Below are 121,649 nucleotides of genomic sequence, written 5' to 3' on the forward strand. Positions count from 1 at the left end.
ATTTTGCTGACATATTTAAAGTTGAGCTGGATGGCGGCTTCATGCATTGGCCAGATCCACAGGATGTCCCGCCTTTCTCCCTTGCCGCTCTTGCCTATTGGCTACAATGCCTTGTCGATCATCCTGTTTTCTTCCCCGGGTGTGTTTTGGACCATACTGTACACTTACTCTAATGCTATAACTTTGTGACGTGCGGGGGACTGGGGGGTGGGGGCGTTTAAGTGGAGAGTGTCCATGACCGGTTTGTGTACAAAATGTTTTTCGACATAAAAAGTAGTGAAAATATTATAACAAGCTTTAGCAACGCGAGGAGCACGGCGTTGTTGGGGCCCCCTTGTGTTGAAGTGCTTACGTTGACCACGATGTGGCAGCACCACCCAGTAGTTCCCACCACACGGTTGACCTTTTATGGCAATTGTCCCCACCACCTTTTCTAAAATATATGCAGTAATAATAATTTGAAATAAAATTTTAAGTAATTAGAAAGTGAAGTAATAAGATGGTTTTATAAAATGTAATCACTGCGTGTACTGTGGCATCAGTGTGTTGGATTTGCAACTTAAAGGCTCCTCAAATTAAGTCGCTGATTTTTTTTCTTTCTCCCTCTCACACACACACACGCATACACACAAGTATCTCTATATATTTTAAACGCGCCCCCCCCCACCCCCCACACACACACTTGTTTTACTTAACATTGTTTCATGATAACTGAAATGTTGATATAGCCACTGATTTGTTTGCTTTATTGTTGGAATCTGATTTATGACTAACAGAACTGGAATATGTTTACGCCACACTTGTTTGGTCGAATTTTGCAAGTCAAGTGTTTCGTGAGTTAACAACTAAATTCATAGTTCATTTATTTGCCTTTATTTTAGCATACACCTAACCGATAAACCTAAAATATGAATCTCCAATAAATCTGACATTGTCCAGACGATTGCTTATATTTGTTGAAAAAAAAAAAATATATATATATATATATATATATATATATATATATATATATATATATATATATATGGAGTGAAGCAAATACCGCAGCGGCAAATCCATCTCTGGCCAAGTCAAAGCTCGCCTGGTCTTTTCCCCACTGATCAGCAGTGAAAAACACTTTGCTCAAGGAAATGAAAAAAAAAATATTTTCACTTTATGCACCAACATCACAAACAAAACTTTAAAAAAAACAAAGGATACGCATGCTCGGTCAGGTTTTCAAACAATCTGTTCTGGCAGGATTTTTTTAATTTATTTTTTCATCTGGCATGGCAATGATTTTCATGAAAATGTCGACCAGTTTTAATTCTGCTGAATGATCTATATATTATAAGTAGACAGGAAGAGGACCTTTGGCATACAACACTTGCATTTTTGGAAATCAGCCAGCCTCAACGGAAAGCTCGTGTCCACGATAGACAGGAAAGATAAAACGGCGCTTCTGAAAAGCCGCGAACGGGCTGGCGATCCCCGCTTTGCCCACCGGCGCATTCAAAGCGTCCCGTCCCGACGCGGGCCTTCGTTTGAATATCCGGGCTGGGTTCACAAAAGCAATTTGATCTTTGATCTTGACTTGCCCTCTCGGGGCCCGACCGGCCTTTTCTTATGGGCCCCTCCGCACAGGAAGCGGATGTAAATGCGAGCCAAATCAAGCGAGCCCGGCGACCTCGCGGCCCGCCGCGCGCCGTTCGGCCTCAGCGAGCCAGGAAAAGGCTCGGCCGCAGTCATTTGGCAGTGAAAGGCCGAGCGGTTGCGGCGCGGCGGTCACCTTGAAAAAGGCTCCGGCGGACGAGTGGCTGGCGTGCCACTTGATTTCAATCCCGAGCCTGTTCGAAAGCCCGCCTCGCTCACAAAGGCCCAAATCCAGCCCCTGGCCCATTTCGGACGCGAGGATGACCACAGAGGGGCACTTGGCCGCGACCTGGATCCCCTTCGGTCATCGTCCTCGTCCCTGTAAAGTGCTTCCGTTCCCCCCCCCCCCCCATCTGTCCGTGCGTGACGCCACGGGAGAGAGGCACGGGGGCAATGAGTACCCCACAGAAGAGAGCGCACTTCCTTTGCTGCGTACGTTGGCCCATCCTGCTTTGAACGGCGACAAGCGCAAGCAAGCATCATGGCACACAAACGTTTAGATGACATGTACAACGCCGCCTTCTTCCGGCAAAGTGTGAAGACGCCTGGTCCTCGGAGATGGATCCCCGAGCAACAACTCACTGGATGAATACCAAACTGCGGCTTTGCTGCGGCACGATGTTATCCCAACTGGGTTTTCTGATCTTATTTGCCAAATGGATTGAAATAGTAAAGCCGCGTACGATGCGGCGGCCGGGTTGAAATCTCGCTCAACAATTGTCCGCTCCAGACTTCAAAAGAAAAAAGGAAGAATATGCGCGAATGCTTGGGGAAGGCCGCTTTCACATCTTCATCCGACGCCGCGTTTTTTTTCCCGTGGGGTCAAAGAGCAGGAAAAGCGTTTGAGCTGACAATTGATCTTAATGCGGCCAAGCGTGGCTGCGACGCATCTGTTCGCATCCGTCACGAGCCGAAGCTCGTCGGTGAGTGGAAACAGATGATTCGTCGCAACACGCCTCGGCGTGCCATCCGAGAAGCACAGGTACGGAGAGTGGAAAAAAAAAAGGCAAGTCGAGCTCTCAATGTACTTGAGGACAAAAATAATAATGAATTTGGACTTTGAATTGTATCGACGGAACCTATTTTGGCAACGTGACGCAATGCAAAGAAAAAATGCCCCATTAGCTTACGATAACAAGAAAATCCTGCTTACCTACGCGATGTTTGGTCCCATTTTTTGGGGGGGGGCTCTTCCTTTGTGAGTCCCTGAAAAACTTGATTTGTGGTTTTTGGGCCCAGGCCAAAGCCTTGCATCATATAGAAGTAGTGCTGTGGCGCAATCTCAGTGCCAAGAAACGATGTTGGGTGGCTTCCGGTGGCGCTTTGCGGCAGTTAAAGGCACTTCTGAACCCGTTTCAATTCGGAACGGACCTTTGCCGTGATCTCCCAGGTCAGACGGAGAATCGTTTTCTGCTGGCACAAGATGCGCATGGGCCCGTCGCCTCTTTGGGCCCTCATGGTTCATACGCCGCCGTTCGACATTCCTCCATGTCGCCTTCCCGTTTCTTAGTTTTTCATTTTCTAAGCTCTCCATGCGATCACTTTTGGGGTTGATATGTTTGTATGTAACACCGCCGTCGCTTTTATTTTGAAGGGCGTAGGAAAGGACCGTGTCCTAAATCACGAACCACTGACGTAAATAAGCGCTCGGAGGTCGAGCCGACTGCGATGCGCAGGGAAGAAATGCGCTGGACGCTCAAAATGGACAAAAGTCAAGGTGAGAAGTCAAACGGCGAAGGAATCTTTGGCCTCCTTGGATTCGACCGGGAAGGACGCCGAGGCAACGCGGCGTTTACGCTGAAGGGCGTGAAAAAAAGAAAGGAAGGCCCAAAATGGACACATCTCCCACAAAGTGGAAGAAGGGGAAGGAGGTGGTTGCGCTTTTGTTACTTGCCGGTTTCTGGCGCGCAAATTGCCATTTTGGGCGGGAACGCGCTGACCATATGACTTGCAGATGGAGCCCTCCGCGCCAGCAAAACCCACCCCACCCCACCCGTGCGGACGTGTCCGAGATGAAGCGTCCTTAACGGCTCGCAGATGCCGGATGCGCCAGGTATCCGCTGTGACGAGGCCCAAACACGTGCGCCTTCGAAATGGTGGAAGCCCACTCGCCACTTGTGCGTTTTATGCGCTTTGGTCCCATTCCAGGCAACGACGTGACTCCATCGCAAAGTCTGTGCGCCGGTTGTGCAAGGGGCGGTGGGCGCCGTATGGCAAATTTGAGTGGCCGGCTTCAGGAATGTCCCGATCTGCTGTGGGCTTTTTATTTTTTCCTCGTCGCTCGATGGGCCACTTGACCCCCCCAGGTCGTCGATGCGCCCCGTTCAAGGGCACTTCTTTTTGTGACTTTTGCAAGAAGGCGATGGTTCTCACGCGTGTTGAGAGAGCAAGCCCAAAACGAGTTCTTGGAGTGCAATCATCTTTCGCTCTCTGTTGACAGTCAACAAATGCGCCCCCCACTCCCCCCCCCCCCCCCCCCAAACTGACAAACTTGCCATTTCACAAGACACGTGACGAATATTGCCCAAAGCGCTACATTCGAAAATCGAGCTTTCTGGGGGCGGAAACTCCATTTCAAACACCCCCCCCCCCACCCCCCCTTCCCCCGCCGAGAACACTTCCTGTTTCACTCGTCTTTCAAACTGACGGCGTCCAAGCGGAACGACGTCCGACGTAAGCCAGAAAGCTGAATGGCGGGAGGGCGCCGCCACGGAGGAGAGGAGAGGAGAGGCGAGGCGAGTCGACGGGTCGGCCCGTGCGCCGGGCCGTATTTTGACTGGCTTGCCAGCGACGCGCCTCCTCCGATGCGTCGCCGAGTAACCGTTCCGTGTCCCGCTGGCCCCCGCGGCCGGCGCTGAGCTCGGCTCAAAGGGGCCCGGCATTTTACGACCCCCTCTCAAAGCGTGACGCCACTTAAAAGAAACGGCGGCTAAACAAACACTACTGGAAAACGCCGCGCCGCGCCGGACGAGCGCCGCCCCCGCTTTTCTCTCTGCTACGGAGCGGCTAATCCCCGAAAGGCCCGGCCCGTGACTAATGGCGGCATTTAGCAAGAAACGGGCTCCGGTTTCAGCGCCCCCGACGCCGAATGAGCCGCGGGGATCGGGGCGTCTTTCGCTCTGGCTTTTGCGCGGGCGATAATGAAACGTGTCACAGAAGCATGTGGCCGGGCAGAGAGGGGGGGAAAAAAAGGAGGGCGGCCGGAGGGGCGGGCGGATATCGCGACGGCTGTTTTTTCTCGCGGGGCCAGGTACGCGAGTCGCCGGCCGGCGTCGTGGCCCGCGTCGACCCGCTCGGCTGGAAAAACGAGGAGTGTCTCTCGCGTCTCTCCGTCGCCTCTTGCAGCGATTCGCCGCCTCGCTCGTTTGGGGGAAACAAAACGCCGCTCCTGATTTTCCACTGCCACTCAAGATAGGGCGGCGCCCGCACCGTTTTTTCCTTTGCTCATGGCTTTTATTTTTCAACTCGCATTTTTCTGTTTTTCTCCTCATATTTGTTCTTTTAGCCGACAATGTTTTTTTTTCATCTGATAACTTGAGTGGGTTTTTCCCCTCAATTTTTTATAATTATGCATTTCTTGAAATAGTTTATTTTTCTGGGGGCGGGGGGGGGGGGGGGTTCTGCATTATTTTTTTGATTTTTTTCAAATATTTTGTCGTGTCTCCAATATTATTTTTCCTAACCAATGATTTGTGGATATAGTTTGTGTTGCATTTTCTAATACGTGTGCCGTGAATTGGGCGTCTCATATTTTGGAATCTTTTTATTCCTTTCAGATGAGTGATTTTTGTTGTCGTCGTCCTTGCCACCGTCGTATGATACAGAGATCTCTTCCATGTTGTCCGCAAAGACTCATCACCTTTTATGAAATAGACTGAATGGGGAATTTCAACAATGTCCCAGCGTCCGTACAAAAGGAAAATAAAGAACCGGGAAGTCGAAAACATCAAGCAACTCTCTTGGTCGGCCGCCATGTTTTTTCATCCGATTTTTTTGGGGTGGGGCTGAGGTGCGCCTTGTGAAAATTTGGGCCGGCCGAACGCCGCCGGTTTGGGGCGCGGTTGCGCAAATAAAACGGGCGTGACGGCGTCCGAGGCGGAAAAGTGCGGTGGAAAGTCTTTGATGGCATTTCGAGGAGCGATGTCATTGCCGAGCGTCTGGTAGCGCGGCGGCGACGTCTCTATTAGGAGGATGTCATCACTTCCTTTTTCACGCTGGCGTGTCGGGTTACGCGCGTCGAAGCGCCGGGCGTGGGGCAGGGGGGGGGGGCGAGCAAGCCAGCCGCAAAGGTGAAGCCATTAGCGGCAACTCGATCCTCCGTCTTGATTTGTCGTTGCTGGAGGAAGGAAACGGTGGGCACGGGGCTCTGCCAAACATTGCTCAGGGGGGCCTTTTCTGGGCGACCTCCCCGTGAACTAACGATCTACGCGGCTACATTTCTGGGGAAGCCGCGGGGGCCTCGTTGGGCTCTTCGGGCCCTTTTCTTACGGCCACGAATGATGTCCACCTGCTTCCTGTTAAGTGGCGCAGGAAAAAAAACATCTTGTGCCCATATGGTGTCATTTTTTTTCCATCAACGGTCCGTCCTTTCTCGGATCCGCTTCTCGTGCGGGCGCTCGGCGGGGTACGCCCCCAGCCGGTCGCCGGCCCGAGACGAGCCGCCACTTGGCGCTCCTCGGGGCAATTTGGAGCCTTCCGTGCACCTGTCGCGCACGTTTTGCCAATGTCCCCGAAGCCGAAACTCGATTGGACTTTTGCATCCAGCTGGAGCGAGCTGGCGCCGACCGGTCCCGCCACGCCTGGAGAATCACTTGAGCGGAAATGAAAAGTCGCCAGCGTTGCTTTGGCGTGATTTCCAAGCAAATGATTGTCGTCACGTTGAACGCACGTCTCGACGGGACGCTCGGCGTCCGCTCTTGTTGGAGTGATTTGGAAACGGGATGGTGTGGCGTTACCCAACGGGCAGCCTGGGCGTGCCTCGTCATTTGTCGCAGCGAGCGGAGACTGTGCCTCTTTTGGCATCCGGGCGTCAATGGCGCCATCGTTCCGAGCAGGGGACGCCGGCGGCGGCGGGGCTCCCTCGCGGTCAGCCCCACCCGACATTGCGGGACGACTCGCGTCAAACTGTGGGACGCGGCGTTTTGCGTGCCCCCTCTCCCCCACCCCCCAAGAGAAGTCCAAGCTTTTCAAGCTTTGACATCCAAAGGCAATTTTCCGGGTTGTCTCCGGTGCCAGCAGCAGGTGAGCGCGAGGGGGTCAGCGCCTGGTCAACAACTGGGAGACATCACAAGTGTTTTCCCTCAAGCGGAGGTGTCGTTTCACGCTCTGGAATCTTCCGCCTGACAGCGGACGATTGATTTGCCGCCACCGCGCGCCGGCCGGCACCTGCATCGTATTTACGCCCTTTTGCCGCTCGTTTGCGCAACGCGCCTGCCGCTTCATCTCACTCGCGACCCGCCGGCGGGAAGACGCTTGCCGGGGCGTTTTGCCACACCAAAAGACGGAGTTGCCTTCCAAAACAGACAAAAGCGGATTGTTTTTGTTGGACGGTGGCAATCTGGGTCATGTGTAAAAAAAAAAAAGTTGTTGGTTTTTCCTGTGCAGAGGTCATGGGTTTGATTGCGGGCCTTGCAGGCTTCCCTCTGTGCCCGCGTGGCTTTTCTCCGGGTGCTTTGTTTTCCTCCCGGATATGAAATGACACACCCAAATAAAAGCCAGCCCATAACGACACACATTTGATGCTGAAAACACCATTTTCTCAATGTTTCCATTGGGTTTCAGTCATTTTCACAATTTCTTTCACAATTGAATATGAAATAGTAGAATGTCAACTTTTTTTCATTTTTTTTTTTCTCGAATGCATCCGAGGGAATTTGTGGTCGGCGGTTCTGGACATTGACCTTTTGTTCCATTTCCCGCTAAATTCAACCGTCATTATCCATTTTTAGAAACCCGTGAAGATGTCATCTCTTTTTTTTTCTGACATTGGGCGACTCCATTACGAGGAGGACCGACATCTGCCGAGGCACGAGAAAAGGCCTCTGCGCTCCAAAGCCGTAAATGTCGGCCGACGCGAGTTGTAAATGAGGCGCGTGCATATGTCTTGCGCCGTCGGATGTGACGTTTGCTTCGGGAGCTTCCTTTTCGCCCCCGTCGGCCCAAAAACAAACAACGAGATGCAAATGCGAAGCAGCGGGGGTTGCAAAAGTACTGCCGCTCTTGACTTAATTAGAAGCGCAGATACATTTGTGACAAAAGCAGGTGCGTGCCTCACCGTGCGGGAGCAAATCGAGTACTGTACCCGCAGAAAAGCCAGGCGGGCACGGGGAGAACACGCCAACTCGCGCTCCTCCGCGCCGTTCGGCCGGCGCGCTCGGCGGTCGAGCGGCTTGCCGCCAGTTGGAAAGAGCCGTTCTCAAATCAAGTACGAGACTTAAACTTAGACTTAAAGTGAAGCGGTGGTACTCGGCGAGCGAGCGGGCGGAGAATGTTTGGCGTTACCTGCGTGAAGGGGCTCCTCTTCCCCGAGATTCGCTTTTACAAGCCAGAAATTGGATATTTCATATTTCATTCTGCTTTGTGGACGTCAGTGCACATGCGAGTGGCCAAGACCCCTCCCCTCCCCTCCCCCCGCAAGCACCTCCTTTGATAGTCGCCCCCCTGCCCTTACCCCTCTCCCCCACCGCAACTAATTGCCGGGCGGAGAAGAAATGAAAGGAATATCGGGCCGTTTCATGGGAATTGGCCGGCCAGCGCTAGCGGAATTAGCCCCCTTCCCGCGCAAAGCATAACTTTGTGCCGCGACGTGAAGGCTTTCTTGATCATCGCCGTGACAACGTAAGGTCACGGGGGCAGAGGTTTCGTCAGCTCCCACGCCTCAGCTTTTTTTCTGTAAATTCTTACATGATGTCATTAGCGCAGCGGTGGCAAACGTTTTTTCGTTTTGGTTTTAATGCCATGAAGAATAATCAAGTTGGGCCATGCCAGTCTACTCATATGTACAATGTTATAAAAATGTCTTTTTGAAAGAACTATATTCTCAGCTAGTTCCGTCACTTTTGCTATCAAAAATAGAGCGGAAAAGATGCTTCTTTGCTTTTGAGCGCGCAGTGACACAAGTGTGTCATCTTGGTTGCGCAGGAGAAAGGCCTGGCGCTTGTTGTCTTTGGCGGCGTTGGGGTGTCGCGCGCTCGTTGACCTCACAAAGCTGTGTACGCAGTTGCAAAGCAAAAACAAACAAACGGGTGCGCTATCTCTTCAGCAGACGTCGGCCCCAAATTGGCTTCCCCACCAGCCCTACCCCCCCCCCCCCCCCAGCTTTCCTCTTCACGCTCCATCCAGTTGAAAATATGACGGCGGGATTCCTCGGAAAGGCGGCTACCGTCCCAACCGTCCGCCAGGTAAAAATGAAGCGAGGCCGGCGGCGTGGCGCGCGCGTGTTTGTACCGCACACACGACTCGCCCCTCGTGGTTTCGGCGTACGGTCCGGCGACAAACGCCGCTGTGGTGGAAACAATGGCAGCAGCCAAAGTGTCGCGGCCCGGCCGGCGTTCGACCTGCCTCCTTTTCAGCCGGAACCATTTCTCTTTTGAAATACAGAGTAGCGCCTCCACATCCCAGTTAAATATGAAACCCCTCGAATGCCGCAATTGTTGTTTTGTTTTGTTTTGTTTTGTGGGAGAGAAAAATGTACCGCTCTGCCCTCGCCCGTTGAAGTTTCTTGCCATTTTTACACATCAAAACACGGACATAAAATGGAAGACGGCAAAACAACGTGCCCCGCGTTGACTGAGCTAGCATGCTAACGTCCGCGAGCTAATGCGCTAATATGTTCGGTTAAAAGCCAATCGTAAGCAAATTTTTGTAACGTCTTTCAATTCAATTAATGAATGACGTCACTGATTAATACGATTGTAAATACTCATGGTATTCAAATGTGCAGACTGCGCTTGGCCCATCCGAACGACGCTAAGCGGGAAGTGTCTACTTCACATAGCATAACATCAACTTACTTGACGAACTAAAGCGGCTCCGTAAGTTTGTTTCCAAACAACCGATCGATGGCGATCAACTTGAAACTGGCTTCTATTCGATGGACGTTGCGCTGCTCCTTTGCGCACGCGGGCCTCGGCCCACCGCAGGGCGCAGTACAACACGGACATACGGATAGAATGATGAGTTTGCGGTAAACCGCGTTTGTGTTGCTTCTATGGGGAGGATAGAGAAACTATGCCCGCGAGTGTCATTCTAAACCCTTCCGGTGGTCTCAGTGAGCCACCTGGCTGGCTGGAAACATTAAAAAGGACCTTTGGGCGCCCCACTCGGGTGAACGTGCACACTGTTCGTCTCAGAGTCCAAATACACGTGGAAATGTGTGAGCGTCTTGCCAAGACTTGTCAAAGAGGAAAAAGGGGCCCGTGATGATTCATTGACGCAGATTGTTTTCCTGAGCGAGCACCCGTCATGGACGCGGGCGAGGTATTTTTACTTTTTGCCCAGTCAAAGACAGCCCCTTGTAGAGATTCTTTTTTTTTTGGGGGGGGTGGGGCGGGGGGGGGGGGTGGATTGTAATATTTGTAATATGCGGAGGCACTGGCGACACTCGCCGCCGCCGTCGCGTGCTGTCACGGACTCGGTGTTATCACAACAAGTCACAGTTGTAACAAAAAACACTTTTGCCTGCGCACACCCTTTCCAGGAACAAATCGGGGCACGGCGTTTTGCGCGCAGGTGAGCGCAAAATGCGCACGGCCTACTCAAAGCGAGGGAGGAGAATCACTTGGACTTTTTCTTCTTTTTGTCATAGTTTGAGCGGCAATCAAAGTTTCTTCACAGGAATGCGTTGTTTGATGAAAGTAATGGCGTCGGATGCACCAATTTTCAAAGCCTAACTAAGCTGGGCACCCTAATTAGAGAAAGCCCGACTTTGGGGGCTACTTTGTCGCCCCCATTTTGAGCCGGCGCAACCATCGGCTTTTGGTCAGCTCCTTTCCTTCTTCCCCAATGTTCGTTTTGTTGCCGTTCCCGGCGCATATGGTGCAAAATGAGCTTGCGAGTCAAGTGTGGGTGCGGCTCTCCCCGTCGGGGCGGCGGCCGGGGGGCCGGGGGGCCGGGGGCCCGGGGGCCGGGGCGGGAAGTGGGACCATGTGATCTACCGAGCTCATCTTGTTCTCGGAGAGGCCTCGAGTGTCCGGCCACGCCCACCCCACCCAGCCCCCTCCACCTCCGTCCTTCATCCTTCCAAGAGCCCACATGTGCCCAATATATCAGCCGCCGGACCCCCTCACCCCCTTTTGTTTATTATCTCCTCGGATAAGCATGTGGAATCCCCATCTTCCACTCTTTTACAAGCTCGCAGCAGCCGGCCCGGTCGCGCACGCGCACGCGCGCACACACACACACACACACGATACCTCCGATGTAACAATGAAAGAGGCACGCGAGATTTTGCGCGTTTCCGCTGGCGCGCAGATGTGCGACTTCAAACGGGCCAACATCTTATTGCCATGTGTCAGCGTTGTAAAAGAAGAGCAAAAGACTCCAAAGGCAGCTCGTAAATATCCGCGCGACACAAAATACATTGGCTCCAAATAGAGTCTTTGCATTTTGGTTCTTTGCCCGGACAGCTGGGCACCCCCCTCCCCCTCGCCGCTGGGGGAGGGGAGCGCGCGCGATCGCACCAAACCGTCATCTCGCTCTGATGCGCGATGGGGATTGACGGGATGACGATGACGTCAGAGTCGCACTTGGCGCGCTCTTGCGCGTTGATGGCTCTCCGTCTCGAATCTACGACGGCAGATGCTCACGAGACGTGCATTGTCGTGTTTGAATGTGTTTTCCATTTTATGCAAAGTAAAACAGATAGAAAGATGGCATGTGAGCAAACCATGAATGATGAGGAATAAAATCTGTAAAAAAAAAAAAAAAAAAAAATCAAATCCATACGTGGAAAAGCGTTTTTGCTCCAAGGTCCGAGCCGCTGCCAAGCTCTTCTTCTTCTTCTTCTTCTTCTTCTTCTCGTGGCCTGAAAGTGGCGGCGACGAAGCTCATCGGCGCAAGGCGCTCACCCGAACTTAATGTCTCGATGGGGACGTTGTTGATTCTGAGCTTTATTACTTGCAGACAGGAGGCGTAAGCTGCGAGACAAGATGACTTATTAGTTTGCTGGGCGCAGCGGTGGAAAAGGCGGCGCCGCGCATGGAAAAGACGCGCGCCCGCCGTCGGGCCGAGGACGGTGGGAAAAAGCAAACTGTCGGGCCAAAAGGTTGCAGCCTTGGGACGGCGCGTCGCTTAAATCTTGCGTGACATTTATGTGGGCGCGTGCGACCGCGCTTTTTCCAAAGCTCTTTTGGCTCCGCCCCGTCCTCTGCCTTCACCTGGCTTTTCCATATTTTTTCTTTTCTTTTCTTTGTTTCGACAAAACAATAAAAACACAACGCCGACCAGATGCGCACGCTCCTCGTCCTGGCCTCAAAAGCGCCTTCTGAGGTCAAGATCTTGACAACGGCGGCCGCCTTGGCGCCGAGTTCGGAGGCTCGGAGTCATCGCCGCATTTCATTTGCCTCCGCCGACTCAGTGAAATCAACCGAATGGAAAGAAAAAGCCAATCGCATGCAAACGTTAGCGCCAGGCCGAACTAACTCCACCCGACGAGTGAAAATGGCCTTGACCGTTCACAAAAGCGAATCCAGGCACCAGAAAAGGTATCTCTCCCCCCCCCCCAGAAAAAAAAGGAAGCCAACCTTATGAAAGTGGTTTGCAAAACGTTTCAATGTGCGTGCGTTGCCTTTGGCAGAGGGGTCGACCTCGCCAACATGGCCGCCAAAACGGAACCGATCAAAGAAACGGAGGCCACGTTCATCGTGGACACGTCAGACGCTTTGCGTTTGGTCGCGCTTGTGGACGAGCAACGTCGCTAAACGAAGAGAGGGCTTTCTGCCGCTCCTCCGAATATGCCGGCTAGCGACGCGTCTCGCTGGGCGGTTTGCGGCCGAGCTACGTGGCAAAATGCGGCCGCGGCTACCTTCCGTGGGCCGGCCGGCTCGCTGTCCACCGGCAGTCGTTGGGACGCGAGCTCGTGACACCCTTTGACACCTGCGGGTGGCGCTCTCAAAGCCAAACGAAGGTTTACGACGGGGACCACAATCCAAAAACCAATGGAAAGTAGAAAGTTGGCGGCGGGGCGGCGGGGCCGGACCTGAGCGACGCTCCCGTGCGCCAGCCGAATGCCTTTTTTGATGGGCGCCACGCACACTGGGCTTTCCTGGTCACTTTGGTCGCGGGCGTCTGGCCTGGTCGTCGTCGTTTATGACGTTATTCTTGGCCGCCCGCGACTCGTACCACAACCGATCCTGACGTGATGTAAAAAGGGCTCCGGTTCAGCCCATTAAGAGCGCTAACGTGAAAAGAATGTGTGCTTTTTTTCCCCCTTTTACTCAAATGGGTACTTTTACGATTTCCTTTGACTTTTTGGACTTTATTTCGCTTTGCGACGGACCGACCGCGGTTCCCCGCTCGATTCCCGCCTCGCTCAATCTTCTCTTCGATGCGTCCGCTTTACACGTGTCACGTTTTGGGCCCCCCCGCCACCCCCTCTTCTTCCCTGGCAGGTTTAAAGAGCGCACGTGTTTTCTGTTTTTCCCATCATGCACCCCGTCGCCAGGGCAACGCGCGAACGTGAGCGCAAATCATCAGAGCGACGGCGCCTTCCGGGTGAGCCTTTCTCGACATGTCCTTGTTTGTTTGTTTGTTTTCTTGGCTTCCCCCAAAGGATTTCATGGAAAGGGAGGCTCCCCGCAATCTTTTGCGTGCCAACTTCCGTGTTCAGCCGCGCGTGAAGACATTTTCAGTTGACATGGAATCATTCACGGCTTCTGAAAAGAAACAATTTTGATGGCTCAAACAAGAACGCTCAAGCTTTTATTCCCCCGGTGAAAAAGAAAAGAGACGACCTGTTGCTTTTGACAGCTTCTTGACTTGATAAAAATGATGGGACTGCCTTGAATTTTTTTGGACATTCAAATGTCATATTCAACTCTGATATTTTCTTAACATAAAGATAAGATAAGATAAGATATGCTTTATTTGTCCCACACTGGGGAATTTTACTGAGGAAACGTTCCTAAAATGTCATCTTTCATCTTTTGCGATTCAAGCGTCGAGAAGCTGGCGCGCGCACACTTGAAACGGGCCCGGCGCCAAGCCGGTTAAAAGGCGGCGCGTTGATGGCACAACACGCACATTAGCGCCGGCCTTGTTGCCGCAACAGCCGCAAAGTTGCACAGTGGCAACAGCTTGTTTTTCAGGCGGCGGCAAGGTTAAAAGCCGCGGGGGGCCACGTCCGCCGCCTTTTCCGCTGGCGGCGAGTCCCGCGCCCGCAGTCTGGAAGCGAGCCCGGGGATGGCCGCTAGCGCTAGCCGAAAGCCAAAGAGGAAGCTAAATTTAGCCGACGCGCTTGTTGCCATTGACGCCGGCGGCCTCCGGCGGGCCTATGCAAAGGCCCCCCCCCCCACTTTGAACTTTGGCACGTCGTCCGTTGATTCGAGTTAGCGTGGGCCAGGTGCGGCGGCCATTTATCAGCGCGTTAGGAAAATGACGGCTCCTGCGGCGGCGGCGGCCGCGGTCGGGCGGCGGCAGCTGCGAGCGCGGCGCCTCTAAAAAAAGAGGGCGAATGGCGGGCAAAAGACAACAAACGGGGCAGCCGAAACACACAAAGGCTTTTTTCCATAGCATTTACATGCCGCTTTAGACTGGCAAATGGCCTTGAAAAGGGCAGGTGGACGACATTGAATAAAAATAGCCCAAGCCGATCCAGACTTGCTTGATTCCTCAACGTTGCCTTTGCCCCTTGTCGTGGAACTCAAATAGGCACCTGATCAATTGATGACACGGGGGAGCGTCTTTTTTTTTTTCTCCACGACCCATGAATGTGGCCATCTTAGGCCAAAAGGGCACCGGCGGCGTCGATTTGTGCCCGCACAGACAGAAAACAAAAAAAATAAAGAGAGCTTAATGCCCACGTCGGCCACGGATAGCGAGCGGCCGCGATGCGGATCCGTTCTCCCACCCGGACGCCTCGCCCATGCCGCCCACTCCTTTTCTACCGTTGTTTGCCAGCTCGGGACTCGGCGACATCGGCAACAAGGAGCACGCGCCGGTGACCTTTGGCCGTGTTTCCTCTGCCAGACGAGAGCCGCCAAAGCCGAAATTCTCAGTTCGCGTTTCCTGGTGGGTGCGTGCGCGTGTGTGTTTTGGGTTTGTCTGCCCCCCCCCCCCCCCATCATCCCAGCACGAAGGAAAGTCACTCAAGTGACTTTGCCTGTGTGCACACAAACAAAAAGTGAACAACGGCAACTGCGGAGTAGCCCAAGCCAAAGCCGGCGCTGTTGCTGACGCGCTCAATCTCACAGCCTGCGACGAGGCGCTCTCAAGTACTTCAGCAGATGCTTATCTGTGGCCGTTTAGTGCACAAACAAAGCTCGCGCAGGGCCGTGTTTACACAACAGCGCCCGGGCGAAAACGCACTTGACGTCCAAATGTGGCTCAGGCGTCTCGTGCGCGGCCCCAAGTTGGCCGTGCGTGCGTCGGGACAGGAGTTGGCCCGGAAACGGCGCTCATTGGGACCACCAAACTGGTGGCACCACTGGCGCCATGGCTTCCTGCGATCTAACGGGAGAACTCGGCCCGCCTTCCTTCCAACGCCGGCTCGCTTTTCAGCCCGCCGACATCCCTGCGACGGAGGCCCAGATGGCCCGGATGGCCCGGATGGCCCGAGCCCCCGAGCCCCAGGGCCACTCTTGACACGTTCCGATTGCGCTCATCTTCGAGGGCCCCGTTCTGTGGCCTTTCACGCTTCAAACAATAAATGTGGCAATTACGGGCTGAAGATCAGACTGGAGTATTTGTCGCCCCCAAACGACATTTTGCCCGACCCCCATCTGAATGATAGCACACTATTTTTTTTTTTTCCAGTCTGCCCACACTTGTCGGTGGATTGAAGGTAACGTTCTGTCACGCGCTTGTGCAGTGTGAAAGCCCTCCCCCCGAAACAAATAATGGCACCAAGAAAAATGGGTTGGCTGAAAGGGCTCATATTTGGTGAGGTGTGCTTTGGGACCAACAGGTGGCACTGTAGGGCTCCCCCTGCAGTTGCACACCTGTTGCTCATTATGTCATTATCAGCTGGACTGCCGTTTGCTCTTGGGCTACTGTCGTGTTTGTTTGCTTCACTCATTGGACTTTGTTGGTTTTGGATTTGGTTTTCTCTATGTTGAACGCGCTCCTCCCTCCCACCACCTTGCGTACATGACAAAAACAATCAATCTTTCCCTTTGCCGTCGTCCCCCTTTTTGTTCCAAACTGACTTGAAAATGTCTGTGACCTTCACTATTTTTTTTTTCTCTAGTCATTGCTCAACCATGCCCAGCAGGCGAGGCAGCGGAAACTGAAAGGAGAGCCTTGCCGGTCATCTTGGGTTACGCGTCAGGCTAGCGTGCCTGCTAGCCCGACGCGGGTTAGCAGGCACGCGGGGGGACTGCGGCCGCATTTGAAAAGATTGGCCTGTCGTATTTGAGAAAGCAAAAAACGAAGCGGCTGCTTTGACTGAAGACGGCCGACTTCCTTGGGCATGAACTGCGACACGTTGTAGGCAAACGTTTATTGACATGAGGAAGCGCTTTCAAAACGTTGGACCGCGACAACCGCACGAAAGAAAGTCTTCTTTGCGGACACGTTGACATGGATGCCAAAGCCCCGCCAGGCGCCATCTTTGTCAGATGGGCCCTCGCGCGAAATCGCGAGAGGTCGGGGGCCAAAAACTGCCCGCTTCAAAGAAGACAAGAGGACGAGCTCGTTCGGCCTTGCGCACAGATCTTGCTTTTTGCCCATTTGGTCGTCGCGTGGCAGAAGCGCAGCTCGGAAAGGTTTCTCGCACCCACCTACCCCCCCACGCAAATCCCACTTCAGTGAAAGGCTCGACTCATGGCGGGTCTGTTCAAAATGGCCTCCACCGAGAAGGACAGGGACTCGCCGGCGGCCATCTTGGCCCCTCCCGGCTCGGACGGAAAGTCCTCGGCGCGCCCGTCGGCCGTTTTGCCGCTTTCCCGCAGCTTGCGCGCCGCCTCCTGCAGGAGCTCCTTACAGTACGGCGCCGCGCCGCCCCCGTCGCCCAGCGAGTGTTGGAGGAGCGAGCGGAAGCCGCAGTCGACGTCGAGCGAGAAGGCGTGTCCCAAGCGCCTCTTGGGCGGGTAGAAAGCCGAGTTCTCCCTCGCGCCGGCGGTCGCGGGCGCCGCCCTCAGCGGGTCCCGCGACGAGGCCGCGTCCTCCCGCGGAGGCCGGCCCTCGCCCGGCGCGGCGCCGGCCTTGCCGTTCTCGGCGGCCGCGGCGTTGAACAGGCACTGGCGGTAGAGCAGGGCGTCGCCCAGGTTGGCGGCGGCGCGGGGCCACACCACGAAGCCCCCTCGCGGGTAGTGCCGGTAGGCGGCGCCGGACGGGACCGACTCGCCGCCGTCGCCGGCCGCCGGGTACGGCGCCGGCACGTCCGGGCGGGCGGGCCCCGGGCGCGGGTCGGCGGCGGGCGAGTACGCCGACTTGTAGGCGTCGCAGTCGAAGGCGCGGCGCGCCGGCCGGTTGGCGAAGAGCAGCGGCGACGCCCGGCCGCTCTCCAGAAGCTCGCGCTCCAGCATGATGCTCTCCAGCTCCTTGTCGGCGAAGGCCCGCCTCTTGCGCATGCGGTCGCTCAGCGGCGGAGGCAGCGACGGGCCGCCGGCCAGGAAGGGCTCGGACGGCAACGGACGGAAACCTGTTCGGCGGGGAACAGCAAAGGTCAGGGGTCGCCGTCGCCATCGCCATCGCCGTGCGGCGCCCGCGTTGAGCTTCCCGTGGCGGGGTGGGGTGCGCATTTTGCCACCTGCCGTCCACTGCCCCGAGCCAGTGGGAGGTCACATTCGGTCGACGGCAAGCGGCAAAATGGCCACCGGCTGAGACGGGCCAACTCATATTCCACAATTTGCAACATGAGTGCGAACGGCGTGTTTGGACCGACCGGAGGAGCAGATTCCCGTCAACAACTGACTTCCCCTTCAAAGCCCCAAAGACCTTTTTTTTTTTGTTTTTTGTTTTTTACCTTCCAGGATGCTTTTGGCCAGCAGAGTTGATGGACGAACATGTCTCTGATAGATGGGCCTCCTCTCGACTGCAACTTGTTTCCCAGACAGGCCTTTTTTGTCCTGAAAAAAAAAAAAAGACACGAGGTCACGCGCAAAGAAAATGCTGTCGTCTCACATCAAGTCCGAATCGCCGTCTGCGTCTTTGTCTCAATCCAGCGGACGTTTAGTGGATGTGCGATTCCGTTAATCGGACATCAACAACTTACATGTCTGAAATAGTCGGCGGTGTCAAAATCGTTTGGTCGGATAAAAACTGATTTCCTTCACGCTTATTAAATTAAATCATTTGAAAAAATTGCATGGTTACATTTCAACTGTTTAGCATCCCCCCCCAAAGGGAAAAAAAGAAGCTAAAAAAAACATTTTAGAATTGACCCCCCCCCCCCCACACACACACACACACAATATGGGCCGAAATGTGAGCAGGAGAATCTCATCAACGAGAAGATCGCTAAAGACGTTCTCGACATTGTGCGAGTTTGAAGAAAAGAAAAAAAGGCCCCATCAATTGGAAAGCGGGCCGCAAAAGGAAGCCATAAATGTTTGCCGAAAACGCGGATCCCATCGCTTGATGAGAAGGTTTCTTTCAAGCGGAGCGAGCGGCGGCGCTTGGGACGCCGGCGTTTTTGGCCCGGTCAACGGCACCGAAGCGAGTCGGGTCGGCGGCGGGCGTCGGGCGTCGGGCGGCCTCTCACCTCGGTGGCCTGCTGGCGGCGCAGCGCCACCTGCGCGGCCATGACCCGCTGGCGCTCCACCACCAGCAGGCAGTTGGCGCACTGGCAGTCCCTCCAGCGGCAGAAGCGCTTGTGGCCCTTGAGGCACGACACCACGCCGTGGTTGCGGCACCGCGCGCACTTAGGCGTGCGGCTCAGCTTGCGCCGCTGCTCGCCGGGGCTCAGGCCCGCGGGGAGGCCCGGCCGGGCGGCGGCCCCGGCGGCGCGGGCCTCTCCGCCGCCGCCGTCGCCGTTGTCTTCCACGTCGTCGTCGTCGTCGTCGCCCTCCTCCTCCGCTCGCTCGTCCACGCTCTCCACGTCGATCTCGAACTCGCAACCCTCGGTCATGTCGGCGAGCGACCTGAGCGTCAAAAAACACGCGCGTTGCTTTTTTTTTGGGTGCCGCGTCTCACCGCGTCGAGCGTCGCCCGCACGCATGACTGCAAACTTTACTCGTCGCTTTTCCCATTGGAAGTTCAAAACTGGACCGAGTCGCATTCTGCACTTTTTGAAATTTTCAAACGGACCTACTGCAACCAGCTCACGCTCAAATAGACATTTTTTCGAGTTCACGAAAGGAAATTCAATATAGGTCCGAGTCGGCCTATTTTCACGGCCTTATTTGAGTCGGATCGAGAGATGATGGCGAGATCCCGTCACCGCAATTTCTGTCTGCCATGTTGACAAAATATGCACGTGGAAAAAAAATATTTCTGAAGCCACGAATTATGATGCATACTACATGAATTCCCCCAAAATAATTCTGTCAGAAATACAAAATTCTAAACCGGACTGGACTTGTTTCCAAAAAAAAAAATATTCAGATTGTAGGAACGCATAATTGAACAGACACGTTTCTCAACGTACAGATTTCGAGGATGACTCAACAATGTAAAATAACACGACCTGTCAAGTGCAGAAAGTCTTCATGGGGGGAAGCCGAAAAGAAAACCTTCCAAGACCGACGAAGCCGCGTCCTCGGTTCATGAAGGTGTACGCGCTGTTCGGCGGCTGTTACCTCCTCTCCGAGCCTTCTGCGGCCCGCTGGAAAGTTGCGAGCGCCCAATTAGCCGTGAACGGACACCGTGCGAGCGTGCGAGCGTGCGCCTTCGCCAGCCGGCCGAGCGGAGTTGGCAGTCGCCGAGCCCGCTCCGGGCAACTCCTGCGCCGACGCCACGCCCACGCCGCGCCGATTGGCCGCCTTCTCGAACAAATTCACACAAAGCGACCAATGGGGACGCGCCGAGCTTCCGGACCGCTCAGATCCGCTCGGTGACGCTCGACCAAAATTGAGGTGAGAATTTAACGGCCGTCAAGTTGAACGAGTGGAAGGGAAGAGGGCGCTTTGGAACCAACGCCTTTTGTGTGCCGCTGTTGCATATCGACGTACGTCTGGCGTTGATCGAGCTAGGCTAGCTAGCTCATCTCTTCGAGAAGCGTCTTCTTTGGACGTCATGTGGAAATGTCTCCAGGACGTCAGGAGTGCCATCCAACTGGCCTGCCGAGCATGGAAAGGCAGCCTTAGATGCTGAAGCGACATGTGTGTCTGTCTTATTGTCATTTCATTTCATATATCTAGAGAGACAGAGAGAGAGAGGTGTGTATGTGTGTAGACAGTCTATATCAGTGGTTCTTAACCTGGGTTCGGTTCGGTGAATCGGTCTCAGGGGTTCGACGGAGCCTCTGCCATGGAGGTTGAAACACACCCGACTCAACATGTCAATGAGTTCTGAAGCGCCCGCTTGGCCATCACTGGCTGCTTCATTTTTAAACAAATTATATTTATGTCTTGAAATTTGATTGAAGATTTCTTTCTGGTTTTAATAAATGCGTTTTTTTATGTTTTGAATTTCTAAAAAAAATATATATATCCGAATGTGCATATCCGAATCATCTTTATTGGCCAAGTATGTCAAACACACAAGGAATTTGTCTTCGCTGCACGAGTATCATCACATCAGCCGGTTGGCTTCGGGACCCCGAACAAAGTGAAGACCCACTGCTAGATAGGAAATGAAATAACACAGGCGCACATCTTGCTTTAGCATCTAAGTTTGCATTTACACACACACACACACACACACACACAGTATATATCTCAACTCGACTGTATTTGTGGAGCACTTTCAAACAGCCATCGCTGCATCCAAAGTGCTGTACGTGGAGCAATTGAACATGCACAAGAAACAGTAAAACAAATCGATTTGGACATAGAGAGAGATAGATGTATACACCCACACACACACTTTTTGGTTTGATGCTTTATTTTACGTGGCTCTTTCCATTGCATTTCGGAGTGACGTTGTTTGTATCCTGTCTTTTTGATGGGTTTTTTTTTCTTCTTCCTTTCAAGAACCCCCTGCAGTAAGGGTCCAACATAGACGCCAGAGTTGGATGAGTCCAAAGTGGGGCGCTACCAGCGTTTGGCTTTGGAAACGCGCCGGTCCTCGCAACTGAGACGCACGACACCGTACCAGGAGCCCAGAGTTGGCGCTCCCGAATCCAGCGGCAGCCACGGCGACGCTCGTCATCTTTGGCGTGGACGCGCTTTCTTTCCATTTGCTTCCGTCGGGCTGAAGGCGCAACCCCATCGTGGAGTCGGCGTGGACTCGGCGTACACTTGCACTCGACTCACCCCCGCTGGAAGAAGCAGAAGTGTGCCGCCTGCCTGCGCTTCTCCGGGGCCCTAACTCTTCCTCCATGTGTGGACGGAGTGGGGGGGGGGGTTCGGGTGAAGACCTGCAGGTGCAGCCTGACTCTCCACTTGGTCTCTTAATTTACGACGGGGGTTATGAGCGGCCCCCCCACGCTGCAGTTTCCTGGCCAGGAATGCTTTGATCCGACGGCCGCGGGCCCCCGCCGGGGTCGGAGGGATGCGCTCGTCACCGGGCTCTCCAGGTGTAACGCGTTCTCTGTGCCTCATTAAGGGACCCCCGGGATGAGACTTGGAAGGAATTCCTGCCACCCTCTTTGGGAAAGGGAAAAGACAAGTTGCAGCGGGAAATGCGGGACAGCCTGTCGACCTTGAAGGTCTTCCAGAGCTCTTTGTGGAGAGGCTCCATTTCTTTGAGAGGGGGAGTCCTGGCTTCTCCGTAACACCGCGGCCCCGCCCCCCCAAATGCCCCCGCGAGGGCAAAGCCAAGGTTTGAGCATTTTTATGAGGGAACCTGCCACCAATGCGGAGGCCCCTGACGCACCTTTTCCAGCTGCGGGCCCAGATCGCGATCTGGGAATGTGGGACCCAATAAAAACTGACCCCGGACGCATTTGGGAAAACGGGGTCTGGAGCCCGGCCGCCGCGGCCACTGGTGACGTTTTTAAGGCTTCGGAGACTGGCCACGCTGTTTTTCTGTCATCTGAGGGGTTCTTGGGACACATTCCTGAAGCGATTCCGGCCCATTGTTTTTGAAGACGAGCAGGGGTGATTTGAAATCGGAGAAAGTGCTTCTCAAGGGCTTCGTGATGTACTTCCAAGTCCTTCCAAAAGGGGGTCGCAGGACTCGGCGGTCGAGTCGTCCTCTCCCAGCGCACAGCCCAGTCAGCAAAATTGTTAAGGCGTTTTTAGCTGAAAAAAAACGACCATGTTTAGTAAGGTGTTTTTAACAAAAAAAAACCGACCATGTATAGTAAGGTGTTTTTAACAAAAAAAAACCGACCATGTATAGTAAGGCGTTTTTAGCCGAAAAAAACGACCATGTTTAGTAAGGTGTTTTTAACAAAAAAAAACCGACCATGTATAGTAAGGCGTTTTTAGCCGAAAAAAACGACCATGTTTAGTAACGTGTTTTTAACAAAAAAAACCCGACCATGTATAGTAAGGCGTTTTTAGCCGAAAAAAACGACCATGTTTAGTAAGGTGTTTTTAACAAAAAAAAAACGACCATGTATAGTAAGGCGTTTTTAGCCGGAAAAAACGACCATGTATAGTAAGGTGTTTTTAACAAAAAAAAGAGACCATGTATAGTAAGGCGTTTTTAGCCGAAAAAAACGACCATGTTTAGTAAGGTGTTTTTAGCCGGAAAAAACGACCATGTATAGTAAGGTGTTTTTAACAAAAAAAAGAGACCATGTATGGTAAGGCGTTTTTAGCCGAAAAAATACGACAACGTTTAGTAGGCGTTTTTCACTGAAAAAAACGACCATGTATAGTAAGGTGTTTTTAACAAAAAAAAGAGACCATGTATGGTAAGGCGTTTTTAGCCGAAAAAAAACGACCATGTATAGTAAGGCGTTTTTCGCCGTAAGAATACGACCATGTATAGTAAGGCGTTTTTCTATGAAAAAAACGACCATGTATAGTAAGGCGTTTTTCGACGAAAAAAACGACCATGTATAGTAAGGCGTTTTTCGACGAAAAAAACGACCATGTATAGTAAGGCGTTTTTCGCCGTAAGAATACGACCATGTTTAGTAAGGCGTTTTTAGCTGGAAAAAAACCGACCATGTATAGTAAGGCGTTTTTCGACGAAAAAAACCACCATGTTTAGTAAGGCGTTTTTAGCCGGAAAAAATGACCATGTATAGTAAGGCGTTTTAAGACGATTTTTTTTCGGTCGTTTTTTTCGGCTAAAAACGCCTTACTATACATGGTCGTTTTTTCGGTGAAAAACGCCTTACTATACATGGTCGTTTTTTTCATAGAAAAACGCCATACTATACATGGTCGTTTTTTTTCCAGCTAAAAACGCCTTACTATACATGGTCGTTTTTTCGGTGAAAAACGCCTTACTATACATGGTCGTTTTTTTCGTCGAAAAACGCCTTACTATACATGCTCGTTTTTTTGGTTAAAAACGCCTTACTATACATGGTCGCTTTTTTCGGTGAAAAACGCCTTACTAAACATGGTCATTTTTTCGGCTAAAAACGCCTTTACTATACATGGTCGTTTTTTTTCCAGCTAAAAACGCCTTACTATACATGGTCGTTTTTTCGGTGAAAAACGCCTTACTATACATGGTCGTTTTTTTCGTCGAAAAACGCCTTACTATACATGCTCGTTTTTTTCGTCGAAAAACGCCTTACTATACATGCTCGTTTTTTTGGTTAAAAACGCCTTACTATACATGGTCGCTTTTTTCGGTGAAAAACGCCTTACTAAACATGGTCATTTTTTCGGCTAAAAACGCCTTTACTATACATGGTCGTTTTTTTCCCAGCTAAGAACGCCTTACTATACATGGTCGTTTTTTTCGTAGAAAAACGCCTTACTATACATGCTCGTTTTTTTGGTTAAAAACGCCTTACTATACATGGTCGTTTTTTCGGTGAAAAACGCCTTACTAAACATGGTCATTTTTTCGGCTAAAAACGCCTTTACTATACATGGTCGTTTTTTTTGTTGAAAAACGCCTTCCTAAACATGGTCGTTTTTTTCGTCGAAAAACGCCTTACTATACATGGTCGTTTTTATTTTGGCTAAAAACACCTTACTATACATGGTCGTTTTTTTCGTCGAAAAACGCCTTACTATACATGGTCGTTTTTATCGGTGAAAAACGCATAAAAACGATGATGCTGTGTGTTGAAAAAATAGATCTGAAACTGCATTTAAGGGTGGCTCAATACCGGCCGGCCATATACGGGCCGTAGTTGTAAATTGATTTCTGGCTCAAATACTTCCCTCCACAACTGTCCCTAATTTGGTTTGCCAGAGTCAAGCCTGGAAGACGAGCAGCGGCCTGTGACGGACGCCCACCGCGTCCGCTTCGGGTCAGAAGCCCAGAAGATGCGTTTTTGATGGAGCGCATTTGGCTTTGTGGTCTCGACCTGTTGCTTACATTTCCCGGCGGGCGCGGGAATTTGTTGCGACGCCCCTCGAGCGAAGCGCTCCTCAGCAGTCAACAATCCGCCGCCGCTCTCTGTTGTGTCTGCGTCACGATTGAAACGTCGAGTTGAGCGGATTCCGGTTGAACCGCTCCGGAGTTGGACGCTCTCCATTGTTTGTCCGCGTTCTCGTTCTCGTTCGCGCCGTGTTGGCCTTGGAGCCCCCCACCCCTTTTGCGACTCGGGAGAAGCGTGAGATGTAGCGAGGAAACGCGACGGATTGGCGCCGACCAAGCGGAGGCGTGGCGCGCATTGGACCGAGTCAACGCTTGCCCGCCAGATGGCGCCATCGGTCTTCTTATTCAAGCGTCGGCGTCCAGGTCGGGTCCTGCAGGGCCGCCGTCCCGCATGTTTTCCGGCGAACATACCTGATTCAAAAGAACCGATCGTCAGCAAGCTCGTCAGCAACGGGGAGACCCTTCAGGACCCGACTTTGACACCTTTGTGTCGTATTGGAAGGAAAGGACGACTCGTGCTGAGCTCACCGTCTTCCAGCCTTGTATCCGGTCAGCCTTCTCGACGAGTTGTCGCGTCGCCAACTTGAAGTCCGAGACGAGTCGCGAAGTGAGCGATTGTTGTGAGCGCTTTCTAGGGGCGGGGGGGGGGGGGGGGGTCTTGAACGCTCGCTCATTTCATATGCTTAGAGTTGGCCCGTCGTCAATCGCGGCATTCGACGGGCGTTCGCCACTAAATGATGGAGGGCCCGCAAGTTTGGATCAGCCCGAACGGATGTCAAGCCAAAATGCCACTTGAATTCTGTGTGTGTGCGTGTTTTTTGACTGCGCCAGGAACAGAAGAGACAGAATCCAGTTTCACGCTCCACTGCATATCGATGAGGATCCGCTCTTCTTCTCCACAAGCGAAAAATTCACCCGCCTCACGCCGCAGTGAAGCCGGCGCCGCTCCTCGGATGATGCTCCGCATTTGGCGCACCGCGAAACGTCGCCCGCGCGCGTGCGTCTGCGGGCCGCCCGTTGAGCAACTCCTCACGCGGCTCCAACCGACCGTCAACGGTTCTTTTTGAAAAAATGCTTGACGGCCTTGAGCTCGGATGCGGGCCTCGTCTGCCAACTAGCGGCCAACACTGTTATTACCATTGAAAAGGGCCCGGCCACAGAAAACCTTTTCTCTCTCTTTGGAGTGCACCAATGCTACATTTGACGCGCTTTCCATCGCCACCGTTTCTCGTTTATTAGTCACACTCAACGCATGCTCACAATCACGACGACATGCTGACAGGAAGGAGACGTGAACGCGCGTTCACGTCGGCGTTTGTCCAGACGGAGCCCAAAGCGTTCTAGTTCAAGATGCGCGAGTCGGCCGAATCCGAGCGCTCCTCGTAGTCGTCGTCGGGCGAGTAGGGCCCGCCCCCGTCCCGGTGGTCGCCGCGGGGCTCCTCGGCGACTCCGGCGTGGTGCCGATGGAAGAGCGAGGCCCCCCGGAAGGCCGACCCCCCCGGGGCAACGGTCGGGCCGAAGGGCGCCGCGTATTGGGCGGCGGCGGCGGCGGAGCGCAGGCGGTACTGCTGCTGCAGGGCCACCGTGTTCCACAGCGTCACGTCGTTGGGCAGCAGGGCGCCGGCCGCTCCCCGGCTCAGGGAGTTGCTCAGTACCAGCGGGTAGCGCGGCTGCCGCAAGGGCACCCCCAGGACGCCCAGCGGGGGCGACTCGGACGCGAAGCGCAGCGAGTCCGGCACCCTGAAGGCCGAGCCCGCCGACCACTTGGCGGGGGGCGGCGCTGGCCGGAATGGGCCCGGGCCGTGCTCCGAAGCGCACGGGGGGTCGGGGCGGGGCCGCGCGCCTCCCTCCGGGCCCCGGCTGGACAGCAGCGCCTCGATGGCGCCCACCAGGTCGCCCCCGCAGCCCCGCAGGATGAGCTCCAGAACGGGCGCCTGGTGGCCCGGGAAGATCTTCTTCAGGACCTCCAGCGGGGGTCGCTTGGCTCCGAGGCCGAAGGGCGGCGGGTCGACGGGGCCGGCCGGACCCTCCCCCGGTGGACTGGCGGGGCTCCTCCGGGGGCTCTCGGCGGCCGGGGCCCCCTTCTCCCGCGGCTCCGGGGTGCCGTGGGAGTTTGCTTCCGGGGAACTGGCCGCGTCTGGGTCTCGGTCCCGCTCCCCGGGGCTGCCGCCGGTCTCGGGCCCGGACGCGTCCCCGCCGCCCTCCTCCGGACCTTCTGCAAATTTGAATGGACAGCGGTGACTCAACGCGCGAGCGACCCACCCGATCAGCACCTTTTAGTCTGCCGAGCGCCGAAGGACTGCGAGGAAAGCGCAGTTTTCTCCGAAAACCTCCAAAAAGAAGGCGTGTACGTACAATTGACTAAATATGCGCTCAACTTTTGTTCCGAATCGCTTCTTCTTAGCGACCCGACTCTCTTCTCATTCATTGCCGCGGCTTCGCTGCGCTTTCAAGCGAGTGGACGCTCAGAGCGTCTGGAGAGTTGAGGGCAGGTTGTCCTAATGCATCGAAACGAGACGCTTCCCCGCATGACGATTGGATGATCCGTCCGACGCCGAATCTCTTTTTGATTGACGGCGTAATCAGCCAATCGTCCATTTTGTGGCGTCGGCATCCGCGGGAGCATTTTTCAATTCTGTTCCGAGTTGAAGTGGAGACTTCTTCTCATCTTTTTAGCGACACTCTCTTTGTTGCAAACGACTGGCGACGAATGAATCTTTTATTTCTGACGGCTTTTATTGAAGTCGGACACTTTTGATGATGTGGGCCGAAATTGAGCTCGCCCTCCTTGACGGAGCAGCAGCATCCGCCGCTGCTGGCCGCCGAAGGAGATGGGGGGGGGGCATTTCGGCTCATCGGATGAAACCATTTGGAAAGTTGGCTGCGAGGTGAAAACACATTGGAATGGCCTGAAAACCACCTTGCTTTGTTTGGTCTTTTTTAAAAAAAAATTGCGGGGGGAGGGGGGGGGCAATTTCGCGTCGCCAAATTGATGCAAATGTTGCAGGAAGCAGCTCAGCCTCATATCCTCAACATAATCTGAATAATCATCGGCATAGGAGTGGGATTACCCCAAATTCTGCCTTTCGACCCCCCCCCCCCCCCCTTTTTTTCAGGCTCCGTCTTCATTCGTTTGCATTGATTTTGGTCGTCTCGTTTGTCTTGGCCGCTGCCTGAAATAATTGGCGAAGATGCTGTTGAAAATACGCACACGAGGCAGGAAAAAGGGGAGCGCCTCGATTGTGTTGCACTTTGGCATCTTTGGGGTTTTTTTTGACATCTCCGAACGAATTTTATTTTGTGTCTGTGTGTAAAATAATGTCAGTTAAAAAAACAACGATATGGAGCTTACAAGCACGTCACAATGTTTTTTTATACTAATGAACAATTTTGACGCAATCAAATGTTGGTCGATCTTTTTGACAAAAGACGCATTTGAATCTGACGCCTGGAACAAGGTTGGCCATGTAACGGAATCCTTTTCCAGAAAGTTGTTTTACACGCGCCGACGATTTTCCCTGATGCCTGTTTTTTTAAAAAAAATCTTTTCTTTCTATAACGCGATTGCTCGGATCAAAATGTCAAATTGAAAACGGCGACGGCGGCGTCTTCCACGTTTGCGGAGGCGCGCCCCCACCCCCCACCTCCCCTCCAAGCGCGGATCTCTCAGTTGCTTTCGTTCGCTCCCGTTCCGCCGGATTCTTCTTGTCCGCGCCGCCCGATGAAACGCGCACTTGAAGGCGCGGATCTCGTTGGGATTTCCAGATGAGAATCTCGAGTATTTGTCCTTTTTCGGGCCGACGGGAGCGCAAAGGCGAAAAGGGCGCAGGAAGCAAATGGCCCCTTTCCTTTCCGCCGGGGTCAGTTGCATCAAGACGCGCTTTGGATCGTCGTGAATTCAATGTCGCCGCGACGCATTTTGACGATGACGTTCGATCCGAAAAAAGTGACATTAGGCAATAATTGAGATCGGCAAAGGCGGCGATCGCCGAGTTCTCGTGGATCGAAGATTTGCCGCCAAAAGTGCAACCGCTGCGTTCCGTCGACGCGCTTTCCGACTTGTAGCCAATGGTTTTTTTTTTATATTTGCAAGGACCTCGTCGGGGTGGCGGCTTTTGAGAAAGCGTCTCGAGACAGTCGGCGCTCTCCGGAGCTTTTTTTTTGTTTGTTTTTTATTTCGACTTAGACGATAAACGCCCCCCCCCCATCCAAAAGAGGAAGAAGAGCGTGAGGTGAACTCGCTCCGCGGGCGGCTTACCCGCTCTCTTGTCCTGGCGCGCAGTCCTCCAGCCGCCGGCGGGGGCCCCCTCGGCGGCGGGGCCCACCCTCAGGGCCTCAGGCAGCAGGCCGTCCAGGCTCTCGTGGGCCTGCTGGCGGCGCAGCGCCACCTGGGCGGCCATGACGCGCTGGCGCTCCACGATGAGGATGCACTTGTCGCAGGCGCAGTCCTTGAAGCGGCAGTAGCGCTTGTGGCCCTTGAGCCACGACAGCACGCCGTGGTTGCGGCACCGCGCGCACTTGGGGGTCCGCTGGAGGGGCGCCCGCGGGGCCGGCGCGCCCACGTACAGGTACGGGGAGCCGTAGCCGTCCATGGCCCGTGCTCCGAGCGCGATGACGGCGATCGAGAGAGAGAGAGTGTGTGGGCGGGCTGGTGGGGGGGCACCGGCGCCGGGCGGCGCGGCCCGGCGAAGACGCTCACCCGGCCGGCTCTCTGTCCAAACGCGCGCTTGGCTGGCAAGCTGCGGATTTTGTCACCTGGCGCTCTAGACGTTTGCCGACTCGAGTGCTTCGTGGAGAAAGGAAGCCGAGCGGGCCGCTCGGACCTCCCAAAGATGTAGCGTCAAACGTCACGCCGCGTCGCGTCGCGGAGGGAGGAGGGGATTCGTCGATGAATGAGGGCCTCACCCGCCCGCACGGAGTTCCATTTCTTTCTTTTTTTTTTTTAAAGAACTGCATCAGATAACTCACTAAGATAACAGTCAAGACTGAAGCCATTTCATGTTGGCATGTCGGGCTTCTCTCTCCATCTGTGTATGCGGCGTCCATGGAGATCGAAAGAAGGATCGAAAAAGTCAGCTCACTTGTGCGTTGAAAAAACATCTCTTCAAACGTCTTCCAAAAAAAAAACATTTTCATTCATGTGGAGAAAACTCACCCATCTTCTGAAAAGTTGAAGAGTGTTTCACGTGGACGACGCCGTGTATTGTCGACTAAGAAATGAAGACCCCAAAGTCGGATCCAGATCTGCATCGGCCCGGGTTGCCTGCTCCCGTCCTGCGAGGAATATGCATCAATACTGAGATTTCATGACACCCCCCCCAAATAAATAAAATAAAATGCATAAGAGAGAAAAATATGCACGAGACGACCAGATGGTGTCATTCGCGTTGCAAGAACAACGCTCTCATCTTGCTCCCAAGCGTCTGCATTTTTCATTGTCAACACGTCGTCGTCGCACGCTCGGATTCGCGCCGTTCAATTGCCGCGCATTAAAAACACGAGCAATGTCGCCAAACGAGCGCAGTGTTGAATGCGGATGATTTGACGAGCCGTGAGAATTTTTCATAGATGTCGAACTCCCGTCCCGCATGTTTTCCAAGTCTCCCCGTTGCAACGCACCCGATTCAAACGAGCAGGTTCAATATCAGGCTTCCGCAGAGCTTGCTGATGATCTGATCCTTTGAATCAGGTATGTTGCAACGGGGGACATTCGGAAAACATGCGGGACTGCGGCCCTCCGGGAACGGAGTTCGACACCTGTGCTAGATGAACGTGAACTTGAAGATTGCCCACGTTTTTCAAATAAATCATTTTACCATGTCGATGAATCGTAAAATGTTTCAAAGGTGGGTGATCTGTCAAAAATAAACTCGATTCCTACTTTGACCGCATCTTTTTAAACCTCAAAGTGACTCCAATGCATATGGGAAAAAAGATTTGATATTTTGATATTTCCTTCCCCACCACATTTTAAAAAAAAGGTCTTCATAAATCGGATACTCACAGGCATGCCATTGGATTCTTTATCCTTCGTGAGGAGCAGATTGCTGAGTGAGTTGTGGCAATCTTCGTGCACGTGTCCTAGACTGCCCCGCTCGTTGGGAACTAGGAAACGGCGACTTTGAACTTGGCTTGCCAGACGGTTTGAGGTCGGAATCGGTGATTCCCCGTGGCCGGAGGAGGTTTGGGGCCAAGCAAACAAAATGGAGAAGACGTCCGATTGCGGGGCGGGCCTGGCGCTCACAGGGCGGCTGAGTGATCGCTCCCCAGGGAGCCATGTTGGCCACACGTCTCAATTGCAATTGTCTTCCGAGAATTGCTCCCAAAAGTGGACAAATACCAAAAGCAACTGCATACAACACACTATGCCGTTGCTTACACGTATGCCAACATCGACGCTAGCTAGCTACCTGGCTGGCTAGATAACTTGAGAAACTACGCTAGCGAGCTAACTAGCTTGGTAGCCCGCTACTGTCTATCAATACAATGCCCAATTCTTTCTTGACACTGCACTTTCACAAGGCATCATTTGCCAATGACGGAATGCGGCCGACGATACGGATGCCTTTGTATTTGTGTATTCGCGCTTAAATGACAACAGTTTGCAGCTATTTTTTCAGGACATAGCGGTTTGACGCCTGTCACAATATGATCCGTTTCCTCTTCTGCGGTTAGCGTCACAAAAATCCACTCGATGCTCACTGAGCTGAAGTCTCAGCAGACTTTACATAAGGACAATTGGCATGCCTGCCAACACCCCCCCCCCCACCAATATTATTTCGGCGGCCCATTTCTGTCCCGTTCTGCGGCTGCGGTCACAAAATCCCTCCACATCTCACGAGATTCCGACGTTTTGAGGCAAAACAAACACCAAGCTGGCGGCAGGCGGGTGGGGGTAATCGAGTGGGGAGGGCGGGAGAAAAAGCAACGGCGAGACACTTGCTTCTCCCCGTGATGAAACGGGCTCCCTGAACTAAAGTCGTAAAAGCGCCGGCCATCAAAGTCAATCTTGTGTAAAATCCAATTAAGTCATTATCTGACTGATTGTATCTTTAATTGAAAACAGAAGTGACAGTAAATTTGTGTGATCTATCAGCATCGATCGATACTCGCGCCGCCACTGATTTATGGCAGCGCGGCGCTTATAGGTAACTCCGCATTCTTTGCCCTAAAACCACTCAGGGATGAAATTAAGAGTAAGTGCGTTTCATAAAAAGGGGAGGGGGGGGTGGGACAAGACGCCGGCGTTATTGATTCCAGCAGATGGGGCGCGACCCGCCGAGTGTCGGAGAGCGCAAAGAAAACACTTGGACTTTGTTTTTGCGCCGCCCTCCATCATTTCAGCCCCGCACACAAACTTGTAGCCACATAAACTGCAGAAAACGCTTCCCGTAAATTATCTCCGTCGGGCGCCTGCGCGTTTTTACGCTTGCAATATGAAAACGGATGCTCGCGTGGAGAAAAAGACTTACGGGGCTCATTCGGTTTGGCCACACGAGACTTTTTTGCCGGCATCATCTCCTCCCAGGCTGCCCGGTCACTCATTCGACAATTTTGGGTTGAATTATAAAACGTTAAACAATTTGGACTCTCTTCTTGATTGGACACTCTGACGAGTGAGTCTTTATGTGAGCATGAAACAGAAAAAGACGACCACCTGGAGAAAAGAAATCAACGTAGAAATGAAACAACATCGGGAAAAGAAACCCGACTTAGAACGACAAAAACCAAACTAGAAGGAAACCCAACCAATTTGGGACACGGAAACACAGCCATCGGAGCAAAAACCCGAAAACATGAAAGAATGAAAGAAAACGTACAAAAAGGAAGCGACAGAAAAATCAAACGCAAAATGAAAGCAAAACACACAACGGAAAAGACCAAAATTCATGACACGAAAACTACATTTGGGGGGGGGGGGGGGGGGGGATGACACGGCTTCGAGGAACGGCCATAACTGCAACGCAAATACAAGAGAAGAAAGCCCAGAGGAGAAAAGGAGCGGCACAACAATGCCAAAGACAGCAAACTGGCAAAGAAAACCAAAAAGCACTGCAAGACGACAAGAAAGGCCAAGATGACCCCCCCCCCCCCCCCGCCCCCCTAAACTTGAGGAGAAAACGACACGAGAAGCGGACCGGCCGAACAAGACGGCAATTTGGGTGTGTGCCCACGCGCAGAAGAAAACTCAAGTCGCAGCAGAAGAAAAACAGAACCAGAAGAACACAAATGTCAAGAAAATCATCAAAACAAAAACCCAACAAGAGAAAATCTGAATCTAGATTGTGAGCTTGTCGAAAGGCGTCACTGAGGATAAGGTGAAAGAATTCAAGGCCTGAGGAGTATTCAGGCGCAAGCGATCCGAAAAAGGCATCGCCTGTCGAATCGCAAAGTCACCGGCCGCTGGTGTTCATTTGCCCGCGTCTTCGTCGATGACCAGGCGGTCGGAGCCGCCGCTTCCGCCGCTTCCGTTGTCTGGCTCCACGACGGCGGGGCCGAACGCCGCCGATTCCTGGTCGCCGCCCGCTGACACGGCTGCGCACACACAAAAAAAACACAGATTCCAATCAAGGATTCGTTCAGTTCCAAAGGCAGTTGAAAAGAGATTTGAAATCAAATCGGTGTTAGTCCCCATACCGTATCGTTTTCAGGTGTGTGACCTCAAAGTTTCATGATTTTTTTGGAGGGGGGAGGGTGCATGTTTAGGCCCTCAAGAATGCCAATCAGTTGGCGTAACGACAATCATTTCGACAAGGACTCTGAATGCCGCGATCTCTGATCAAGCCATCAAAAAAATTCATATTGATCTTTTTTCGTGTCAATAAAAAAAAAAAATCAATCAGGCTGGTGGTCGGTACATGTCAATTTCCCTGGAACAATACGGAAGGTCCCTCGACATTTCCGTTATCGCCGAGAGTCGCTTGGACGGCGGCCTCACCGCGGGCTGGCGCCCCCTCACTGCCGACCTCCTTGCACTCGTGTCGGGAGGTCATTTCTCTCCTGGTGATGACTTTTGGGGGCCCCGTCCGCACTCTGTGGCCACTTTCAAGCGGGAGCCGGCGCCGCTCAAAGGGATGTTTGTGTAGCAAGGCGCCGCGCTTGGGTGTCATCAAAGCCACCGTGGGAGTGTGTGCGGGTGTGGGGGAGTAGTTCAAGGTGCCAGGGGTGGTAAATGAGGACGCGTTTAATTCACTTTCCTGAGCCAACGTGATTTTCACGGTGGATGAGCTCCACGTAGCCGCTCACTCAATTATTGTCAATTCACTGCCACTAATTAACGACAGATTATTAATTAGTGGCGGGGAATTGACGACGCTTCCGTAACCGAGCGACGGCGGGAAAAGGATGCGCTACTTCCGCCCGGGATCATATAAAATGAATTTGGCACACATGACAGCTAACGACAAAAGACATGAAACGCAAGAGCGTGAGAGGGGACCGATTGGACTGAGAAGGAAGCGGCCGACGTGAGGGAAAAACACAAGGACGACAAAACGCCGCCAACGAAACGGCCTTTCAAACTTTTGACTCTCAAAAGCAATTGGGCCAAAGGTTGCGGCGAGGGCGAACGCGGCGGGAATGCTAACGTAGCAAACGCGACAACAGAACGCGACGGCGGCGGGACGCGGCAAAGTCGGCCAAGGCTTTTGCGGCGGAGAAGGAAATGAAGTGTCGCCGCGCTTCGGGGCCGCCCTCGCACCCGGCGCGGGCCGTGATTGCCATTTCATCTTCACAATGAAAAGTAGCCTGTCACTTGACAAGGTTAGCTCGGGATGAAATGGCTCTCATTAAAACGATACGAGCACAAAATGGCCATGGACACTTTGCTCTCTGTGTGTGTGTGTGTGTGGGCGTGCGTGTGAGCTCGTCATCATCAGCCGGCCCAGCGCGACTTAATGATCCGGAAAACTCAGTCAAAGGGCAGTCAGGCGGGCGGCCTTTCAAGATGGCGGCCAATGACGTTCACCCGGCGAACTTTCAGCCCTTTGTTTTGTTTGCTTTTTTTTTTTGAGCGCCCGTCCCATCGGGACTCGTTTCTCATGACTTGACTCGCCGCACACGAAAGACGAAAGGCGAGAACGCCAGAAGAAGAAAGGAGCCAAGAAAGGCGAGCGGAACGTTCCACCACGCGAGGTGAAAAGCGTGCCATGAAACAAAATGAGAAAGCAGCGACGTGGCCGTGAGAAAAAGGAGAAGGAAAGGCACGGTGAGGGAAGAAAGCGGAAGGCGCGCCCAGGATGAAAAGGACACAGGAGGAGAAATGAAAGCCAGCATGGGGAGAGAGCCAAAAATAAATAAAAAATGGGAGCGGGCCCCTTCAAGGGCCGCATCCGCCGCTCCAACGGGCCCCAGTCCTTCTGTTGCCTTCCGCCCCGAATGGAGGGCGGCGTTTGGAAGATTTGGTCGGCCTGGGCGCGTCGGCGGCAGAAGGGGTGGGCGTCCGGGGTCAGAGGCTAATCGGCCAGCCGCGACCCTTTGCCCCCGTATTGTTAACCAATCTGGGGTGGGCGTCCTCGTCCCGCTAACGTCCATCTCCATTGGCGCCCCCTCCGCTCACAAAATGGCCCGTCCGTCTCGCCAGCCTTCGGGATGCGCCTCGCTGAGCCGAAGCGGACGATCGATAATCGGCTCCTCGGGTCGGCGCAAGAAAAATGCCAAAGTAAAGGACGTGCGTGCGTGCGCGTGCGCTCACAAAAGGAGGGGCGGAATACATCTGCGCGGCGCATCGCGCACCCCAGACTTGCTCAGCGGCGCCTGCATATCATGTTCCATGGCAACTTTGGAAAAATCACAAATTGTTGGCGCGGCCGGCCGTTTCTGCAGGCGCCTCCGTCCCCCGCCGCCCTTGGCGAACCGTTCAGTTAGTCGAAAACGAGTCCTTTGGGAGGCTGAAGAGCGGCCATTTTCACTCCTCGTTGTCTCGAAAGCCCGAGGACGGATGGAATCCTCCATTTGCAAGGTTCTTGTGGATTTTCACCCACGGCGGGTTCCTTCCACGAACGTTTCCCGAGCGATCGCCGGGTGCCTTTTGCTCCGACTGCAGACGTTAAAGCACATTTAACGCCTTGGCGGGCTGCCATTAATGGCGGCGGCGCGCCGAGTGGCACGGCAGGGTGCCAAACACCGGCGGAAGCCCTGCCGATCTTGTCTCTGACTCGCAAAGCGAGTCCCGTGGCCACTTTCACACAGAGAGCCCAAAGCGCCAACCGGCCTTTCACACGCACAAGTCGGCGTTGGCGGCGGGGAGAGTGCGCTGGCAGGAAAATCATCCGGGAACGGCTCTTATGGATTTGGCGGGTCGGCGCAGGTCGATCGATCAGCGAGCCCGTCATTTGCATGGAAATGCCGGCGCTGGCGACAGCCGTCTAAGCGACGGCCGTATCGACTTTCAATCGGCGCTTTCAAAGCGCCATCGATCCCGAAAAGTTGAGCCGGCTAACTTGGCAAAGTCTCCGCAAGGACGGGGGCGAGGAGGAACGCCGAGCAAGATCCCCCGCCCCCTCTGCGGTGGATCCCGGCGTGGGGGTGTGCGTGTATATACATGGAGGAGGGGTGGGGGGGCTTGATGGACTGCGCCGTCACCTCCCCGCTCTGCGATTTACGATGGCGGGGCTGCTGACGAGCGCGGTGCAGTAAACGGGCGGGGCGGGGGCAGGGGGGGGGCACGTATTTCACACGGAGCTGGCTTTTATGAAGAACAGCGCCGCGGCTCTCCCCGGCAGCGCCGCCCGGCCCGCCGTGACGGATGGAGAAAGACGCATGACAAGCTTCATCATTGTTTGTAAATCTTAACTGTTCCCGCTCACTAACTCCAGAAGGCAATTTTGCGGAGACTGCGGAGAGGGGGCGAAAGGGGGGGGTGTCGATGGGCGGGCGCTGCTCCTGAAGGTTATTTGGATCTCTGGATTTGGCCAAGTGATTAGCCCCGGCTTTGGAAGCCCCCATAAATCTGCCACGGCGCAGGTCCACTTTCGGACAGTATTGTTGGGGTGGGGGGTGGGGGGGGCTTCGTTTGCTTCTGCAGTCTCAGCTTCGGGCAAACGGGGACGTTGGAGCGCGGTGATGGGGAAGGACGCGTCACGTCACGTCTGCCAGAAAAGATCCGCCATTACTCCTCCCGCGAGGCAGGCGGGAAACGGCGTCCGCTTTCCTCTGCCGTCCCGCCCGGTAACCGGAGGGGCACGGCCCCCCCAGTATTTTGGCTGTGGCCAACGCTGATCCCCGTCAACATCCTGACAGGGCGGCGTCAGACGCCGTCCCTCCGGGAGTCTTGTCGGCAGAGTTTGCTCTGAATTGGAACTCCGCTGGGGCCGCCGCTCGCCGACCGGCTCTGTGGACGCAAAGGCTTTCTGGCTGCGGGGGTTCGGTTCGGGGATCCCAGAAGGCGGGGGGGGGGGGGGGGGGGGGGGATGCCGGGGCTGAGGCGAGGCGCCCTCACGGGAAACGGTCAGGTGAAAGTCCCAAACAAATTGGGAGCGCACGTGGGGCCCTGGAGCCACCCACGCGTGTCCGGGTGAAACTTTTGGGGGCTGCGATTGGCCCCGAGAGTCAACTTTCACAGCTTGGATTTGATTTTTGAGCTGGGGGGCCACCCTCATCCTGAAGGATGGGCCAAAAAAAAGGGTTTTTTGGCCCATCCTTCAGGAAAACCGCTCGAGCCTCTCCTTCTGCACCCTGAACACCCTGAAAGCGTCATTCCTTCGTCACGCCAATCCTCCATTCCAGTCGCTCCAAAATGGTGCCGCTCGCCTCTTGACCGGTCCCCGAAAGAGGGAGGGAGCGCACCACTCCCCATTTCCGAGCCTTTCATTTCTTTTCCAATCTCGCACGCACACGCGGCGGCGGCGGCTCACTCACGGTCAGCCGTGGCCTGGGAGCAGTCGCCGTCCTCCAGGCTGAAGAAGGAGGGGCCCGGCTCCTGGGGGAGGTACGCGGCCGCCGAGTAGTACGGGTGCACGTGGTACTGCGGGGACACGTTGTGGCCACCGTCGCCGTGGGCCACCTGCCCGCAACACCAGCCACAAACACACACACACACACACAGGTCAGAGAGTCCGGCTTTTTTTTTTTTAATGCAATGTGCTTTCTGTCAGCGCCAAGAAGCATCCGTCAGCCGCCATGTCCACGCCGTGGGCTGTCTGACAGCTTTATAAAGGCTTCTCCAAGCCACACCGGGCTGTGAAAAATACAGCCCGGATGGCACGGCCACGCCAGGGGCCCCCGCGCGCAATCCGCCCCCCACCCCTTCTCATCGAGCGTTTGGACGGCCGCGGCTCCTTTCGAGACCTCCGCCTGAGTGGGCGCGAGGCGCCGACGCGCTTGCCCCCAGCCTCCGATAATTGGCGATCAGACGCTGCTCGTTGACTTGTGAAGCCTTCGCCTTCATTGGAATTGACCACTTTTGGGCTTCTGAGATGTTTTGTCCATTACAGCTCGCCTGCATGAAAAATGGAGGCCGAATAAAGGCCGCCGGTTCTTTCTTCGCGGCCGCCGCTTGCCAGGCCACCCTCGTGGGCCTTATCCCGTGGGGTTTGAAAAGAGGACCCAATTCTGGTTACCGTGAAGATGACCGGCTCACTACCAGGTCATTAAAAAAAAAAAAAAGACCCTGGACAAGCGTCGCGCGTGTGAGGCACCTTCACTCTCGATGCAAACGCGAGGAAGCCAGCGTCTGAATTTGAATCAGCTGCAGATGACAGCTTGGCTAAAACGGCCATCAATCACAGAGCGGGATGGCTAAATTATGCTAAGGAGTGCTAAGCGATGAGCATTAATGCGTCGGCTTCCGCCCCCCCCCGCGCGCGCCGAGGCGGAGCGGCTCCTCCCCGCGCCGACACACAATCCCATTAACCTTTGCAATTCGGGCGGCGCCGCTTCGCGCAGTGACCCCGACGTTGCTACTCGGGGCGGGGGCGCAAACATTTATCCTGAAAAACTAAAAGGCCTCGTTCAAGATCGCTCGGGAGTCGGGGCGCTCATCTGTTCAACTCGCAAAGCTCGTCACGGTCGACGCCGTCGAGTTACGCTGAAACGAAGGCGGCGGGGAGCTCGGAACCGCCTGCCGCTGGCTCGCTCGCGGGCGTGCTCGTTATCCGGCTAAGTGAGCATTTACGGCCTGCGAGAACTGAAATTGTCTCTTTTGGGGTTTTTTTTCAATCAATTTTTGGCCGTTTCGGTATTTGTTTGTTTTAAATGGAATTGTAAGATTTAGTTAAATTGTTAATTATCATTGTATATTTGAGCATCATGTTCTTTTATACTACAGTCACCTAAATTATATTCTATTTAATAATTGCTGAAACATTCTTACATTGCTTGCGTCCGATTGGCTGAAGAAAAGCAGGAAGTGTTTTGGTTACCGGAAGGAGGTATGTTCAAAAAAATAAAGGCCGCTTTCAATCCTTTTGAAATCCATCTCTCCTTTTTTCCAATCTTGCCGTCAAAGCCATCCATTCCAAAACGACCAGCTCTTCAACGTACAGAATGTTGGTCGAGTTCAAGATACAAATGTCGTCAAGTAAACAAGCGTCTTCAAACAACTGCATGTTCGATCTTACCTTCTTCCATTTACCGAATGAACCTTCAACCCTGAAAAGCTCACGTACGACATTGACAAAGACGATAAAAAATGTCGGCTGGAAGTAGTTAGTCTCGCAAAGTGGGCTGTAGAAACGGAAAGCATTTTCTCCTTTAATTCACTGAGAAAATTTCCAATTGCGGGTGAGGCGTTTTCGTTTGTTTTCAAAAACTCTTTCCAAGCTAGCCTTCGCGGCCAGAAGGGCTTTCAGGGCTTCTGGCAGGCAAGGCGGCGACAAAGGCCGCCGCCTGGCTTTGACACCGCCGTTCTTCCGCCACCGGAAAAGAAAGCGAACAAAACTGCGGCCCCCTCCCTGCGCCAAACGCTCGCGAGCCAGCGACACGGCGGTCGCGACGTGCCCCTCGACGGTCTCGTTCGGAAAGGAAGGTTGCCGGCGGCGCTCACCTGGTACGGCTGGAAGTTGTACGCGTTGGCGTAGTAGGCCGAGTAGCAGGGGGGCTGGTACAGATGCTGGTAGGGGTTCTCCGACTGCGGCTCGGCCCTGAGGTCGCCGCCGCCGCCCGCCCCACCTGAGCAACACAAAGCGGGCACGGGCGCCCCGGTCACTCGTCGGGTTCCCCCCCCGAACGGACCGCGGAGAGGGGGCAGACAATCCCGAGAAGGAACACGGATGAGCACGAAAAGCTTCTTTTTTTCGCTCGAGACCATTCCAAATACGACATAGCCACCAAAGCCTGCAAGTGGACCGAAATGAAGCACACAAGTTAAATGACCACAAGAATGTAAGCCAATGATATATTATGAATTATGATCAGGTTACGTTTGAGCATCATATTATTTCACGTTAAGTTTACGACGTGGACGTCGCAACGACCACGGTCAGGCTTTCTGGAATGACTCATGAAACATGGCGTCTGCTACCCACAACGCACCGCGATAACTCAATGAATATTCGAAACACAATGACTAGTAATGAAATGGCCCGAAACTTTTACTGTGGGCACAACATTAAGAATACATAAAAGTATATTTTGTTGTTTAATCATTGCTTAGACTCGTTTTTATGTTGATCGGTTCTGATTGGCTGTTGGAGTAAGAGAAGCCGGAAGTGATTTTAGTTGCGAGGAGAGTTGTGGTCTCGAACGTGCTGCGGTGCAGACGTCTTTTTCCCCCTTGTAATAAAACTGCATTTAAAGGATTCCATCTCTCCTTTTGTCGTTCGTAAAGTAGAGCTACCCACTCAAACGAACCGGTCAACTTACGCATGCATACAAAGCCACCTTGTTTTGAAAATGTTTTTTCATGATATCGCGAAGGTCAGCGAAAAAAAAAATCAAATGCGATGGGGGGCTTTTGAGCGAGTAGCAGAGAAGTTGACACTCGGAGGGGGGGGGGGGGGGTGCAAAGCAAGTCAAGGGCGCCCCCTAACGGCCGCGTGCGCGTTAGCCGCCTGAGACGAGCGGCCTTTTCTTGCAATGGCCGAAAGCAATGCCTCCCTGTTCTCTCTTGCGCCCCGGCTGACCTCATGCGCCGGCGTCGGGGCGTCACTCGTCACCGCAGAGTCGTCGCGTGCTCGCCTCCTTTTTGTTCCCGCTGCCGTGACGACGGCGGCGGCCTTGACCTGTCATGCCGCGCTCGCCTCCTAAGAATGCGCTCCCAGATACGGCCGGGAACACTCGCGCCCCTTCCCGGAAGCCTTTTGGGCCCTCAGGCCGCAGCATTTCTTGAGCACGGCGCGGCGATAACTCGAACGCGGTCGCGCCAAGGACACGCCGTGCTTTTGATCGAGCGGCCAAAAACTCGAGCCGGTGACGTTTTTTCTTGCCTCCCACGCCGTGTGCCGTGGGAAATGATCTATATGCCAAGTCGCTAACCATATACCCACACACACACATTGAGAAATGACAAAAAGAACGACAGGGAAAAAAAAGAAAGCTTGGATATGATTTCCACTTCATCAAATGGTTTTCCGGTTACTGGAAAGTGGTTGGTTGGGGTTGCAAAACATTGGAAATTTCCAAGCCCGTTTCGGCCCACACGGTTGTTTGGCTTTCACGGGTCACGTTAAATGAGGTGGCGGGCCAGATCTGGCCCTCGGGCTTCCAGTTTACATGCGGTTCGAAAACACAATCGGGAAGAAATTGGTCAGAGGGCAAGCACTCGAGAGACCCGCCGACCTGGGTGCAAAAAAGGTCCCTTTTCCATGAGGTGCCCCACTGCCCCCACCCCAGCTGCTGATTCTTTCGGCCTTCGGGGCCTTTGGGACCGTCGCCTCACCTGTGTCTGCCGGCAGAGAAGAAGAAGCGGCGGTGGCCGGAGTCAAAGGAACAGGTAGGGCGGCAAGGAGGTAGTGGGGCTCGTCTTGGGTTTTGACCGAGGACAGCGGGGCGGCCAGCTTTATGGGGCTGCAAAGGCCCAACTCCTCGTCCTGAGCTTGCTGCCTCCTCAGGGCGACCTGCGAGGCAACAAACGACTCGGCTGACGGCGAGGCCACAGGTGCGTGCGCGCGCTTGGCTTTACCTGAGCCGCCATGACCCTCTGCCTCTCTGCGATGAGCCTGCACTTGTCGCACTGGCATTCCTTCCACTTGCAGAAGCGCTTGTGGCCCTTCAGGTGCGACACGTAGCCGTGGTTGCGGCAGCGGGAGCACTTGGGCGTCCGAGGCCCGCGCTGCTGCTGCTGCGGCGGCGGCGGCGACCCCGAGCCGGACGGAGGCCTCTCGCTCATGGCCGGGCGTGCTCGCAAATGACCGGTCGTGGTTGCGCTTGGGATAAAGATGGCAGAGGGGGGGGGGAGGACGCCGGTCCTCCCCCACCGCCCTGCAGCAACTTTGTGTGGGAGTTATTTTCCACAAGCGGGAGTTGCAGTAGGTACGGTGGTGGTGGTGGGGGGCAAATAGGGATGCAAGACTCCTTGCGGTGAATGCAGGTGGCAGAGGTAGCGACTCACAGAAGTATGAGTACCAGTCCTGTTGTGGGGTTTGGGGGGGGGGGGCGTTCTCCAGAAAAAGTAGCACTGAACTCTGTTACTTGAGGTACAGGCTGTAAAATGGATTCTCCGCTAAAAGTACAAAATGAGCAAAAATGGCGTCCAATTCGAACCATTAAAAAATCAATGTTTGTGCCATCTACATCCGTGTATAAATGTATCTTTGTTGCACACATTTGATCTGCCTCATTTAATTTGTGTGCATGATACACGCTTTTTTATGAATATAGATATGTTTTTAAGTTTGGTCATCGAGATGTGGGAGGAAATTTCACTTTATTGAAAGCGCAACTAAAGCGATGTGATGTAAATGCACTTCCTGCCAAACATGACACGAGCGTTGACATCTCGATTCGGAGCTTCAAACTGTACTGACAACTTCCTCCCACTAGGGGGCAGAGCAGCTGCAGGCTGAGCTGGCAACGCGCAGGCGGCACTCGGGTCCGATTGCTGTGATTGCTCAAATTTAGCATCGAACACAAAATGTTATTGAAAATACTTTGCATTTCATATGAATAACGATTCCCTGTGGTATTTATGATCCGTTTTGGAGAAAAAAAAATCAAGTTTTCTTTTGCTGATCTTCAAGTGTTTAAAAATCATCTGATCACCTTGATTAGGAATCAAAGCATTTTGTGTTTGAAGGCATGAAGCAATTCCAAGGGATCACACATTATTTTGAAATGCTCAAATGCAACTATTTGGATTTTTATTGATTTGTTTTTGCTCTTTCGCTTTGGATAAAAAAAATTGCTTTTGCAAGTGAGCGCGTTTCCGGAGGTCTGCAATGATTCAGTCAACTACGTCACTGCAGCCTGATGAGGTCATCTCGGTGCGAGTCGAGGAAGCTGGCGTGAGCCGCTTATCGCCTTGAAATCCCCCGAGTCCAGTTCTTCCATTTGTTGACCAAGAACACGGCGCGCTGCGTGGACTTTGATTGATCTTTATTGTTACATGATGACGTTTTGCGCAGAATGACGCTCATGTCCGTGACACAGAAAGCGGCAACCGAAATACTGCACTGCATACATACGCTATGTACAAAGATGCTTTCCAAAGTATACTTTTGATAAATACATGTGGTCTTTCTTTAGAAATTGAAGCAAAGGGTCGGGAGGTTGGAGTCGCTGATCGCGGCCCGGAGATCAGCACTATTTACATCGGGCCCCAATAAGTGGGGGGGGGGGTAAAAAAAGACATTTGGAGGCCAATTTACATTTAAAAAGAAAAGGGGGTGACCTTGTTTGCATCCTTGCGGAACACCAGACGCACGGTGTGAGGCACCAGCCGGTTACATCCATATGAGCGAGCAGGGGGGGGCAAAGGTGTCCACTTGGGTTCTATTAAGGCCGTGAAGAGTCTCTGATGCTAGCCCGCAAGTTGCTAATGCTAGCCTGAGAGTCGCTAGCCTCGGAGTTTGGGAGTCTCGGAGCGGACCAAAAGTAGCTGTTGAGTCGGACGAGCGAAAACTAGCCTCCCATGCGCTCACGCCAGCCTCCGAGGGGCTAATCGAAGGCGCCCCTGCGCGTGGGGCTCGGCGACATCTTGCGGCCCAGCCGAGGGGTTCCCTGCAAAGGACAAAAGACGGACGGCCAAAGCGTGAGACCGGGGCAAACCGTTTCCGACGGCGTTCCGGGAAGACGCGGCGCGTACGGGCGACTGCGCTTTGGAGAAGTTGACGTGCGCGTAAAGCAGGACGGCGATGTCCTTGTGGCCGGCTTCCAGAGCGATGGACAGGGCGTTGCTCTCGTCCTAAACAAAATGGAAGGTGAGCGTCGACTCCGAGGCGTTTCGCCACCTTCGGGCTTTTGGGGGCGGCGCGGCGGGGCGACTCACGCCGTCGCTGAGCGTGGCGTCGGCGCCGGGCTGGGCCAGCAGGAGCTTGACGATGTCGGCGTGGCCGTGCTCGCTGGCGCACATGAGCGCCGTGGAGCCCTCGTCGTCCTGCACGTTGACGTCGGCGCCGTTGGCCAGCAGCGCCCGCACCATGTCCATGCGACCGTGGCTCACCGCCAGCATCAGGCCCGTCTGGCCCGCCTGAGGGGAAGGAGGCGGCGTGGTTTGGGCTGGCCCGGGCCCCGCCCCGCGGGCAGATGGGCCCCGCCCTCACCCGCCCGCACCCACCTGACTGGCGCGCGCGTTGACGTCGCCCTTGCCAAAGAGCTCCTCCACCACGCGCATGTCGGCGGGCGTCTCCACGGCGGCCAGCGCCGCCAGCATGATGGGCGTGTAGCCCGCCTTGTTCTGCTGGTTCACGTTGCACACGTCTGCCGGAGCAAACCACAATGAAGGTCGAGAACGGAGCCGGCGCGGCTGCCGGTTCAACGCCACGTCATAGCGACCAACATCAAGAGCCGCAATGGGTCGACTCACCGGCTTCCAGAAGCTTCTCGACGACGGCAAAGTTGGAGTGCGACACGCTGTAGTGCAGCGCCGTGTTGCCGTTGCCGTCGGCCATGTTGACCACGTGGCGCAGCACGTCGGGGGAGACGGCCCCCAACGCCGCCAGGTAGCCCGCCACCGCCGACGCCGACGCCGCCTTCTGGCTGGAGGCGCGGAACCACTCGTGCTGCACCGCGTTGACGCTCGCCCTCTGCGGGAGAAGCAAACAACAACGGGAAGACTCGTGCGCGTCCCATTTTCTATCCTTTTGACACACAAAGGTCAAAGGCCGTCCGGCGCCGCCGCGGCTCGGCCGCAACGGAGTCTCACCAGGTCTTTGGCGCTGACGTCGTCGGGCTTGCTGAGGTGAACTTTCAGGACGTTGCACGCCGCCAACAACTTGTCGCTGAGCTCGTACCTTTTAGTGCGGCCACAAAAAAGAAAAAGAAATCAAAACGACAGCGATGCCAATTAGCGGTAGCAGTTGGCCACGGCCATTTATTGAAAGAGCGTCGGCAACTGCGCCCAGCGCAGCCAATTACTTTGCGGCCCGAAGAACAGCACCAACCCGCCCGGCGAGAATGTTTTGCGTGGCCCGCGCGTCCACGTACGGCTAGAAAAGGAGGCAGGGGCCGACCTTTCCGCGGGCTGTTCGGGACTCGCTTCCGCCGTCCTCTGCGGCGCCTGGTCCCGGCCGCGCTTCTCCTCCTCCGTCTCATTTTCGTCCTCGTCCTCCGATGCGGAGGAGCTGCCTTCGTCCGAGCTGGAGTCGTCGCTGGAAGTCGTCTCGTAGCTGCGAGAGCACATTGGGGGGGTTGGGGGGGTGTTGAGGAAAAAGGCGCCTCACTCGACACTGAAAAGCGACGAGGGCGCGCACCCGCCGTTGACGCCCACAAACTGCAGGTTCTTCTTGGCGCCGCCGCCGCCGCAGTGGGCCGGCCCGTCTTTTTTCTTCATGATGGACTTGAGCGCGTTGGCGTCGCAAGGCTGACCTGAAATAGAACCACCTGCTTGCTTGTGACTTTGCTCTTATTTGGTTTCACGACAACTGCGGGAAAAATCAGATTCGGTTTTCACTTGCACAATTCAAGCATGCAAGCAAAAAAAAAAGTATGAGTCAAATCATTGCACAGAATTTGGGTGGAAATTCCTTCCTCATTATGGAGCAAGGTGATTTGTGTTTGTTTTTTTTTGGGGGGGGGGTTATGGCAATAATTTTACAGACTAAAATATGTTGACGTTTCAGGACGTGCTCCAAGGTTGCCGTCTTTAAGGATAATGCAGATGTTTGTTGCTTTTTTAGGAGACCCCGTGTATTATTTGTTTTTGTGCTACTTGAAAACATTTCTTTGGACATTTTCGGACAATTCCTTTTCCAGTTTCCAAAATGTGGACCCGCTTTTTTATTTTTTCTTAGTCTTGACAATCACTTCTCAAAGTGGACAATATTTTAGGACAATGAGAAAAGGTTGCCACTTCCTGTTTTTGGAACTGAGAATATTGTTGGTCTCTGATTAGACGTCTATTGAGGCACCGTTTTTTGAAATGTGTGATGATTATTTCAAAGGAATGAATGTTTGTTTGTTTTCTTTCCTTGCCAAAATGTTTACGGCCGCGTCGAGTTGGCGCACGTAAGCCGGCGTCTCCCACCGTGCAGCGCCGTGGACATCTGCAAGTCCATGCGGCTCTTCTGCTCGGCTGCGCTCATCATCTGCTGCGGCTGCCGATCCCCAATTGGCGTCTCGGGCGCGCCATCTGAAAGGCCACAAACACTTTGAAAGAGGACCGCCGCACGTCATTCACCGACGCCCGGGACCACCGCAAACAGCGGCGGCGGACAACGAGGGTCGGTGGAGGGGCCTCGTGAGTGGACTTTGTCCAGATGCGGATGGGACAAGACGGCGACGGCTGGCTAACGAAAACGTCACGTGCGTTCGCAAGCGCAGATTGTTGAAACGACAAGCGGCCAATGACATCAGGGTAGGCTGGCAGAGCGTCAAATCACATCAACTCTAAACATTGCGCCGCAGTCGTCATCTCGTTTCGTTTGGGGCGCGCGCGGCCCGGTGAGCCCCCCCAGACGCCGCAGCGGGGTCTTTTGAGTTTTGTGACCGGCGCGGGAGGGTTTGCGGCTCACCGCAGCTGCGGCCGAGTGCGAAATGCGGCGGGTTCCTCGTGCGAGGGGGCACTCGCGAGTCGGGCTCACGGCGCCGCGACTTTGCATTCCAGAGAGAATGACCCCAGGCGGAGGGAGCTGCGCCACGGGACCAAGAATGTGAGAGCGGGCTTACGTAACGGCGAGGCGGCCGCGAGGTGTTGGGAGGGGGAAGCAGGGTGGTTGCGATGGCCGCCTCCGGCTCCCTCCCCCCAAAGAAATGAAGCAAAAGCGCAAACAACTGTTGGCCTTCCCGTCGCACGACGCGCCTGCCGTCACATCCGCACTTTCCCGCTCCAGAGACATTGAGGAAAAAGAGCGGGTGGGAGGAGCAGAAAACAGCCACAAATTCCTCTCTGGCTTCTATTTGCACATTTTGATGTTTTGGTGGGAATTTAGGTGGGATTTGGTGGCTGCTGTCATGGGGGGGGAATGTGGAATTTTGGGCATGAGCTTCAATGAACGGTTTCAATTTGGAACGGGAAAGCAAAAGAAACCGTTTTGTGGCCATTTTCCTTTTTCAATAAAGGTTTTTGGGGCCCGTCTTCGGGCAGGAGGAGGCCAGGCTACGGTACCCAAAGAAAAGCCGCAAGGCTTTCCCATGGAGATAACGGCTACAGCGCGACACGGCACGCGGGCAAAAGCCAATGACCTGAGCGGGCGGCGGCGTCCACTTGGGCCCCCAGCTCCTGGAGGTCCTCGGACTCGGCGCCTCTCACGGCCGAGTTGATGGAGGAGAGCGTGCTGACCAGCTGGCTGTTGATGGATCCAAACTGGGAGTGGGGCTGCCCGAAGGCCTCGGCCAGCTCGGCGTAGTTCTCCGCCAGCAGCGTCTGTTGCTCGCGCAGCAGCTTCTGCACCCTCTCGATGTAGTGGTCCAGGCCTCGGTCCGGGCCTCGCTCGCCGGCGGCTTCGGGCGGCCGCCAGGGCCCGCACGCCACGTTGCGCCTTTCTAAACCCAGCAGGAAGTTGTCGTGAATGCTGACGGACCCCACGCCAAAGTCTTGGGTCTCGGCGGCGCCGGACGGGGCGAGGAGCGACTCGGTCCCCACGGCGACCGAGACCGGGTCTTTGATCACGCCCTCTCCGGCGCCCACCGTTCGCGTTTGGGCAGCGGCCGTGTTGGTGAAGGAGTCGCTCAGCGCCGGCGTTTCGGTGTTGGTGGACCTGCTGCTGACCGCTCGCATCTCCGTCTTGGTCTCTTGGGTGACGCCGCAGTCGGCTTTGGCCGCCAGCGCCGGCGGGTCGGTTCCTCGGGACACCGTCCGGACGTCCGCCCGACAGTCGCCGCTGGCGACCGATCGCGTCGCCGCCATTGGTTTGCCGACGGCCGAGCGCTCCGGGGACTCTGCCGTGTCGGTTCCCACCTCGCGGACCCCGACCCCCTCCAAATCGGGTCCGACGGCGACGCTGCACGAGCTCCCGGATTCCGAGAGCGGGCGGTCCCCGACGCCCAGGCTGCGCACCGGGACTTTGGCCTCCACGCAGACGCTGTAGGTCTCGGGCCTGACGCTCAAGCCCTTGTCGGCCTTCTTCTTGTTGGCGCCGCCGGCGGCGGCGGCGGCCTGCAGCTCCAGCTTGAGCTTGGCCATCTCCAGCCGGTGGGTGGCTTCTTTCAGCTGCACCTCCGAGCGGTAGATCTTGTCTTTCAGCGCCTCGATGGTCCGCCGCTGGAGCTCCAGCTCCTGCTCCGCCTCGCCCGACAGGCCCAGCATGGTCTCGGTGACGCCCACCGAAGCGGCGCGGGTTTCCCGCCGCTCCGTGGCCACGGCCGCGTCCCGGCGCCCGCCGCTCCCGCGCCCGATTGGGAGGTGGTTCATGTTTTCGTCGGTCGCGACGCCGACGGACTTTCGAAGGACCCGCTTCCCGGTCTGGTTTTCGCAATCGCCGGTGTCGAGGGCGGTCCTCTCCAGAGCTTGGACCTCGGCGGCCAGACGGCGGAAGTCTTCCAGGTGGCGAGCTTCGGGCTCCGGCAGGCGCGGCGCCGTCTCTTTGGGGACGGGGGCCGGGCTCTCCATCTGCTGGGCGCTGCCCACGCTGCAGGAGCGCTTGCGGAAAGCGCCGGCGCCTTTGGAGCGGGCGGCCAACTGTCTCTTCTCCTCCTGAAGCACGGCGATCTTCACCTGCAAGATGGGGATGCTCTTCACCTGCTCCTCCAACTCCTTCAGCCTGCGCAGGGCCACGACCATCTGCTGGCGGATCTGCTGAAGGTGCATGGGGCTGACGTTGGTCGCCGGCGTGGCCGCGCCGGAGCTCGGGGGGCTGTGGCGGAGCGAGCCGCCCGCGGACGGCGGGTAGTAAGGGTTGTACTCTCCGTTGCGGGCCGGAGCCTCGAGGGCCGGGGGGGGCGGGGCGCCCACGGAGCCCGAGTACGACAAGAGGGAGCCGCCGGAGCCCAGACGGCGGCGGGGCGGCGCCGGCGGCTCCTGCTCCAGGCGAAGCCGCGTCTCCATCAGGGTCTTCTCCACGCGGGGGTTGTGGCGCGGCGTCAATCTGGGCGAGGGCGGCAGCGGTGGCGGCGGCAGTGGGGGCGGCGGCTTGGGTTCAGCGATGCCGGCGGAGCACCGCGGGGGTGCGGCTTCGCACGCCGCCCTTTGGAGGGTGACCGTCAGCCGGGCCTTGGGGCTGACCAAGACCGGCGACTGCTTGTCGTCGCTGTTGGAGGACGAGAGCGAGTCGGCGGATGTCCATTCGGCCCCGGCGTCCAGCTGTGGCGCCGCCGGCCGGGCCCCCCCTTTGGGCTTCTTGTGAACGCTCACTTTCTTGACGGTGTTGCCCCTCTCGATGTCGTCGACATATTTGAGAAAATCCAAGTCCAACTGAAAACCATACGGAGTTTCCACAGAGTACGGAGAGGCGGGGTCTCGCTCGTTATCGGGGCTCGAACATCTCTGGTCTCGTGCTGTAACAACAGAGCCAGAAAAAGGAGGGGGTGGGGGTCATTTGGACTTTGGTAGGAGAGCACATGTCATGCAGTTTTTCATTCCCGGGTGTCTTCATGACACTTTTGTGACATCACACTACTGTTTATCGAAAGCTCCCTTCGCGGTTGGGCCGATGCCGAGTCCAACAAACATTTGTGCCCCCTCCCCACCCCCGCCCTTCTGTCTCGGTCAGAGAACCAGAAGAGGAACGCGTTTCATTTGATTGCTAAGCAGAGGAAAGAACAATGTCAAAGCGTGGAGTCTCTTCTGACAATTCGGATCATTTGACAACGCATGTACATACTCGCCTTACACACACACACACACACACATGTACACCGAGTGAAAGTGAGTGACAAGCACGAGTGCGAGCGCAGATAAGTCAGGCCAAAGCTATGTCAAACACGTGAAGGCAATCCGCGGCGGCATGTCGTGTTATTTGGAAAGAAGCCTGGCCAGACGAGAGATGCAAAACATGGCAAGAAAAGAAATGTGCTCGTCAATCAAACCAACCAACAAGAGCCCGACCAATAATAACGCTTGTTAAAAAAAAAAAAAAAACATTGTCAGACCCCCCCCCCCCACCCTCGCAAGAAAGAAATCCAAAAGTCAAAGTAGAAAAGCCCATCTTCAAATGGACCTCTCCGTCCGATATCAGAGCCGCTTATCCTGGCAAAAGGAAAACAAAAGCACCAATGAGCAGAGCAGCGCAAGGCGATGTTTTCCAAAAGGCAAGTCCAACTCGGCTGGCGGTTTATCGGTCAAAGCTCATGTTTGGCCGACGTGACCTGACGCCGTCAGAGAGAGAGAGAGAGAGACGGACTTTGACAACATCAAGAAGAAGAAAAGGCGCATTTGCCACAGTGAGGCCGACGTGCTCAAAGTCCCCAAAAGCCCCCACAAAGTGGCAGTCAGCCCTTCCCTTCCCGTCTTGCCGTCCGGTTGCGCTCACTCTGGCCGGCCGCTCTCTATGTGAGCGCGCAACTTGAGGGGAGCAAAGCAAAGGGAAGGAAAGCAAAGGGAAGGAGCGGCGCTTTGCCCCAAACGGCGGCGTCCATTTGCAAAAACGCGAGGCGGCATTTGGAGAAAAAGACACTCGGGGCTCGCTCACCGGACTCGAGTCACTCAGCACGCGTCTCCCTCCGCTTTGGCCTCCGGCTAACACCGTACAAAGATTACACTGTGCTCGTTCTTACGGAGGGCTGGGGGGCTGGAAGGGGGCGGGGGGCACCGTTGGTCTAAGCTCGGCACTATTGGACGGCCGCCTCCGCCAATGGCGCGAGGCTCCGAGCCGGAGAAGAGAGCCGCTATTCAGCCGGGGAGGGTGCGCCCCCGACTCGCTGGAATAACACTCCCCCCTCCCCACCCCCTTCCCCAAAGACAAACAAGCGGATCTTCGTCCACAACATCAGGTACACTTGAAGACACGAGCTGTCCAAGGGACCAGAACGTGTCCGTCGGTGAAAGGGGGGGTTGAAAACAGCCAATATTATTTAGAGGAGGGAGGGGGGAACCACACACACCAAAATGAGACCCCCAAAAAGTAACAAATAGGAGAAAAGAGGAGATGAAAACAATTAAAAGAATGCAACATTTGGAAAATGAAAGCAGACATTTAAAAAATAAAATAAAACGATATTAGAAACAGACAAAAGATGAGAAAAAAAATCACAAATGCTTGCTAAAACATTCCTCAAAATCATAACAGAAAAAGTCGATGAAAAAATAAAAAACATTACAAACTTACGGGGAAAAGAGATTCGTCAATACACAAATAGTGGGTGAAAAAAATACACCCAGCGGTTCTACTTTTTATGAATTCCAAGATGAAATGTTCCCCCCAAAAAATTCAGATGACAAAATATTCAATGGAAATAAAGCAATGTTATAAAACAGTGCCAAAGGGGGGGGGGGGGGGAGGGAAATGCCTTACAGCACAAGCCGCCATCCGCAGAAAGCTTGGAAAGCTTCACATTTTCAGGTTGGTTTGCCCCCCCCCCCCCTCCACCCTAAAGAGGAAGCCCAGGTTGGAGGTCCCGGTCAGTCCTGCGACTCCAGTCCCCCACCTCTACCAAGCCCGGCCTCAAAATGGCTTCCCCAACTCTTCATTGGAGTCACCCACGAGTCCATCACCGAGCAACAACAATGGCTGCAGTGTGTCACCGTTGGAGTCCCGCCGAGACGTCGAGCCACGGTCCAGCCGCGACCTCGGCGTCAAGCGCTAAGCTCAACGGCGCTGACGTCGAGCGGCAAACCGCTCACTTAGTCGATGCTCCACCAATGCAGCCACGCCCACAAATGCCAACGATCCAACGTCCCGTACGTTTCTCCAAGACACGAGGAGCCGCTCGCCCAATTTTGGGCCTTTGACGAGTTTCTTGTGTGAAAAATGACATGGGCCTCGCCTTGCAGCCTGTTGCGCACTTGTACAATGCGCTACATTTACAGCACACACACACACACACACACACACACACACTTGCAAAAGGGGTTTGCAGGCACCCGGAGGCCTCGAAAATGGCCGCCCGCCCGGCCAGTGGAAGCAGACCAACAAACAAGTGGAAGCTTTTGGCCTTGCGGCACAACGTGACGGACGCCATGTGGCTTACCCGGAGCGTTGCTGTTCACGTGCAGCGCGTGAGCCATGGTCGCCGCCCAGCGCGCTCAGTCCAGTCCCGCGGCAGCACCATCAACGACAGCCCCAGCATCAAACCCGGATTGCCGCCCGCCCTGGACGGAGACAAAAAAAATCCAGTTGGTGATGTCGATGACACGTGTGAGGAACTTGGTGATGCGATCAACAGCCCATATCAAAGAGCGCGCTGTCATAAAGCAAAGTGGCGCGTGTAAGGCGCCCTGCGGTCCTTCATGCCGTGAGGAGCTTTCTGAGCCGCAGCGGAGCAAGTTCCCCATTTCAAGCAGCTTCGGCTTAGCCAACCGTCAGCCTCACGCCGGCGTCCCCGCAAACGGCGGCCGGCCCAAAAGAGCAGCAGGGCGGCAGAGCGGAGCCCGCGGCGCGCTGGGGCTTTTGACGCAGCTAAGTTTAGACGACGATGTCAAATGACAAAGCCAGCAAAGTGCAGACTAAAAGGGGAAACGGGCTCCAATTCGGGATGCCAAAGCCTCGTGAGTTGGCTTTGCCGTGGCTTCAGACAAACACAAACTTCACCTTGGCTTTTTGAGACTCGAGCATGATCTGGAAAGCTCACCAAAAACGCACGTCTTCTTCGGTCTTTAGAGCGACGACACGAGAAGCGCTCGAGCATATCCTGAGCCACAAACCGCAGCGGTCAAACGGAGGACATCGAAAGTGAGCAAAGGTGCAAAACTCACCCGAATTCACGGAACAAGAAAGCAAACCAGACGGATACGATGGTCGGCTCCCTCGCACGCGCGCGCCCTCAAACCTGAATGACTCGTTTTGATCTCGGATGTGGCGTAAACAAAGCGCGCGTCTCTCCCAACTTTGGAAAGGCCTCGCTCACAGAAGTCTGGCCAAAAGTGACGACGACTCTTCAAAGAATTGTTCCAGAGGACTCCGATAAATGGCAACATTGGTTTAAGCATGACGCGTGAGTCGTGGGGGAAACATTGCTGGGGGTCTTTTAAGTCACAGATTTTAGGGGGTGGGCCTATATGTTCCCAAAAAATTGATGGTTGAAAAAAATTATATGTTTGGTGGAAAAGCACAAGTGGCCACTTCAGAAGGTATGCCGAATGACATCCAACACTGCAATATGTTAATTTGCACGTGATAACTTGTAATGGAAATGTAGGCGATTTGTGAAGTCTTGAAACTGAGGCGCCTCCACGTGGGACGGTAGAACCGAACCAGGGGACGCGACCGCTTCTCCTCCCTCGACTTTCAAGCCTTAGTTTGTGAGAGTCGTGCGTGACGTCACGCGATGACGGCGTCTCCGGACCACTTTCCTGTAGAACCGCTTCCAACGTACGGAGGAATAGCCGCGACCATCGTCGTATCGTCCATGGTTGATGTTCTCGCGCATTCAATCTCGCTTGGAGCCGCAAGGTACCGCGTCGGAACGCTCGGCGCGACCAGGAGGCCCCGGTGGGTGGACGCTCTTTTTTTTGTAAGACAACACTGACCCCTGGAGGCAGGAGCGCCAACTTGAATTCTCATCGCCACTCGAGTGCATTTCTCGAGCACTTTGAAAACAACCGCCGCTCTCGACAAAAGGCTGCACATGGAGCAAAGATCCTATACGCACGACAATAAGCCATAAGTTTAGAACAAAGACACGGTCCAATTGAAACAAAAAGTCGCGCATCGGGCCGGCGAAGGTCCACCGACACGCCGCCATGCAAATCAAGCCGCCGACTCAATTTTCAACGCCGGCCGCCCCAACGCGGCTAAGAGGGGCTCCGGGGGTACAGAAAAGAGAAAGATCAAGATTTGCTACGCGCAATTTTATTCTGGCAAACGTCGCGAGGGGGCACGGACACAAACAAACAAAGCCGAGATGCGAATGCGGGCCCCTCCGTCGACGGGGTTGTCGCGGCAGCGCTTGAATGGCGTCTGCGAGCGGGCCCCATTAAGTGGCTTCCGCGTCATTAGTCGGCGGGGGTTATGGAGCCGGCTAATCTGGAAGCCCGGCGGCTAGATCCGGCTCCCGGCTTCCAACGCCACCATCAAGTTTAGGAGGGACTGGCTCCTAAACTTGATGGTGGCATTCGTGTCAAAGAGATTCTTATTCGGCTCTCTGATCCACATTCATTGGCTTTTCATGGCGATGAAGAGGCATTGGAGTGGCCCCTGAAGAGGGGAAGCGCAGGATGGAAACAAGGTGGTGGTGGTGGGGGGGGGGGGGGGGATTAATCCCATTAAAGTGGAAGCCAGATGATTTGTTCCATGATAGGCGGGAGGGAGACAATGGGGTGGTACTCGGATCTCGGATTTGACAGCCTTGGCCATTCCCAAATGCGAAGGTCTCACAGGGGGGGGGGGGGGGGGGGGGGGTCATGGGCTTTGCGTGTTCGCCGGCGCAATATTGCAGGTCAACTTTCAAACAAGCCACGGCCAGTTGGACGGTGAGCAAAGTCTACTTTGGTATTTTGTTTCTCATCTAAAACATTGCCATTTCATTAAACCACCCCCCCCCCCACACACACACACACAATTACTTAAATATTAAACTTGTCCTTATTTTCTCCAATTTATTTCTTTTCAACCACTGTTTATTTTTTCCTAATATGTTTGTATTTTTCAGCTTTGTCTCATATTTTGTCCTCAGTGTCTTGAAAATCAATTTTTATTTGTGGGGCTTGCCAGGTTTGGGGAGGGGGGGGTTGTGTGCTGAGCAATGACATTCCTGTGGAAAGCGCAACATTATGGAGGAAGCAACCCTCCCCGTCCCTACGGCCCAATTTCCTGCCGGGCAAAAAAAAAAAAAAAAATGATTGGCACTTGGGGCTCTTGTGGCAAATTTGGGATGACCTCTTTTCCAGGATAGTCCCAACAACTTCGACTTCACTTTTCCTATTTACATGGGGGGGGCATTGAAACTGACCCTACAAAAAAAAGCTAAACAATGGGAATGGTTTAAAACCACAGACGGCCGGCCTTTGTTGTTCTCAAGCGTGATGTTTTTTCAACTTTTTGTGCAAAGTAAGCAGATGGCACTGTAAATCCTGCGCCTTCAAATAAATAAAAAAAATACCATCAAAAGATCCAGCCTCCTCTGGCCTCGTTCTTTTCTTCTTTTTAAAACTCTTACAAATGCAAGGTATCGCAGACACTCACTCCGCATGGGAAGGGGGCTGTATTCCTGGCGGATGCGATTCCACCTGCAGCGGTCCACGCCAGATTGAGCAAAGACAGGCGGCAGTCGGCACCCCGCCCCAAAACAAACATCCAGCGGCCGCTGCGTCGATGACGCGGCGCGAGCGGCGATGCGAAGCGCCTCCGACGACGGTTGGCCCCGGCTCAAGTCGCTACGCCGAGCGCACGCCCATATTCTCTCGTCACCTGCGCCGAAAGACGGAAGGGCTAGGGGGTCGCCATGGCGACCGAACCTTCCCCTCGCTCGCTGGAACCTGAAACCTGAGAAGGCCCGTGCGTGCCCGCCGTCCGCCGGCTTCATCAGCGGCCCGCAGACGACAAACTAGAGTCCGGTGACGAGGCAGAATGAGACCCTTTGTGGGGAGCGTATTTTGGGAGCGCGCACATCTAAATGTGCCCTCGAGTGGAAGCCATGCGCCCCGGACAGGCCAGACTGACACATTTCATGCCATGTGTCCCACCGTGTACCGGACCATAGTTGACCCGGTCGTGGCACAAAGTTCAAGGAGGCAAGGAGACTTCCATTTCTCTGCATTGTCATTTTAACGTCACGTGTGGCAGTATTTCCGCCGCCTCATGGGAAATGGGAGGGGGGGGGGGGCAGGCATCATATTCAAAGTTGCTAGCGGCGAGATCAGATCGACGCTGTCGCTGGGGGGGGGGGGCTCATCCGCACGGGCAACAAAGTGGTGCCGACCGCAAGAGGAAACGATTGAGCGGTCGCTGCGAAAGGCCCCACCCCCGGCAAGCAAACCTTTTCGGGAAGAAACGCAAACGGCCGAGGCCGACGAGACTTCCGACGCGAGGAGCCGGAAAACCGCCCCTCTTGTTGGACACGCTCATTGGAGAGAAACCGGCGACGGCGCGTGGGCGAGCCCCCCGTGGCAGCTGCAAACGGTTTCGGAGGGCCACCGCGGTGGTCTTCTCCGACATTCCAAGCAATGAAAAAGGTTTTGCTTCCCCCCATGCGGTCCCCGACAGCAACCAAACGGAAAGACAGACAAAAAGACAGCAGCCCCCCATGAAAAGGTTTGCAGACGGGGAATTTGTTGTGATTTCTGCCCACCCGAATCCCGGCCCGGTGACGCAATTTACTGCCACCTGCTGGCCTGGAGAAGAGACGGGGGCCGTGCCAGCGCGCGACTTTGCTCGGTGGGAAAGGAGATGGCCGAGCCAACTTCCGCGTCGCCAAGTGAACAAGATGGTTGCCGCGGCTAAACGCAGGAAGACGGACGGCGCTTTTGAGGAATGCCTCCGCTTGCCGGCCAATGTCTGCGCACGCCCGCATAGCTGAGGGCTTGATCCAAATCTCAGCGGAAGCCGCCGCCTGCCTTGAAAGAAAAAAGCTAAATAAACAAATGGGGAGGGAGCAGCTCCTCCTGCGGCCGGCGCGCAAGTGGACAACTTTGAGTGTCGAGGTCGCCGCAAGAAAAAAAAAAAAAAAAAAAAATCATCAATGATGCCTGACAAAGCGAGGGAGTGAAAAGAAAGCCACCAAGGTCCTCGGGACACACACTTGTGGGCTTTCCCGGGGTGTTGGTCCAAACGCAAGGGAAAGAAAACGCAACTTTGTGTCATTTGAACGGATCTCCAATGTACACGGGTGAGGGATTCATTTTAGCGGCTACATTAGCGTTCATGTGGGACCCCAAGATGGTTTGTCGCCTTGTCGACCGTCCCACCCAAAGCATTTCACTTTTCAAAAAAAAAAAAAAAAAAAAAAAAACCAAGGTTGGGAGCCACGGATGCTTTTTTGGAGCACGTTGCTGCCGTTCCGAGCGCTATGGTGTCGAGCTCGACGTCTTTGGCTAATTACAGGCCAGTCGTGGAGCTGCGCGCACCCCGCCGCAGAAACCGGCGAGAATGTTCGAGGAGGAGCCTTCCAAAAAGAAAAAAAAAAGAAACATTCCTGCGCCGAAAACACGTACAAATTCATCACTCGGAGTCAACGCTGAGCTGGCGCGGCGTTGGTTTATTTTGAGCGTCCAAAGTATGCGCGGAGGTGCGGCCAAGAGTAAAATTACAAGTGAGCGGCACCACCAAATAAACGCGGCTGCGGCCGCGGAGGAAAGATTTGGACTCGCGGCGGCGCAAGACCTTTTCCCAGAGCAAAGAACCGAATGGCACCAAAAACTCGGGGCTCGGCTTTCATCCTGCCGACGGAAGGGGCCGTGTCACCGGGGTGACAATTGAGGGACCTTTGCCATGAGTACACGTCCGGCGGCCCCCCGCTGGCGCTGCGTCCGCACAGCTTGAGCGCCAAGCTCGTGTCGAGACCAGACCGGCCCGCCAAGTCGACGGACAGCGTCACTTCCTAAAAGCTTCCGACGCCACACACAAGCTCAAAAGAAGTCTGATCGAGGCCTTCCTTGCTTCTTCTCGGTAAATTGTCGCTCAGCGGCCGCCAAAGCGCCGCTCGGCGTGAAGTGACCAGACTGAACTGAGGACGGATGGAAAATGCCGACCTTGTGGGACCTAAAAAGCGAGGCGTGTGACGAACTGCTGATGAAGGGAGCCAAAGTGGAACGGGCCCGGCCCACCCCGGCTTTGGGGTGGAAGGAGGAACACCGGCGGGCAAAGAATGTCATTAAACAAGCATGAGGACGCGCCCCTTGACAGTTGAATCGGGGGCCTTCTGGGACACAACAGGGAGCACCGGGGCCTGAACTTGAGGAGCTGAAGGAAAAGGTGCAACGGCGTTTCCCAGCAACGGCAGGAGGCCCGAATGAAGCGCCGCCATCCGCTTCCTCACAATTCGGAGACGCGGACGGACTCGGAATTCTTTTCGTCCCCGTTTCAAACACTTGTCAGCTCTTTTCGTAGCTTGGCTTATTCTAGAAATCTCCAAAGACAGAAAAGGAGCCCCGATCGATCGGAGGCCAAAAGCCATTTCTTGCCTTTGCCCGTCTCAAGGAAACGCCACCGCGTGCGTGGATGCAGGCGAGGGAAAACATCAATCACGAATAGCGACATCTTTTAACCCCCCCCCCCCCCGCCGGGGGTCGTCATCGCACACGTGTGGCATACAAGGAGGGGAAATGGACATGGATTTTGCCGACAAGTGACACAGTAGTCGACGCCGCTGCCGATCGCTATTCTGTGGGGGGCGATATTTAATAAGTGAGGAGTGCAAGATCCAAAATGCACCAAAGGAAGAGCGGCGCGCTTCACTCGGCTCGTGGCACTCATCAAAGCGCGGCGCCTCGCGTTGACCCTTCGCGGGCGGCCATCTCGGCCGCTGCGCGGTTCCGCGTCCGCGGCCTTCGTCGGAGGAGCGCGAAAGTGCGTTTGGATTTTAGAGCGGCCGCTCGCGAAGGGTCCCTTTCCCCACGGGGCTCGAAGGCGTCAACGCCGCAGTCAAACTTTCGACGTCACCCCGGTTAAGCGGCGGCGCTTCGTTGGATCGTCCCGTCCGACCGATTCGCGACTCGCCGCTAAAAGGCACCCGTCCCACGACACGCAAACGGTTCGAATGGACGATAAGCGACCCGAACGGAGGCTTACCCGATGCAAGGTGTCCTCGCTCGAGATGCCTGACCGGAACGTGAACGCAACACCGGCGCTGGCCCGCTCGGTCTCGTCTGGCTCGAAGAAAGGCTCCGCCGGCCCGGTAAAACTTTCAAACTCCGAAACGTCCACTTGTAAAACTCCGCAGAAGCGCGGGTAGGTCCCGCGTGCGACGTTCGGGCTTCTCTTTGTACTGGTCCGCTTGGCAGGCTGGCTTGCTCGCTTGCGTGTGTGTGTGAGCAGCAACTTGTGGAAAGGCTACGCGCATGCGCACTGCGGCTCCGAACTTTATGCTAGCACGAAGGTCAAATAGGTGCACCGTCGTAGCTTACCTGTGTCTCAACTCGCCTGTTTTACACTTTGTAATTCATATTTCAAACATTAAACTACAACAAAGAAAACCACGCCACCAATTAAACCGCAGAAGAAGAGAATTAAGGTACACGGAGTAATTAAAGTCTCAACTCTTAATGATCTTAACCAACCTTTTTTTCTGATATTTCTCGTATTAAAATGGAACGCAATTTGTAAGACCAAATACTAAATACCGAGTGTTCGATTGAACTTTGTTACTTCTGGCCAACCACACAGTTCACGAGTGGCGATTGATTCTCCTCCGCCAAAGAACCTAGTTCGCTCCCCGGCTCGAGAAGGACAGACAGCCAGGCGCATTGATATAGCTAAACAACTGTACCGCTTGGTCTTTTTGACAAGTTTTTTTCCCCGTATGCCCTCGATAAAGATGACGATCACAACCAGATAACTTGAGACAAGGTACTTTTTTGGGGGGGGGGGGGGGGGGTGTAAATGTACAAATATTCGACGTTGTCAGTATTGTACTGTGCACGTCGTTGCTATATAGGACAGAACGATCAGAGGTTGCCATCTTGTGGCGATAGCACATATAACAACCAAAGTTTGGTAGTACTTTAAACTTTTTAAAACGATCCCAAGTCTTGAAAAGGCAATTTTAACACGGACCTTTTCTGATCATCACAGTATTCGCTCAAATAGAACATTGTGAAGTATCACATGCCATTTTCATCCTAAATTAGTATTTTTGTTTTTTTTACTGCTATTTATTCAAGTTTCAACGTGCAGTACAATTATTTTGCACATCACCAGAAGTTCAAAACCTAATATTACACCAATAATGCACGTATAAGAATTTTCAGCAGTAGAATACATATCAATGTCGGCTGCAGTCAATATTTCACAGATTGGCGAATATTTTACCGTTGTCTAATTGGACGATATTTTAAAAACGAGATACGATGAGAAAACTTTTATTTTTCTCAATGGAGAAATTCTCAATTTACAGCAGCAAAATGATGAAGGAGAAGAACAAGAAGTACTGTATAGAGATAATCCAGGAAATGGCTGAGTGCAGGTTTTCAGGTCTGCCTATTCAATAACCTGACCGGCAGTCGGCAGGAGCGAGCGGCGGCTGTATCGCCCTCTGGCTGAAGGGAGCTGCCGGGTGCTGTCGGGGTTGGGGCCACCGCAGAGTCATAGAAGGTCTTCAGGAGCGACCTCTCGTTACATTTGTGGTCAAATTGTCAACTCCGCCCCCGGTCGCATCACGTGATTGGCATACAAGTGTGACGCCATCACAGTGAACACGAATACACTTTCAAACACACGCTGAGCGTTCAATTCATTTGCCGGTTGCTAGCAGCGACCAAAAGACAGAACTGAAAATGAAAAAACGACCTTAAGCCTGAAATCAAGTGTAGTTGCAAAAGAGGAATGGGTTTTGCATCACACTTGAGCCAAAGGTTGAAGCGAGGTCAGCGCGCGAGTCAACCACTGAGCAGTCTTGCTCCGCAAACACGAACAACAATGGCTTGTTTGACATGTGGAAACTGCTAAGCCAGGAACACAATGTTGTCACTATATATGAAGGCGAATAACAAAAAAAAACACGTGTATTTAACGAAACCACATTCCTATGACTTCCAAAAGCAAAACACTTTCCATTGGATCTTGAAATTGTTGCGCTGCTCCCACGAATAAGAGCCCCCCCCCCCCTCAACAACTTGCATCTGGCTTAGCGCCTGGCGGCATGCTCGTCGGTCCAATATGAACGATTTTCTGGAAAGCTCCTAAACACCGCGTTTGTTCAATCTTCACATCGCATCCGGAAGAAAAGCCATTTACGGTCCTTTCCTTGTAAGTTGTAAAAGAACACCCACGCGTACAAACTGACCGCTGATCTCGGTGTGTGTGTTGGGGGGGGGGGGTGAAATTGTGACAAACTGAACGTGATAGGAACAAGAGCGGGAGCAAGATCCCGTTTTCGGTGTCGTCATACTCAAACGTGCTCCTTGCCGACTCGAGCGCACACTCCATCTTATCGCCGCCACAAAGCCAAGCTGCGTTTGGGCCCGGAGGCCCCGCCCCCCGTCTCCTCTCTTCCCTCCGATTGGCCCGCCGCCTCGGCGTCAGAGTCGCATTTAAGCCTCGCGGCACTTCCTCCTCCGGACGACAACTTTTTTTTGGGGGTGGGGGTCCAGGTGTCAATCATGTCCGACCGAGGAACCTTCGACACCAACGTGGTGACCGTGACCCGCTTCGTCATGGAGGAGGGCCGGCGGGCCAAAGGGACCGGCGAGCTCACGCGGCTGCTCAACGCGCTGTGCACGGCCGTCAAGGCCATCTCCAGCGCCGTCCGCAAAGCCGGCATCGCTCACCTGTAAGTGGACGCACACATTTCTTTCTTTCTTCATTTAGTTCTGAATTATTAGTCAACGTCGATCGGGCGATCGGGCAACAAACCACATCACAAGTTTAGTTCTGAATAGTTTTCGCTTTTAGAAAATTGTAATTGTTGACTACATCCGCGTCGGCACAGACCAAGCAGGAGATTCTGGTTTGGCTCCAACCAATCAGGAAGCGCATACCTGAGGCCACGCCCAAGCGCGCGCACGCACACGCGCGCCGGTCATCCCCTCAACGGGCTCCGTTGTTAAATGTGGTTCGATAGTGCTCAGTTCCCCATTCGCAAGGTGTTCGGGAAGGTGCGCAAACGCTGCCGCACAATTGACAAATAGCCGAGGGGGCCGCAGAAAAGGGGAAACGTCATCAACCGTTGAGCGTGTCAAAATGTAACGAGTCGCACGATGAGGAGGAAACGCTGGCCTTGCGTTCGGGAGGGGCTGAAAGGTCTGCGCGGTCGTTTCCTGACCCAGAGAGCGGCGGTTCCACCCCCGGCCGTTGAGCAAGATCCAGAGCCCTTGTTCCCCCCCTTCACGTCCGTCAGTCCGACAGAAAAATGTCTGTTGCCAAAAAGTACTTTAGCCTTCTATTACTGCCGTGACTCAGGCGAAAGGAAAAAGTAATTTTCCTTGAAATATTGAAAACGTCATGGTTGAAAAGAAAAAAGAAAAAAAACCACAGTGGACAAAAAGAGTTGCGTGCAAATTCCCATTTTGGCCCAGAGTAGCAGTATTTGATTTCAAAGGAATACAAATTCAGTGGATGGCAATTTCCAATTGCGCACAAAGGCTGACGTGCCCCCCCCCCCCCCCTCCCTCATGGGGAGCAGCCCTTTTACGCACTGTCCCGTCCCGCACGTGCGCGCGGCGTGTTGTTCTCAGCTTCGGCATCGCGGGCAGCACCAACGTGACGGGCGACCAGGTGAAGAAGCTGGACATCCTGTCCAACGACCTGGTCATCAACATGATCAAATCCTCCTTCACCTCCTGCGTGCTGGTGTCCGAAGAGAACGAGCGGGCCATCGTCGTGGATCCCGACACCAGGGTAGGAGCGCGCCAAACAACGCGTGGGTCGGCGTTTGCCCCCCCGGGGCTGAGCCGCAACATCTTCTTCCCCCACTCCAGGGCAAGTACATCGTGTGTTTCGACCCGCTGGACGGCTCGTCCAACATCGACTGCCTGGTCTCCATCGGAACCATCTTTGGCATCTACAAGAAGGTGCCGGTCGAGGAGCCGCCGCGCTCCCGAGTCGAGCTGCCACCCACCGGCGTCCGCGGTCTCGTCCCGCAGGCCTCGGAGGACGGCGAGCCTTGCGAGGAGGACGCCCTGCAGCCCGGCAGGAACCTGGTGGCGGCCGGCTACGCCCTCTACGGCAGCGCCACCATGATGGTGCTCTCCACGGGACACGGCGTCAACTGCTTCATGCTGGACCCGGTCGGTACCTCCTCGGCCCCGTCCGCCGCATCTCCGTTCGGCTCGGTCCATAACGCAGAAAGAAAGAAACCGTGGGCATCCTTTGCGCTCTGCAGGCCATCGGCGAATTCATCCTGGTGGAGCGGGACGTGAAGATCAAAAAGCGGGGCAAGATCTACAGCTTGAACGAAGGCTACGCCAAATACTTTTCGCCGGCCGTCACAGAGTATTTGCAACACAAGAAGTTTCCTCGGGTAATGTTGCCGATAGCTTGACAAAAAGCTGAGTAGCCGCGGCTAACGCTAAGGAAGCGCTAACCCGGCCCGCCTGACCGCAGGACGGCAGCGAGCCCTACAACGCCCGCTACGTGGGCTCCATGGTGGCCGACGTGCACCGGACGCTCATGTACGGCGGCATCTTCTTGTATCCCGCCAACGCAAAGAGCCCCCAGGGGAAGGTGAGCTCCGGCGACGGCGACCACGCGCGTCCTCTTTCAGCCCTGCGGCTCCAAAGGCCACGTTAAGACAAGGGCAATCCTTCCAAACCGCAAAAAGACATTTTTCCCTATTTGACGGGCAAAGCAGCCACGCGCGATGATATTAACAGGCGGCCTTCTTCCCCCCCCCCCCGCAAGCTGCGTCTGCTCTACGAGGGCAACCCCATGGCCTTCATCATGGAGCAGGCCGGGGGCGCGGCCTCCACGGGCTCCGAGGACATCCTGGACATCCGTCCGCAGAGCATCCATCAGAGGGCGCCGGTGGCCATGGGCTCCCCCGACGACGTGGCCGACTACGTGGCCGTCTGCCGCAAGCACGCCGCCGCGGCCAACTGACCCCAGGAGTGCGCGTCCGCGTCATGAAAGGGCAACGCGGCCCGCCAATAAAAATGCAGTCAGAAGTTGCTAACGCCTCATGTCGCTTTTCCGGGTTTCGCTGGCGTGACGACACCTCCTCACCCGGATTGCGTCTTGCTCTGTGCGCCGCTGTGCGCGGAAAAAGGAAGCGTCGCGTCGGGCCCGCGCTTGGCCGTGGGACGGCTCCTTTCGAGACGTCGGCAAATCGCCGCCATCGAGCTTCCGTCCGCCATATCTCCAAAACATGGTTCGAGATGGGGGGGTTTTATGCAGCCCCCCCTCCCTCATGTCTCCGTGGCAACATACACGTGAAAGAGCAAAATTTGAGCAAAGCTCTTTGCGATACGTCATGATGTAAAAAAAAAACCCCAAAATGCGAGCACCTGACGCCGCGAGCCACTTCCATCGTGGTCGTCGTTGCCGCCCTTCTGGCGCTCGGCCTCAAGTGGCGCAGCCGCGCTCAGGTTACGCTGACCTTTCGGCTCAAAGGTTAGCGGCGGCTCGGGCGGCCCCTGCAAACTTGACACCGACGCCCGTCCTTCGCAGGGAGCTTTCTCTCTCCTCCGCGGCAAAAAGTCAGATGGGATCGTGGCGGCCGGGAAAGCCAACATCGGCTTAGGGGTCAAATTTGCTCTGGGGTCAAATTTGCTCCGTGGCTTCCATGCTTCCATTCAAAAGGAGCTGCGGGAATGCGGCAAAAGGCCGACGGCAAATTGAAGAGCGAGCGCGCTCCGCCATCTTGGCCGCGGTCTGCGTCAAATTCCGACGGGATAAATGTTGCCGTTCTGAAGGTTGGGATCTGCGCGCCAAAGACGCTGAGGCGCTGTGGAAAATCTCCGTTGTGACTCCAACACCACCGATGTCACCTCAACTCCGTAATGAGGTCAAAATGGGAGCGGGGGCGGAACTAATGCGCCGTTTGTGGCACTCGGTGGGATCTTTGTCGGCTTTTGACAGGATCGGCCCACGTGAGCACGTGACAAAAGCTGAACCGGCTGCGGATTTTTTCACACGGCGGCGAGCGATCGCGGCCGACACCCGACACCGCGCACACGCAAATAGCCCCCCCGGCCCTGCGACGAGCAGCCTCACTTGGCTTCTTCGCTCAGCCGAGTCGGGACGCCGACTGAGCGGGAAGCGGCATGGCGGAGCCGTCGAGCTTGGACGCGGACGTGTGGACGCTGACCCGCTTTGTGACGGAGACGGGCCGGCTGGCCCCGGGGGCCACCGGCGAGCTGACGCAGCTGCTCAACGCGACCGTGACCGCCATCAAGGCCATCTCCTCGGCCGTGCGCCGGGCCGGCCTGGCGCGCTTGTGAGTAGCTCCTCTTGGCTTTGGTGCGTCTAAAAGCGGGACAAAGAGCGGACATTTTCCCAAAGGAAAAACTCGTCTTTGCATGAGCAAAATGAGGAGTAGACGGATATCCATTTATTGATCGGGGGATTTGGGCAATTCAGATAACCAACCAATTGGCACGTGCAATGAATGTTTAAAAGTAAGCCCAAATTCTTATTGATCTTGCACTGAGTCTTGGCCCCACGTCAAATGTCATTTTTAGTTCCACTTTTTTTTTGGGGGGGGGGGGGCACATCGCGGGTAGCAGTTTGCATAGCTCTCTGCTAACGTGTTGACAAAAAAAGAAAAGCATACGCACGGCAACCACCTCATCGGATTGCAATCGGCACAAGGCCAGACTCGAGTCGAGCGGGAGGCCGCAAGATGGCGGCGATGGAAAACTTTGAAAATGCCTCTTTTTGGCCCGAGCCCAAAAGACAAACTTTTTTTTTTTTAAGTCTGCGAATGGCAAGCAGCAAAGGTGAGGGGGTTGGGGGGGGCTGACATTCAAGGGCTGAAGTGAGTTTGTCCGTCGCGGGCTCAATTTTGCGCAGGCAGGGCCTGGCGGGCCGCGTGAACGTGACGGGCGACGACGTGAAGAAGCTGGACGTGCTGTCCAACCAGCTGCTGCTCAACACCTTGAAGGCCTCCTACGGCACCTGCTGCATGGTCTCCGAGGAGAACGAGGGCCTCGTCGTCACGCCCCAAGACAAGAGGGTCAGCGTCCAAAGGTGACGTCGAGTGCCGGCGAGCTACGTGTGATGCGTACGGCGGCCTTTGTTCCAGGGCAAGTACGTGGTGTGTTTTGACCCTCTGGACGGCTCCAGCAACATCGACTGCCTGGCCTCCATCGGCACCATCTTTGCCGTCTACAAACGAGTGAGTCTCTCGCCGGCCCGCCTTCCCTTCCCTCCGCCGCTTCTATCGAGCAGCTTTCCCTCCTCTCGCCGTCAATCCGTCCTGGTTTGTGGCTTTTTTTACACGTGTAGCAGCGCCCTGCGGCCTCAAGAGGGCGCAATGTTGTAGCGGGTTAAGGCGATTAGCTTTCCAAAAAACTCTCTGAGGCAAACAGCCTTTCATAAGGGTCAGGCTCAACGCCAGCTTTTTTTTTTTTTTGCTCATCAAGGAGCGAGGCGAGCGAGGCGTTTCGTCAGGCGTGAATACCAAAAGGCACGAAGGGCCACGTCACGCGGGAGTAGCGGGCGACTGGCAAAGTTTTTGTCCCTAAAGGACGGTCGCGTCGGCGCAGGTGACGGAGGGCGAGCCCACCGAGGAGGACGCCCTCCAGCCGGGCCGCGACATGGTCTGCGCCGGCTACGCCCTCTACGGCAGCGCCACCCTGGTGGCCCTCAGCACCGGCGCCGGCCTCAACTTTTTCACCTTGGATCCGGTGAGTGCCGTCATAAGGCAAAGTCGGGTGCCGGCGCGCGGGGACGTTCGGGCAACAAAACTTTTGGTTGATTGCCGGCGGGGCCAATGGCCAGGCCATCGGCGAGTTCATCCTGAGCCAGAGGAACGTGCGCATCAAGCCCAGGGGGAACATCTACAGCCTGAACGAGGGCTACGCCAAGTACTTCCAGCCCGCCGTCAACCACTACATCGACCGCAAGAAGAACCCTGAGGTGAGCGGGCCCCCGTGGGGGGGGGGGGGGGGTGTTGTATCCTCACAGCAACCGCCGTCGGCTTCCTGTCTGTGATGTGGGCGTTTAGCACTTAGCGGCGGCAACCACGTGTCGGCGCGGCGACGACGCGGAAGAGAAACGCCTTTCATTTCTGGAAACGCGGACAAAATGCGGCGGACGTCGCGTGCGCCTTTTTCCCGTTTTCAGGTCTGAGTCACGGCATTCGCCCCGGGCGCGTGATGCCCGCACCGCCGCTCGGCGACCGCATGACCGGAGTCACGACACCAGTCGGCTTTTCTCGACGGGGCTCACGCGCAGCCATTTGGGGAACCTTCGCTCATCGAAACCGATGCTTTAGGAAACGCTCTTTTGGGCTCTTTTCATTCCGCTGTAAAGATCTCTTTCGAGTACTTGACATTGACTGGTCGCCGGCTCATTTGACCAAAATGGAACAAGTAGCGAACCCCCCCCCCCACCCTATCCACCTAAGAAACAAACAAAGCTCTGAGCTGAACTGTCATTCATCAAACAAAGAGACTTGACACAACCACCAAAACAAAGGCCGCGCTCAGCTTCACGCTCTGACGCGCTAACAGGGAGCGTTGCTAGTTGCGCTTTTGGAGGCGACGGAACACAAAAGAAGCAACGCACGTGTACGGCAAATAATCAAAGAATACTCGATGGCATACATTCTTTGTCCTCTGCGAAGAAGGGCAGCATCTTACAAAGTCACTTTGAGTCGCAGTCGTTCTCTTTTGATTTTTGTCCGAGTGACCGCGCGGCGCTCCCGCTGGCCAAGGCGAGCGCAGCGCAAGGAGCGGACGCCAGTCGTTGAGTTACGGCCACAAATAGTCCAGTGGGTTTCTTGTTTTGCGAGGGCTCATGTCGCGTGGGTGTCTTTCGGCAAGCTATATTTTAATAATAATATTAATAATAAAATTAATAATAATAATATTTTAGTCTTTTCAAGTCCTTTCGTCAAATGTTTTAGCACGATGCGTCGATGATACCGTGTTTTGGGGGAATCCTTTCTTCTTTGTTGTGACGCCTTTCCCATCTCACGTGTAGCGCACTGAGGATGCGGCGCGAGCGACCACGCAGAGTCCGCGATGAAAATGCAGGTTTTATTCCTGGCGACCCGTGAGAACCGGTCCCGCGAACATGCAACCAAGTGCGTTACAAACCAATTCAAAGACAATTGGCTGAACGTCAAATACACACAAACCTGGTGGGCTCGCGGGCATAAGGGGCTCACCTTCGCCCGTCGTCATCTTCTTGGTTCTTGGTACTAACGTCTTCTTCCAAAAATGGCGACGCAGGGCTTCCAAAAGGTGTCTTTGAACGTGCGCCGGTAAGCGTGCACGGCAACTAAGCTCGGGCGGACCTTTTTCCGCGATGATTGGTTCCGGCTAACAATCGCCACTGGATGACGGCGGAACACCGACGATCGAACTGCTTCATGTGAAATAGAGGCCGTAGCATCGCGTTTTCTATTTTATTTGGAATCGCATCTTCCTCAAATGTGTGTTTGGGGGGGGTCGTTTTTCATATTTTGGGTGGTGGCGATTTTCCGTTCTTTGATGGCTCCGTATAGTTTGAATTTCTTTAGGGTTTTTTTTCTTCTAGCGGTAGAGAAATGTGTTTTGGTTTGTTTGTTTTTTTGTCTCAATGGCGATCCCGAACCGGAGCCGTTTTGTTTCTTGCGCCGCAGGACGGCGGGACGCCGTACGGGGCGCGCTACGTGGGCTCCATGGTGGCGGACGTCCACCGCACCATCGCCTACGGCGGCATCTTCTTGTACCCGGCCAACCACAAAAGCCCCGAAGGGAAGGTAAGCTCGCTCTCACGCGGAGCCTCGCCTGCTTTGGCTTTCTCCAGAAAAGCGGCGGGGAAGTGAAAGTGACGAGCGCATGACAGCTGGCGGCGATGACGCGGATGAAGCAAACGCAAAGAGCAATGCTGCAAAGTACCTCGTGAACGAGAAGATCCAATAACATGTGACGCTTGACATCAAGTCAATACCTCACGGAAATGCTCAAATCGCGGATTAAGAATACAATGGAAAGTCATTAGGGTTGTGACACGTATTTGGTTTCTGTAGGGGGGGGGGGGGGGGGACCAAGTCGAGACTAAAGTCCCCCTCGTGGGATTCTAAGGTTCAAAAATAAAAAGGTGAAAATAGCGCAGTCGCGACAAAGAGCATGAGCTAAAGTGCAAAGTCAACGTACTCGGCCGGCCGACGTTGACCGGCGCGTCTCGGTGGATTTTTGTGTCTTGGCGTAGCTGCGCCTGCTGTACGAGTGCAACCCGATGGCCTTCCTGGTGGAGCAGGCGGGGGGCGCGGCCACCACCGGCACCCAAAGGGTCCTGGATGTGCGGCCTCGGGCCCTGCACCAGCGGGTGCCCTTCGTGGCGGGCTCGCCGCAAGATGTCGACGACTATTTGGCCTTTGTCCACAAGTACGGCTAGAGAGCCACAGCCAGGACCGACCAATAAACTCGTCACCAAACCTCAACTGTGGTCCTCATTGAGCCTACAACCGCCATTGTTTTGCTTTGACTCGACAATTTGAATGGTCTGGAAAGTTGGACTTTTTTTGCGAATACCCCCCCACCAACTGCCGGCCATATTTGAATGTAGCCTCCCTGAGCAAAGCCACGCCCCTCCCTTAACGGACGGCTGAGAGTGACCGTTGGACCGTCGGCCAATTTCAAAAAGGGCGACAAAGTCAAAAGTGGTGTTTCACATTTTTTAATGGTCGACAAATAAAACAACAAAACCCCAGAGACCTTCACAAGAAGAGTAGTAGTTCCCCCGCTCACTGAGCAACATATGTACAAAGAATAAAAGAAGTCAAATCCAATTTGGCTCGAAAGCGGCGTCGCTTGCCTAAAAACACTGGTGGGCTAAAATCCAAAGCCTCCATTTTGAAAGCAAAAACAAAAACAATGTAAGATGGCGCATCCCGTCAGACCAGCGGGTAGCTGGCGGCGGTGGCGATGCCGCAGTGGTTCTTGCGGTCCTTGGCCATGTAGATGTAACCTTTGTCGCCCCACTTCTCGCTCCAGCTGCGGGGGGAGCGCCGAGGGGTTAGTTAGCGAGCCGGCGCCGCTCACGTTCACGCGCAGGCCGGCGGCGTTTCGGCACCCACCTGTTCTTGACGATCCAGTACTTGTTGCCGTCCGTGTCTTCGCCCTCAAAGCCGTAGCCCACCACCAGCACGCCGTGGTCCAGCTCCTCGCTGCTGCACTCCTTCTCAAAGTAGATGCCTTAAAAAAAAAGTTTTAAATTGTGATTTTTTTTTTCAAATCCGAAACAAAAGGGGTTTTTTTTTGGTCTTGGCTGAGTTTTGTGGCTCTTTAGTGACCCCGCCCCCACACACACACACTTGGGGCAGCCAAAACAGATTTTGTTTTCATTGAATGTTTTTTTTCTTCCTTAGCCCAAATATTTTCAAGATGTCTTATTGGGGGGGGGGGGGGTCAACATTTTGCTGGACTCTCAGTCCAAGAGGACGCTTGCATTTCTGGGCAACCAACCCGATTGGTAGAACTGGAAGGACTCGTGTCCCGCGTCGATGGCCACCGAGACGGGCCCCACCGAGGCCACGGCCTTCATCAGCGCGTGCTCCTTGCCGGCCGGCACGTCCACGAAGCCCGTGTCGTTGGCCGAGTTGAAATTGGGGTCATAGTGGCACGGCTGGTCGTCCTAAGGTGACAACGTGCACATCAAAAATGATTTGGCATTTCACTTTCGTCCTCATTGGGGGTTTTTTTTCCCCGCCATCCCCTGACTAAAGGTTTCCAAAATCCAAATCAAATCAGAATAGATGAAAAACTGTGTATTCACTTTTTTTAAATAAACCAATTATGTAATAAAAACTGTCTTTATTTGACTAATATTTGCATCTTTTTTTTACCCCAAGCCCAAAAAATGTTTCCCTCCCCTCACCCCTCTGGAAGCGACCATTTTTAGCCCAAATACATTTTTGAGAATGTGTGAAAGACTCCATTTCACAGTAACCACGATTCTTCTATTTTTGGCAAAACGGTCGAATGGCAGACGTGGCGAAAAAGGCTTGTGGGGGTGGAGAGAGAGAGCGAGGGCCACGTACGGTTCCCAGGTAGGGGTAGGCGTCCTCCGAGTCCAGGCCGTCGTTGTCCTTGATGTACTGGAAGGCCTGGTCCATCAGGCCCCCGTTGCAGCCCTCGTTGCCTTCGGGCCGCGAGCAGTCCACCAGGTTCTGCTCGCTCAGAGACACCAGCTTGCCCGTCTTGCGGAAGTGCTGGCCCTCCAGGGCCCCCGTGGTGCTGAAGGCCCAGCACGACCCGCACTGACCCTGCGCGCACACACACACGCACGTCAAGACGGGGGTTAACGCCCCTCCCCATCAACCCTTTGCTGTTGAAATACATGCAGAAAGCTAAACGCCGCAAGTATGAAAAGGCTGTCGTTTCACTCGAAAGCCCATTAGCATCGTTGCCCGCATTAGAAGCCATACGACCCCCCCCCCCCCAAAAAAAGGCAATGAGATTTTGCCATCCGTGCCGCTTTGCCCTCGGCAGAGTCGCAGGCGTGCCGGGGCAGGGCAGTGTTTTTGTTTTTCGCCGGCGATTTTAACGCGGGCTTGGTGATATCAGTTGTCAGACGGGGGACGGGGGACGGGGGGGGGGGGGGGGGGGGGGGGGAGCGAGCAGCGGCCAAAGGTCTTGGCCTACATTGCGCCGTGTGTACAAGTAGCGGGTGAGCGGTCCCAGCACTGGGGCGCTCATATGTTGGCGTCAGCTGTCGCGTTGGATGGAAAGTGGGAGGGAGAGGCAGGGGGGGGGACGTGAGTGCGCAGTGGAGATAAAGTCCATCACTAAGGCACGCGCGTTATCTTCCGCGCCGAGCCGCGGTCGGTGAGCACACAAAGTGGCTTCGCGACTTTGGATTCGGGAAAAGGGTGTCGCAAACAGCAAAGTGTCGATCGGGTGTCGGGCGGACGTTACAAGATCAATCCAAAAGACAGAAAAGGCCTCGCCGTGGGGGGGTTTCCCCCAAAGGGGGCCAACGATGCAGCTAATTTGGCTAATAACGGCTAGGAAAGCTGGACGGCGCGTCGACGGGCTTACCTGGTCCTTGACGGGGGTGACGTAGCCGCGGTCTCGCCAGTCCAGCGAGCGCGGCGCCTCCAGGAAGTTGGGCTCCATGAAGTGCGCTCCTTTCACCTTCTTGCGCAGCCCGTCGCCGCGCTTGTAGCCGTTCATGATCTGCCGGAACTCGTCGTGCGTCTGAGGACGAGCGCCGGTTAGCCCGGAAGGCGAGCCACAAGGGGGAGGAGAGGAGCCCGCCCGTGTCGGGCGGGCGCGCGGCCTACCATGTCTCCAAAGTGGTTCATGCCCAGGCTGTAGCTGTGCTTGCCCAGCGAGTGCTCCAGGTTGTGCAGCTCGATCTTGCGCAGGTTCTTCTCCCACACCATCCTCCTCCAGCCTTCCTCCGTCTACGACGACATGGGCTCAGACAAAGCCGTCGAAACGCCAGCGCGGCGGCGGGCGGGCGGCATACCCGGTGGTACTGCTTGGAGTGCCAGCTCTTCCACAGGTCCCAGTGCTCATCCAGCTGAGGGTCCAGGCTGGGGGCGGCGGCGACGGCGCTCAGGCACAAAGCCAACAGGGCCACGAGGGGCGACATGCTTGCGGCGACCTGCGGGGGCACCACCGCACAACATTTGGGAAAACTAATCTCTCTCGTGAAAATTCCAATGCGCGTCGTCGGCCGTTCGGTTTGCCGCCGTCTCAAATGTTGTGATCTTCTTGCGCAACTGCGGGTGGCGGCTCTCACGCGGCACATTCAACACAACAGGCGCCGCTTGGTCAACAACAATCAACCGATCTCAGTCGAGTGTTTCCACTGACCAAAGGGGTAGACGTGACGTTGGCATTAAAACCGTCAATTGGGTTTCCTTCCCTTCCATAGCGTGTACTTGTTTGGAATGTTCAAGTGAAATAAAAAAATAAAAAAGCCAGCGAGGATGAGCGAAAACATTTTTGGCTCGTTTTGGCCCGCTCGCGGCGAACTCGGTGAACCTTGTCAAGTGTCCGCCGAGTGCAACTCGAAAGCCGGCGTCGAGCTTCCTTCCCGTCCACCCAAAGACACGCGCGACCACCACAGACGATCATTTGCGCCCCCCCCCCCCTCGTCCGTCATCGGGATTCGAGGACAAAAGGGCTCCAACCTCATAGGTTCAAATATGGATAGAGAACGGAAACTGCTCCGATCGGGGTTTTTTTCTTCCGGTTTTTTTTCCCAGTCACGGGATCTGCGAAGGCGAGACAAGAAAAAGTGGGCCATCCCAATTTGCGACGTGGAAAATGAAGCGTGAAAATAACAACAACAAGAAGCAAATATCTGAAGCTATTTTCTCGCCACGTTGACCTTCTTTCGCACCCTTCAAACGCGAAAACAAGCGGGCGTGTTTGCTTCAGCCGAGAGGCCAACAAAAGGCAAGCCGAATTCAAGACGGCAACTCAAACCGCCCGACGGTGATTAAAAAGGTCCATTTATTTAGGATGAAAATCTCCATTTGGAGCGGTCGTAGCTCGCCACCGGTCGCTCTTACTACGGGCGACAAATCCCCACGATGACGCCAAATTAAGGCACGTATCGGGCTGAACTATCATCACCGAGAGGGACTAAGTCTTCAAAATTGGAACAACCGGAGCTTACTTCGGCCATACTTACGGGCAGCCCTTTGGAAGCGACCGCTTCGGAAGAAAAGAAGAAAAATGATCCGACTGCGGTGAAGCCACACAAACTTTATAAAGGCTTTGAGTGGCAGTCGCGACCCCGCCCGCCAAGCTCTCCCATTGGCCCGCGCCTTGTTTGTCCCGTTTCGAAGGACGACCCTTTGGTGACGTCACTTGGATGCACGTGATTCCATACTGGAATGACGCGGCAAAGAAAAACACGTTTATTGAAGTATCAGAATCAAGAATCAGAATCATTTTTATTGGCCAAGTATGTAGAACACACAAGGAATTTGTCTCCGGTAGAACACGCTGCATTAGTATCATCGTAAACAACAAAACGACATCGATTAAAGCGGTTCGATCACAGCTCGAATTACCGATACGGAGGCGGTCGCGTTTCCTGACGTCTTTTTTGCTGGACGCGATGTAACACGATAACGGCACATTTGAACGGAATGCGAGCGTGCGCTCGTTTTCGACGCCGGTACGCGTGGTCGCTTGGCCCGCGAGATCACACGCCAAACGAGTGACATGATCGTCGACAAGGAAAACAGAAACCAGCGATCCATAAAACATTCACAGTGTTATCAGCAAGTATACGAAAGCAGGTTAAAGAAGGTGGACTTTGAACGCCCGTCACGACCAAACTGTTGACATTTTTCTTGATGACCAATTCCTTTGGGAAGTCACTCTTTACCTTTATTGATTAGCCACGTTATCTTTGTCGAAGGTGGTGAACATGTGGAACGACGTTTAAAACGAGTAAAAAAATCCATCATGTTTTTATGCTCTTCTGGGTTAGGTGTCTTGCTCATTGCAAATAAATAACATTTTGAAAAGCGTTCATTGCCTTAGAACGCCGAAAGATAGTTTTGACAAAAAAACTCCTGTTTTTCCTGCTGTTGGGTTTAACAACAACAACAACAAAATTCCTCATTGACAGAATTTGTGGACTTTGTGATTGTTTTGCTCCTCTTCTTACGTGAGCTACTTAGATTACCATAGCGATTGTAAATAGTGTACATAGCAATATGATATTGGCCGCCATTTTGGGAAATTACAAAACAAAAACAAAACAAAAACCAGCAGGCGGCACTCGAAACGCCCCTGAAATAAACCACGAATAAATTGACGAAAAAACAAAGCAAACACAATTGAATGCTTCAGTGCATATTGCCCACACTGTGTGCTCACCAACGTTCCATTTGTGTGAGTTGAGTCGAGTTTTTAGGGCAAGTGACGCCATTTAAAATGGCACCGTAATCTCTTGTTCATATAACTTCCCTTTTTTTGCCACATCACGCATCGCACACACACGGTAAAAAAGGTTTTGCAGCAGATAAGAGTGCTGAAGTATGGTTGGCGTCGCTGACCGCCGCTTGCACAAGTCAGCATCCCTTGCGTGACGACTTGATGATTGCATGCTAGCGTGATGACTGACTGAGCACTTTTTTGAAGACAGGCACAAGCCCGGACAGCACGCCCGTGCGAAGACGGTTAACAACAGGAATGAGATTTTTTTTGGTCTCGCTCTAAATTATGCTGACTGGACATCCGTTTGTTTTTCCGTTCATTCAGTGCATTCCTCACATGAGTCAGCTGAGCAGGTGATCAGGTGAAAGGTCACAAGAGCACGTCTACGCACACTTGCGGTACTGAAGACCATCACGGCACTCAACTTAATCAATAACGTGCTGTTAAGGAGTCCAAATTAAGATAAGATATCCTTTATTCGTCCCACACTGGGGAAATTTACAATGCATTCAGGACATTGAGTATTTTATTCTGTTCTTTTGTATACATTTCTCTTTGATTGGATAGATCATTGCGTTGATTGATTCATTTCCCTCAGGGGACGTCTGGCCATTATTTTGTACTTCTCAACATGTACGACGTATAATGTAACACTGTTGGGAATTCCATTCTCATTCGACTGACCATTTGAACACTTGTGCGAATAATACGTGTCCAAAGTAAATATCTTAGAGATAAAGATGCAGGAAAAGGCTACAATTGATGAAAGGGACTCCAAGGTGGTGTGATCAGTTTGGTTGTGCGAACCGGTGGGCATCCGATGTCCGGCAACATCAACCGACGCCGAAGATTCAGATCCGTTCCTGTTGAATTGACGTCGGATGCCCGCTGGGGATGTTACACAACAGCGCCACCTGGCAGGTGTTCCAATGTAAACAGACAGGACTGGGATACAGCAGTGTATTTTTCACAAAAAGCAGTCGGAATATTGCGGTCGTCAGCTTTCCCTTTTCTTCATTTGCCCTTGAATGTCTCACAAAAATGCATGAAAATCCAAACATGTACAAAGCGTCGGTTCAGATTTTAAAAAATTGTTATTATTAGTCTTTTTTAAAAAAAATTACACAATAAAGAACTAAGAACATGCTGAAGGAACAGAACATAAATAGAGCGGAAGTCGAAAAAGAACATTTTGCTTCATTTTCTTTAAAATAAAAAAGCTGGTTACATCGGTTTTGGTCAAGAGACAACAATGTCATGACAGAAAAAGAAGAAAAAATAAATAATCGTCATTCACTTGGGTGTGACATTGGACAAGGCCGCCACACAACATCGGCAACATCGAAACACCGAAATGGTGAACCTCGCTGTGTTTTCTGACGTACATTCAATTGGCATGGGGGGGGGGGGGGGAGAGAAAACGTGACACGAAGGGCAGAAGATCGGAAAAATGAAGCAGAACATCCAAGTTGTAGAGCTTTCAAAAACATGATCGACACGTAACATTTAGCAGCTTGTCTACCGGTGAGTGAGGAGAGGAAACGCAAAACGGGGGGGGGGGGGGGGGGGGGGGGTTGATGGCAACGTAGAAGACTGCCGACAGTCGGCAGTCTTCTACGTTGCCATCAACGCAGCTAACGCTCTCACGGCAGTGTGTGTGTGTGTATCCCCAGGGAAACAAAACGATTTCACTCCGTAGCGCCCCCTGGAAGGTTTGCTCCATACGATTCATTCATGAATTCATTCACACTGGGAAGCGACAACCGAGTTGACCCTTGTGGGATGAACAAAGTTGTCTCAATCTGAATGGAAACAATCAACCCCCCGGACTCCCTTTTTCACTGATGAAACACAAAATGTCCATTGCGACCGCATGAGGAGAAATAAATACATGTCAAGGACCCATGTCCCAATTTTATTTTGCTTTTTTATAGCCCCCAAACTCTTAGGGGGGAGGAAAAAATGGCGTATAAACCTCCAATAAGCATTTCCATGAAAAAAAGGGGTTCCCCAATCATCCCGCCCCTCCCCCATAAAAAAACAACAAATGCTTCAGATTTGCGCAAGAGTGCCGATATTGAAGATCTGCACAATTAAAACATGCCAAACTTTTGACATTTCGTTCCCTGTTCACTCATACACGTCAAAATGTAAAAACAATTTTCACAATGCTATTATTATTGTTGAAAAAAAATGGATATATTTTATCATTAACGGGACAAGATGAAAGTGGCATTTTTGGGGGGAGGGTGGGGGGAGGAGTAAATCATTATTTGGTTTCCAGCCATACAACATAAAAATTCACTTTGAGCAAACCCTGACAAGCCCAATAGACAACTGATTTGCAGATCTTTTAGACTAAAAAAAAAGAAAAAAAAATACATTTTTGGCCTTTTTTTTGTGCAGATAAGGCACACCTGCTCTGATTTGTGCTTGGGGGAGGTAGAAGGCCGCAAAGGCACCGGGATGAAATGCTGCGGCGAGACGGATGACGAGGCCGAGATGAACGCGCGCTGATTACGGCATCACTTTGGCTGCGGGAAAAGGTAGACGAGGACGTGCGCTAAACGCCATCGGACATACGTAGTGGACATGGCGGCTACGCTCCCATTTATCGTTTGCCGTTCACGCGGCAGCTAACGAAGGTGGGATATCGCGGCGCCGCTACACCGTTTCACACCGACAAGGCTTCACGCAAAATCCTGTGAGATGTACGTCAGAAGAGCATTCGTCCATTGGTGCCTTTCGCACGGAGAGCGGCATAGGCCCGCGTGATCAGATGACCACCAGCAAATTGCAAGCGTGAACGCAGTCCCAAGAGCGGCGCAAGGAGGTGACTCAAAGCGGAGTTCGGAAGCCCCTTCCACACGGCCGGAGGCGGAAGCGTCCAAGGGCGCGCGGACGACTTGGACGCTGTTGAATTTCAGCCGCCCCCAATCGGCGACTGTGGTCAAAGGGGCTTTTGAGGCACGCCGGTCAGGCGGAGGCTGGCCCCTTTTGCACTTGTATTCCTGGTAAATTGGCGCAACCCAGGCAGAACGGTAGAGCCGGCATTTATTTCCGAAAGCCGAGCGGAGCTCCGCCTAACGAGAGACTTGGAAGAGACATCTGCGACAATGGCTTTCGACACAAAATGAACGAGGCGCGTGAAACTGCAGCTCCCCCGTTGCGGGCGTCGGCTGTCTTTAGAGCCAAAGTGGCCGGCGCCGGAATCCCCCCGCGCGGCTCGCTGCTTTATCGCCAAAAGAGCAAAAAAAGGCGGTTTGCGTGAAAGGGGCACGGACCATCACTTGGGGGCGGGGGGGTCCGCATTCACGACGGAAGCAAATGACGCACGTGAGAGTCGTCGGACTCCCAGCTTCTTTTTTTTTTTTTTTTTTAGCGGGAAACGACGGAGCTGATGGAGTGGTAGGACGTACCGCCATTGCAGGCGGCGGGGGCGGCGTCGTCGTCGGCGTCAGCCCGCGCGTGGAGCCTGAAGACGGGCGAGGCCTTGAGCAGGAAATCGGCGGCGTCCCTGCGGCCCAGCTCCCGCAGCTTGAGCACCAGGACGCCCACCGTGCCGCCGGGACGCCCGCCCCACTCGCGCAGCAGGGCGGCCGTGGGGCTGTCCCCCGCCGGGCCGTCTTGGCCGCGCTTGGCCGCCAGCTCGCCGAGGCCCAGGTTCATGGCGAGGAGGCACCAGTCCTTGCCCAGGGCGTCGGGCGGGTCCAGCATGCGGCACAGCTTGCGGCGGGCCAGCGCCGGCACCTCGGCCACGTGCACGTCGGGGCCCAGCACGCCGCGCTGGTACACCTGCGGCGCACCACACCCCCCCCCTGAGTCACGGGCCGGGTTTCGGAGAGAGGCGGAGCGAGAAGCCGGACCTACCTCGGCCGAGCCGAAGGCCAGGATGGCGCCGAAGCTCTCCCTGTAGCCCGCCATGGTGTTGGCCAGCGAGGTCTCCCCCTGCAGCTGCGCCCTCAGGAAGTCCTTGGGCTGGTAGGCCATGACGGGGGCGTGGCGCTCGCGCAGCTGCCGGGGGCTCAGGTAGTACTTGGCGGTGAGCAGGCCCGGCAGCGTGGACGCCAGCAGGCTCTCGGCCATGCCGCACACGGCGTCCAGCAGGGCGTAGCACTGGGCCCGCCGGCACTGGCCCCCGCGCACCCGGATCTCCAGGCCCTGGCCGTGGTTGACCAGCAGCACCGCGGCCTCCGCGCCTGACCGGCTCACCTTGGGGTCAAGGGGGGGGAACAGTCATCAATCTCCGATTCATCTCCCGCCCCCAAAATCAACCCTCGTCTGTTTTTCTGTTTGGACGTCCCATTCGTGCGTCTTCGCAGAGGATAAAGAAGATGTGAGCATCGTCCGTCCTGCTTGTTGTTGAGTGAGTGGAGCTCACTGGCACCTCATAGTGCCATTTCATTTTTTGTACTTTTTTTTCAATGAACGGGCCAGTGGATCTATTTTGGGCAATTTTTTCAGCAATTTTTAAAAATGAGGACTTTTGGACGGCCCCGCTCACCTCAGCTCCGTCTGGCCACAGGTGAACGTCGGCCTCTCTTTCCTCCTCGCGGCGGCGGTCGGGCTTGGGCTGCCGACTCCATCGGCACAGGTTGACCTGCAGCTTGTGGAAGAAGCCGCAGGGGAAGGCGGCCAGATGCTCGGCGGGCACCAGCCGGACGCCCCCGTAGACGTCGTCCTCGTCGTCCCCCTCGGCGTCGTCGCGGCTCCACGAGCGCCGCGGGCCCCCCGCCTCGATAAGCGCGGGCACGTCCACCATGGCGGGGTCGGCGGGGTCGCGGGCGCACACGTCCATGGCGTCCAGGATCTGCAGGAGCTCCTCGGCGTGGCCGTCGGGCGCCAGGGCCCGCAGCTCCTCCAGCCTGTAGCGCCCCCTGTAGTGGTGGATGGCCTTGGGCGTCTCGGCGGACAGCAGGCGGCCCAAGACGGCGCCGCACAGCCGGCGCGGCTCCAGCAGCACCACGTCCTGCACCGTTTCGCTCTGCAGGATGTGGATCTGCGCAAAAAACATTTGGCACCGGCGCCACCGCGGCCCCCCCCCTCGTTCACGATCGCTCGACATCATTTGGCTGGCTGACCTCGCCCATGCTGTGCAGCTGCAACGCCAGGCCTCTCAGGTGCTGCTGGCTGACCAGCGGGTTGATGTTCTCCTGGACCTGGCGGACAAACTGCTGCCAGGACATCAGCTGGTTGGGGCCGCTCGACTTCCGCCAGGCGGGCAGCGCCGCCAGCAGGCGCTCCGACAGCGGCGTCATGGCGCCGCAGCTCTGCGTGGACAACCGAGATGTCGGACGGGGAAGGAGGAAGTTGAAATTCACATTTCACAGATATGCCCCCCCCCCCCGGTTGAGCCGATGTGTGGTGCGTTGGCGCCCACCGAGATGAGGCGCGCGCGCAGCTCCTGCAGGTGGTTCCTCAGCAGCTTCATGTCTTTGGAGTTGGAGGCGCCGGTGTCCATCACAAACAACTTGTCGCTGATCTCAAGGTCATTTCCAAACCTGAAAGGGAACAGCCGTCACTTTTGGCCCCCCCTCCGACGACGACGACTTCCTTTTCTGGCGGGTCCCGCCCCACCTGCTGCGAACTTCCTTGAGGAGCGCTCTCTCTTTCTTGTAGCTGAACTCGCCGGAGGAACCTCTGGGCAGGTCGGCCAGGTCGGCGTGGGTGGCCACCAGGACCACCGGCGGGGGCCGCGGCGCCCTCCCGCCGAACACTGCGAGCGGCGACAGCGTGACTACGCCGGCCGAAAGGCGGGCCGAAAGGCGGAGGCACTCACGGATGCGCGTCGGCGGCGGCGCCAGGGCCTTGAGCGTGTTGAGCCAGAAGGTGAGGTGGGCCAGCTGGCTCTCGTACGGCTCCTCCAGGCTGAAGAGCAGCAGGTGGAGCGCCGTGCCGTCGTCGCACGCAAAGTAGTCGTAGGCGCAGAAGTAGGCCGGGTTGCCCGAGAACTCCCACACGCTGAAATCTCCCACGCCTGCGCAGACGCAACGACGCCTTTTCAACCGGACTTCAAATGTTGACGTTGAAATCTTTGCGGCACGCGTGGGCGCATCTCACCGTGGATGTTGGCGTGCTGGACGTCGACGGCCCTGGTGGCCTGCTCGTCGTCGACAGAGGACGAGAGGGGGGCGCGGGCGGGCGACAGCGGCTGCGGGGGGCCTTTGGTCAGGCTGGGCTCGAACATCATGCTGCGACTGCGCACGCTCACGTTCTCGCAGCCCGGGAACAAGTTGGAGATGCTCGCCGATACTGAAACGCCAAGTTTGCTCGGCAAACTTGAAACGGCAACTTTGCCCCCCCCCCACCGTCCCCCCGCACGTGATGGCAACCTACCGGTGGGCTTAGAGTCGACCGGCGAGTCGGGCCGGCGCGAGGCGTCGCCGACGCGGGCGGCGGTGCGGCGCCGGCGGAAGAAGCTGCGCAGGATGCCGCACTTGAGCGACTCCAGCAGCGCGCTCTTGCCCGCCCCCTGCTGGCCGAAGACCTTGAGCTTGATGCGCGGCTGCGCCGTCTGCGTGGGCCGCAGCTGCTGGATGAAGGCCAGCCTGTGGTTGTCCTGCGGCGCCACGACAAGCGTCCGGTGACAAGTTTGCTCCCCGCAAAAAAGGCTAAACGTGGGCCCCCCCCTTCGGCCATTTTGTCCTCCGTGCTTACCTTTTTGAGCTTCCCCAGCAAGGCCACCACAGCGTCGTGTTGCTCCGCCGCAGCCAAGTCCTCCGCGCTTTTGCCATCCTGGAAAAAAAAAAACAAAGCATCATTGACAATGACTTAAATCGTGTCAATAATATATTTTTTTAATATATCTTTTTTTTGGGGTGGGGGGGGATATGGATCATCAATGAAACCCAACCCCGGACAACAGGCAAGCTTACGTTGGTGACGGCATCCGTGTTGGCTCCGCACAGGCAGAGGTGACGCACGGCTTCCAGGGCACCGTTGCCGGCCGCCAGGTGGAGGGGGGTGCGGCCGGACTAGTCGGGCGACAAGCGACAAACGACAGGAAGGTCGGCAAGATCGGCAAGACTTGGATCCGCTCTTAAAAGTACACTTTGCTTCCATTAACGGGCCCCCAAACAAAAGGAAATCTGCATTCCACCGCCTATACACGTATGCCGTAGAGTTGGCTTTGGGGGGGTCGCTGCTGCGCGTGCGCATCCAAGTGGCAGTTGTCGGAAGGTTCGGAGCGCAGGCGTCACCTTGTTGGGGACGTCGAGGACGGCTCGGGCGGCGCAGAGCGCGGCCACCAGGGCGGCGTTTCCGTCCTTGCAGGCGACGTGCAGCGCTGTGTTGCCGTGGCGATCCTGCCACTCCGACCGGCAGCCCCGCGCCAGCAGGCGGCGCACCACCTCCAGCTGGCAGCGCCGCACGGCCAGGTGCAGGGCCGTGCGCCCGTCCTGCGGGAACGCGCCCGGCGGGCGTGGCGTTACCGCAGCGCTCCGGGAAGACATCGTTCTGCCCCACGAGGCTTTTTTTTTTTCTCCCGACCTTATCGGCGCTCTCCAGGTCGGCGTCATGCTCCGCCAGGCACTCCACGATGTCGGCGAAGCCGCGGGCGGAGGCGGTGAGGAGGGCGCTCTCGCCCTCGCGGTTCTTGGCGTCCACGCGGCAGCCGGCCCGGCACAGCGCCCGCGCCACGGCCGAGTAGCCGTGCCAGGCGGCGCAGTGCAGGGGCGTCTCTCGCTCCTGGACGCCATAGGGGGTGGGGCCTTAGAAAAACGGCCCAGAGAAGCCCGCCGGCAGCCGGCGGCCAGTGGCCGGCTCACCTTGTCGCCGAGGTCCGGGTCGGCGCCGGCGCCGCACAGGTAGGCCGCCGCCTCGGCGTTGCCGTAGCGGGCCGCCACGTGGAGAGCGCTTTCCCCCGACTGCAAGAGACAAAAGGCGAGCCACACTTGATGCGAGGGCTCCACGCGCGGCGCTCCCCCCAAAAGGTGGCACCAAAGAGCAAAAACTCCACCACCTTATCTTGAACGTCCAGGGGACACTTGTTGGCGTGGAGGAATTTCAGCGTGTCCACGTGGCCGTGTCTTGCCGCGTAGTAGATGGCGTTGGCGCCGCTCTGGTGGAACCGCGCACACACGCGGGCGGCCAAGTAAATGTCGCCGGCGAGCAAAGGCGGCAAAAATCGCGGCGAGCGTCTACCTTGTCGCGCGCTTGAACGCAGGCTCCTTTGGCCACCAGCAGCCGGATGACGTCGACGCCGCCGCAGCCGGCGGCGACCAGCAGCGGCGGCGTGCCGCGCTTGTTGGGCCGGTTGACGTCGTAGCCGCTCAGCGAGTCCAGCAGGTGGCGCAGGCCCGGAACGTTGTCGTCGTTGATGGCGTGGATGATGGCCTTCATCACAAACGAGTCCTCCTCATCCTGGACGGACACGCACAAAAAAACCCCCCAAGAAAGACGCTCAATTTTGCTGCTAACCGAGCGTCGGGGCTGATTGGGTGCGCGCCGGGGGGCGTTACCAGCGTGTCGTCGCTGCGCGCCACGCTCATGTTGCTTCTGGACAGGAAGGAGCGCGACAGGCGCTTGCACAAGGAGATGAGGCGCACCGATTGCTGCAAAGACACAAAGCGCACGTGCTCGAGCGCATTCCGCATTCGACCCGGCAAAGAGCTGCGCCCGAAGAAACGAGCGGCGCTGACAATTTATTTGGGGGTGGGGGGGATATGAGAAAAATGTCGCCATTTGAAAAACAATGCAGTAACCTAAAGATAACCACATTAATACATCAAAACTGGAGTTAAAAACAACTGTAATTGATGACCAAAAGTCCCAAATTTAAGACCCCCCCCCCCAAAAAAAAAACTTTTTTTTAAAAATTCTCACCTCTATGAGGAGAATGTTGGAATTTTATGGGAACGTGCTTGACGGCAAAGAAAATTGTGATTCAATAAGAAAATCACAACCCCCCCCCCCCCCCCCCGGTGGGAAGCAGGGGAGAGCACGAGTGCACACTTACTTTCCATTTTCTTCGTGCGGCAAACTTTTTCAACTTTTCCACGTTGACCGCCGACTCTTTCCTGCTCTGCGCCTGCCGCGTGTCTTCGGGCTGCTCGGGAGACAAACAAAAGCAAAGCCAAGATGGCGGCGTCGGGACGGCCGCTCGGGGGGAGGAGCCGCGCGGCGGGTGGGCGGAGCTTTTGTCACCTGGATCCAGGGGTGGCGCAGGCTGTCCTGAACGCTCATCCGCTTCCTGGCAACACAAAGCACCACAGCGTTGGCCTTCCTCGCTTGACTTTCTCGGTCGGACTCTCGCACGTCGGAATTTCTTTGTTTTGTCTTCTCATCGTTTCCCGAGAGACAGCGGGAGCCAGCCCAATCTTTTCTTGAGGAGTTTGGCCGCCCGCGATGGCTCTCAACGCACCGTGCGGAATATTCCGGATGCGGCGGCACTTCATCAATTCAATGCAATGAAAATGTCCCGTTTGATTGACGGGATCAAAAGCTTTCTATTCCCGAATGCAGATTCCTTGCGTTTCGCCGCACCCGCCTTCGGGTGGCGGTCAAAGAAACGGGCGGAGTCAAACGCAAATTGTTTTTGCGGGGACGCGCACATACTTGGGGTCTTTGACCAGGAGCCTGGCGATGAAGTCTTTGGCCAGGGCGCTGGTGCCGCCCAAGAAGTCGTCGTCCAGCGCGTAGTCCACGGCCGACACGTTGGCCAGCGTCTCCTGCTTGTTGTCGCCCAGGAAGGGCGACGCCCCGCTCAGCCTGCATAAAGCAAGCAGAAAAAGCACAAATTTGTCACGTCAGGCGGCGTCATTTGTTCATCGGGAAAAAAAAACATTTGGAAATCTTCCGAAAAACGAGGACAGTTGCAAACTAAGGAAGTGTGTCCGACTTACAGAATGTACGTTATCACGCCGACGCTCCTGCGGGGGGAAAGAGGAAACGTTGATTGAAGCGCGCATGTTCAATGGCATCAAGGGTGGGAAGGGGGGAGGGCAGTGGGGGGGCGTGTTTGTGTTTGTGTTTGCTGAGGTACCACATGTCCGCCTCCAAGCCCAGCGGCTCGTAGTTCACCACCTCAGGAGCTGCCAGGACAACAACAAGGATCAGCCGCTCGCGATGACATCAGCAAAAGAGGGGCCGGCGCGACAGTTTCCGCATTTCTCATTTCCGGTTGGGGGCGGCAGGTTGTCAAGGACCACGGAAAGCACTTTTTTCCCCAAAATTCAACAAGTTTGGGCCCGGAAAGGGCACGGCGCACAGGATTCACCGAGCTTCGCCATGGCCTTGGCAGAGACGACAAGAAACGATGAAAAGTGCGCTTCGAGCCAAACACTGACCGACAAACTCTGGCGTTCCGAAAATGTTCTTGAAGTCGTCGCCAAAGTCCATCTTGTGCGCCAGGCCGAAGTCGATGAGCTTGATGCGCGGGTGAGGCGGCTCGCGGCTCAGCAGCATGATGTTCTCCGGCTGAAAAGGCACCACAGCCTGCCATCGGCTTCTTCTTTGAAGAGGGGGGGGGGGGGGGGGCGGCGTTACCTTGAGGTCAAAGTGAGCGATGCCCTTGGAGTGCAGGTAGAAGACGCCGTCCAAGATCTGCTTGAGGAACTGCGTGGCTTCCTCCTCGCTCAGCGACTCTTTCTCCGCCAGGAAGTCAAAGAGTTCCCCGCCGGCCACGCTGAACGCAAAAGGGAAAAGCCGTCGGTCTCTTTCGGACGGAGGCTGCCCCCCCGTCACGTGTTGCCATCGGGGGGGGGGTTTCATTTTGGAAGACAACTCAGAGTAGAAATGAGTTTTTGCCGCTGGATTTCTTTTGTCGGGGCGAACTCACAGCTCCAGGATGAGGATGACGTGGGCCTTGCTCTCAAAGACCTCGTGCAGCGCGATGATGTTGGGGTGGCGGATCTCCTTGAGGATGTCCACCTCGCGCTCGATGTCCTCCCGCGTCACGCCGCGCCGGCTGGATTTGCTGCGCCGCTTCTTGATGAACTTGGCGGCGTACTCGGCGCCCGTGCTCCGACGGCGGCAGCGCCGGACCACCGCGAACTGCCCGCTGCCCACCAGGCCGGACAAGGACAGATCAGATAAGATAAGTTAAGATAAGATAACGTTTATTTGTCGCACACGGGACAAATGCCGCCTCAGAACTCACAGCCGCGGCCGCCGCGCGCGACTAGCGACCGGCGAGCGGCGCGGGAGGTCGGCACGCACCGGGGCCACAAGATGGCGACCATTGCGCCGCTGTGTACCGGCGGAAAGGGTAACCATGGCGACATGAGCGAGAAGAGGAACCGTCAGCCGCTCAGAGGAAGGAAGAGGCCGACATAGCGGCGACGCGGCCGTGGGATCTCAGGAGGCTTTTCTCCCCGGCCGGCTACTGGCGGGGGGAGCTCACTCGCCGCCCAAAACGCAAGCGCCGCTCGCATCGCCGGCGACCGAGCGCGCTCTATCTGCCGAACGGAAGCTTCGCGTCAAAATGGCAGACGGCAAGCGTCCGCGCCGGCTTCGCTTTCATCTCGAGTGGCTTTGGAACAAACAAAGCCTTCCTCGGGCGTCCTTTCAAAATCTCTCCTGCGCGTCACTTTTGTCTCATCACGCGAAATCTCACAGATGGGAGACATTTGTCGAAAAGCCCGCTGGTGTTTCTCCACGCGCACTTTGTCAATGATGGAACGACTTTACAGGGGCGACTTTATGCTTCCTACAGATTGACTTTTTTTTCCTATCGGATGCTCGTTTTACTGAGCAAATGTGTGACTCCACCACCCACCCCCCTTACCCCCCCAGATATGCGGTTGCATTCTCAATGGGACAAGTAAAGGAGGCGCCGCTTCAGATTTCACACATTTGGTTGAGCGAGTATCGCCACGACAACGTGATGATTCTGCCGCGCATGGCGGAAAGGAGGAGGCGATGGCGGCAAGTGAGAAAGTGGCAAGGGGGGGCTGGGGGGGGGGGGCGCCAGCTGCTCCGTTGATCCACCTCTCATCTCCGGTCTTATAAAAATCACATTTGGCTAGCAAAGGTAGCTAAGGTGGCTCTCACGCAAGCACAGAATGACACCGTGTGACACGCTTTGTCAATCTGTAGGAAGAAAAAAAAAACAATAAAGCAGCCCGATAAAGTGGAATGCCGTACAAGACTTTTTTTTTTGAGAATTCACTTGTCTTTTTCGCCGGCTGCTCTTTGGGGTTGGGCACTAAGTAGTTCAGAATGGGGGAGGGGGGTGCGAGTGACGAGTCTGCCACGCAGACTCGGCCCCTCCACCCAGTCGCGCCGGCCCGGGTGAAAGGGCCTTAAATGTAGGTCAGCGGGTGCGCGCCACCCGCGGCTTGGGCCGCTTCCACTGCATTTCTTGGCCATACTCGATAGCCACGTTCACCTCCGCGTACGAGGACGCTCTTCTTGGCCACGAGCCAGACCGCGTTCGGCACACTTGCGCAACAACCGCGTCGTCCCTCGTACGCAATTAAACGCAAATGAAATGACCAGGAAACTACTCGCAACATGAGTGGGATTATGTCACAGACTGGGATCTTCCGGGATGCTACGAGCAGTCTCAAAGTGCTCGCCAAACGTTTTTCCTTTCCGGTGAAATGGAGTTGTCCGACCAGTTTACCCAAGTTGTCTTACTAGCTTGCAGAAATGTCATCAAGTTGTTGGGGAGGGTGAACCATAAAGATACAATTGCTCTACTAACTAGCGCAAGGAAGAGGGCTAAGGGGAATAAATTATTGTTCACTCATCGTGATTTCAATATCATTCAAAATAATTGTGATTGTTATTTCCCATAATCGCCCAGCCTTAATGTATTATCCTGCCCCCTTGTGGCCAGGGCGTGCACACCAAAAGGAGCAGCACAATGCCCAGTGATTATTATGGCACAAACATTTTTATTGGTGTTTTTTGGGGGGGTGAGGGGGGGTGATGATTGGCATTTCAATCCATTTCAACTGAGAAAGTTTCGCATGACCCGAGGCAAGGGGCGACAGGTGCAGAGATGATTTTGACGTCAAAAGTGCGACTCACCTGCCCAGTTCGTCCCCGATCTCATAAAGGTCTTCGACATTCTCCTGCTTGAAAACGGTCATGTTGCGGGTGCACTTGGAGGAGTGCCGGCTATTTCCTGGAGAAGGCGGGAGTGGACGGGGCGGGGGAGCTCGTCACAGCTGCAGCCCGCTCGGGGCACGTTCGTCGCCGGCTACTCTTCTCCCCATTGTCGGGCCTGGATCGGAGACACCGGTGGAAGAGTGGAAATCAAATGGAGAGCATCTGTCAACATTGTCACGACTCCTAGATTGGAAAAAAATGGTGGGCATGTCACACTCCTCGATTACTGGGGGTGGGAGGGCAATCGTGGGTCGGGTTTGTCGCTGCGTGCGTGGTAATAAATGAATTGCCCCCGAAAACGGCGACACATGAGCGGCTACTGGGGCACAGCCCGCGACTCTTCAGTGCGGTAGCTATAGGAGACCCGAGGTGCGGCGAACCCCCCCACCCCCCACCCCGCCGCTTTCTTCCAGCCACGAGCTGAACTATCGGGAAATAACGTCCGGAAAGACACTCGGGTAACCTCCATTTTCCTACCGAATTTAACCCCAAAATGGACGAGCGTCGCTCTCGGTTGGCCGAACTCGAAGCTATCAGGTGCACTTCGAGAAAGAAGAAGCGAGTGGTGGTGAGAGGGAGGGGCGGAATGTCTTACCCCGGTAAACCGAGTCCGGGCGAGGCTTCGTGGGGTTTCCGCCAGGAGCGTGTGCCGCCGCCGCTCGCTCGCTCGCTCGGTCGTCGGCTCACGGAGCCGGAGGGCGATAAAACGGCGCCGTGGGAGGAAATCGACGTCCACAACGCAAGAAGGTAGTCGGCGGCCGGTGCCGCGTTCAAGTGCCGTTGGGGAAATTGACAATCCCATCCGCGCGAGACTTTGCTTCAAAAAACAAAAACACTTCATTTACATTTGACCATGAGAATATATTTATTGACCGGTGCTACTGTATGTCCACACATACACATCGCGCAAATGGTTTCGGTCAGGACCAAAACGATGATTTCACCGGTCAAGTGGCGAATCAACGAGTTTTGGGTGGAAAGCGAAGGCAGCATCGGTCAGTCTCCAACGACTCACAGACAACAGGAAGACAATACACCCACCGGACACTTTATTCGGTATCCTTGACACAGCCCCAACAAGCGTTGTACTTTTCTTTTGGGATGCTTTTATGTGATGACCCTTCCTCATGTCACTTTACATTTGCTGCTTTCGTACTAATGAGGTGTACATTAGCTTTGTGTTGAAAGGGTGAGAGCACCACCTGCCCTTCCAGTCTCACTTCGCTTCATGAAGGCGACAAAATATGATCCACCAGCTTTTATTCTTATTAATTTATTATTTATATTGCAATTCTTGGTATAAAAACATACAAAATATATTTTTGAAAAAATCCCTCATAGTCCACAATAATGCATATAAAATGATCAAACATTGTCATGATAGGCACAGATAAACACAAGTGGTATAAAATCACCATTTCATGACTATCGCATACTTGATTGCGCAAGACAGCTGTGAGGAATATGTTGCAGCCAAGCACACGCGTGTTTTTATTGTTCCTTCATGCTGATATTCCAGGCAAAACGTGAAGGGATAAGTCGTGTCGCTTCATCATTTCTATGAGCATTGGAGGCAAAATGGAGCAGTGCGCTACATAGATGCAGCCACACGAGGCGCTGCTGAGGAACCAGAAGTTCCCTTTTTTCCCCCCGCCTCATATGACAATGTCTTCCTTTTGGTAAAATTACACATTTTCTTGAAATATTATTTACTTTTTGTAATTGTCTAATTTTTTTCAAATAATATTTAGACATTTTGTTGTTCACTTCAGCTACAAGTCCTGAAACTCTGATAGTTACCCGTGGTAAAATGCCCTTTTTCCTGATGACCAAAAAAAAAAAAAAGAATTTCAACAATTAATCATCGGATGAGATAGGAGCCATGGCGACGATAGGATGTAAAATGTCTAAAACCAAACAAAAATGACAATCACATAACCACAAAGTCCTCCATTTAGTTTTGGTGGGTCTTTTTCACTTGAAACGTACAAAAATAGATGTCGAAAAGTACAAAATGCTTTTAAGGCAACATGGCTTTGTTTGTCATCTGTGATGAGCAGGGCTGTAGAACCTGAATTAGATTTAGTAGGCATGCCAATCATGAATAGTCCCATGAAAAAGTCGCCAAAAATATGTGCGAAAAGATGAAGTCTGCCGTTTTGGTCTGATGCGGCCATTTGAGGATCTGTCATGGGCATTTTGGAGTCATGTCAGCCATTGACGGAGCTTACCAACAAAGATCGGTGACGAAAATTCTCTCGTCCGTGTGTGTGTACAGTGTGGGTTCACCAGCCCTGCCATGAACATTTGCACTCCCAAAGTTAAAAAACAAAACGAAAGTTTGTAAACTTGCCGACACATGGTCCTCTTCTGATTGTCACATTCCCGCTTCCTTTGCCACAACAAAGCAGACTCCTTCTATCTCTTCGGGTCTTACCGCGGGGGCTCGCGAGCGTCGTCGCCAACGGTCCTGTACATTTGCAGCGAGGTCACCTCCACCTCCCGGGCCTTGACGTACTGGGCGCGCCCCGTCGGGCTGTACCCGGCCGAGCGGCCCAGGGGGCTGAAGGCGGATGCGGCGCGCCCCGCGTGGGCTAAAGCCGAGGGGCGGGGCTGGGCGGGACGCCGCAGGAAGCGGCCCGACGTCACCAGGTCGCCGTAGCCCTGCGCGTGCGAGAAGGCGTAGCCGGAACGACGGGAGCTGGTGCGGCGGATTCTGGTTCGGCGTGGGAGCGGGGGAGGCGACGCTTTGGCCTGCCGGGCCTTGAACATGACCTGGGAAGAGGGGCGCGCGCCTTCATACAAAACATTGAAGCTGCGTGGCGGCCCCCGTCGAAATGGGGGTCGCAAGGTTGCACCCCGCTCGGGTGCTAATCGGTCACGTGATGACAACGTTTCCTTCTTTGGCTTTTGGCACATTTTCCGATTCGCCTTTCTCTTTCTTCTTCCTCTACTCTGTTGTCTCTGCGCCAGGCTTAGAATAGTTTCGGTGTCTTCATCATCGTTAGTTTTGATTCGTTTTCAGAGCGAGCTTGTTTGTATCCCCCCCCATCCATGCTGTATTTTAGTTTAGCTTTTTCCCCCCCAATCTTGTGCATTTCTTGTTTTGTTGTTCATAAATGTAGTTTTCATTTTGCTTAGTTTTCAGAGTGAGTTTGTTCATTTTAGTTGCGTTATTTTGTCAATCTTGTGTATTTGTTTTGTTATGTATTTCGTTTTCAGAGCTACTGTGTTCATCCGCCCCCAACAAAAATGCTTCATTGTAGTTGAACCGTAGTTTAGTTTTAATATTACTTTTAGTTGGTTTATTTTCCAATCTTGTGTATTTCTTGAGTGCAAGATTAAAAGCAAAAATAATAATAATGACCAAAGTGTGGTGTTGCGTAAACTCAAAACAAACGTGACAGTATTTGCAAAACAAGCAGGCGCGCAAACCAAACGCTGACAAAAGCCCAAAACGGATTAGTCACGATGGACAAGCCGAGCGCGTTTGGCACCTTTTCAAAGCAAACGCATAAGCGGACCTAAATTCAGCTTGGCGGCAAATGGAAGCACCCGCTTGCCATGGCAGTTTTGGGGTCAACCGATCCCACGCTACACCTTCTCTTTGTCCTCGGTCAAATCCAGTGAAGCGTCGATGCGTTTTTACCTTGTCATTGATGGTGGGGCGGAGCAGGATCAACAGGAAGCGATAGGTGACGACGGGAAGGATGCACAAAATGGAGGTGAGGCCAATGGTCAACCAGACGTTGGGCTGACTCAGCGTGTTCCTCGCCGTGCCTGAACACATTGGACACCAACATGCCGGGTTCACGTTGACTAGCGGGAAATATTGGATGATGGTTTTAGAATTTCACCGAAAATTCGCCCTAAGACCTTCCTCCTGTCTGCTTATTGGTTGACTTAGGCCGAAGGGGTGAGCGTTTCTTCCTCCTCCCTCGCAATTACTCAGTCAACATTGCATTCGACACATCGGCGTGAGATGCATGTCAGATCATTTGAGGTTTTTGCGTTCTGGGCATACCTATGAAGGGGAAGGCCGAGGGCAGCACGAGGAACAGGCCGTTGCTGTACATGGTGAAGGTGACGACAAAGTACATGAGCAGGCTGCCCACCACAAAGAGGCCGTTGACCGCCGTCCAGTAGGACATCTCCAAGCCCAGCTGCACACAAGCGTCGCAAAGGTCACGAGGACCGTCACCTGCACAAAAGTCGGGGACGCTACCTGGAGGGTGACGGCGAAGAGCAGGCAGGTCTGCGTGAGCACGGCGAAGGACTGGTGGTCGGCCAGATCCCGGCCGTCGGCGCGGGCCGCCTGAGCCACGGCGGCGTACGGGATGAAGAAGAGCACCAGGGAGCTGTAGCAGCTGTGCAAGGCGCACTTGAAGAAGGCCATCTTGCTGAAATATAGGTTGAGCTGGCCCGGCACGTACAGCCGAGGGTGCTGGAAGCTCCACGCGTCGTTCACGTCCTTTCGGCCCCGCAAAGCCCATTGAAATGCATTCTGGCAAATTGCGGACGTCGCCCCGCTTTCAGATGAAGGCGGGCGACGGGAGCTCGCTCACCTGATCGAAGAGGCTCATTCCCAGCACGGGTAACGCCGTGTACACCAGATTGTACAGCGTGATGAACAACTCGTCGTACACCGTCTGCAAGGGGAAAGCCACCTCTCAACTTCCAAGAATAACACAGATGAACAAGCCACAGAGAAAAGCAAAACAAAACCAAAATTCATGAATTACAAATGTTGAGACATTCACTTTAGCGAGATTCAAGCCTGCCGTCAATTCAAAATCATTATTTGAAGGTAGATTCAAATTCCAAGTATAAAAAGGTCATTAACAGAAACATTCAATTAAAGCTGATCTCAAACCTTAAATCAAAATGACACCAAAAATAACATTTGAAGAGAAAAGACACAGAAAAAACCTGAAATTAGTAAAAAAAAAAATGGATGATTCGAATGAATAATAATCACAATAGCAATCATCTCAACCCAATTCCGAGGGCCGAATGGGTGACGAGCTCCCAGAGTGAAAGGAGCCGGCATCCCTCGAGTCTCACCTGTGCCGAGAAGCCGCAGAAGAAGGCGTACCAGAAGTGGACAAAGGTAAAGGTGAAGTTCTTGTAGAAGAAGTAGCGAAGAAACTTGCACATGCGCAGGTAGGACCAGCGGCCGTGCACCAGCAGGAGGCGCTGCAGGAAGCGGAACTGCGCGAAGGAGTAGTCGCTGGACAGAACCGCCTGCGTGCCCTCCTGGCCCGAGATGCCCACGCCGATGTGTGCCACTGGGGAGGGGGGGAGGCGGTGGGGGGGTGAGTTACTCCCACTTTTACCCAGCACACGGCAAACGCGCCGCGCTCAAATGAGAAGGGCAAAGGCAGCCATCCAAACCCGTTGGCTCAAGCTGGCCTCACCTTTGATCATACTGACGTCGTTGGCGCCGTCGCCGATGGCCAGCGTGACGGCGCGCTTGTACGTCTTGACCAGCTGCACCACCTGCGCCTTCTGCAGCGGCGTGACGCGGCAGCAGATCACCGCCTTGCACATGCACGCCGTGCGCAGGAAGTCCCGCTCCATGCTGCCGTCCAGCGCGTGTGCCTGCCACCAAAAAAAAAAAAAAAAAAAAATCATATCATGGATGGAAGAGCTCAAGCCTCTCGTTGTTGCTATTTAGCAAGAAAGATGATGTTTGCTGCACATCATTTGCTTGGGCGGGCCACATGGGATGATGTGGCGGGTCAGGTCTGCCCCCTGGGGCCTCGAGTTTGACACCCGTGCAAGAAGATGAGCAACTTGCCAATTCGAAAAAAAAAAAAAAAGTGCAAAAGGTGAAGGGGTGTACCAGACTGTGTCCATTGATGACGAGGCCAAAGTCGCCGTTCACCGCTTCATCCGCGATGGCTCGCGCACTTTTGCCCAGAGTCGTCGCCGGCAAAAATGCACAATCCTCGGCGGCACCGGGTTTCATGCATTCGCGGGCGTTCCTGCCATACATCAAAGAATATAACTCGTAAAAAAAACAAAAAAAATCAAATCCATATCGTGGCAACTCTGCGCTAGCTACCTGAGCTCCCGCCTGACGTCCTCCGGCGAGTTGCCGCCAATGACAAAGACGTCGTTCATCTCCTCGCTCAGCAGGTTGCACGAGTAGCCGATGTTTTCCGCCGTTTCTGCAACATCAACAATATTTGATCCATCCGTCGGAGCGCCATCTCGCTATTCATTCCAAACGCATCCAAATGGCAACAACCATTGAAAAAAGAACCCACCTGCATAAAGCAAATACACAAATCAATGCATAGGAATGGCAAACAATGAAGGCAAGTAGAAATACCGAAAATCGCAAAATACGATTCAAAAAGGTGAAATAAGCAAACAAATGCGTCGACGAGGGATCCTTATCTGGATCGGAAAACTCACATCAAAGGCAAAAGCCTTTGGTAAAATATGTCTTTTTCATCCAGATCAATCATCATAAAAGGGGTTAAAAAAAAAAAGTGAAGTAGGAATGCATCGAAATGAAAGAAAAAAAAATTCACATGAGAATTTCCCGTCAAAAGCCATCAGGCCAAAAATGGCCGTTTTTGCCCGGCGCCGGCTATTTGTTTGGAAGCGGGTACCTTGCTTGTCGCCTGTGAGAACCCAGATTTTGATGTCGGCTTTGGACAGCTGCTCGATGGTCTGCGGCACTCCGTCCTGCAGCTTGTCTTCTATGGCCGTGGCCCCCAGCAGCTAAGCGGGCGGGCGCAACGGCTTAGCGGGCGGCGGCGTTCACGCCAGGCGAGGCGGCGGCCTACCAGCAGGTCGCTCTCGATCTCCTCGTACAGCTGCTCCAGTTTGGCCTCGCGATGGTGCGGCGCCACGCTGGCCTCGTGGTGGCGCCGTTGCCAGCCCAGGAAAAAGTCCTCGTCCAGGTCTTTGTAGGCCAGCGCCAGGGTCCGCAGGCCTTCCCCCGCAAACTCCTGCGGAGGCAAGCCGCACGCGTCAGGCGACTTCGGCGCGCGCCCCGAGCCCGAGAGGCGGCGAGCGCTCTGACGTTGAGGTGCTCCGTGGTGACGTCCATCAGTTTGCCGCAGGAGCGGTGAAGCCTCTCGTAGATGATGGTGTCGGCTCCCTTGCAGTACAGCGACAGCTTCCCCTCGGGACTGCGAACTGGTTTCAATGGCAAGGAGACAGCCCAGTAAGAGCCGCTTCTCAAGGAGATTTTTCGGGAGTCCCTTGCTCAGACGGCCACATTTCAAAACGTGTGCTTTCTATCCTTACGTGATGACTTCTCTGCAAACGACGTCGTAAAGTTAAAAAAAAGGACGATAAAAAAGAGAGCAGAGTGTGAATACTTTTTGCCACCCGAGGAAAAGGAGCACATGGCTGCCTTCCTCGGGTGACCTTTTGACATTCCGTCCTTTTTTACATTTTTTCGATTGAATGCAGAGCAGGGATTCAATCGCATGGTGCTTGTGTCAAAGCGGCCCAAGTACGGCCTTCCGCCGCCTCCATCTAGCTTCCGCAAAAGATCTCGTACGGTCTCGGCGAGCTATCGGAAACGTGCATTTGTTGCCAGCCCGGAACGGCAAGCGCAAACGCCGAGCGCCGGCGGTCTCGTACTGAAGTCGTTTACCGATGACGGACATCCTCTTGCGGACATTGTTGAAATCCAGGATGGCCAAGAGTCGGTAAGTGCGCTGCCGGCCCATTTCCACAACGGAGACGCTGTCGGGCGTCCGCGAGCGGAAGACAAAGCCAAAGTTCCTGGCGGCCGTGACCAGGGCGCCCTCATCGGGCGATTGGGCCTGGTACGAGAGCTGGCCTGCCGACAAGGCCCGCGGGGTCAAAAGGGCGCGGGAAAGCCGGCGCCGGCTCCGGCGGCCTCACCTTCTTTCTTCTCCTCCGCCATGACGGTGTGGCAGAGGGTGAGCAGTCGGAAGAAGGCGTGCACCTCGGGGATCTCCAGCTTAACGGCCTCCACCAGGGCGTGATCGTGGAAGGTGAAGCGGGGGTCCGCCAGCGGGTTGAAGGAGAAATCCACCGTCTCCGTGTGCTGCTCGCACAGAATGCGGGTGTCATAAAAAAAAAAAAAAAAGGCATCTTGTACTAAATAAAAAGAATTCTGGCTTGGCACTGTCAGGAGCAAAGCTTTGATTTCCAAATTTGGTCAAACACACACGCACAAATGGAACCGACTGCACGGTCCGCATGTCCGTCTGTCCTTTTTACGATTTATTGAGCAATCAATCGGCAGGAGCACGTCAAGCTCACGGTGCGGAGGTCGTGCGTTTGCTTTTGTTGGCCTTCCTGTGTGGAGTTTGCACGTTCTCCCCGTGCCCGAGTGGCTTTTCTCCGGGTGCGATATTGCCTCAAGCTCATATTGCCTCAATTTTGTGCACCGACTGCTATTCGAAAGCCTTCCCCTCCCCCACCTTGATTGTTTTCAAATCCAGGAATCAAAGGGGGAGATGGGGGGGAATTTCAGACAATAATGGGCAAAGCTACGCCATGGCTGAAAAGATACGAACGTGAGCAACAATTTGAATGAGCTTCCAAGACTCACCGCGTTCACCTCCAGTCTCTGGCCCGTGCGGTCCAAAACATCGCCTGTGAACAAAGAGCAGCGCTCACGTTGGGCGCCCGAGCGGAGGCCTTCCTTCCTTCCCCCCGGGCCCGCTTTCCTCACCGTACGTCTTGCCGTTGATGGAGCACTTGTTGAAGGTCATGATGTTTTGCGTCAGCGTGCCCGTCTTGTCGCTGAACACGTACTTGATTTGGCCCAGCTCCTCGTTCAGCGTGGTGGTGCGCGCCTGGGCGGGGGTGTCGCTGCGGGAGTGGTACATGTCGCGGTCCCAGTCGATGTAGAAGCTGTTGCCCAGGCGGATGAACTCCACGCTGGAAAAGGGCCGACCAATCACATTCAAAACTCAACGCGAGAATAGGCCAAAAAATGAAAGAAGGCAGAAACCACACAACCCCCCCACAGCTCCACCTATAAAAAAAAAAAATAGAAGACGGGATACTACCGTGGCCTCACCTGACATAGAGCGAAATGGGCACCACCGTGTTGAGGATGATGACGTAGGACCAGAAAGTGAGAAAGGAGGAGAAGGCGGCGCGGTGGCCGTTCTGCCTGGGCAGGAAGAGGGTGAACGCCGAGCCCTCGCCCAGCTCCCAGCAGTAGTTGCCCATGGCCAGGATGCTACACATGAGCGCCAAGAAGCCAAAGATCTGCAAAGGGGGACATTCAGGGCGGGGCTGCAAACTGTGCGGGGGACGAGGGGTGGGGGGGGGCACAAGGTGCTCACGCAGAGAACGAGGACGTTCATCAGCCGGTCCACGCTGGTCCTTTTGAAAGTGCTTTTGCCGCAGTTCTGCATCAGCTTGGTTTCGGGACCTGGAGTCCAAATCAAAGAGCTCAGATGACGACGCGACGTTCCTTCCGACAAGTAGCGCGCGCGCGTCCCACCTCCAAAGAGCACCAGTCCGAAGCACCACTCGGTGTTCCTCAGGGTGCAGCCTCGCAACAGGATCTTTTCGTTGTCCAGGGCGTACTTCTGCCCCGCGTAGGCCAGCGTCCCCGCGAAGCGGTCCAGCCGATTGTTGGGAGCCTCGCAGAGGACTTCGCCTTCGTGACACAGGCGCAGGGTCAGAGGGGGGGCTGGCTTGAGCCGAATTCGAATGTCGTTAAGGGTTTGTTCGGGTTTTATTTTTTCCTCCTACCGTTAAAGCCCGCCAACTTGCTGACGTCGTCGCCGAGGTCCCCCGTCGCCGGCAGGGCCTGGCGTACCTTCAGGTTGGTCTCACTTAGGAGGAGGAGAGGAAAAGTTTGGCCAAAATGAGGGCGCTGGGTCGTGGAGCGGGACCAAGACCGAGACCGAGACCGAGACCGGGCGGTGGGGCTTACCCGTCCAGCTCTGCCGTCTCAATGTAGACTAGGTTGAGCGGTTCACTGCTGGACAGCAGGAGAAGGTCGGCCTGAGAAGAAGGAAAAACATCAATAAATAGTGAGCTGGGCTAGCTAAAATTTTTGCTTTCTCCAGACCGCCGTCGCATTTCACACAGTCCCAGCACATTTGGAAAGTAGTCGCACGCGTGCAAAGCGTGCAAAGCGCGCCTGGCAGCCTCACCGTGACAAACTGGTTGTTTTCCAGCTTGATGATGTCTCCCACCTGCACGTCCATCCACTTCTCGCTGCGCAGTCTGGTAGGCGGAAACGGGACGTTAGCATTGAGGGCCGGACAAATGGCCAAATATGGGCGTCCGATTGCCAACGGGAAGCGTTTCCTGCCGGAACTCGGCCGGACGGCTCAACGATCGCGGGCTCGCCGAACGAGCGACGTGGTGCGAGCTCGTCGAAGCGTCAGACTAAGCGCTCCACATCTTCTGTGTGCGATGAGGAAGCGGCGCCGTTCATTTAGAAGCGAGGTCAAGCCCCGCCCGCTCAAAATACACGAGAGCCCCTCGGTGGCCTCGGGCACGGCAGGGCCGTCATTTTCTAGAATCCGACTGACCTGGTCGCCGATAAAACGGGGAAAAAGAAATACTTGCTTTCCATCGATGAGGACTTGGACTTTTCTGTTGTTGACGTGATTGTCACTCCGGTGGCGATTCTAGAAGCAAATAAAACGCTGATTAAAAAGTCTGATGATTTACCGGCCCCTTGCGCATTCGAGCGCCTCGAGCCCCGATTGTCGGTGAACCCGAGATCACGTTTAAGCTGCGACGTCGGCCTATTTCGGGTTTAAGAATAAAAGGTCACAAGGGCATCTCGCTAGGGAAGCAGTTGACTTCCTCCAACAGCGTGACATATTAGCTCGTCACACAAAAAAAAGGGAAACGAGCAGTTGCTTGCGAAATACGGGGGGGGGGGGGGTGACGCAATTGGCAGAATCGTGGGAGTTCAGTCAGCGCCCACACATCTGCCGCGAGCAAACTTCATTTTGTACGCTGTAAAAAACAGCGTGCAGAATTACATTGGGAAAAAATACAGGAAGTCAATTAGGACACAAAAACCTGTATATAAATAAAAAACAGCATGAAAAATTGCATGGGGGGGAGATTCAGCGATACAGCAAATCCGCGAATGGGTGAACGGCAATGTAGTGAGAGAAATCTGTGTTCGATTAAAAAAAAAAAAAATCAAGGCATACAAAGTGAAGCCCCGAACCAAATGTATCTACTTCTCAGCAGGCAATATGCGGTCTGCTGGAGCAGACGCCATCAATTCCGCTACCTCTCGTTGATGTAAACAAAAAGAATTGAGGGGGAAAAAAAAAAAAAACGAAAAGCTCCCTTCCGCGCTCAGCGAGTGCTCTACCGCTTTAGCCGTGCACCCCCAAGACAAAGCTCAGACCTCAAATACGGTTTCCTTGGAAGGCTAAAGAGGCGCAAGGAGGCGGCTGAAGGTGGCCGAGGCGCTTACGATGTCATCGGTAGCGTCCTTGGCAGCGGTGACGGACAGCACCAGCGCCAGGGGCACCACGGTGGTGAACCAGGACAGCGACGAGATCTCGGGAATCACCTGATGGAGAAAACCGGCGCAGATAAAACGCCTCAAAAGTGAAACGAAATGTGACCGCCCACAAAGAAGAGCTCTTAACAACCCCCCCTTATTTATTTATTTTGGCATGCCACCACAGGGAGGCGCTCTAAAGCGGTCGCGCTAGTCAGAAGCCCAACAACTGTGGAGTTGAACAAGTTGAAATTCTCACCTCCCTTTCTCTGTGTAGCGTATAATCACTGACGGGCAACCACGAGGCGCTCTAAAGCGGACAAACGCTAATGCGAGCAAAGGCGCTGGAGCCCTTAAACGCGTGCGTGTTATACAGAAGCAGATGGCAACCTTTTTGGGCCGCAGAGACGCTCAAAACGCAAGTCAAATCACTTAGCGGCTAACGGTTTCCGCAACCGGCGCGTCTAATTGGGTGCCGAGGGGCGAGGAGCGCGTTTCGGGATTGGCGCTCCCGGCGTACCTGGAGCACCAGCAGGAAGAGAAAGTAGGCATTCGCGATCCTCTGGAACTGCTCAAAGAGGTTGAGAGGTAGGAAGGTGAAAAAGTTGTACTTGGAGGTCTTGATGGCATTGGTCTGCGGGGGAGAAGAAAGCGCACGGTGAGCCGATCAGAGGCAATCAAAACAAAACTGAAGCTCCATCTTCTGTTTCTAAAAGATGAGCTTTCGGGGTTCATTTTAAATGCATTTATTTCGGCAATGCTGCAGGTGCACACACAACAAGGAAGCTTGTGGTCGAGCGCACTTTAGGACACTTTAGCTCGATTTGACTTGATGTTCACCGTTTTGCGGAAGCGCTTTGTTACAGCTGCCGCTGTTGTGAGAGCGCGATCGAAATCAGCATGGATTCTATTGTAGCTTGCGCGCCACAAATTCCTCATACGTGAAAACAACAACGACGGCAACAAAATCAAAACTAACCCCGAAATGAAGCGGAAGGCCGGCCGCTGCGTGCGACTTCCTCGACTTGGTGGAGGCGCTTTGATTGCGCAATTTGGCTCTTAACACAAATAAAAGGCGAGAAAAGTGGTCGCGTGCCGAGATGACGCGTACGTCATGTGGAAGGTTGTCACGATACAGAAACGGGCGTGCCGTGGACTTTTTTTTTGTTGTTTTATATGCGGCGGAGGACTTTTGAGTTGCTGCGTTTATTTCTTCGGCACAAAGAGTTTTGTGTGTGCGTGGAAGCATTTGGCAAATGTTGAACCAGTGAGTCCAGGTGGTTGTGATCAGCTGCAGGACTGGACCGCCAACAAAAGGCACACAAACGAGGCCAAAAAGCAAACGGGCACTTGCATCTTTGCGTCGGAACGTAGCGATCGGCACTCACGGCATATTTGAAGGAGAGGTTGTATTGGCGGTCGTTGGCCCTCAGCTTCCTCTCCAGCTCTGACATCAAAGAGAAGCATCACCAACAACGTCATCCTTATTCAAACCCCAAAACGTGTTGCTGTGCAAATGAAAGTCTCGTCAAGCTTACCTGGCTCTTTCTTCCTGGCACAATGGAGGCCAAAGGACGACATCTTCACTTCTTTGCTATCTGTTCATCATCTTCGTCGGCGTCGTCTGTGGAGAGGCGCCGACGTGAACGTGCGTCCCGATGCCATCAAATCTGCCTCAAGACGCATGCTGACGGCTGACTAAATTGCAGGCGTATATTCTTTATCCTCCGTGTCCCGATCTACGCTTATATTGCCGCCATGAGATTTTGCTCGCGGCCCCGCTCCTTTCCGTCTTCTTGCCTTCCAAAGTGAACAAAATGTAACTGGTATCTGCGGACCTGTGCTCACCCCCCCCCCCCCAGGCATATTTAGATTTCCTGTCACGACATTGCCGGGAACTGCCGCATTGCTCTCTTTGGCATTTCCTCGCTTGATAGCATCGCTGACACACAATCACTCATGTTCTTTTTTACTCTTGTTCTTGTGGTTTTTTGACGTTGTCGAAAACGAGCGCACGGCAACGCGCTGAGCAAACACGTCCGCACGGAGCGTCATAAAGAAACCGTTAAGGAGCAAGAAGGAAGTTCCAATCCCGCACGTCGCTTCTTGCGGTTTTCATCTGGCTTTGCGTTTCCCATCCTAGGGTGGAGTTTGATCAGATTTGCACGCGGCATGAGCGGGGCCCGCAGATGGAGGACTCCGCCTACCCGGACGACGCGGCCGCGACGGATGCGCAACATTATTGCGCTGGGCAATGTTAGTTTTATAGGATCATAAATCAGGTTCATGATGACGGAAGTCAAACAAAGCCAAAAGAGAATCTGGAGCGCTGAGGCACGCAGACAGCTCGGCGTCTCGCTTTGCTTTTTGCCAAGGTACTCGCACACGCAGAAAAAGTCTGCGCAGAAACCTCGTGCTGCGTTTAGGTGTCCAAATTATGGTTGTAAAAACGCAACGATGACTCGCAAACCCTCTTTTTTGGATGGGAACTCGGCACACACGTTAGATGACACGCGGCAGGGCGGCCGCTGCCTTGGGGGTCCTTGAAACGCAACACATGCGGCCAAGACAAACGGTCCGCTGTTCACTCAGTGAACTCGGCGCCGGCCCAGTTTCTTTTCCACGGTGACGCAAGGCTGTCTGACAGGAAGAAGCCTTTGAAACCTGCCACAGTATGGTCGAGGCGGGCGGGGGGACTTTCCAGGGCTTACCGCGTCGACGCGGCTGGCAAATGATGGTTGGACACGCCTCCCGTCAGGTTTTGATCCAAACCCTGGCGTGGGACAATAAATGGCGAGCAAAGCGGCGAGACGTTTCAGTCTTGAGTGACTCGAATTGGAAGACGGGTGGGCGAGGTTGCTTCCTTTTTGGGTTTTTGTTTTTGACATGGGCTGCAAGGTTGGTGAAAAAAGGTGAAGGTGGGCGCCGTCGATGGGAGGCTCCCGTCAAGATGGCCAACAAAGCTGTGCTCACAAGAAGACATTTTGGACAAAGAAATCCCGAAATCCTGCTTGGACGAACTTGTCAATGTGAGCCTCAGGCCACCTCCTCACCCCCCTGCCCCCGCCCTTGATCAGTCCTCCCAAATAAGTGAGCGTGCCCCGTCGCATTCTTCCACGAAACAATGGTCGGCTGCGCCAGATAAGGCAGCGGCTGGATTTCCTCTGTTGTGTCTCGTAGCGAACGCAACGAGAAGGGGGGGCACGAGGCACAACCTTTTGGCTTCCAGTAAAAGGGGGAAAGGGGGTCCCGGTTTGCTTGGCTTTGGCGGAATGCTCCGGCATCTTCCCGGGCTGACGCTTTCTCACGGGCTGCCGCTTTTATCAAAGGCGCCGGCTAAGAATATCAACGAGGGAGCCTGCGAATCGTGGCACCTGCTCCCGTCCACGTCCGCCACGGAAGAGTTCAAGCGCGTCGCCTTGGCCTTTGGGCCCGCGACAGGTTGCTTTCTCCGTTGCCGAATGGATCCAGTTTGGACCCTTCCGCAAACGGAATGTCACCATTGCGTTTTTCTTCAAATTCCACGTGGCTTCCTTGCGGTCCCGTCCCGTTTGCGGCTCGGATCCTTGTTGCCGCCTTTCGGACTTGGTTGGTGCTTCGGTTTGCGCTTTTCCGGTGTACCCGTACCACTGTTGTTCTTCATACATTCTGTTCGGACGGGTCTTCGGACACATCAAAGACGCGTTTTTGCTCGTTGTTGCATCAACTGAAGAATCTTAACTGCATTTACGGTTGAAGTCAAATCAAAGTTGGCCTTCGCCGGACCGGACGGGCCGAAAGGCGCCTTTGCACTTTTTGACCGAGGTCCATGCGACAATGGCAACACCCGGCCGGAGCGTCGGGAGCGAGCGCTGAACAATCGAGCTCTGAATAATTCACCCGACACCTCGGGCCTCTTCTCATTTTACCTGATGAAACCCCCGACCTTTGAATTGACCTCTGCCAACGAATGAACCGTCGGATCGATTGGAGATCAAATGGCCGACCTTCACAAAGCTTTCTTTGCCAGACGCCGACCATACGCTGCGTGATTTGGGATCGGAATCACCAGCAACATTTTCCAAACATTGACTTCCACCGAGGATCTTAAGTTTCGATTGCTTCGTCGGCGGGCTAGCACACGTTCGCAACAACTATTCCGCCAGTTTCTCGACTCATTGGGTCAGTGCTGATTGCTTCCGGCTTCTGGTTGCTCGGCGAGCTTGGTGAAAACGAGCCGGCCAATTTATGCTTCCAATCGCAGTAGCAAGGATGACAATTTTGAGTCTCACAAAGTAGATCTGTTGGCCGGCAATTCCGAGGTGTTATGTAACATCGAGAACAAGCATCTGTCGACGCTTGACCCTTTAGTGCGTTTCTTCTGCCGCTGGCTTCATTGGCTACTTAGCTTGCGAACACCTTTTCATTTTTCCTGTCATGGGCAACCTCAAAAAGATGCTTTTTCAGCACAGCTCATCGCAAATCCAAGCACTTCTCCTCTTCATTTTCAACTCAGCCCCATACAGATGTGTTCCATTACACTTCGACTGTACAATTTTACTCCTTCGATGATGTTACACGACAGACAAACGAAATCAAATGAAGCGAAATCCGATTGAAAATGAGTCACTTGATCCACTCACACTCGAGCACTTTCCATCAAAGTAAAAATGCAAGCTTTCGTCGCTCGAGAAAAGGAGAAGCTGATTTGGGCCAACTTTTTTTCTTGTTCACAACTTCAGCTCACTTGACTTTCACGCTTTCAAGAGGGCAACTAGACGGGAGGTTGGGTGGGGTGGGGGCGACTTACCTCGATCGCCGAGCCGTGGAGACAGCGCCGTTGCTGCTGGGGATGAAAGGACGCCTTAGCGCTCGGAGGAGCCGCAACGACGGAATAATATTTTCCTTTAGCGGTACTCTCGTACGTCCACCAGCCGCCCACATCCCTCCTCCTCTCGGCAAGTTAAGCCCTCCTCCGTTTCCGCTCTTGTCGCTTGCCTCCATTCCAACCACCGCCTCTTGGCCAGCCCACCAAAAAGTTCAGCGGGGTAGGTGGACCAAATCATCGCGCGTGGGGGCGACAAATCTCGCGAGTCTTCCACTCATTGATGATGATGATGATGATGATGATGATGATGAAGCAATCAAGAAAGGCGGGAATTCGGATAGTCCCAGTTCCGACCTGAAAGCAAACACATTTTTTGATCACCAGCTTACCTCCTTCATAATTTCCGGAATTGATAGGAATAAAGGAATACCTTGTTTTCAAAGTAAATAACTTTGTGCGGGGAGATAATAGCACACATATTCAGGCAGTCGGTACAAATCACGTTGTCTTACATGAAGTTCACAAAACGAATGTAATGACAAATAAAGATCGAAATGTTTATCATCATGTAAATTCTCGGTCTGTGTCTCCATGGTGTCGCCATTGTCGAATGAACTCACGTTGAAGTCTGTCGGTGAGCTCCGCGTCCTCTCTTTCGACATCGCAACGTTTTATTTCCATCTATTTATTCCTGTATTTGCTTATTTATTTCGTTGGGACAGCGCACATCAATCAACACAAGAATAAACCGTGTAAATTCGCCGGACTTAGCATAAATGCTAGTTTCCAGCCGGCCCGGCAGGTTTCTACAATAGCATCGTGAGACACATCAAACTTGAAAACCCCGACAACAAGGTGCCATCTAGTGGTCAGGAGGGGAATTGCGGACGAGGGCGGGTCGGTGTGGACTGTGGAGGTTCTATTGTCTACAAGTAGAAAAGGCAAACGGTTTCTCACGGATTATAGTACTGTCAGAGTGGTGCTCTTTGAGCACCGTGGTTGCGCTTGTATTTGCGTTAGTGTACAAGTGCAGGGCTGTTGGGAAAAGATTTGGACGCCCTCACACCTGTGATTTGCCCCATATTGACTGTCGCTGATCCGATTGGGTGCCGCACTGCTAGTTTCCTTTTTTTGCGGCAACCGCTGTGCGGCGTTTGTTTTCCAGAAGTAAGAGAGACAGAGAATGAAATGCCACACAAGGTTTCCAGCCCTCCCCAAAACGCCTCCCACAACTTGTGATTATGTGAATATAATGACGAACAATAACATCGGTTATAACAACAACAACGTCGGTTGTTCGCTTTAACGAGGCGCACGGCTAAGCGAGTGACGGTTTGGCCGATCAGTTTGCGTGTGAGCGGCTTTTCTCAAGTTGTGGCCGACAGCAGCTCCTCGCAATGAGAGGTAGAATGTGAATTTCCATTCGGATCTATCTGATGGAGACCTCTGTAAAAAAAAGGCACCGCGATGGAAACGTAGTGTGTAATTTGACCAAAAGACGGCGCTGTAACCTAATCCTGACATTCGGGCTTCACTCGACTTCCGTTTTGCGATCTGCGATTTCTGACGCTGAGTTCTGGGGTGATGAAATGGACTGGGCGACGTCAATCAAATGACGATTATTTTAATGTATACTTGTCTTCCATAAAGCTATTGTATTGGATCCATTACCTGATTTTGTTCCCTGACCATATTTTGGTTTATTGAACAGAAAACAACATTCAGTCTGAAAAGGTTTGTGCAGTGAGTTTTATGGAAAATATATGCTTTGAAAAAAGTCTGTTGACAATGAGAAGGACGATCTCACGTGGTGATTGAACGGCATCCCCTTGAATTGAAAACGTGAAAAAAATGCAATTTACGGAACTGTATTTAACTGAGGAAGTTAAACAGTGCTGGCCGTTAAGGAACGGAACCTTTTTCCTTATAACTGTCCTTTCATTCAGCTATTGTATTGGGTCAATAGAGTGTCGGTACTGTACTTATAAGAAAACAGTACAGTATCGGGTGTAGGTTTTAGCAGTGGCATTCATGGGAAAACGGAAAGGGTAAAAACGCCCAAAGATCTTTATGAGCGCAACACAATGTAGAAAACATTTTCAGACAAATCATTCATGTATAACGTTTAAGTGTAAATGTTTACGGTAATGTATTTTACGCAGAAAGTGAAATGACGCGACGTAGGCGGAGGCAGGGAGTCAAATCGGTTTGTTTCTATTTTTATTATTCGATTTGTCATGCCCTTGTTTATGATGATACTAATGCAGCGTGTTGTACCGGAGACGAATTCCTTGTGTGTTCTACATACTTGGCCAATAAAGATGATTCTGATTCTGAAAACCAAAATTTCACAGGGGGGCGGTTCGGTCAACGTAGCCGCGATGACGTTAGAGCAGCCTATTGGCCGGCTTCCGAGAATGTAAATGAGCCAAGCGAACGTAGTGACGTCTTATCCCCACTCCCGCCGCCCCTCCCGCCTCCGACACAAATGACAGTGAGCGAAACAAACATGGCGACGGCGTTGAGCGGACGCGGCTTTCTGCGGACTTTACTGCTCTTTACCCAACTTGCGGCCGGCGTCCGGGCCGAGGCGGCGCTGGCCGAGCCGCGGGCCGGCACGCGGATCCTCGGCATGCGGCTCGAGCGCAGCGACATGCCGGCCGGGACCACCGAGCGCGGCGTGATCCAGGTGACCGAGGGCAGCGACATCCTGGTCCGGTTCTACGGGCTCCACTTGTTCCCCAACAGCTCCGCGCTCGTCCGCTTCACGGAGCTCTACTCCAGCGAGGCGGAGGACGACGCCCACGGCGCCGTGGAGGTGGCCTTCAACCGGACGTGCCCGGAGCACAGCAAGGACCTGTTCGGAAAGGGCACCATGAACGTGAGTAACCACAACACCTCCGGGCTGCTCAGCGTCACCGTCAAGGAGCTGCGCAAGAGCGAGGTGGTCAAGGTGTTCGCCCTGTGCGTGCGAGACCCCCTGGACCCCCCGGACGCGTGGTCCCTGCTGGACGAGCGGGACGGCCGGATACGGGTGGTGGAGGTGAAGAAGTCCCTGCTTCCCGTGTGGCTTCAGGTGAGTCACGGAAGAGCTACTCGTCGAGCTATAGACAAACAAACCAAAGTCAAAAGCCCAAACTCTGAAATGTACTGAAGCAAAATGTGACAATTCTTCTCCTGAGTTTTTTTTTAAAACTCATGTACGAGTTTTGATTTGGCACAATGAAGAACAAAAGGAGGGCGGCCCGGTAGTCCAGTGGTTAGCACGTCGGCTTAACGGCGCAGAGGTACCGGGTTCGATTCCAGCTCCGGCCTCCCTGTGTGGAGTTTGCATGTTCTCCCGGGGCCTGCGTGGGTTTTCTCCGGGTGCTCCGGTTTCCTCCCACATTCCAAAAACATGCGTGGCCGGCTGATTGAACACTCTACATTGTCCCTAGGTGTGAGCGTGAGTGCGAATGGTTGTTCGTTTCTGGCTGGCAACCCGTTCAGGGTGTCCCCCGCCTACTGCCCGAAGACAGCTGGGATAGTGGCTCGGAAGATGAATGAATGAATGAAAGAACAAAAGGAGCTCACTCTTAAGTCAAGTTTATTTGTATGCCCAAAGCCTTCAGACCCCGCAACCACCCAATCGAAAACTCCGAGAAAACCCATTTAGGAGGAGGAGGAGAAGGAGTCCCCCTCACGAGCGGCCAACATTTATCGTATGAGAGGACACGGTAGAAAATTGCGTAAAAAGTGCCGTAGGTCGGTCGGGCCGACGCCGACTCCTCGCAACAAGAGCCTAGCCTGCTCTCCACGTACGAGAGGAGTGGGGAGGTGAAGAAGTGGCAGCAAAACAGGCCAAATTCCACAGGTCGGGGGGGGGGCGAGGCGGGGCAAGAGACTGCTGCCATTTTTGCTGCTCTGCTTTAAGCACCTGCGAGAGTGTCGAAATAAGTCTTGAGGTCGAAACCGTTCCTAAAAGAAAACAAGCCAAATACTTTTCTGCAAGCTAAATCCTAAGCGAGTAATCGAGGCTTTGGTCGCAATCGATGCCGTTTGAGCGAAACGACGTAAGAAAAGACAAACTGGGCAAACGACAGCAAGCGGGGGTCCGGCTTCGGAGTTTGTTGACGGCCGGCGTTTGGCCTTTGGCGTTTTGTCAGGTGATCCTCATCTCCTTCCTGCTGGTCCTGTCGGGCATGTTCAGCGGTCTGAACCTGGGCCTGATGGCCCTGGACCCCATGGAGCTGCGCATCGTGCAGAGCTGCGGCACGGAGAAGGAGAAGAAGTACGCCCGCAAGATCGAGCCCATCCGGCGCAAGGGCAACTACCTGCTGTGCTCGCTGCTCCTGGGCAACGTGCTGGTCAACACCACTCTGACCATCCTGCTGGACGACCTGACGGCCTCGGGCGTGGGGGCGGTGGTGGCCTCCACGGTGGGCATCGTGATCTTCGGCGAGATCGTGCCCCAGGCGCTGTGCTCGCGCCACGGCCTGGCGGTGGGCGCCAACACCATCCTGGTCACCAAGCTCTTCATGCTGCTCACCTTCCCGCTGTCGTGGCCCATCAGCAAGATCCTGGACTGCGCGCTGGGCCAGGAGATCGGCACGGTGTACAACCGCGAGAAGCTGGTGGAGATGCTGAAGGTGACGGAGCCCTACAACGACCTGGTGAAGGAGGAGCTCAACATGATCCAGGGGGCGCTGGAGCTGCGCACCAAGACGGTGGAGGACGTGATGACGCCGGTGGACGACTGCTTCATGATCCACGCCGACGCCGTGCTGGACTTCAACACCATGTCCGAGATCATGGAGAGCGGCTACACCCGCATCCCCGTCTACGAGGGCGAGCGCTCCAACGTGGTGGACGTGCTCTTCGTCAAGGACCTGGCCTTCGTCGACCCCGACGACGGCACCACGCTCAAGTCCATCATCAAGTTCTACAACCGCCCCGTGCACTTTGTCTTCCACGACACCAAGCTGGATTCCATGCTGGAGGAGTTCAAAAAAGGTCGGTGCTCTTGCCGCCGGGAGGAGTGGGCCGAATTCGCCAAACGTAATTTGGAAAACGCCGGCGTTTTGTCCGTGCTCGCGCCCGCCGCTCTTTGTGGCTGGCGGTTGATTTGCGCGCTAGATGGGGAGCGACGTTTGCCGAAGTGTCGCCAGAAGCTTTGGATTCATTCTGCTGCAAATGTTGGCGCCGCTTTGCATTTGCTAGTCTTCTTGTGACCTGAAGATGCTTTTTGCCCTTTGGTGTGCGTATTCTCACGTGGCCCCACGTGGATCAAAAGCCAAGATTGGGGGGGGTCGCTCGCATTCCTCTGGAACAAGCCTTTGAGGCACGTTGCTTGACTCATATGAGGGCCAGAAACAGAGCTTCCTTTCAACTTTTCTTATTTTCATTTTGCCCGTTAGTCGGGGTCAGATGTGACAAAACTAATAATACTTTGGTTACCCCCCCCCCCCCCCACACACACACACAGGGAAAAGTCGCCTCGACCGGTACTCATGTACATAAGTCCAAGTCGAAAAACTGACGGATTGAAGTGTACTTCAGTGCAGCCTGCCAAATTTATCCAAAGAAGCAAAAAAGTCATCCCACAAAATCATTGAGAAATCTTTTTTGCGAACCGACGGAACAAACTCGGCAAAATTTGCTTATGCGAACAACTGAAAAAATAGGCCCGCCCTGTGTTTTTTTGGGATAAATCATGCCAAAGATGGGACAAATAGTGTTTCCCGAATGTGTTGCGGCTACCGCGTGGCCTTTCTCCTTCCGCCGTTCCACCTGCCGTCTCCCTTTCTTTCCTCGTTTCATCATCAATCAATCCACATCTCCAACGTGGCTGGCTTTTTCGCTCTCTACTTTCGTCATTTGCGCCGTCGTGGGTAAAAAGGCATCCCCCAAAATAAAATAGCCAAGTCGCGATATTGGAGAAATGGAGCGAAAAGTTTGGCTCTCCGGGAGGCCGCCCACACGCCCGCAAACAAACAAATCAAGGCTTGTTCCCCACTTGTGGCCACGCTTCCGTCTTTGACTTCTCCGCTCACACACGTGCACTTCCTCTTTGGCTTCCCTGTCGGACATCTTGGCTCTTCATTAAAAGCGTGTGTGTGTGTGTGTGTTTCCCCGAGGCTCAGAGGAGTCTCTTCCTGTCGTGTGTCAGTCACCCTGCTTGCTTACTGCTGCTGCTGCTGCTGTTGTTGTTGCGGAGCGCAAAGTGGCGGCGGGCCAACAGAAAGCTCGGCGGTGCATCTCGCTCTGGCGCGGCGGGAGCCAGCGACTACAAACACACGAAGGAGTTCCAGTGGCGCCTCGAGTCGGGAGTTGGAGTCGTTTCGAGACCGCGCTTTGGAGCTGAAACACGAGCACCCACTCAATTGCCTGGACTGGATTCCAGCGGCTCAAAAGCACAATTTGGACTCGAGCAGGTTCTTGCTCACAATCACGCTTTTTCAAATGTGGGAAGAACGTCGGCCTCCCCGCCGGAATCTCAAGTTCCGCGCGCTGCTGTCGGGCCTCTGTTGCCGCGGCAGCAGGAGTTGGAAACTGCCGGTCGACCTTCTGAGACAGCGACGCCCCGCCGTGAGCCCCGATGAAAATTTAATGCCGTCGGCAGGAAGTCGCGGCGGGAGGCGCAAAAGTCCGAGCGCCGCTAGCGCCGCCTTGAAGGTCATACCCTCCCAATATGGACGTGAAAAACGGGCGGGGGTCACGAGTCTTTGGCTAAGCTGAGCGCAAAATGCCTTTGCCTTTCGTAGTCCTTCCTTTGTTTGCCCTCAAAAGCCCCTCAGTCTTGCTTTTGTTGTTTGGTCATCAAGGTGTCGTAAAAGAACCCCCCCCCCCTCCCGATATATTTAGCGCCAAAGTCACAGCTACGGCTACTTTGATAAAGGTTGTTTTCTCCGCTTTTTGGTCAGGAACCAGCATTGTGCTGCCCATGACTACCAACTTGGAAAAAGCTCTTGGAAAATTCTTTGTATTGTCTTGTTTAGTTCAGGAGCAAGTCGAGCGTCTATGCCGTCGCGTGGTCGCTTTGCCGCTTACAACGTCACAGAACGCAGCAATTTGGAGAACTTGACACGATGGGCGAAAAAAAACAACCACTTTTCTTCTAAAGCTCGTTTGGTATTGCGACGAGACGACGGCACGTTTTGGCGGCAGCCTTTCTGCGCCATTGGGCTATTTTTCATTTTTTCTTTCGCCGCCCCGGTCGTCGGGGCGGGCGTGAAAACGGCAACAAATGGGTAGAAGTGGCCTTTGTGGATCTGTTCACCAAAAAAAAAAATCTATGAAAGAAATCCGAAGCATTGTGAGCATTGAAAGCGTTTCATGAATGATGGGTGAATCCGTCGCTCGGTGATGAAAGGGATTGTTCGAATTTCTCTCCCTCGATTTGAATTTGTTGCTTGACTGGGTGAGGGTTCGCTTGGGCCTCGGGAGCCGGTTTGGGCGCCCGCGTCGTCTTTCTTCAAATAGCAGCGCTCGAGTGCGTGTGTGTGTGTGTGTGTGTCTTTGGCGGGGCCCTTTGTTGGTCTTTTCTTCAATCATTTCCCAAGCGCCCCTCCCTGACAGCTTGTCCTCTGCCCCCGTGCACCTTGACACCAACACGCCGGCGCGGCCCTCGTCTCATCTCTGAGCGACGCCACGCCGAGTTGAGCCGCTCGCCTCGGCGTGGGTGGCAAAACGCTCGAAAAGGGAGGAGTCTTTTTCTTCCCTTCTCGTCAGCCAAATGGCGGCCGATGACATCATCCGGGCACACCTGAAACTCGAGCCCAAGCGGGCGTGTCACTCTTGTGTGTGTGCGCCGACCGTCGGGGCGGGCGGGGACTCGTCCGCTGACTGCACTGCCCCTTGGCCTTTGGTGGAAAAGGGGCGGACGTGAAGTCTCCCCGCGTCATGTCGCCCCGTCTTCCAAAGCCCCGCCTCCCTTTTCCTTGTGCGATGAGGCGGCTGGGTGATGATAACCATAGAGCGGGAAGCGTCAAACGGGAAACGGAACCACGGGTGATGTCGGGACGAACCCCAGCAGTTCAGTCGATGGCATTTTTTAGAAGGTGGCCAGGTGCCGGGTGGCCCCCGCTTAGGTGGGGAGGAGAAAGCGGCGTGAAAGTGAGCCTGGGACGAGTCGGGACACGTTGGCTCCACTCGCATAGGTGTGGACAGACAACCGCATAGTTGCCTGCTTGCTAGAATGGTTTTGTTGTTGTTTTCTTTTGGGGGGGGGGGTACTTGCAACAAGGACATTTGGAAACCGTTTTGGGGGCCTTGAATTGCTCACGCGCTTTTGCTGCGCGCACGTCCGCCGCGTTGACCTTCTCCTGACAAATAAGGGCGCTCCCTTGACAGGAGCGCCGTCGCAAGTCATCGATTAACCGGCCGCGATTCTACCGGCGGAGTAATCATTGACAGTCGTGGCTCAACTTGAAGTTGGCCGCGCCCTCTGTCGCCGTGAACTTGGCGAAGGAGCTTCGCCCTTCATCTTGCGGCGAAGGCCTGAGCGGGCGGGGCGTGCGCAGGCCGCTCCATAATTGTTTAGTTTTCACGTAGGCCTCGGTCAAAGTCCACAGGTAAAAGCGGCTGGTGCGCGCCACCGCGTCACGCGGCTTCTCCTTAGTCGACGATCACGTGGCGGGAAGGGAGCCCCACCCATCGTCGATTGACGGACGAACGCAAACACGAAAGGCGGCGCGAGCTTCCCGCGACGGGCGCCAAGTGTAGCGCATAGCGGCCCCGCCGGAACGGACGCCGGCGAAGCCAAAGCGGGTATGGCCTTCACCCCCAAATGTGTCTTTTTGCCCCGCCCGCCTTAGGCAAGTCCCACCTGGCCATCGTGCAGAAGGTGAACAACGAGGGCGAGGGCGACCCCTTCTACGAGGTGCTGGGCCTGGTCACGCTGGAGGACGTCATCGAGGAGATCATCAAATCGGAGATTCTGGACGAGTCGGATCAGTACAGTGAGTGGGCGGCGGCCGTGGCGGTCGCGCGCGGCTTTGTGACCGCCGCCCGACTTGGCGCTCCGGCTTTTGCTTTTCTCAGCTGACAACCGCAGCAGGAAGAAGGTGGCGCCCAACAAAAACAAGAGGGACTTCTCCGCCTTCAAGCACGAGCGCGAGTCCAAGGTGAAGATCTCGCCTCAGCTGCTGCTGGCAGCCCACCGCTTCCTGGCCACAGGTGGGAGACATCAGCATCATCATCAATATACACACACGCAATTCATGGCTGAATGCAAAGATGAAAAATGGGGGGGGGGTGTTTGTGCGCAAATGCAGAGGTGACCCTGTTCAGCCCGGCTCAGATATCCGACAAGGTGCTGTTGCGAATCCTGCGCCACCCCGACGTCATCCAGGAGATCAAGTTCAACGAGAGCGACAAGTGCTCGCCGCACCACTACGTCTACCAGAGGGGCAAATCTGTGGACTACTTCATCCTCATCCTGCAGGTGAAGGAAAACGTTCTCATCGAACCGAGGCTTTTGCGCCTCGCCCTTGCCTGGCCCATGTTTTTTTTATGACATTTGCCATATTTGGCAGACACCCCGTTTGTAGCAGCCTGCACGCCACTTAGGTGCCACGTGTCCATGATGGTGTCCGGCTGTCGCGGATGTTGTGATGCCGTGTGCGGATTAAGTGTCCTCTTGTTGCCGCCGCTGCTGCTGCATGTCACACATTCCAGCCGACCTGTTGGGCTGGACTGTGCGGACAAACAAGCCAGAGGCCTCCTTAGCCTCTATCACCAACAACTAATCAGCCCCCCCGCCCCCGCAGCCCCCACCCCAAAAAAAGAGAATGTGCTCATCTGAGACAAATGCTACATAACTGAAAATGTTTTGCAGACTGTAGTTCAGGCTGCAATGACCCCCAATGGCCAAAGTGTGTAACTACAACACAGTCACGCTGCTTTTCTTTTTGGGGGGGAATGACGTCTTTTGGGAACTTCGCCACATCTATCTATCTATCTATCTCTAAATATAGATATTGATTCGAGACGGACGAGACTTTGATGAAAGTGCAAAGCCAAACGCAAATACGGCGCCTGCCCTGAAAAGCGTGCGCTAATGTCACCCAAAACACAAACTGAAAACAAATCATCAGCATCATCAAACCCGTGTCTCACTTTTTGATCGTTTTTTTTTTTTTTTTGGACCAGCTCAAGCCTCATTGAGGCAGATTCATTGGTCCGCGGAGGCACGTCTTTTAAAACCAAACGCGTTTCACGACGGGTTCTTTTAATTACAGTATCGCTATCTGGATATCGATATCTCCTTGGTTTGTATTTGTGTTCACATAAAGAGCGGACCTATCTACTTGTGAGATTTCAAATGGGTCGAATGTAATGAAGCGCCGATCTTTTTGTCTGCGTCAGGGCCGAGTGGAGGTGGAGGCCGGCAACGAGAACATGAAGTTTGAGACGGGACCCTTCTCCTACTACGGCATCATGGCTCTTAGCGCTCCCATGCTGGGTGAGTCACACCAGACGCGAGACCCCCCGCTCCCAACCCCCCCGAGCCACAACTCTTCTTTGCCTGACAACGTACCGATTCCCAAGTCGGAGCTCGGGGTCTCCGCTTCGCAAAGTCTGAGACGCGCTCCCATATCCCAACACCATTTGCTCATTTATGTTATTTTTGGCCTTTGTTTTGCACACGCTCACCTTGTTTGTCTGTCGCTGTATTGGCGTCACACCTTCTGTACTTTTCTCCTCCCAGCGGCGGTGCCCCGCCCCCGCCATCCCTCCTTTAAGAGGTTTTCACTCTTGGCTTGGTTGCCAGGTAACCTGCGGCATGCCGGGGTCCTTAGAGGACCGGTTCTCCATCGCGTAGCCTAGAAAGTACTCAAAGTAGCATGAGGGGCTAAGGTAGCAGTCTACATCATCACTCACTGCTCTTTCTTGTCTTGCACCGGATCCCAATCCAAGTTCTGATATTGATAAGAGCGGTCAGAGTTCTAGCGAGGAAGAAAAACCCAACAAACAAAGCCTTGACGTGTAAAAGAAATCAATACATGATTGCGGCGAACTTTTGCCGCTAACTTAGCAGTCCGTCTTCACTCCTTCTTGACAGAAGCTGGAAGTTGAAATCAAGCAAAATAAAAAAGCCACACTGCTGGAAAAAGTTTCAGCGAAGCCGCGTTAAATTTTCTTTTTTTTTTTTTAATGGCTAAGCGCGTGGCTACTAGCGGCACCTCGCGTAAAATTCCACAGGAAGACTTTGTGCTTTTCAAGAGCACGACGGTGGCCGAGTGTTTTTTGCCCCTGTGATTCCAGGTGGGGGTGCATTTTCATCCACAGACTATTCAACAATGTCGCTCTCTCAAAGGTCACTTGATGAGCACTCGACATCCAGTCGGAAGCTTTTCGAGAGGATTCCAAAAAGTGTTTTGGAAACAAAACTTGGAACCTTTAACGTGCCACCTGAGGAACTTTGAATCAAAATTCGGACATTTTTTATGAATTTGAGGTCCATGTCACGCGATCCATGACAAAATATGATGGAGATGTATTGATCTGATTTCGTGTTTGAAGTTGCAGTTGTTTTGAAATAATCAACAGCAATTATAATGGCCCCAATTCTCCCTGGGTTTGGCTGTTCACGGGCCGGCCCTGCAAATAGTTATGATCGTGACAAAAAAGTCATCCAAAATTTCAAATCATTCCTAATAAACCCTCTTAATGGCAATTTTACTTGTCCTTCAAATTTCCGACTGGATGTTAAAAAGTTCACATCTACGTCATCAGCAGCTAACCACTAACTCGCAATGCTAACAGTCCAGCCGTAGCCTAATTTAGCTGCTCACTAAAAACACACGACCCCCCCTTCCCCTCACCCCACGGTGAAAAAAAACCCCAACAACAATCTCTCGTTGAAGTCGCCGCGTGTCGGACGCCGGTTTCCTCTGACTCACTGAGGCCCCCTGGCGGACGTCTCACGCTGCCCGCCAATCGGCTTGTTGTGAGCCACTTTTGGTGTCCTGCGCCGGGTGGCGCTTCGTCATGAAAGCGCGCGTGTGGACTTGTGTTCGAGGCGAGGTGGAAAAAACCCAAAGGAATTTTCTTCACCCCCCCCCCCCCGGGCCACCCTTTGAAAATTCATAAGCTGAATTCAAGGATGAGTGTTTGCGTGATTCATGTCGTGACAACACGGCTGTTGGAAAAGTTTGCCTTTTGGCTTCGCGCTTGGGAAACCAATGGACGAGGCTGTTTGAAACATGAAAAACACGCCATCAAACGCATTAGCCAATTTGTGTAGTTTGTAGCGTTCTTTGGATGTAAAGTTGTTAACTTGGTTTGTGTAGCTTGGGAATGTGCACGCCAGTCGGTGCGTTCAAGCCGGCGTTGCGTTTTGGCAGCATTTGCGCTTCATGGTTGTCTCACACATCATGAGCTTTTGTTTTGGGGTTTTGGGGTTTTTTTTTTTTCATTTTCTTCTGCAAAGGGGGAGTCGGGTCATCACTTGAGCTGAGACGGACTGCTTGTCGGACTTGGGACTTGCCTGGCTAAAACCCGACTCCTTAAGTTTGAAAGCCTAACTCGGTCGGTCATATTTCAAGGTATCGAGTGTTGTGAAGGCGGCCGATTGATGATTTTTCTTTATATATTTTTTTTCTTTCTTCAAATTCTGACGCGCAGTAACTTATGACTTGCTTGGCTTGCAGGCGAAGGCTGACTCAAGTTTCCTTGACTCACAAGTTGAATTTGTCGGTGTCTCACCGCGGTGATGACGCGCACGCATGTAACCGGGTGCCACCGGCGCCGCCGACGGCGTCCGTGACTAACGCACGTGCGCCCTTGTGCCTCGGCAGAGTTCCGCTCGCCGTCGCACGTCGGCGGCCTGAACCGCACGTCGTCGCTGAGCGGCGCCGACCGGGCCGAGTCGCTGTTGGGCGGCAGCGCCGTTCAGCTCGGCAGTCAGCTCAACTGCAGCACCATCTACACGCCCGATTTCTACGTGCGGGCCCTCAGCGACCTGCAGTTCGTCAAGGTACGTGCCCGAGGGGAGAGGACCACCGGCCAGTGTGGTGTGCTTCCCGATGACGCGGCATTGAAATTGCCATCCAGATCACGCGCTCGCAGTACCAGAACGGTCTGATGGCGTCGCGGCTGGACAGCACGCCTCAGTCGCCCGTCAGCCTCCACCAGCCGGCCGGGCTGACGCCGCCCGAGGCCGACGCCTCCGACGTCGCCCTGGGCGAGCTGGACCCCGCGGGCCCCACGGAGAACGGGCCCGACGAGACCACCGTGCTGCTTCTCAACCACCGTGGACAGCTGGACAACAGTATCTAACCACCCCCCCCCCCCCCCCCACACTCCTTCTTTTTTTTGACCCCCGCATGCTTGCACGCCGCTGCCGAAAAGACTCAGGGAGACTCGCGTCGCAACCCCCCCCCCCCCAACCCAAAAAAATAATAATAATCCAAATCAAGCATTATTCCATTGTTTGGGTGGTGGACGTACCGCCGCGTGCAGGCGACAATCAGTGCGATGATGAATGTAGCGTTTCCGTGGGGGGGTGGGGGGGGTGTCTCACAGGAACCAAATCGAGGGGAATTTCGCTTGAAGAGAACCAAATTGATTTTGTACCGAGAAGGATTGGGGCCACACTGACCAAAACAAGCCAAAGAATTCAAAGAATGACCTTGGAAAAAAGTGCCGTCGCCACTCAGCTCGCCACCAAAACTGAAAAGCGCTGAAAAAAGTTTTGCGTTTCTCTTCCACGGCACATGGCAGAGGATATGCGCCGCCAATAAAATTGGTCATCAGGAAAATGCAACAAAAATAATAGCCACCAACCCCCCCAACTCCCCACCCCACTAAAAATCATCTGGCTGTATTTTACGGGGGACAAGATTTTAAGGGTGGGGTTTGAAAGAAAAAGTGATTTTGGAACCAAAGTCAAAGGGGAAAATTTGAACGTCTAGAGAATCGAGTTGTATTTTGCGGGGAAATTCAATCTCAGTCTTATACCCAAAAGAGTTTGAATCCGACCCCCTGCCTCCCCCCCACCCCCCACCCAAAGAAAAATCAAGTTCTGTCAACTCTAACACCACAAGAATTAAGTTGGACCTTAGCAATGATAAAATGGAAACGTTTGGACTGATCATTCACATTTTTAATGAACGTTTGAGAATTGATCTGCAAAAATCAACACACACACACATGCGTCGTCTTTTTGCCTGTTCTAATTGGAGCTTTTTTGTTCGTCGGGTGAAATTCTGACAAAATCAAAACTTTTTTTCCTTTCGTCTCCGAGGACATTTTTGGAGTCATTAAATCATCAAAGTTGTAAATCTTTTTTTTTTTTTTTAATTTGCACTGGCCGGACTTTTGCTCACAAGAATTTGCATGAAATGTCAACTTTTTTGTGCCACCGTATGAAGATTTGATCCAAATTTGAAAATTGAATAACGTGCTCTCCGTTTTCATGGAATTTGTGACTTGATCCTCATTCCAGGAGCATTTGTTTGCTTGAAAAAGTTTGCACTTTTGCCGTCATCCAACTCGTCCTGAAAAATGCGCACCTTTTGTCGGCTTTTCTTAATTTTTTTTCTTCCAAATTTCCTTCGTGGCCCCAATCGTCCTCCGCGGTGACTCGTTTCTCCGTGTGCCGGAATGTCATTTCATTGTTGTGCCTCAGTCATTGCGCTTGGACCGCTTCTGTCTGCTTTTCATCATCCACGGGGAAACGTGGAGCACCGTTCGCACTCCCAGTTTGCCTTGTTTTTTTTTGTTTTTTTGTGGAATTATCAAGTGAGCCTCTCGGAGGAACACGCCCTCTTCTTTTTTTATGCAACATTTGGGCTTGTGTTTGTTAGTTTTCAGCTGTAATTTGTGAAAACGATGCTCATCCCAATGATAGCTTTGCTGGATGCCACCCTGCCGGCAAGAGAAGGCCGCTGCTGGACTTTTTTCTTGATTGGCAGGTGAACATCACTTTGTTAGGTGCGCTCGCAGGGCATTGTGACGGTTGACTGGGAATGTTTTTTTTTTTTCTTTTTGTTTTGGCGTAAGTGTGAGAGCGTGTGACCGAGGGTACCTTCGCTTCTGGAGGCCGGACGGAAAACAACCGAGGGAAGGCAAGAGCGCTTATATCGGCTCCAAAATGGGAGGAAAATGTGAGAATCGAGTTGGAAGATGACATGAAGAAGAAAGGAGACGACAATTGAAGCGCTCAGACTTTTCATGGAACGTCAGCCTTTTCTTCCGATTGCGCTAGCTTGTCAAATGTGGCCACGTTTCAGCCAATCACGGGGCAGCACGCGCAGACAAACGACCATTGGCGCGCACAATCGCCCTCTCGGGACAATTTCCAGCGTTCGGTCAACCCGCCGCGCACGTTTTTGCAATGCGGGAGGAAAGCGGAGCACCCGGAAAAAAGGCCGGGGCCCGCAAATCAAACGCGCGGCCCCTGCGCCCTGAGGCGCACCCGCAACCAACACGCACGCTGAAAAAGTCATCCGTTCTTGCCAAATGCCATTCAATCCTTTGATGTGGACCCATCGAAATTTGACCTTGCGTTCTTTGAAAAGGGCAGGATTAGTTTTCATACGCCGTTCGCAATATTCTGACTTTATTCTCACTGGTCATAAAAGAATTTCTTGAGTTTGGGTTCTGGGGGGGGGTGCCTCTTCCCCAAATCCACATGGCTAGCGCCTGCCTGTTGGGGACCGCTAGTGTGTTCACCTCGCTGGTCCTATACGGATACATGCCAAAGAGTTTGAGTGGACAAACTGGCCCCCGCCCCTACGCCCCCCCCCCCCAACCCACCCCTACCTCTGTGACACGCCCGTTTGGGGTTGCCGTGGAAAGATTTGCCATGATCTCCTGCTGCAATTTGTCGAGCGCAACACCAACTCTCCGTGGGTGGTTGTTGTCGTACATGGGCGGAGAGAAAGTGCCTTTGTTTCAAACATTTGTTGGAGAAAGTCAAACTTGGATGTTGTATTCGTGCGCCACACTCAAAGTGAAATATTTCAAGCCTTCGTGTGTTTCCGATTTGATGACTCTGGCAGCAAAAGAAACAAATTCTTGGAATAGAAGGACTTTCCCTCCATATTCTAAGTTTGTGTGTGTGTAGCTAGCTAGCTAGCTTGATAGCTGGATAGAGAACTTGCTAGCTCACAATAGATGTATATGGATAGATGCTAGCTCGTTAGCTAGATAGATGGCTTGCTAGATTGCTACACACACACAGACACGTGTATATGTCTGTTTAAATAGATACAAATATGTATCAGAACTGAAAAAGAAGCAGACGTTTGACTGTATGCTAGCATGACTTGTCTCCTGTATGTAAGACAAATACACACACACACACACGCATCCCAGTTTATTCATGAACTGGTATTACCTCCCTAAGTGTCACTTAACTCTATGTTGGGTTTAGGGGGAGCAACTAAATCTAAAATATCTTTTGGCGGGGGCTGTCACAGTTTGTTCCTCATAATGGCGTTTTGAGAAAATGAAAATCTCTATTTGTGTGTGTGTGTGTGTTTATTCATGGATGCACTTTAAGAAGGAAAGCAGTATTTCCCCTGCCACCCAAAAAAAAGCCAACAGTTATTTTTTCTCATGTCGCAATAAGTACTGTTCAAAATGAAACTGCTTGGAGTCGCACTCTTCATTTGGTTGCCTTCGGCGTATCTCGGGAAGTCTTCTTTTGTTTTGTATTTTCGGGGACGCATGCACGCAATCGCTCATTCAATCAACCCCGAATGCTTTGAATCAAACCGGGGTTTCAGTTTATTCCGCGTGCCTGTCCGTCACTTCACTTTGTTGTTGTTTTCGGTACCTCAAAACACTGTAGATGATCGCCGTCGTGTCGTTTTCCCACACGGATCTGGGAGCGAGCGGCGGAGGGAATGAACTGAGGGGGGAAAAAACGACGACTCGGGTTCTCGCCGCGACCTTAAAATTCCAAATGACAAAAAAACTTGTAAATAGTGTTTTATAATTTCTGTCCGAATGAGTTTTCATGATGGATGTTGTGAATAAACCTGAGATCTATTTCTCTACATCAGCGATCTTTGCTCTCTCATTTTGTAGCTTGCATAAAAAATAGTCATTATTAATATTTATCAAACCTTAACTCATTCACTACCAAAGAAATACTTGTCAAAAAGGTCTGGAAATGGCTGGTACTGAATAAGTTAATAATTAGCTCTTGTCTTCTTGAAAAATAAAACTACTGAAGAATGTGATTCCCCCCCCCCCAGAAAAATAGGGATATAAAAAAAAGTTGGGGGGGGGAGACTACTTCATTTCTGGAAATTATGACTTTTCAACTAGAAAAAAAAACTTTCAAACTTACTGTAGCCGAGCAGTTTTAAATTGTAATGACAATGTTTACCACTAGATGGCAGACATTGCTTACTAACATCAAGAATGAATTTCAACCATGAGCGAATTCAACCTAAATTGCCACAGCAAACCCAATCGCAAAAGTTGCCCAAACTCAAAAGTTAAAACACATTTTCAACAAAAAGATATGAAGTGCACGAGGAGCTCTGAAATCATCCTATTATTTTGGACCCGAGTGTATTATTAGTATTAATCAATGAATGTATTTTAAAGTGTGGGCATCTATTTTTGTGCTTCAACTCATTTGTAGTTGAGCAGTGGATCATTTCGAAACGCGTTTGCGCAATCCAACATTTTCAACGGGCCCTTCCGTACACGAGTTCAATGGAACAAAGAAAAAAAACAGACATTTGTTAAGTAGAACGGCATTTTTGCCATACGGCCGGGCAGGAAGTGTGCGGTGGTATATGCCCCTCCCAGTGGTTTCAATTGCCCCATCCATGTGTGCGTGCCTTTGAACGCACTTGAGGCTCTTTCATCATCAGCCTTTT

General features: G+C 54.0%; 11 protein-coding genes across 17 annotated transcripts in view; 3 read left to right on the forward strand and 8 right to left on the reverse strand.

Moving 5' to 3' along the window:
- The window catches only part of smarca2 (SWI/SNF related, matrix associated, actin dependent regulator of chromatin, subfamily a, member 2), a 15,582-nt gene extending 15,526 nt beyond the window's left edge, over positions 1 to 56 (reverse strand). Inside the window, exon 1 of the mRNA XM_052066870.1 lies at positions 1 to 56. This exon is cut by the window's left edge and continues 101 nt beyond it. The gene's annotated coding sequence lies outside the window, so the exon portion shown is untranslated.
- Positions 57 to 16,273: 16,217 nt separating this feature from the next.
- Positions 16,274 to 19,794, reverse strand: dmrt2a (doublesex and mab-3 related transcription factor 2a). 2 transcript variants are annotated; one of them, XM_052067540.1, is made up of 4 exons: positions 19,418 to 19,794; positions 18,494 to 18,872; positions 17,756 to 17,858; positions 16,274 to 17,431 (listed from the first exon to the last, which is right to left on the reverse strand). In XM_052067540.1, the coding sequence occupies exons 2-4, from the start codon at positions 18,857 to 18,859 to the stop codon at positions 16,593 to 16,595; spliced, it is 1,308 nt and encodes a 435-aa protein (XP_051923500.1). In that variant the 5' UTR covers positions 18,860 to 18,872; positions 19,418 to 19,794; the 3' UTR covers positions 16,274 to 16,592. The 2 variants fall into 2 exon arrangements, with proteins under 2 accessions (XP_051923500.1, XP_051923499.1); XM_052067539.1 differs by having other exon boundaries at positions 19,530 to 19,792.
- Positions 19,795 to 25,493: 5,699 nt separating this feature from the next.
- On the reverse strand, positions 25,494 to 30,507 carry dmrt3a (doublesex and mab-3 related transcription factor 3a). Its single transcript, XM_052067530.1, has 4 exons — positions 30,299 to 30,507; positions 29,450 to 29,568; positions 28,553 to 29,221; positions 25,494 to 26,509 (listed from the first exon to the last, which is right to left on the reverse strand). Exons 3-4 carry the CDS (start codon positions 28,884 to 28,886, stop codon positions 25,635 to 25,637), a joined length of 1,209 nt encoding a protein of 402 aa, XP_051923490.1. The 5' UTR covers positions 28,887 to 29,221; positions 29,450 to 29,568; positions 30,299 to 30,507; the 3' UTR covers positions 25,494 to 25,634.
- A 2,044-nt stretch (positions 30,508 to 32,551) lies between these two features.
- dmrt1 (doublesex and mab-3 related transcription factor 1) lies at positions 32,552 to 42,649 on the reverse strand. The gene is given in 9 exon segments (XM_052067943.1): positions 32,552 to 32,829; positions 37,153 to 37,297; positions 39,278 to 39,402; positions 41,111 to 41,288; positions 41,354 to 41,628; positions 41,631 to 41,666; positions 41,669 to 41,745; positions 41,863 to 41,893; positions 42,631 to 42,649. Coding segments are annotated over 9 exon segments (1,011 nt in total). The 3' UTR covers positions 32,552 to 32,704.
- Positions 42,650 to 42,748: 99 nt separating this feature from the next.
- kank1a (KN motif and ankyrin repeat domains 1a) lies at positions 42,749 to 58,820 on the reverse strand. Of its 2 annotated transcripts, none has more exons than XM_052067098.1 (12): positions 58,587 to 58,820; positions 51,892 to 52,012; positions 47,011 to 49,260; positions 45,854 to 45,958; positions 45,081 to 45,195; positions 44,841 to 44,996; positions 44,534 to 44,621; positions 44,195 to 44,414; positions 43,946 to 44,088; positions 43,658 to 43,858; positions 43,475 to 43,573; positions 42,749 to 43,389 (listed from the first exon to the last, which is right to left on the reverse strand). In XM_052067098.1, the coding sequence occupies exons 2-12, from the start codon at positions 51,926 to 51,928 to the stop codon at positions 43,327 to 43,329; spliced, it is 3,477 nt and encodes a 1,158-aa protein (XP_051923058.1). In that variant the 5' UTR covers positions 51,929 to 52,012; positions 58,587 to 58,820; the 3' UTR covers positions 42,749 to 43,326. The 2 variants fall into 2 exon arrangements, with proteins under 2 accessions (XP_051923058.1, XP_051923059.1); XM_052067099.1 differs by lacking the exon at positions 58,587 to 58,820 and adding an exon at positions 52,616 to 52,700.
- Positions 58,821 to 60,993: 2,173 nt separating this feature from the next.
- LOC127601853 (fructose-1,6-bisphosphatase 1-like) lies at positions 60,994 to 63,631 on the forward strand. The gene is made up of 7 exons (XM_052067510.1): positions 60,994 to 61,284; positions 62,189 to 62,351; positions 62,432 to 62,524; positions 62,597 to 62,740; positions 62,836 to 62,973; positions 63,057 to 63,176; positions 63,354 to 63,631. The coding sequence occupies exons 1-7, from the start codon at positions 61,115 to 61,117 to the stop codon at positions 63,549 to 63,551; spliced, it is 1,026 nt and encodes a 341-aa protein (XP_051923470.1). The 5' UTR covers positions 60,994 to 61,114; the 3' UTR covers positions 63,552 to 63,631.
- Positions 63,632 to 64,674: 1,043 nt separating this feature from the next.
- fbp2 (fructose-1,6-bisphosphatase 2) lies at positions 64,675 to 69,012 on the forward strand. The gene is made up of 7 exons (XM_052067516.1): positions 64,675 to 64,887; positions 65,463 to 65,625; positions 65,695 to 65,787; positions 66,158 to 66,298; positions 66,393 to 66,530; positions 68,242 to 68,361; positions 68,814 to 69,012. Exons 1-7 carry the CDS (start codon positions 64,715 to 64,717, stop codon positions 68,997 to 68,999), a joined length of 1,014 nt encoding a protein of 337 aa, XP_051923476.1. The 5' UTR covers positions 64,675 to 64,714; the 3' UTR covers positions 69,000 to 69,012.
- A 253-nt stretch (positions 69,013 to 69,265) lies between these two features.
- Positions 69,266 to 73,408, reverse strand: ctsla (cathepsin La). Of its 2 annotated transcripts, none has more exons than XM_052067330.1 (8): positions 73,254 to 73,408; positions 72,078 to 72,215; positions 71,890 to 72,012; positions 71,645 to 71,803; positions 70,645 to 70,869; positions 70,070 to 70,238; positions 69,682 to 69,799; positions 69,266 to 69,598 (listed from the first exon to the last, which is right to left on the reverse strand). In XM_052067330.1, exons 2-8 carry the CDS (start codon positions 72,201 to 72,203, stop codon positions 69,499 to 69,501), a joined length of 1,020 nt encoding a protein of 339 aa, XP_051923290.1. In that variant the 5' UTR covers positions 72,204 to 72,215; positions 73,254 to 73,408; the 3' UTR covers positions 69,266 to 69,498. The 2 variants fall into 2 exon arrangements, with proteins under 2 accessions (XP_051923290.1, XP_051923289.1); XM_052067329.1 differs by having other exon boundaries at positions 73,239 to 73,339.
- A 2,998-nt stretch (positions 73,409 to 76,406) lies between these two features.
- Positions 76,407 to 88,373, reverse strand: dapk1 (death-associated protein kinase 1). 2 transcript variants are annotated; one of them, XM_052069212.1, is made up of 27 exons: positions 88,167 to 88,373; positions 87,491 to 87,686; positions 85,293 to 85,514; positions 85,001 to 85,139; positions 84,802 to 84,931; positions 84,498 to 84,546; positions 84,358 to 84,384; positions 84,071 to 84,223; positions 83,660 to 83,705; positions 83,472 to 83,561; positions 82,975 to 83,067; positions 82,658 to 82,876; positions 82,476 to 82,574; positions 82,282 to 82,380; positions 82,004 to 82,201; positions 81,715 to 81,912; positions 81,391 to 81,489; positions 81,173 to 81,250; positions 80,852 to 81,074; positions 80,576 to 80,767; positions 80,295 to 80,492; positions 80,093 to 80,231; positions 79,896 to 80,016; positions 79,597 to 79,785; positions 79,020 to 79,514; positions 78,386 to 78,727; positions 76,407 to 78,310 (listed from the first exon to the last, which is right to left on the reverse strand). In XM_052069212.1, the coding sequence occupies exons 2-27, from the start codon at positions 87,550 to 87,552 to the stop codon at positions 77,894 to 77,896; spliced, it is 4,317 nt and encodes a 1,438-aa protein (XP_051925172.1). In that variant the 5' UTR covers positions 87,553 to 87,686; positions 88,167 to 88,373; the 3' UTR covers positions 76,407 to 77,893. The 2 variants fall into 2 exon arrangements, with proteins under 2 accessions (XP_051925172.1, XP_051925173.1); XM_052069213.1 differs by lacking the exon at positions 88,167 to 88,373 and having other exon boundaries at positions 87,491 to 88,110.
- Positions 88,374 to 89,221: 848 nt separating this feature from the next.
- LOC127602840 (probable phospholipid-transporting ATPase IM) lies at positions 89,222 to 104,024 on the reverse strand. Of its 2 annotated transcripts, XM_052069214.1 has the most exons (28): positions 103,804 to 104,024; positions 100,553 to 100,638; positions 100,403 to 100,461; positions 99,535 to 99,648; positions 98,985 to 99,083; positions 98,111 to 98,172; positions 97,690 to 97,762; positions 97,467 to 97,537; positions 97,283 to 97,365; positions 97,029 to 97,187; positions 96,868 to 96,956; positions 96,597 to 96,790; positions 96,246 to 96,454; positions 96,123 to 96,166; positions 95,447 to 95,612; positions 95,193 to 95,381; positions 94,611 to 94,726; positions 94,372 to 94,536; positions 94,195 to 94,306; positions 93,639 to 93,744; positions 93,417 to 93,558; positions 92,989 to 93,172; positions 92,636 to 92,859; positions 92,137 to 92,220; positions 91,797 to 92,042; positions 91,596 to 91,734; positions 91,221 to 91,351; positions 89,222 to 90,346 (listed from the first exon to the last, which is right to left on the reverse strand). In XM_052069214.1, exons 2-28 carry the CDS (start codon positions 100,593 to 100,595, stop codon positions 90,005 to 90,007), a joined length of 3,645 nt encoding a protein of 1,214 aa, XP_051925174.1. In that variant the 5' UTR covers positions 100,596 to 100,638; positions 103,804 to 104,024; the 3' UTR covers positions 89,222 to 90,004. The 2 variants fall into 2 exon arrangements, with proteins under 2 accessions (XP_051925174.1, XP_051925175.1); XM_052069215.1 differs by lacking the exons at positions 92,636 to 92,859; positions 92,989 to 93,172.
- Positions 104,025 to 106,277: 2,253 nt separating this feature from the next.
- LOC127601655 (metal transporter CNNM4-like) lies at positions 106,278 to 117,213 on the forward strand. 2 transcript variants are annotated; one of them, XM_052067091.1, is made up of 8 exons: positions 106,279 to 106,897; positions 107,967 to 108,813; positions 112,617 to 112,760; positions 112,843 to 112,977; positions 113,076 to 113,245; positions 114,169 to 114,265; positions 116,604 to 116,782; positions 116,860 to 117,213. In XM_052067091.1, the coding sequence occupies exons 1-8, from the start codon at positions 106,310 to 106,312 to the stop codon at positions 117,082 to 117,084; spliced, it is 2,385 nt and encodes a 794-aa protein (XP_051923051.1). In that variant the 5' UTR covers positions 106,279 to 106,309; the 3' UTR covers positions 117,085 to 117,213. The 2 variants fall into 2 exon arrangements, with proteins under 2 accessions (XP_051923052.1, XP_051923051.1); XM_052067092.1 differs by lacking the exons at positions 116,604 to 116,782; positions 116,860 to 117,213 and adding an exon at positions 114,512 to 115,110 and having other exon boundaries at positions 106,278 to 106,897.
- The last annotated feature ends 4,436 nt before the right edge of the window (positions 117,214 to 121,649 follow it).

This window comes from Hippocampus zosterae, chromosome 6, assembly GCF_025434085.1.
Source record: "Hippocampus zosterae strain Florida chromosome 6, ASM2543408v3, whole genome shotgun sequence".
In the NCBI taxonomy this organism is placed as follows: domain Eukaryota; kingdom Metazoa; phylum Chordata; class Actinopteri; order Syngnathiformes; family Syngnathidae; genus Hippocampus; species Hippocampus zosterae.

What these genes read in the sequence shown, in the direction of transcription:
- dmrt2a (XM_052067540.1), bottom strand. Translation starts at nt 18,859, where the DNA reads ATGACCGAGGGTTGCGAGTTCGAGATCGACGTGGAGAGCGTGGACGAG. An exon ending in GCCGCCAGCAGGCCACCGAG is followed by an intron (nt 17,859 to 18,493) that starts GTGAGAGGCCGC and finishes TTTTTTTTTCAG; the next exon opens with GACAAAAAAGGCCTGTCTGG. An exon ending in GGCCAAAAGCATCCTGGAAG is followed by an intron (nt 17,432 to 17,755) that starts GTAAAAAACAAA and finishes CCCGCCGAACAG; the next exon opens with GTTTCCGTCCGTTGCCGTCC.
- dmrt3a (XM_052067530.1), bottom strand. Translation starts at nt 28,886, where the DNA reads ATGGACGGCTACGGCTCCCCGTACCTGTACGTGGGCGCGCCGGCCCCG. An exon ending in GCGCCAGGACAAGAGAGCGG is followed by an intron (nt 26,510 to 28,552) that starts GTAAGCCGCCCG and finishes TCAAATTTGCAG; the next exon opens with AAGGTCCGGAGGAGGGCGGC.
- kank1a (XM_052067098.1), bottom strand. Translation starts at nt 51,928, where the DNA reads ATGGCTCACGCGCTGCACGTGAACAGCAACGCTCCGG. An exon ending in ACGTCAGCGCCAAAGACCTG is followed by an intron (nt 44,415 to 44,533) that starts GTGAGACTCCGT and finishes CTTCTCCCGCAG; the next exon opens with AGGGCGAGCGTCAACGCGGT. An exon ending in TCAACGCGCGCGCCAGTCAG is followed by an intron (nt 43,859 to 43,945) that starts GTGGGTGCGGGC and finishes CCTTCCCCTCAG; the next exon opens with GCGGGCCAGACGGGCCTGAT.
- LOC127601853 (XM_052067510.1), top strand. Translation starts at nt 61,115, where the DNA reads ATGTCCGACCGAGGAACCTTCGACACCAACGTGGTGACCGTGACCCGC. An exon ending in TCTTTGGCATCTACAAGAAG is followed by an intron (nt 62,525 to 62,596) that starts GTGCCGGTCGAG and finishes CTCGTCCCGCAG; the next exon opens with GCCTCGGAGGACGGCGAGCC. An exon ending in CAAAGAGCCCCCAGGGGAAG is followed by an intron (nt 63,177 to 63,353) that starts GTGAGCTCCGGC and finishes CCCCCCCGCAAG; the next exon opens with CTGCGTCTGCTCTACGAGGG.
- fbp2 (XM_052067516.1), top strand. Translation starts at nt 64,715, where the DNA reads ATGGCGGAGCCGTCGAGCTTGGACGCGGACGTGTGGACGCTGACCCGC. An exon ending in TCACGCCCCAAGACAAGAGG is followed by an intron (nt 65,626 to 65,694) that starts GTCAGCGTCCAA and finishes CCTTTGTTCCAG; the next exon opens with GGCAAGTACGTGGTGTGTTT. An exon ending in TCTTTGCCGTCTACAAACGA is followed by an intron (nt 65,788 to 66,157) that starts GTGAGTCTCTCG and finishes GCGTCGGCGCAG; the next exon opens with GTGACGGAGGGCGAGCCCAC.
- ctsla (XM_052067329.1), bottom strand. An exon ending in CTTCCAGTTCTACCAATCGG is followed by an intron (nt 69,800 to 70,069) that starts GTTGGTTGCCCA and finishes TTTTTTTTTAAG; the next exon opens with GCATCTACTTTGAGAAGGAG. An exon ending in TACTGGATCGTCAAGAACAG is followed by an intron (nt 69,599 to 69,681) that starts GTGGGTGCCGAA and finishes CTCCCCCCGCAG; the next exon opens with CTGGAGCGAGAAGTGGGGCG.
- dapk1 (XM_052069212.1), bottom strand. Translation starts at nt 87,552, where the DNA reads ATGACCGTTTTCAAGCAGGAGAATGTCGAAGACCTTTATGAGATCGGG. An exon ending in TCCTCGACGTCCCCAACAAG is followed by an intron (nt 81,490 to 81,714) that starts GTGACGCCTGCG and finishes TCGCCCGACTAG; the next exon opens with TCCGGCCGCACCCCCCTCCA. An exon ending in TGCGCGCGCGCCTCATCTCG is followed by an intron (nt 79,786 to 79,895) that starts GTGGGCGCCAAC and finishes TTGTCCACGCAG; the next exon opens with AGCTGCGGCGCCATGACGCC.
- LOC127602840 (XM_052069214.1), bottom strand. Translation starts at nt 100,595, where the DNA reads ATGTCGTCCTTTGGCCTCCATTGTGCCAGGAAGAAAGAGCCAG. An exon ending in CAAGTCCTCATCGATGGAAA is followed by an intron (nt 97,763 to 98,110) that starts GCAAGTATTTCT and finishes TCCGCCTACCAG; the next exon opens with ACTGCGCAGCGAGAAGTGGA. An exon ending in CCCATTTCGCTCTATGTCAG is followed by an intron (nt 96,455 to 96,596) that starts GTGAGGCCACGG and finishes GCCCTTTTCCAG; the next exon opens with CGTGGAGTTCATCCGCCTGG.
- LOC127601655 (XM_052067091.1), top strand. Translation starts at nt 106,310, where the DNA reads ATGACAGTGAGCGAAACAAACATGGCGACGGCGTTGAGCGGACGCGGC. An exon ending in TGCTTCCCGTGTGGCTTCAG is followed by an intron (nt 106,898 to 107,966) that starts GTGAGTCACGGA and finishes GCGTTTTGTCAG; the next exon opens with GTGATCCTCATCTCCTTCCT. An exon ending in GGACGAGTCGGATCAGTACA is followed by an intron (nt 112,761 to 112,842) that starts GTGAGTGGGCGG and finishes TGCTTTTCTCAG; the next exon opens with CTGACAACCGCAGCAGGAAG.